We start from the raw sequence: 143,673 nt of genomic DNA, 5'->3' as shown, positions 1-143,673 counted from the left end.
GTTTCTACCTCTAACTTAAACATGTTGTACAACATTACGTAGTTAACTGTCTGCAACCCTATTCAGTTACTTCCTTTTATGGAAGCTACAGCAGACATCTCATATGGTCGTGTTATACATTTACTTCCTCTTATCTAAGCTAAGCAGAAATACTCTGTATGGTCTTGTTATCATTCAGCAAGGTACACAATCATGTGTCACATATATGGCATTGTTAGTGAGAAAGGAACATAAGCTAAGTCAAAGTCGAAAAAAATACAAGCAGGAAGGACAGACAGTACATCAATGCTTGCACACCTGATTGGCAACAAGCCATTCCTTAAGGCTATGTTTGAATGTTTTGTACGTGTTTTGTGTGTATGTGTGGTGGCAGAGCATTCCACGAGTGAGCTGCCTTCATAAAGAATGCAGATTTGCTAAAAGAGCTTGATCTATGTGAAATAACACAATCACCTCTTGAAGCAGATCTAGTGTGTCTGCTGCTATGAGTGCTTTGATTAATAAAATCACGAAGTGGAGGCGGGGCCATACCATGTCAAATTTTAAAAACCATACACACATCAGTAAATTTAACTCCAATAACAACAAGTATATGGGTGACTTGTTTACTTTTTATAGACACCGTGTGTGTATCCATGGCAACTATGACTGGCAGTCCTTGGGGCAAAGAACCAGAAATTTCCAGTTCAACGTCTTGCTTTGGCATGCATGTTTATTGGAGTTGCCTACAAGGCGTGGCTTGCACAGCAGTTCAGGGGAGGGCAAACCACTCTGTTATTTTCCAGTGCAGTACAAAAACTAGTAGACACAATAAAGACAGTGGAGGGGATGGTTAGGATTCTGAGACCATGAAGGATTATGATGACTCCGTAGCTTTTCTGGGTCAGTGGGGACGTTTCCAGCAGGTTGTCTTCTTCCTGCTCTCTGCCAGCATCATGCCCAATGGATTCGGTGCTTTATCTGTTGTCTTCTTTGCTGACACTCCCAGCCACCATTGCCTGGTTCCTGACGTCAACCTGACCCAAGATTGGCTTAATGCAATCATCCCGACGGAGGTAATTTTGTTTTTGATCACAGCTCCTTGGAAAAAAAAAAGGTAGAGTGTAGCAGTTTAGTTGCACAGATTCAACAATTCCAAAAGCGAGAAAGGCCAAAAAAGAAAAGAATTACTGCAAAGTATTTTATACAATATTGCTAAAAACACATATTTTGTATTTTTTGGCTAATTATCTAATAGATCAATAGTTAATGATGAACTTTTTCATGAAACAATCATACATGCACAAAATGTAAATTATATCTTTCTTTTTTATGTATATAGATTTTCAGCGTCAAACATTCTTCACTGATTTGGGCTCACCAGCGTGAGAACTTTAGATATTTGTGAGTTCAGGCTTTTAGTGATATTACTGTTTTGACAGCATTGTCATTACATTACAGTACTTTCATGATCAAATGTGTAGCTTTGAAGTTGATGTATTTTTCTGCAGCTGCTGTATAAAGTTTAAGAAGTCTTACAAAGTGGTCCGACTACAGTTCAGGGTTTTATGTGAAATGTTACTAATGACACTAACGAGGTTTGTGTCATTGTGACTGTGAGGTGGTGAATGGGAAACAGCAGCTGAGCAGATGCAGCAGGTTCAGGCTGGATGTGGTCAGAAATCTCTCTGCTCAGGGATTCATTCCTGGGAGGGACGTCAACATCACTGACCTGGAGCAGGAGGGATGTGTGGATGGGTGGAGCTACAGCAGAGACATCTACCAGTCCACCATCGTCTCTGAGGTGAGTCATACTGAATATTACACGACAGTTCAGGAACTGAACTTCAATAAATCATTAAACCTGAATGGAACACATACACTGTACATTTACTTAAGAAGGAAATGTTTGATAGATTTTTTTATTTACAAATGGATCTAGGTTATTTTTCTTTGTTCATGCATGGATACTCCAGTTTGACCTGGTGTGCCGAGACCAGTGGAAGCAGCCGTTCACCTCAACAATGTTCTTCCTGGGAGTTCTGGTTGGATCCTTCTTCTCAGGACAGCTCTCAGACAGGTACTGAAAACACCAACTCATAATGAAGTTATATACACACTATATTCTTAAAACATTTTCATTCTTTCTGAAAATGTCCTTGCTTTGCTTTTGCCAAACTTTTGTTTCCACAGTAAACAAAAAAAAAAAAAAAAGGAATCTTTGGCAACCTGTAATGTAAAAAGTAAACAAAATCTTTTAATTTACTCTTATTTCATTGTTTGATTTCTCATTATAGGTTTGGAAGAAAGCCTGTTTTCTTTGCCACCATGGCAGTTCAGACGTTTTTTACTTTTGTTCAAATCTTTTCACCTTCATGGATGGTGTTCGTCGTCCTCCTCTTCATGAATGGTTTGGGACAGATCTCCAACTATGTATCTGCTTTTGTGCTGGGTAATGTGAACATTTCGTGCTTTAGAACAACAAATAATACTCTTCTAAAGTCAGTGATGTTGATACATATATTGTGTTTACTGAGCAAGTTGTTTCACTTGTTACAAATAACTTCACTTATTTTCCCGCCCTTTGTCATGCATTTCTCTCTCTTTCAGGCAATGAGATCTTGACTGGAAATGTACGGGTCCTGTTCTCATCACTGGGTGTGTGTCTGGGTTTTGCCATTGGCTACATGATGCTGCCTCTTTTTGCTTACTTTTTAAGGGACTGGAAATCTCTCTTGTTTGTTTTGTCTCTGCCTGGCCTGCTCTACATTCCGCTCTGGTGGTAGGTTGTACTCATGACAAGAAAATGTGTTCATGTTAAGTTTACCATACCAACCATCCATTTATCCATTTTTTTTAATTCCCCTTTTTTGGGGCTGGTTGGCATTGGCAGATGGCTATCCAAGTTCAGATACCCCTCACCTCAGCAACGTTTTCCAGCTCTTCCTGGGGAATCTTTAGGGGTTCCCAAGCCAGATGAGATATATAATCCCTCCAGCATGTTTATGGTCTTCTACCAGTTGGACATTCCCAGAAAACCTCCAAAGGCAAGTGCCCTGAAGGCATCCTGATCAAATGCCCGAACCACCTCAACTGGCTCTTATTGATGCGAAGGCGAAACGGCTCTTTGAGATCTTTCCAAATGTCTGAGTCCCTCTTGCGATCTCTGAAGTTGAGCCCAACCACCTTATGGAAGAAACTAATTTCAGCTGCAATTTCAATCTTTCGGTCACTTGAAAGGTTGTAGCATAGATCAACTCGTAAATTGGAAGCTTTGACTTCCAGCTCAGCTCATCCACACATTTGGGTTTACCAGGTCTATCCGGCAGCCTACCCCACCAGCAGTTGACATCTCTGCCCGATTGTCCAAAATATATGGCCTCACATTTGATGATACGACTACAAAGTCGATCATCGAAAGCTGAAAGTCTTCGCTTCAACCACATATTGACTGCTTCATTTTAAATCCATTGAAGTTGTGTAAATACGTATGGCCCTGACTGTATACTGCTCAACTTGATGCACAAGCTCTAATTCCTTCTAATTCTAATTGATGTTCCACATCCCCAGAATCAGTCTGTGATGCAAGGGGTCAACAACCCTAAGTTCCCGATAAACACCCCACTGACTATCCCTGTGGGTGATGGAACCACAGAACCTTATATTACTCCATAAATGTCATAATTTTGCTCTTGTCAGGAGATGAAAATAATAATTTGGCTTTTTTACAAGAGAAATGTCCTAACTTGCTTCCACCTGTATTTTAAGCCTCTCTGATCCAGCCTGAACCTTTTTGTTTCTCTGTTGAATACTGAGGCAGGTTCATCCCAGAGTCTCCTCGTTGGTTGCTCTCTCAGGGAAGAGTGGAGGAGGCTGAGACCACATTGAAAAAGGCTGCTAAAATGAACAAAGTCGAGACTCCACAGGTCATCTTTGAAGATTACAGCGTACATGTAAGTCTGCCCTGACTTAAATCATGTAGGACCAGACACAGGAGACAATGTGTGTGCTTGAAGAGACACATTGTTAGTACAATTCATCCCATAGGAAGAAATGTACATACCACATTTCATGACAATTTTCCAGCAGTTGTTGAGATATTTAATCCTGGACCAAAGTGGTGGAATGATATGCCAAACTGCTGGTGAGACAGAGGTTTTGTATCTTGCAGGCTGATGCAACAAAGACACACCCTAAGGAACAGCACAATGTCTTCAGCCTGCTGAGGACAAAAAACATCAGAATCATGACGCTCATTCTGTGCCTGGTGTGGTGAGTGTATTTTTTAACATTTGCTCATTTACAGCACTGATATTATTTGGTTTTGTACTTCTTTAGTTTTCTTTCTCTCTGTTTTGTTTGTTAATTTTAAGTCTAATGGTCTTGGTCTGCTACTGGAGCTACCGTATGGTATGTGTCAAATGCTGTTTCTGTGCAGATTTCCATTGAAACCTCTCTGTTGTGTGTATCTCCGTCTCTCCAGGTTCACTCTGAGTACCGGATACTATGGCCTGTCCCTGAACACATCCCAACTTCATGCTAACCCCTACATCAGCTGCTTCCTCTCAGCAGCTGTAGAGGTACCAGCATACACCTCCAGCTGGCTGGCACTGCGATACGTTTCACGACGGCTGTCTGTCATTTGTATTTTGCTCATTGGAGGAGTGTCGCTGTACTTCCTTCAACTGGTGCCTGAAAGTAAGCAATGACATGACGTGGTGCATTACAGTGTTATTATATTTCCAAGCAAATATTTTCAGCCCTTAAATGAGTATTCAACAGATTCAGCATTGCACTCCTATAACATTTAGAATGAAGATAAAAATGCATTAGAACCAGAGATATCTTTTTTTTTGTTCCATGCATTTATCTTCCTTCTCAAAATCTGGTGCCCACATTACATACAATGCAACTCCAGTGTCGACAGTTCACTCGGCTGTGCTATGCTACTAGAAGCTAATAATGTAGTCTTGAGCTACTAGGCAGTAGTTTTTCCCTAAGACCTGTGACCGGACTTTAATGTGTGAAAATGAAGGAGTTCCTCTTGTTTTTGAGGTTGAAGAATTGTTAATAAAGCTTTGGAGTTTTCTAAGCAGCGGAGAAAATGGTTGAATGAAGTGAAGGCAGATGGGTAAAAAGTGTCTTTAACACAAATACCTTTAATCTGCTGCAGAGTGGATCATTCAGGGACTTTCTTAGACAAACTATTTTTTCCTTGCAGGTTTATTAGAACTGTCTGTTGCTCTGGAGATGCTGGGTAAATTTGGCATGACCACCGGTTCATCCCTGATGTATGCCTACACAGCAGAGCTTTACCCAACAGTGCTCAGGAACACAGCGACAGGGACGTGCAGTGCTGTTTCCAGAGTGGGCAGTTCCTTTGCACCTTTTTTGTTACAGCTAAGTGAGTAAACTGGTCTTTTATCGTTTATTACTCAGTAACTATTTAATTTGATTGACCTGAATTATCATTTGAAGTTACTGTGAGGAACATTTAACCTGTTATGAAACTGTCTCAAATTAATACTGAATCCTCTACAGTACACTTCATAGATTGGCTATATCTCTATAGTTATAATTAATGCTTGTCATCGGTGCCACCGGGTCGGTTTCCGTGCAAAATGCAAAGATGAAACCATGCAGGTTCACCAGAAAATCATCAGTTCGGACTCCAGTTGGGGCTCCGGCAGCGACCAAATTTGGCTTCACTGCAGCCTTCGACCTGCAGTCAGAGCTCTAGCAGGTGGAGGAGAGCTCTGCTCCCGGCAACAGCAGTGTCTCCATATCCGGCCAAGACCAGAGCGTCACCTTGCTGCTCCACCGGTCCCCCCTGGTAGCCAACAAGACCCAGGTCGTACTGCTGAGACCGCTGGAGGGAAGGGGGTTACTAGAGAACCAGGACTAAGCGGAGCAGACTGTCAGACCCTGCTGCAGTAAAATAAGAGGTTTTCTAAAGGGACTCTGGTGCTCTGAAACACTACTAAATTTTGTACCCCGGACCGCCAAAACAACACAATATGAAAGTTCCTTGTTGTAGCTTCAAACAGATAACCACCTGATTTCACCTATTTTTAGTTTGGATGCTATACACACTGATTAATTCACATACAGTAAATATTTACAGTCTGCAATAGGACTTCCTTCATCCAAATGTTCTCTTCTCCTTGTACAGGTGTATACTTTAAGTACCTGCCTTATATTATATTGGGGACTCTGGCTGTTGTGTCTGCATTTGCTACTCTCCTCCTGCCAGAGAGTTTTGGACGACCTCTACCTCAAACTATTCAACAGATGCATAAGAGAGAAAGGTGGGTTCTTTAAGTAATACATACGTCTTCGTAAACTCTGTCAATACACTGTTATAGACGACAGACAAAATTTGTTTTCCAGCTAACTTTACATTGAGGTGCAAACTGAAATGTTTATTAATGTGCACTGTCCTGGCAAATTAATAAATGAACATTGAATATAATATAGCAGACATTCACCACGGCTGAAAAAACTACCAAGTGATTGTATTTAAACTACAACAGGTGCTGGTTGTTCAGGCAAGAAAATAGCAACAAAAACAAAGAAAAGTGAAAAGTTTTTCAAACATTCCAGCTTTTTCATATAATTTTTTTTCTGTATTCTGAAAACATGATGGTTTGTTGATTTGTCTTTTGTCACTACAGCATAAAGTGCCCATTCATCACAAGAAGAGAACATTCAAAACCTCCGGTGCTTTTCGAAAGTCGACTCTGATTGTCTAAAATATTACTTAAATTAGTTATTCATAACTATTGCGCTATTACCTCTAGTTGCAAGTTTCTAAGTTCCTCTAGTACCAAGTTATTAAATTAAAAGAATTAAAACTTGACCTAAACATTTTGGAGTAAATTAAATTGTGCCTGCAGTCTGTGCATGTTATCCCAGATCACAAATATGTATATAAAATATTAATTATGAACTGAAATATGAAATATGCAAGTGTTAAATATGATGTAAAAGATTAAGTTGTTATCAAAACATAAGAAACTATGTTTTATGTTTATGTGCTGTTGAACTTTCTTGTTAAATTACACACATTTTTATATTTTTCAATTGTGAACATCAGTGTCATGTGACTATGGTAACAATTGCGTTGCTGCAGAGCATATTTAGTGTAGACGATTGTTATAGTTATTCATACTTGTGCCATGTAGTTTTTTTTAAATCACTGTGTTTTTAATAAGAAAGATTGATGATTGATACAATAGCATCGTTATAGTTACAACTATATCTGTTCACAGGAATAGTTTGATGAAAGTTAGATGAGTTAAACAGTTAGCGAGGTTCTTTTGGAAGGCAACGACATCTACCGACCAGATAGCACATTAACTAACACTATGGTTTATTGGGTAAAATGTGTAACTAATAGATATCACCATGAAACTTCACTAGTTGATTACTTACATTAAGACAAGATTTCTGAAATTGTATGTTTAAATATGCAAAAGAGCATTATTTAATTAAACATGTGCTAATTTTGAGTATCTCTTTGTGTCACTCCATAAATCAGAAAATACGGCCAACAGCCATGAAAAATGTATTTTCACCATGTTTTAAGTGATAAAATGTTATAAATCCATCAATAAATGATATATGAAAAAACCCCATTGTAAAATCCTTCAGAATATAGAGAGGAATGAAACTAGAAAGTTTGGTGTATGTAAGTGGTATAGTGAATAATGTTGGCTCAACGTCTGAGGAAATAACTAATTTAGAAAAAAACGGCCTTTAAAGAGATGTTTTGTTAAATTACATACATTTTAAAGATATGTCAGCTGAATAGGTTAAACAAAATAACTAATAGATATCACCATGAAACTTCCCCAATTGATTACTTACATTAAGAGGATTATTTTTTGTATTACACATTTTCTGAAATGTTATGTTTAGATGTGCAAATGAGGCATTAGGAGAAATCGACAGATGCAAATGGACTTAAAGCTACAAGCAGCATTGATCGGGCCCTCGCAACTTCACGCACGTCTAGAGTACTGGCAGGACTCTGGGTGACGCGGCCATGCATTTCTGGACCATCATAAACTGCGTGCTCGAGTTAGATGATTTTTCCTGCGTCGACCAGCAGCGTAGCAAGATCATGTTGCCAGGTCTTAAGCCTCAAATGTTTTGAGTGTACCTCCGACACAATCATAAATGTAAGCCTGTTAAGATCATTAAGAAAATGAATGTGTGTGAATGCGCTTCAGTGTTTGTAACATAACAGACTGTCAGTTTACTGGGATGGGGTTCAACTCCCTGCAGTGTCCTGCTGATTGTATTTGGACTTACATGGAAGTTAACAGAACAGTAGTGTCATTTGCTTTTACTTGAACACATTAATTTAACACTGTTTTCATTTTAAGCTCTTCTGTAACTTTAGATTGTAGTGTGAAGCATTCATTGTAACATTTAACCTGATTCTCATGTAGAAGCTCTGGACAGATCATTTATAGTAATGCCCACTGACATGGTTTGAGAACCACTGTTATCTAACTTTTGCTCTCCAAGCATCTTAGTTTGCACATATTTAGATCAGAGAAGTATTTTTCTCATGGTGTGCCCACAAACCCTTTTAATAAGTTCAGTGTTTATTATAGAATTAAATATTGTTAATTATAGAATCCTGCTTACATCCGTGGTTGCCAGTAGGTGGCGCTATGACAATGAGTTAATATTGGCTTGCAGAAGTCCTAAAATCATGACAGTAATCAAGCATGTCAAGTTAAGGACAGTTTTGACAAAGTACAGTTGAGTTACAACAGTTTGATGGATGATGGCGAACCATGTAAAATGGCCGCTACACCAAGTCCATGTTGTTCAATGAAACCTCAAGCTTTTAGTAGCTTTTAATTGCTAAGGTCTTTAGATTGTTCTAACCGAATTCTAAGGTGATCGGATTAATTCCCTAAGAGGAGTGCGTAGTACAGCACCTGGAAATGGAAAAAAAACATGAGAAATTCATACAAAATTCAAAATGGCTGACTTCAGGTTGGGTTTAGAGCATGAACCCCTAAGACTTCTTTTTCTGCTTACCAAATTTTATACATCTAGGTGAAACGTACTAGGGGGCGCTATTGAGCCGATTTGCCACTCATATTATATTACTACATTTTGGGCTTGTAATTTGTGTGCCAAGTTTGCTTATGTTTCGAGCATTTTTAGCCTCTCAAAATTACCTTAGTTTTTCACAGCAAAGACTGCATTGCCATGGCAACGGCGTTCGACGAAACATCAAAAACTTCATGAACCGGCATTATGAACTTCTTACATTTGTGTGGAACTAATTTGATGTTGATCTGATTTACCTACTAAAAGAAACAAGCCAAAGTATAAAGACTTTAACTTCCTGTTACCAGTAGGTGGCACTATGACTATTATACATAATTGACCTGCAGATGGAGTCTGATTAGACTCCACTTCAGGAGTGGAGTCTCATCAAAAAGAAATCTGGTAAAGATCTGATGATGTGGAGTCGAGTTACTTCAATTTATTTGCACATGGAGGATTGAAATTCGCAGAGCCGCCACATCGCCGTCCTTCACCAACTTCTTACAATCTTCACAATGAAGCATTATCAAGGTCTTAAGACTTTTCTGACAACATTTGAGAGGGATCTGATTAATCTGTGAGGAGCAGGATGTCAAAGCACAAAACGTACAACTTCCAGTTGCCACCAGGTGGCGCTATACAGTATGATTCTAAATTGTCATATAGATGTGTTCTGAGTAAGGATGTTATGACATATGAGAGATTTGGAGGATTCGTCCCTTTCTCACTGATGGATGAGGTGCTCATCCAGGCTCTTGTCATCTCCCGCCTGGACTACTGCAACTCTCTACTCGCCGGAGCCCCGGCGTCGGCCATCAGACCTCTGGAGCTTGTCCAGAAAGCCGCAGCTCGCCTGGTGTTCAATCGCCCCAAGTTCCCAGCTCGCCTGGTGTTCAATCACCCCAAGTTCCCCCACACAACTTCCTTTCTCCGTTCTCTACACTGGCTACCTGTAAGTGCTCGCATCCAGTTTAAGACTCTGGTGCTAGCCTACAGGGCAGTGAAAGGAACAGCTCCTTCATATCTCCAGGCCATGGTCAAGCACTACACCCCCGCCCGACCACTTCGCTCTGCTGCCTCGGGGCGAGTGGTTGCCCCGTTGCTCAGAGGTCCCGGCAGCCGATCGACCCGGTCACGGCTGTTTTCTGTCCTGGCCCCACAGTGGTGGAATGAACTTCCCACTGACGTCGGGACAGCAGAGTCGCTGCCCATCTTTCATCAGGCTGAAAACCCACCTCTTCAGGAACCGCTACCCTGAGCCTTCCACTCAGCACTTATTGTATTCATACTAGCTTGTTGCACATATTGTATTCGTATTAGTTATAGCACTAACTGTTTTTCTTGTTTCTGTACTTTGGCTCTGGGTTATGCTCTGATTCATACTCTTTGATGCTTGTTTTGAAAAGGAAATGTACTTATGACTTCTGGTGACTAGTAGTTCTTTTGATTACCAATTACAATGCACTTATTGTAAGTCGCTATGGATAAAAGCGTCTGCTAAATAACTGTAATGTAATGTAATGTAATTTGGAGCAGATTAGACAATGTACGGCCGAATTACAACAACTTCCTTTTTCATGGCGAATGGTGTTTTTTTGCTGCCACGGATACATAGTTTGATAACTTTTTGATCTTTGAGTAACTTTTAAATGGGGTCAATCGGGTCAAATCTCTGGGAGGAGTTTGTTAAAGTATGACGCCTTGAAATGGTCAAAAAAAGTAATCAAATTAAAAATGGCCGACTTCCTGTTTGGTTTACTGGATTTTCTGTACGTCCCATCACGTTCCACATACCTACCAAATTTCATACAGCCAAGTGAAACCCAATGTTGGGGCTACTCAATATCGAGCCAATATTTCATACCGCGGCTGGACACGCCAATCAGACTGCAATTTTCGTAAATTATGGCTTGCGTACTGTTAGATCCGGGGGTTCACGGGCCCTGTACGGGGCCACCTAATTACACAGCTCTCTATTAAAAGATCGGTGAGCTGGTACTTCTGAGGAAACTCACCTGGCTCCGCTCACTACCGTTACTCCTGACGTCTACCCTGCTTCCTCTGGTAACGTGCACTCGGCCGAGGGGCCCCCTGGCCGGGAGCTTCTACCAGTCGCGTTAGTTATGGCAGCTTTCCTCCTATGGATCCGGGCTCTTGGTAAATTGCCAGGTTTAGTTTTAACGGCTAGGATCTCTAAAACCGTAAGGGGTTGTTAAGTGGACTGGGAACTAGGATAACCATACAGAACTCGGTTGTTATACACACAATAGATTTAACCTTTCACTGCTATGAGGAACATTTACAACTAGGTAAAATGAATCTTCTGAGATATTTACTTTAAATGCAGATTATATATTTATTGCAGGATAGTTTAGCAGGGGCACAGCAACAGCTCACACGAAATGATTACTTATTCAAAATAATACTATTCATAGATTTGATTCGTTATAATTTCTTTTAAATCATAAGGTTTTTATGTACTCATCATTTTGGTGCCGAGGCTCGGTGGAGCTGGATTGAAGAAATAATAAATCCTATTGGGGTTTTTAGGAGCTGAGGTCCGGCCGGAACCTTCAGCTCCTCCTGCGTGGGACGACAAAGTCTGTTCAGCGATCCTTCAGGCTCAGTACAAAGTCTTTAGGGCTGCGTCCTTCTATCGTCCGGTTGTTAAAGTCAAACAGGGGGGAGAGAAAATTTCCGTCTTTTAATCCTTGATCACAAACTGCGGTCTTCTCTCAGTGAGCAAAGACGAAGTCTTCCGTTGCGGCTGTCAAACGAGGTCCAGTGGTCTCTGTTGAGCACTTGGAAGGCGTCCCGCGATGAATCCCATCTTGCTTTTGCAAGTCACACTCTTTATAGCCCCTTTTGGGCTCTCTCCCCTTTTCCCCAACACTCCCGTTTCACTGGCCCATGATTAACATTACTTCATCGATTCTCTGCGTACGTGCTTAGTTACACCCAAATCTGGCCTCATCTCTAAAGCCCACTCCCCCCACTTCTTCCTCATTCTGGTACTTTCCGTTACTCTCCTTACACATGTGAAACCCATTTTGACCTCATCGGCTGAGGTCCACACCCAAGCCTACTTCTCCTTTTAAGCATACTTCTCCTTTTTTCTAGCTCTTTCCACATACATTGGTGCCTCAGCACGCACAGACTATTCGTTCTACTCAATCACGTTTACAGATACATCATTATTATCAGTTTACATTTGTTAAATCACTTCATATATTTTTGTAATACACACACTTTGCTTATAATGATTATTGGAATTTTACTTCCTTCTATAAGTATACGCTTTGTGTCCATTTTAGCCTGCTCTACATACCGATCATGTATTCCTTCTGTAAGGCAGTCTTACTGGGATCTCAACCCCTTTTTGACAGTGCCAAATTTCCAAAAATTCCCAGTATCCCAAGCACCTTGTTTTTGTGACAAAACACACGGAGGAATAATAATAATAAACATTAGAATAACAATATGTCCTCCGCTCCAACTACATCGGTGCTCGGGCCCTTAAAGCAAAAGGTTAAAAAGGTTATGCAACCACCTAAGCTTGCTATTTATACATTTGTACAAAAGCCCCGAGGGTATACTGGCTTCACAGTTCAGAATCACGTGCAGTTATATTCTAAGCCGGTATTACAACTACACCTTAGTATTAGAGTATTAGAGTGTGATCCTCTTCCAAAAAGTAAATGCCAGGTTTATCTGGTTTGACAGAGAGGCAGCAGGAGCTAAGGACGACTCTTTATGGAGACAACTTTACAACAACGGAGAACTAAATTCCACACCTGCTTACAATTCAATACAATAGGATTCTGAGACCATGATAGATTATGAGGACTCCGTAGCTTTTCTGGGTCAGTGGGGACGTTTCCAGCAGGTCGTCTTCTTCCTGCTGTGTGCCAGCATCGTGCCCAATGGATTTGGAGCTTTCACCCTTGTTTTCCTGACTGACGCGCCAAATCACCACTGTGTTGTTCCTGACTTCAACCTATCCGAAGACTGGCATAAAACCTTCATACCGATAGAGTTGAGACGACAGACAGTTAATGCAATGAGCCAGTTTTGGTCTTACGACAAATAGATGGCAAGGTTTCATAAAATAAACTCTCAGCAACAAAGAATTGCAACAACAGACTTTGATTATAGAGTCGTACATTCTCTGTTATGCATGTATGGCAAGGTGCCATCATTAACAATACAGAGATGACTTTGTGAGATATAATAGGGTTAGGGTTAGTCTCACTGTAGATTTGTTGGGACATGTTCTTGTTTAATATAAAGCATGGTCATAAACCAGTTCAAGTAAAATCACAAGGTTTGCAAAAGTTTTTTTTTTAAATATTGTTTTAGTATTTTTTGCCCATACATTCCTTTACATTGTATTGCAACATGCATTACAAGGATAGGTTTACTGAGAAACAAATGTTTCTGATGCCACTAACAAAGTCTGTGTCATTATGACTGTGAGGTGGTGAATGGGAAACAGCAGCTGAGCAGATGCAGCAGGTTCAGGCTGGATGTGGTCAGAAATCTCTCTGCTCAGGGACTCATTCCCGGGAGGGACGTCAACATCACGGACCTGGAGCAGGAGGGATGTGTGGACGGGTGGAGCTACAGCAGAGACATCTACCAGTCCACCATCGTCTCTGAGGTGTGTGTGTTCCTGTCGGTGTATGTATTTTATTTGTCCCCCACAATGAGTATATATGGCATGGCTTTTGCCTGCAGTGTTCAGATACATCTAAAACAGCACATTCTCAAATCAATGTCTCAAAAAATGCAGCTTGGTCATTGGCACTAAGCTTCAAACTATGACGCACTACGTACCCCACTAGCGTTAGTTATTCAAGAAAATACAAGTCGGCCTGATCAGTCATGCAAGTCCATTCTGCCAGAAACCAGTACTGGCCAGTACTACTGTGCTGTGATTGGCGGATTATCAGTAATATTTTTTCCCACGCTGGCTGTTTGGGCACAAGAATCTTTGGTGTGAATGAAGTTATTAATTTTGACTGGCTAGTTAGCTTACTTAATACCACTATGCTTAAATGCTACACCGGTTACAGACAATGTGTCGAACAAAGTTACTCTTCTGGTAATAGTAATGTGCTTTCGCTTTACGCTGTGACATGAGTGTGAACCCTTGACTAAGCATTAAAATTGTTTTTTTTTACTCATTTAGTGGCTGGCTGGCTAGTTAGCTAGCTTGCTTGCTAATTCCACTTACATGCTACACTGGTTACAGAAATTGAGCGTGCATGGGAGAAGTTGACCTCTGCCAGAGATCTCCTTAGATTTTGGCAACAAACTTACTTGGTTAGGTTGAGGAAAAGATCATAGTTTGGTTTCAAATTAACCCATTCTGGCAGAAAGCCCTAACACAAACTTCTCCCATGTGCGTTAAATGTTTGCAACGTCGGAATTTATTTGGCAAAAGCTTTTTCGACAGAGACAAAAAACACCGCAAGTGGACATAAAAACCTTTTGCAAGTAAGGACGTTTTATAGAATTGTGCTGTTACCGTACAGCTTCTCTAATGCTGTACTCCAAATCGACGTAAAAATATGTGAATGGAAACGCGGCTAGTGACGTTTCATTTATAATGTTTTTTTCAAATTAACCTTCCATCTTCTCAATAAACAAAGTGTCGGTGTCAGACACTGAGGAGCACTGACCAAGTTTTGTAAATAGTGGGTCACTCGACAGAGACGGCCCTCCTTGCGGTGACAGAGTCGCTTCACGCCGCGAGAGCTAACTCTCTCTCCTCTGTCCTGATTCTCCTGGACTTGTCTGCGGCGTTTGACACTGTGAACCATCAAATCCTCCTCTCCACCCTCGAGGGGATGGGCGTCTCAGGCTCTGCACTCTCCCTGTTTGCATCCTACCTGACGGGTCGATCCTACCAGGTGACCTGGAGGGGGGCCGTGTCACCACGCGTCTCCACTTGGTGACACCCAAGTGGAGACGCGCATCGCTGCGTGTTTGGCTGACATCTCGAAGTGGATGACGACACACCACCTCAAGCTCAACCTAGACAAAACTGAGCTACTGTTCCTCCCAGGGAAGGGTTGCCCGCACCGGGACCTGTCCATCACCATTGATGATACCGTGGTGACGCCAACTCGGACTGCGAGGAACCTGGGTGTGACCCTGGATGACCAACTGTCATTCTCGGCAAACATTTCATCCGTTACACGCTCCTGCAGATTCCTGCTCTACAACATCAGGAGGAGTCGTCCCTTCCTGACTGACGAGACGGCGCAGGTTCTCATCCAGGCTCTTGTCATCTCCCGCCTGGACTACTGCAACTCTCTACTCGCCGGAGCCCCGGCATCGGCCATCAGACCTCTGGAGCTTGTCCAGAAAGCCGCAGCTCGCCTGGTGTTCAATCGCCCCAAGTTCTCCCACACAACTTCCTTTCTCCATTCTCTACACTGGCTACCTGTAAGAGCTCATCCAGTTTAAGACTCTGGTGCTAGCCTACAGGGAAGTGAAAGGAACAGCTCCTTTGTATCTCCAGGCCATGGTCAAGCACTACACCCCCTGCCGATCACTTCGCTCTGCTGCCTCGGGGCGATTGGTTGCCCCGTCGCTCAGAGGTCCTGGCGGCCGATCGACTCGGTCACGGCTGTTTTCTGTCCTGGCCCCACAGTGGTGGAATGAACTTCCCACTGACGTCAGGACAGCAGAGTCGCTGCCCATCTTTCGGCGCAGGCTGAAAACCCACCTCTTCAGGAAGTGCTACCCTGAGCCTTCCACTTAGCACTTATTGTATTCATACTAGCTTGTTGCACTTATTGTATTCGTATTACTTGTAGCACTAACTGTTTTTCTTGTTTCTGCACTGTACTTTGGCTCTGAGTTATGCTCTGCTTCATGCTCTTAGATGCTTGTTTGGAAAAGGAAATGTACTTATGACTTCTGGTGACTAGTAGTTCTTTTGATTACCAATGTTGAATGCACTTATTGTAAGTCGCTTTGGATAAAAGCGTCTGCTAAATGACTGTAATGTAATGTAATGTAATGTAATGTAGTGACTCGTAGTTCAGGCGGCAACCTCCTTCAATCAAGTGAGAAGGAGGCTAATTTTCTTATAGACTTCTATACAATCAGACTTATTTTTGAAACCGGAGGAGTCGCTAGCTGTTGGTCAATAGAGAGAATGCACGTTTTAAGACGCTTTTGCATCGGCTTCACTCGGGAGAACTGGAGGTTGCCACCTGGTCTGGACCGAGTCCGTGTTTTTCTCGTGTGATTTGTATTTGCATGGGCTTGAAGAGGAAATGCTTTTGAATGTAACCCTCACCCTTCGCTCTCTGTTTAACCTGTTTTATTGCCATACCGGTAGAGTGAATTGCAACTTTCAGGAGACAAAAGACACACCCATTGTATCATCACACGGTTCATGATAGGCCACAGAACAGATTCAGTCATTGGGTTCATTCAAATAAAGTGAACTAAACTAAGCACCGTTATGCATCGCTTTATAACATACACATGTAGCCATTTTTTTTTCAAATTCTCAATCATCAGTGTTGCATAAAATAGCAAAACACATTACACCAGTACAATACAAACATTTACCTGCATGTAAAGAATTAAGAATGCAGTTGGAAATCAACCTGTAAACTGAATTAAATTGAATTATACTAAAACAAATAAATTAGGCTCACAACATTAACATGGATCACCCCCCAGTCAATGCATTTAATTGATTAATTGTTCATGTGTGGATTTTCCAGTTTGACCTGGTGTGCAGTGAGCAGTGGAAGCTGACGTTCATTTCCACAGTTTTCTTCGTTGGGGTTCTTCTTGGATCGTTCTTCTCAGGGCAGCTCTCAGACAGGTACTGAGAACACCATAGTTATCGAAAGGCAAGGCTTTTATACATGTAGTGACCTCTTTAAATACCCCATATACTGTAGTAATTGACTAATTACTGACTGGACTGAACATTTCACCACTCAATGAGGCCCTGTCTACACGTATACAGATATTTTGCGAAGCAGCAACTCCACTTAATTTTTCGTCCACACGTATGAGTCAATTTTCAATTTTGCCATAACACCAAATACATCAAATTAGAGAAATTATTTACTATTGCTTTACTAATGTCTACTATTTGTTTACGCCGCCGAAAAGAAGTTAAGCTCACTGCACATGTTCAGAATCTTCTTCTATTGATACTTTCGCTTTATTAAAAAATGTATTTATTTGAACTTTAATTAGCCTTAGAGTACTGTACAATAATTAGCAGACTTTTGTATCTTAATAACTAAAAAGTGCATTCAATATGTTTGTGTTGAACACATCTGCCGATCAGATCTCCAAAACCTTAAGTGTAGATGTATTTTTTGTATTCATCTTTATGTTCATTATGTATACTTTGGTAGTGATTTCTCATTTGTACGTGGTTTATTCTACTTCTTTCACAGATTTGAAGAAAACCTGTTCTTTTTGTCACCATGGCAGTCCAGATGATTTTTACCTTTGTTCAAGTCTTCTCTACCTCATGGATTATGTTCACTGTCCTTCTCTTCATCAATGGTTTGGGTCAAATGTCCAACTTGGTTGCTGCTTTTGTGTTGGGTATATATGAGCATCGTTTTCTATATAAATACTGCCACAGTAGTTTTACAGATTTGAAAACAAGTGTACAGATCTACTTGCATTTCACTTGTTCACCACGTGTTCCTGTCTTTGTATTTTTTAATCTCTGTTGCAGGTGCGGAGATCTTGACAGGCAATGTACGTGTCCTTTACTCATCTCTGGGCTCATGTTTAAGCTTTACAATTGGCTACATGATACTGCCTCTCTGCGCCTACTTTCTAAGGGACTGGAAATCTCTCCTGTTGTCTTTGTCGTTGCCTTGCCTGGCCTATCTCCCCCTCTGGTGGTAGGTTGCACTCACTACAAGAAAGCATACTATGAATTTCCATAAAGTTCATGTTTTGTCAAAGGAGAGTTTAGAGTATTTGGATATTTGCTGTAATAAAATATCTTGAAACCAAAGAATACAGTCTTGACTGTGTTTTAAAAATATTATAAACTGACTCGTAGACTTTCTGAATAATTGGGCGAGACTTTGTTCCCTAAAAGAAAGACAGACCTGTGAAACTTTTTTTCAAACGTCATATACAAACAGGTACAGGACTTCAAATTTCACCTTTAGATTTAACCCTTAAGCACACTAATTGACTGCATGTTCTTGTACTCTAAATCCAGGTATAAGTATGTTGACGTGATGATGCTTTTTGTTGGAACTCTCTATGAAACATCTTAGTTGATGTTGTTCTTGGTGTTAACAAAATACCCAGGACACACTTAAGATAAACAAAGCGTACGTGTGACAAATATTTGGTACAACCAGCAATATTAAACTTGTAAATGGAAAGTATAAAAACGTACACCCATTGGGATAGATGAAAGAACAAAAAGTTAGGTTAGTGAAACAAATAAATAAAGACACCGAACATTTCCAAACAATCTTACATACTTCCAAATCGCCCGCCACGTAAATAAAAGTGAGAAATAGCACTGGAGATGTAACTAGGATTTTTAATCATTGAGTCCCTCCCATAGACTGTATATAAGAAGTGGACGTAGTCATCGCGATGTCACCCATTGGTTTGTGGACTAATGTTTAGAAGCCTTGAGTACGGCGATTTTACCGTCGCCATCTTGGATTACGGCCATTTTTACTTTTTGCAACCAGTGAACAGAAGTTACCATATTTGGAATTGGAAGGAGTGACGTAGAGAAGCCTGCTCTGGTAGAGGCAGCAACCTGTCAATCACACTAAGCTTTTCCTAAAGCATATTCTGCTTTATTGACTATTTGACTCTAAATGGACCATAATTTACTAAATGAACATCATGCTGTATTGAAGAATACTCGAAACTCGAGTTTGAGACCATAAACTCATGTTTACAATGTTTACTGATTTAATAAATCAAGAGAGAAGTTGAGTAATTTTGTCATTGACTTCTATACAACCAGTGGAGTCGTATATTTTGTGTTGTATTTTGAGGTAGCTCCACACTTGCTTGAGTTCCCTGTAGATCTTTTAGAGTTCATTAAGATCCTACTCCATTTCATCTCTGTGAATGACACATTGAGCCCCCTACTAGTTAGTAGTGATGTAATGCATTGAGGGCAGCAGGCAGCACAGAGGACTCTCACGATTAAATTTTTATGACTTTGACTTATCCCCAGAGGGAGATAAATAACGGGGATGACCAGTCTATATCGGTCTTAAATTTGTCTCGGAGGGGTTCAAAGTTCACAAGGATCAGGTCAGACAGCGATGGGGGGAAATTTGATGCCTAGGTATTTGATGACTGACTGGCCAAGTAAAGTCGCCAGGTCGGAAAAAGGTCTTGGGATAGTAAAGTGTAGTTTGTACTCGCCGTAGTGAAGCCGGCGCAAAGCGCACGCACCAAAAAATGACGTAATCACATTCTTGAGTCATTTTGTCTCAACAAGTAGCTATCTGCCCTGTCGGTGGCTGCTCTTTCCTTTGCATGTATTGTATATGAACCCTTACTAAAAAAAAGGATTTTGGGCTACTCTGAAAGGGCACAACAAACAGAGGGTGAGACTTATGTTATTGTATCTTGCAGGTTAATAATAAGACGGACCCTAAAGATCACCACAATGCCTTGGACCTGCTGAGGACCAGCAGCATCAGAATCACAACACTCCTTCTCTGCCTGGTGACGTGAGTAAACAGCTGAACTCACAATGATATTTTTCTGTGTTGTCAACTGTTACTGTCTGAGAGGTCTACACATTGACATGAAGAGAAGATCTTATCATATACAGCGTACAGGAATACGCTACAAATGCTGAAAAAACTCAAATATAGAGGGAATGCTGCAAATTTCCTTAAAAATGTAAATTTCTTGAATAAAATCATTGTTTTTAGTATCCACAGCCATAGGGGGATTTTTCCTCTGTTTAGTTTCTTTATATATGAAGCACATTTATCACCTTGTCTTACCCAGGTTTGCTACCTTTACCGGATACTTCGGCCTGTCTCTCAGCACATCCCAACTCCATGCTAACCCCTACTTAAGCTGCTTCATCTCAGCAGTGGTGGAGATACCAGCATACATTTCCAGCTGGCTGGCTCTGCGATACTTTCCACGTCGGCTGTCTATCAGCTTTACATTACTCCTTGAAGCAGTGTCACTGTTTCTCATTCAACTGGTGCCTCAAAGTAATTAAGAAATACAAATTACTACTTACTTAAATGTGTTTTGTAACATTATTTAGGCTAGAGGGAAGACCCGCAAAAGCTTTAGTTTTCAAGATACCCCGACCAGAGTTAGAACAAAGCAAAACAATGTTTATATATTCTCTCAGGTCTCCTATACATGAAATGGATTCTTGTATATTCTTGTAATAATTTATCTCAATAGTGGTTAAGTTGAAACATATTGCGTTAAACCCCATAAATAAAAGAAGTGCAAAATATTGATCCAAGATGTGGTGTGATGGTGGGCAGGGGTTTCTCTAAATGTGGGAAAAAACAGAATGTGAATATCTTGATGCATTGAGGATACACAGACTGAAGTACAATAAGCAAACATATCAAATGTAAAGCTCTAAGATTAATATATTAATTTACTCTTACGCAGCTTGGCTGGTGTCCCAGAAACACCAATCAGGGTTTGCTGAAATGTTAATGCTGCGCCGAATCCAGCAATGCAGAATGTGTAACTGTAACAGGAATGGTCAATGATCGACATTTTGAAATATATGACAAGCTCAAAGCTAAAAGAAATTGGTGTAAATGGAACGTCGGCAGTCAATCTAGAGACTTCAATCTGTGACAAACTGTGACTCACCACTTATTATCTATTTCAGGGGGTAAATAAAAATGCAATAAAAAATAGTATTTTGCACTGGCAAAATATGATATTTAAGCAGAAATAAATTTAACTAGATTTTTGTTCATGGGGTCAATTTCAGCTTTTTGCACTAAAATATTCCTATTCAAGAATACAATACATTTTCAGGAGACCTGAGATTATTGAACAACCATTGTGGTGCTTTGTGGGTATCTCAAAGTTTTGGGTCACTTTCCTCTTGTAATTATAAAGTGTTACAGAAAAAGAAAGTAGCTATGTGTACACGTGTACACATTGTTACTTCAGATTTGTCTGTTTCTATTCTGTTGTTTTCATAAAAAAAATGTCCTTCTCCTTTAGGTCTATCAAATCTGTCTGTTGCACTGGAGATGTTGGGTAAATATGCAATTACCATCCTTTTCTCCAAGATGTTTGCCTTCATTGCAGAGCTTTACCCAACATTACTCAGGAACACAGCGGTGGGGATATGCTCCACCGTTGGCAGACTGGGAAACTGCATTGCACCGTTTTTGATAACTCTGAGTGAGTAGATTGGGTTCAGATGATGATTACAACCCTAGTTTGACATTTCATGTATTAAGCAGCCTCACTGACCTACCCAGGTGAAGTCTGGGCCGTTTAATCTTATTTCACCTTAACTTTGGAAACCATTTTCTCACTCTCAAATTCACACCTAGACTTTTCTCCCATCTAAACCACCCCTTCTCTTTTTTTTTTTTTTTTTTAGACACCTACCTATTACATCTTCCAAATATTATAATGGGGACTCTGGCTGCTGTGTCTGCCTTTGCTGCTCTGTTCCTTCCAGAGAGTTTTGGACGACCTCTACCTGAAACTATACAACAGATGCATAACAGAGAAAGGTAGGCTGCTACCTCTGTTATGGAGCTTTATATTAAGTTTTAATAGATATGTTTAACACAATTATTTTTTACAGTGTGGTGTAAGTAGTTTCACTAAAGAAAAGGATGTTAATACTTCCTCCACCACTGGCTGTTTACAACTTGTTTCTGGCAAAAATAACCTGTTTCTTCAGGTTCAAGGATTAACTTCAGATCATTACTAGATTTAAGTGGTTAGCATTGTTATCACACAGAACGTCTTCCCACTAAAACTTAACAAAACAAAAGTTGACACAAATGAAGTCCGCTGCTTGTGATGATGATGATGAAGTTGATAGCAGCAACGGAATATTTATATAGTCTTTTTTCTTATTGTTGCGCTATCTACAGAACCTTACAACCAATAATGTTTTATTTGTCTTTTCTTTTTGTCCTAATAACAAGATAAAGTGTCCATGCATCCCTGGAAAAGAAACCCGAATACCTGTGGTACTACTGGACAGTCCACTGTGATTTTCTAGCACTTTACTGATGTAGGTGATGTGTTGATATTGAATATCTTTAGCCTACTACTTTTTACATTTCTTAATATTTTGATAATCTTCACGGTTTTTAAAGTTGAGTAAAATGTATTTACATTTGAAAATATTACTGCATGTAAAATGTAAATAGCAGAATTAAATCGTGGAGTAATACATGTGGCTATTGTCAAGGTTTTTTTGTTGGATCACTCTGTTTTTGTGTTATTTTGACATCTGCATATACACCATAGACATGTAGGCTATCGTAACTTAAAGGACGAAGATGTCAAGGTGAATTTCACATCTCAATGAATGTTTTTTTGTTACATAAATATAAAGGATTCTTTTAATTAATCTCAAAAACACACGAAACACTCACTCAAACACCCACTTGTGTTTGGAAAGCTAACACGTGAAAGGTCAATATTCAACATGAAACGTTTTATTGTCTTTGTAATGTTTAACCTGAGACTAACAAAAATGTTGCTTTGAGAACTGTGACACTGCAGCTTTTTTGTCATTTGTTTACTCTTTATAGCCTCCATGTTTGTGTCCCTGGCAATTATGGCTGGCAGTCCTTGGTGCAAAGAACTACTTGAGAAAGAAATTTTAACATCTTGCTTTGGCATGCATGTTTATTGAATTTGCCTTCAAGGCGTGGCTTGCACAGCAGTTGAGGGGAGGGCAAACCACTCTGTTATTTTCCAGTGCAGTAGAAAAACAAGTATACACAATAAAGACAGTGGAGGGGACGATTAGGATTCTGAGACCATGAAGGATTATGATGACTCCGTAGCTTTTCTGGGTCAGTGGGGACGTTTCCAGCAGGTTGTCTTCTTCCTGCTCTCTGCCAGCATCTTGCCCAATGGATTTGGTGTTTTCTCTGTTGTCTTCTTTGCTGACACTCCCAGCCACCACTGCCTGGTTCCTGACGTCAACCTGACCCAAGATTGGCTTAATGCAATCATCCCGATAGAGGTAATTTTGCTCTTGATCACAGCTCCTTGAAAAAAAAAGTTTGACTGTAGCAGTTTTGTTACAAGTATTCAACAATTCCAAAAGCTAGCCAGGGCGAAAAAGAAAAGTCCTACTGCAAAGTATATTATACAATATTGCTAAAAACTAATGCTGGGCAACGATTACAATTTTTAATAAACGATTAATCGCATGATTTTTTTTGCGATTAATCGCATTATTATGCGCAAAATTCAATTATGAATTCAAAAGTAGTGTATTACGCACTTTTATTTTAAAAGTACCGCTATATGAACAAAAGTGCAATAACATTTGGTTTGTAAACACTTTAAACAAATAAGGTGCTTTTTAACAGCAGTATTCCCTTTACACCGTAACAGATAAAATACAGTTATAATGATTCTGATAATAGATATTCAGCCGGTGTTCACAACTTTATTTTCATGTGTGTAATAGATGCAATTGGAAATATACACTTTGAAAACTGCAAACCTATCTACGTCATGTTTTTTTCTTTCTTTTTTTGTTTGTTAAATTCTCAGTAGCAATAACTAAATGATATGCTTATTATACATATTCCAAACAAAAACACTTTAAAAACTCTACAAAAATAATTTAAATGAATAATTTATTTTTTGCTTTTTTTGGTATTTTGGTCAGACAGATATGCAACGCTAATTACCATGTAATATGTGTGGTATTTGTTATAAATATACGTTGGTACGTAGAGGGTGATATGAAGCTGTACCTGCAGGGACTTAGGAACCAGGGGAATGAAGGTGAAGAAAACACGAAAAGACGGAAGAGACCTCACACAAACAGCTGTTCACCTCTGCTTGTTGCCCGGTGTTATGGTTTAACCAATAAGTCTGTTGTTGTCGTAGTTACGGCAGCTGTTGCAAATTGACACATTCGGCTGAAGGTGTCCAGTTAACAGGGTCCCTGGTTTAACCGTAACACCGTTTCTTGTTTTAAAAATGTCCGCTTAATAATAATAAAAAAAACTGCGTTAACGCGCGATAAAATAATTGTCGCCGTTAATTAATGAATGCGTTTACGCGATGTTAACACATTAACTTGCCCAGCACTACTAAAACCACATATTTTGTATTTGCTGTGTTATTTTTAGGCTAATTATCTAATAGAGCAATAGTTAATGATGAACTTTTTCATGCACAAAAATGTAAATTAGATCTTTCTTTTTTGCATGTATATGATTTTCAGCATCAAACATTCTTCACTGATTTGGGCTCAACAGCGTGAGAACTTTAGATATTTGTGAGTTCAGGCTTTTAGTGATATTACTGTTGTTTTGCCAGAATTGTTATTATATTACAATACTTTGATGATCAAATGTGTAGCTTTGAAGTTAATGTATTTTTCTGCAGCTGCTGTATGAAGTTTAAGAAGTCTTACAAAGTGGTCCGACTACAGTTCAGGGTTTTATGTGAAATGTTACTAATGACACTAACGAGGTTTGTGTCATTGTGACTGTGAGGTGGTGAATGGGAAACAGCAGCTGAGCAGATGCAGCAGGTTCAGGCTGGATGTGGTCAGAAATCTCTCTGCTCAGGGATTCATTCCTGGGAGGGACGTCAACATCACTGACCTGGAGCAGGAGGGATGTGTGGACGGGTGGAGCTACAGCAGAGACATCTACCAGTCCACCATCGTCTCTGAGGTGAGTCATACTGAATATTACACGACAGTTCAGTAACTGAACTTCAATAAATCATTAAACGTGAATGGAACACATACACTGTATGTTTGCTTAGGAAGGAAATGTTTGATTGATATTTTTTTTCTTTGTTCATGCATGGATACTCCAGTTTGACCTGGTGTGTCGAGACCAGTGGAAGCAGCCGTTCACCTCAACAATTTACTTCCTGGGAGTTCTGGTTGGATCCTTCTTCTCAGGACAGCTCTCAGACAGGTACTGAAAACACCAACTCATAATAAAATTATATACACAAAATATTCTTAAAACATTTTCATTGTTCCTGAAAATGGAATCTTTAGCAACTATAAACTGTAAACAATTAAAAAAAATCATCTAATTTACTCTTATTTCATTGTTTGACTTCTCATTCTAGGTTTGGAAGAAAGCCTGTTTTCTTTGCCACCATGGCAATTCAGACGATGTTTACTTTTGTTGAAATCTTTTCACCTTCATGGATGGTGTTCGTCATCCTCCTCTTCATGAGTGGTTTGGGACAGATCTCCAACTATGCATCTGCTTTTGTGCTGGGTAATGTGAACATTTTGTGGTTTTGAACAACAAATAATACTCTTCTATAGTCAGTGATGTTGATACATATATTGTGTTTACTGAGCAAGTTGTTTCACTTGTTACTAATAACTTCACTTATTTTCCCGCCCTTTGTCATGCATTTCTCTCTCTTTCAGGCAATGAGATCTTGACTGGAAATGTACGGGTCCTGTTCTCCTCACTGGGTGTGTGTCTGGGTTATGCTATTGGCTACATGATGCTGCCTCTTTTTGCTTACTTTTTAAGGGACTGGAAATCTCTCTTGTTGGCTTTGTCTCTGCCTGGCCTGCTCTACATCCCGCTCTGGTGGTAGGTTGCACTCATGACAAGAAAATGTGTTCATGTTAAGTTTACCATACCAACCATCCATTCATTCATCTCCATTTTGACTTCCCTTTTTTGGGGCTGGTTGGCATTGGCAGATGGCTATGCAAGATAGTTCAGATACCCCTCACCTCAGCAACGTTTTCCAGCTCTTTCTGGGGGATCTTTATGGGTTCCCAGGCCAGATGAGATATATAATCCCTCCAGCATGTTTATGGTCTTCTACCAGTTGGACATTCCCAGAAAACCTCCAAAGGCAAGTGCCCTGAAGGCATCCTGATCAAATGCTTGAATGCTCTTATTGATGCGAAGGTGAAACGGCTCTTTGAGATCCTTCCGAATGTCTGAGCCCATCTTGCAATCTCTGAAGTTGAGCCCAACCACCCAATGGAGGAAACTAATTTCAGCTGCAATTTTAGTCTTTCGGTCACTTGAAAGGTTGTAACATAGATCAATGAGTAAATTGGAAGCTTTAACTTCCAGCTCAGCTTATCCACACATTTGGGTTTACCAGGTCCATCCGGCAGCCTACCCCACCAGCAGTTGACATCTCTGCCCGATTGTCCAAGCTATATGGCCTCACATTTGATGATATGACCACAAAGTCGATCATCGATCTTTGACCTAGAGTGTTCTAGAATGAAGTACACTAATGAATCACCCTCCGATCGAACATGCTGTTTGTTATGGACAGACTCCAAGAAGGGCGGATTCTCTGAGTTTATGCACCAAACAGCAGTCAAAGATTTACCCTCAGTGACATTCTCACAGAGGCAACCCTCTTCAACATCACTAGCACTCGGCCAGCTGCCAGTATCCCCACATCGGTCTGGTACCGTAATGGCCGTAATTCCTAAACGGTTCATGTGATATTTTTCTTTTCTCTATTGTATTAAAGCTGAAAGTCTCCACTTCAACCACATATTGACAGCTTCATTTCAAATCCATTGGAGTCGCGTAAATAGGCAAAATTAGAAAAATTGTGTCACAGTCTAAATACTTATGGCCCTGACTATATATCGCTCAACTTGATGCACCAGCTCGAATTCCTTCCCTGCTAGAAAATTGATGTTCCTCATCCCCAGAACCAGTCTGTGATCCAGTAAACACCCCACTGACTATCCCTGTGGGTGATGGAACCACAGAACCTTATATTACGCAATAAATGTCATCATTTTGCTCTTGTCAGGAGATGGAAGTAATAATTTGGCTTTTTTACAAGAGAAACTTGTCTGAACCTGAACCTTTTTGTTTCTTTGTTGAATACTGAGGCAGGTTCATCCCAGAGTCTCCTCGTTGGTTGCTCTCTCAGGGAAGAGTGGAGGAGGCTGAGACCACATTGAGAAAGGCTGCTAAAATGAACAAAGTCGAGGCTCCACAGGTCATCTTTGAAGATTACAGCGTACATGTAAGTCTGCCCTGACTTAAATAGTGTAGGACAAGACACAGGAGACAATATGTGTGATTGAAGAGACACATTGTTAGTACAATTCATCCCATAGGAAGCAATGTACGTACCACATTTCATGACAAATTTTCCAGCAGTTGTTGAGATATTTAATCCTGGACCAAAGTGGTGGAATGATATGCCAAACTGCTGGTGAGACTGAGGTTTTGTATCTTGCAGGCTGATGCGACAAAGACACACCCTAAGAAACAGCACAATGTCTTCAGCCTGCTGAGGACAAAAAACATCAGAAACATGACGCTCATTCTGTGCCTGGTGTGGTGAGATTTGTTTATTTACAGCACTGATATTACTTGGTATTGTTCTTCTTTAGTTTACTTTCTCTCTGTTTTGTTTGTTAATTTTAAGTGTAATGGTCTTGGTTTGATACTGGAGCTCTGTATGGTATGTGTCAAATGCTGTTTCTGTGCAGATTTCCATTGAAACCTCTCTGTTGTCTGTATCTCTGTGTCTCCAGGTTCACTCTGAGTACCGTGTACTATGGCCTGTCCCTGAACTCATCCCAACTTCATGCTAACCCCTACATCAGCTGCTTCCTCTCAGCAGCTGTAGAGGTACCAGCATACACCTCCAGCTGGCTGGCGCTGCGATACGTTCCACGACGGCTGTCTGTCTTTTGTATTTTGCTCATTGGAGGAGTGTCGCTGTTATTCCTTCAACTGGTGCCTGAAAGTAAGCAGTGACATGGCGTGGTGCATCACGTTATTATTATGTTTCTAAGCAAATATTTTTCGCCCTTAAATGAGTATTCAACAGATTCATTATTGCACCCCTATAACATTTAGAATGAAGATAAAAATGCAGCAGAACCAGAGATATCTTTTTTTTTGTGCAATACATGTATCTTCCTTCTCAAAATTTGGTGCCCACATTACACATAACACAACTCCAGTGTCGACAGTTTACTTGGCTGTGCTATGCTAGTAGAAGCTAATAATGTAGTCTTGAGCTACTTGGCAGTAGTTTTTCCGTAAGACCTGTAAACTGACTTTAATGTGTATAAATGAAGGAGTTTCTCTTTAAGAGTGTTTCTGAGGTTGAAGAATTGTTAAAAAAAAAAGCTTTGCAGTTTTCTAAGTAGCGGAGAAAATGGTTGAATGAAGTGAAGGCAGATGGGTAAAAAGTGTCTTTAACACAAATGCATTTAATCTGCTGCAGAGTGGATCATTCAGGGACTTTCTTAGACAAACTCTTCTTTCGTTGCAGGTTTATCAGAACTGTCTGTTGCTCTGGAGATGCTGGGTAAATTTGTCATTACCATCGGTACAGCCCTGTTGTATGCCTACACAGCAGAGCTTTACCCAACAGTGCTCAGGAACACAGCGACAGGGACGTGCAGTGCTGTTGCCAAAGTGGGCATTTCCATTGCACCTTTTTTGTTACAGCTAAGTGAGTAAACTGGTCTCTTATCATTTATTACTCAGTGATTATTTAATTTGTTTGACCTGAATTATCCTTTGAAGTTACTGTGAGGAACTTTTAACCTGTTATGAAACTGTCTCAAATTAATACTGAATCCTCTACAGTACACTTCATAGATTGGCTATTTCTCTATAGTTATTCTTAATGCTTGTCATCGGTGTCACCGGGTCGGTTTCCATGCAAAATGCAAAGATGAAACCATGCAGGTTCACCAGAAACTCATCAGTTCAGACTCCATTTGGGGCTCTGGCAGCGACCAAATTCGGCTTTACTGTAGCCATCGACCTGCAGTCAGAGCTCTAGCAGGTGGAGGAGAGCTCTGCTCCCGGCAGCAGCAGCGTCTCCAGATCCGGCCAGGTCTTGGATCAGATCTTGCTGCGATCGCTGGAGGGAAGGGAGTCACTAGAGAACCAGAACCAGGACTAAGCGGAGCAGACTGTCAGACCCTGCTGCAGTAAAATATGAGGTTTTTTAAAGGGACTCTGGTGCTCTGAAACACTACCACTTTAGTCCACAGGGACCAACAACATCAACACAAAATTAAAGCTGCACGCAGCGATGGACGAGCCCTCGCACCTTCCCGTGTCTCGGGGGTACTGGCGGGATGCCAGCAGACATCAGGATTAATGCATCCCGGAGTATTTTTCCCGCTCCACCAGTTCCTGTATCCCCTATGTGGCGCTAGAGAACACGTGTAAACATGCATTATGTTGCTCTACATCAAGTGCAGACCACATCATGTAAATGTCATGCAAATCGGATTCCGTCTGTCACATAACGCTGACTTCCTGTTGCCTTTAGGGGTGGCTACGACTTTGAGTGAAAATTGGCTTGTATACATCCTCAGGCAATGACTGTTATCAAGCATTGGCAAGTTTGGGACAGATTTAAGCAAGTCCAGTGGAGTTACATCAGCTTGTTGTTAATGGCGAATCACGTAAAATAGCCACCACGCCGCGGCTACGCCATTCCATCAAATGTAAAGCTTTGAGCAACTTTTAATCACAAAGGTCTTTAGATTGTACTGACCACATTTGAAGTGGATCTGACAAAGTCCCTAGGAGGAGTTCGTTAAAGTATAGCGACTAGAAATCAAGGGAAAATTCACACAAAAATCAAAATAGCAAACTTTCTGTTAATTTTAGAACATGGTCTCAAGATACTTTTTTTTAAGTCTTCATGTGATACATGTGGCTACCATTTTCATACATGTAGGTCAAACGTAGCGCTGGGGCTGCATTTTTGAATATTTGTAGGGGGTGCTATCGAGGCAATTTGAAACGGTCAAACCTAAAAGCCATATGAAATATTTATTTCCATCACTTATGACACATGCACAAAGTTCCAAGGCTTGTTGTGCATCCTAAGCCACAGAAAAGTAAGCTTCCTTTTTCATGGCGAATGACGTGCTGCCACGGCAACAGCATTTAACGACAACTCACAATATTCATGATGAAGCATCTTCAATGTCTTAAGGCTTACCTTACCAAATTTCAGACTGATCTGGGCAACTTCCTAGGAGGAGTACATCAAAGTATAAAACTTGTCATTTCCTTTTGCCAGTAGGTGGCGCTATGACTTTGTGAAAATGTTGGAATGGAAATCTGCTCAAGCCTGGACCAACATCATGCATAACAAGTTTGGGGCAGATTGAATAAAGTACCTTGGAGTTACAACAACTTCCTCTTTCATGGCGAATGGCACGAAATGTGCGTGACATGGGCGCCACATAAAACAAAGGTCGTTCAATGTCAGTAGACCATTTTTGCAACTTTTCATGATTAAAGCCTTTAGATCATCCTGACCAAATTTGAAGTTGATCGCAGAAATTCTATGGGAGGAGTTTGTTAAAGTACAACGCCTGAAAACGATGAAAAATGCCTAAAAATGCAAAAAATGGTATTACTGTATCGCCCCCTAGTGGTTGTATGGAATACAAATTTGAGGGTATGTTTATAGATTTCGTGATGATAAGCCACATTGTTTTGAAGTTATATATATTGCTGTAGAAGGCCACGCCCCTATGAAATTCATTGGTCCATATATTCCCATTGCAATGGGATATCAACAAGCTTTTAGGAACTTTTGATGATATAGATCCGATAATGATCCACAGCAAATTGGTACCAATCAGACCCAGCTTTTAGGAGGAGTTTGTAAAAATGTGTTTTTCACAAAATTCAAAATGGCAGAAAATATTGGGAGGCAGAGCTTAGGGGTCTGATTGGCTTTTTTGTAGAGTAGGTAGAGGTGGACATGTGTGTCGAATTTCAAGTAAATCGGACACAATGGGTGAGAGTTGCCGCAAGGCGTTGCAGGTCAGACTTCTAGGGGGCGCTAGCAAGCAATTTTTTCATACTCAAGCATGGGACCCATAAATTATCAAATTTTCCCAGAGTCCTGGTATGCTTGCCAAATATGGGGAGTTTTGGGATGTGATAAAGCACCCAAAAAGGCGATTAATTTGAGAGAAAAAGAATAATTACCGTGATTTTACGGTATATGCCAGAATGTTATTTACAAAGGGTATTACAACCCAATACTTATGCATTGAATTCCCAACAAATAAAAGAATAACAATAGACATTCAATACATAATTGTTGCAGTTTAATACATACATAATAAAGGGACATTTGTATTACATCACAAAACTCACAATGCACTGCATGTTTAGAAGAAAACTAATAAACTAATAAAATCGTTAATGAACAGCTTAACTGAACTCATTAGCATCAACAGTGTAACATTGAATTAAAATCGCATCAACAGTGTAACATTGAATTAGAATAGCATCAACAGTGTGACACTGAATTAAAATAGTATTAAGAACAGTGTAATAGAACTGCATCACAGTCTAGCTTGTTAACAAGTCATATACACATTTATAGTTAATTTGAACTGCATGAACCCACACATGAATGAAAACAATAAAGAGAGAGAACACCTTGAAAGAGGACTTGACTGCAGCGTTTGGCTGGTATCCTCAATCTCTGACGAGTGACCCTAAAACAAACAAAATAAAAAAATTAGAAACACAATGTTCTGAACTTCTGGAAATTTCTATGACATCCAGGATAAACACACTTAAAAGAAGCTTTGAATGTGCAACTGTGTGTTTGCATGTGCCTCTCACACATGTTAACATATCAGTGCCTTATCACAGCCAAGTCTTTGCAAAAAGCTAATACAACAATACCATACAGTTTAAATTAACAGACTTGCCTATGTGATGAGCTGATTACGTTAGGTGAAGTAATGAAGCTAAGACAATGGACTAACATTTAACAATAAAATGATTGAATTGATCGGGTGTTAATGTTACTCCTGGGATAACACACACGTAAAGTTACTGTTAGAGTTAACTTACCTCAACTGTTCATCGTCTGTGATTTCTGGTCCTCTCTCCATTTGGATAATAGTCCCGTTTGCGGTCCTACAGTCGGTTCAATAAGAGCACAAGTAAACACAAGTTAGGTTACTTACGTTACATGTTAACACTGTAATTGGTGATTAACTTGATTTATGTTAACTTAACTTGCTATGCTGTTAGCTCGCTAACCTTTCTAAGGCTACTTGAGCTCGAGCTAGCTAACGTTACAGAGCTAACGTTAGCTCCGCCAATATTAGCAACCTAATGTAATGAAACAGACCAAGTGAAACATTATCTGAGATGTTAACAGTTCAATAATCATAAAGACAAAAACAATAATGAAGGATTTTACGGATTTGATAAGCGTAAGTTACCTCGGCTCCGCGGTTGATCTCCACATGGCTGTTGCTCAGAAGGATGAACTGAAGCTGTGCGAGTCACGTTCAGGAGCAGTTGGTCATGTCTTGTCACTCAAAAATGACTTGACTTGAGGCAATGAACAGTTTCAATAATAAAAATATTCTATCGTCATTACAGAAATATTAACCTACAATAGACAGTATGATGCAGATGGATTGTGATTCACTGAACTTGTATAGAGAAGCGTGTATCCACCTATTCACAAAAAATACTGTATCATGCTGTTAAATTACAGTAGTCTGCTGTTATTGTTAATTGACGGCATTAACCGTTAATTTACGGCATTAACTGTTGATTTACATGCGAGGGATGAACATTTAACTGTATGTTACAGTTATTATGAAATACTTTAAGATACCGTTGAAAATCCACCGTAAATTTACGGTAATTCGTTACAGTATACATGTGCAAAAAACACTAACCAAGGACTTCTTTCATCCAAATGTTCTCTTCTCCTTGTACAGGTGGATACTTTAAGTACCTACCATATATTGTAATGGGGACTTTGGCTGTTGTATCTGCATTTGCTACTCTCCTCCTGCCAGAGAGTTTTGGACGACCTCTACCTCAAACTATTCAACAGATTCATAAGAGAGAAAGGTGGGTTCCTTAAGGAATGCATACGTCTTCGTAAACTCTGTCAATACACTGATATAGACTACAGACAAAATTAGCTCTCAAGCTAACTCTGGCACATTTACATTCAGATGGAAACTGAAATATGTATTAATGTGCACTGTCCGTGGTAAATAAATAAGTAAATAAATAAATGCTGGTATTCAGGCAAGAAAATGGCAACAAAAATGAACATAATTGTAGATTATTCAAACATTGCAGCTTTTTAATTTTTTTTTCTGAAAAGCACATGATGGTTTGTTTATTTGTCTTTTGTCACTACAGCATAAAGTGCCCACTCATCACAAGAAGAGAACATTCACAACCTCCGGTGCTTTTCTAAAGTCGACTCTGATTGTCTAAATGTGTTAATCATAACCATTGGGCTATTACCTCTATTTGCACTAGTATCTTTCCTAAAATGGATTTAATTACATTACATGACCAAGAAATGAAATTAAAAGAATTAAACTTGAGTCAAACATTTTGGAGTAAATTAAATTGTGCTTGCAGTCTGTGCATGAGTTATGAACTGAAATATGAAATATGCGAGTGTTAAATATGATGTAAAAGATGCACCATAACACCCTAAACCTCTCGACTGGTTCTGATTAAATTGTTATCAGAATATAAGAAACTATGTTTTATGTTTATGTGCTGTTGAACTTTCTTGTTAAATTACACACATTTTCATATTTTATAACTGTGAACATCAGTATCATATGAATATGGTAACAATTGCGTTGCTGCAGAGCATATTTAGTGTGATTGTTGTAAATATTCATACTTGTGCCATGTAGTTGTTTGATCACTTTATTTTTAATAACAAAGATTGATGATTGATACAATAGCATTATAGTTATAACGATGACATCTGTTTACAGGAACAGTTTGATGAAAGTTAGATGAGTTAAACAGTTAGCGATGCTCTTTTGGAAGGCAACGACATTCACTGACCAGAAAGCACATTAACTAACACTATGGTTTAAAGGGTAAAATATATAACTAATAGATATCACCATGAAGCTTCACTAGTTGATTACTTACATTAAGACAAGATTTCTGAAATTGCATGTTTAAATATGCAAATAGAAATTATTTAATTAAACGTGCTAATTTTGAGTATCTCTATGTGTCACTCCATAAATCAGAAAATACATCATCATGTTTTTAGTGATAAAATGTAATAAATCTGTCAATAAATGATATATGAACAAACCCCTTTGTAAAAACCTTTAGAATATAAAGAGGAATGAAACTAGAAAGTTTGGTCTACGTAAGAGCTACTGAAGTGAATGATATTAGCTCAAAGTCTGAGTGTTAGTGAAAAACGGCCTTTAAAGAGATGTTTTGTAAAGTTACATACATTTTATAGATACGTCAGCTGAATAGGTTAAAAAATAATTAATATATATCGCCACGAAACTTCACAAATTGATTACTTATATTAAGAGGATTCTTTTTTGTATTACAAATTTTCTGAAATGTTGTGTTTAGATGTGCAAATGAAGCATTATCTAATGCTAGCTTGGTGAATTTAGGAGAAATCGACAGATGCAAAAAGAAAAAGTAGTTAAATAAACCCCTAAATGTGTATTTTGTGGTGACTGCGGCTCAGTGGTAGAGCAGAGTCGTCCTTCAGTCAAAGAATTGGCAGTTCGATCCTCGACTCCGGTATCATATCAGTGCTGTTTGGGCCTGTTCTTAAAAATATTTTGACTCCATGGCCTTGATATACAGGGCCTTGACAGGCTATAGGTTTATTATCCTCATTGAGAAATTAAAAGCACACACGAAACACTCACTCATACACCCACTTGTGTGACATGTCAACAAGTTTTTGCATCACAGCATTAAACGTTTTATTGTCTTTGTAATGTTTAATCAGGGCGGTCCTGCCAAACGGTAGTTTGTAGGGAGAAGATCACGTAGAGGCCTGTGGAACCTTCCGGACTGCAAACAACAGAGGATTAAGCCATTTATCCCAATAGCGTTCATCTTCGTTAATAAATTTACGGATCATGGACTTTTAAGTCTTATTCAGACGCTCCACCAGACCACCAGTCTGTGGGTGGTACAATAGTCCGAATAGATTTAATGCCCAGTAATCCGTAAAGTTCCGTCAGTGTGCGTGACATGAACGAGGTGCCCAGGTCAGTCAGAATCTCTTTCGGGATTCCGACTCGGGAGATGACCTGAAACAGAGCCTGCGCGACACTCTTTGCAGAAATGTTGCGCAATGGCACTGCCTCAGGATATCGTGTTGCATAATCCACTAGGACTAACACAAAGCGATATACACGTACACTCCGGTGAAATGGCCCGATGAGGTCTATGCAGATTCGTTCAAATGGGACCTCCATTAATGGTAGAGGACGCAACGGCGCCCTCGGAATGGCTGGCTGGTTGACACTCCGGGCAGAATGCGCACCAACGGCGCACATCCCACCGGATACCTGGCCAATAAAATCGGGTTCATATCCGGTCCAGTGTTTTTTCATATCCCATGTGGCCAGCCATCGGATTATAGTGAGCCGTCTGGAAAATAATTTCCCGACGGCTTTTCGGCACCAGCAACTGGGTATTCTCTTGACCTGACTGAGTGTCACGACTCACTCTATACAGCCTGTCCCTAATCAATGAAAAATGCGGATATGACTGTGCTGCATCAGGGCGCACCAACTGACTGAGACCCGAGACTGCTCAAGTGGAAAATCTTCAATGGAGTGAGTGTAAGTCGGGACCCGGTGGAGTTCCCCATCCCCGTCTGCAGCGTCGGACAACCTTGCGTCACCACTGAGCACAGCACACATAATGCATGACCCTGTCTGTCGCGAACACACCCCCGCACTGTGCCCCATTAATTTATTAAACCCTGGCCAATCTGTCCCCAAGATTAGGGGGTGCGTAAGGCGGGAGCTAACCGCAACCTTTACACTATGCTTTTTTCCCATGTATCTAATTTCTACTGACACTATGGGATAATCGTGAACATCCCCATGCATACACCTAATTTTCACCCACAATGCCTCCACCAATGCCCCAGGCCAAACCAGGCTCTGGTGAATCATAGACTGTGTACAGCCCGTATCCACCATTGCCTGATGTACACGCCCCTGGATCCTTACCGGAATACGGTACGTCGCCCCTGGACCGGGGGAGGGTGTTGGAGGGCCAGCAACCCAAACCACCTGGCCCACCTCCATCAGCGGACACTCCCTCTGGAAGTGACTGGGCTGCCCACACCTCCAACACTTCTGCCATGACGCTTGAGGGACCCCCTGTGGGTTGGGAAGAGTGCTGGTGGTTGCGGAGGTTGGTGCATCAGGGCAGGGGAGGAAGGGTGTCGACCGCGGAGCCAGTGGGGCCCGCGCCAGGGCTGCTGTTTGCGCCTCCCCAGTGAGGAGAGGCAGAAGCCGGACTGCCCACTTTGCCGCGGGCCAGCCGCATGCCGCCGCTGGTGCTTCAAACGTGTCCAGAAATGAATGCACGTCGTCCACGTCACTCATTTTGTGTATGACCACCCCGGCCAACAAGGACGGGGCCAGCGCCGGCGGGGCTGCCGCTGCCTGTGCCGCGAGCTGCTCCAGGGCGTGGGTCTGCCATTCTGCCTGGGCCTGGAGCTCCCCCAGGAACTGCCGGTTCGTCTCGGCCTGGTCCTGCTGCATGGCCGCGATCCCTCCCAGCATCTGGCCCAGCACCATAATCGGCTGTGTCGGTGCCTCCAGTGATTCGGTGTCCATCTCCCTACCACGGTGGGTCCTGGGAGCACACATGCCCCGCCACCACAATTCCTTTTCTACGTTTAAATATCTATTGAAGTGGCACCCAGTGTACATATTTATTCTATCAATGAACTAATGCTCAGCCTTCACTACAAACCTCACACAGTTTTGTTCAGATTGTCCTGAGTCAGTGTGGCTGGCTGATCTGGGACTTTTACACTTGAATGATGGCAGTGTTTTCAGTGCAGGTTGTGGAAACTAAACTAGTGCAGTAAAGCCAAGCACTGCTGTGGTGGAAAAACGATATAATAGTACAAAGTGAGTCATATAATACTGAATACTGAAATAAGGAATACTGATAAATTTTGTCTTTGGAGTATTTATTGTCTGCGCAGAGAAGGTTCAATCACCACACAGAGTGCCTGTGTGCAGTCTGTTGGATGAGGAGCCCCGTGTGTAGTCTGTGTCCATCTTATAAAGGATCAGTGCATAGGAAGGGGGGGTGTCTGTGTACATCTTATAAAGGATCAGTGCATAGGGGAAGGGGGGGTGTAGGATGAGTCCCCACTAAGACATCTGTTTCTACCTCTAACTTAAACATGTTGTACAACATTCCGTAGTTAACTGTCTGCAACCCTATTCAGTTACTTCCTTTCATGGAAGCTACAGCAGACATCCCATATGGTTGTGTTAAACATTTACTTCCTCTTATCTAAGCTAAGCAGAAATACTCTGTATGGTCTTGTTATCATTCAGCAAGGTACACAATCATGTGTCACATATATGGCATTGTTAGTGAGAAAGGTCACAGTCGAAAAAAAAATACTTAGCACAGGAGAATCTTCCCTGAGAACTCACCCGTCACACCTGACAGGTCAACATTAAATGTTTTACTGTCTTTGTAATGTTTAACCTGAAAATATAAAAACAGAATAGGAATTTGACTTTGAGAACTGTGACACTGCAGCTTTTATGGGGCCATTTTGTTTGGACAGAGACTGTTTAGAGACAGAGACTCTTTAGAGACTATTTTTTTAATTTGTTTATTTCGCAGGGACAATGCACACCAATCAACAGTGAAACTGTAAGTGAGCCAGAGTTAGCCAGAGAGGTTAATTTGTATCTGCTGTCCCCGGTCAGATGTTTGAAGGTAGCCTAAAATTACAAAATTTCAAATAAAATGAGAACTAAAATTCATAGATAAACAGACAGTAACGAATAGACAAAACCAATACACATATAAGCAAAAGAAAGGTGTACATAAGACACTAGAGCAGAGCAGACATAACAGGCTGCAGCATGCGTCAGTCAGAACAAACCCACCTATGGTACAAGCACATATATAACACTGAGAGGGCAACAGACACCTCAGGAAGTTCTGCCTTGTTTCCATAAAACAGTTTCTCCCTCTCTGCTCTTTGCTATTCTCCCGACCCCGCGTTGGTGCACAGAAGCACGAACGTAACATTTGCTCCCTTTAAAAAGAAACTCCTAATTTTTTTAACAGTTTTATATTCGCTGGACGAATTGACTGGACTGTTTGTTTTGTTTTTGTTCACATCCTGGACGAGGAAGCGAACACTTTTCCTGCAGAAGTGAAGAAATGGACTTCTTCAGAGAGAGAGAACCACATTTCTCCTCTCCACCCAAGTCGACGTTGTTCCAGCTGTAAGGATGGAAATTCCCTCACCGATTGATATGTGGTCTGTTGCTCGAACTTAAACCTTCACTCTTCACTCTGAATGTGTAATAGTATTTCAACGATTGACATTGTGAGTGAATACTAATTATGAAACTAAGTTTATCGTTTGGTAATTGGTCCCTGTTTGCAGGGTGGTGCCCCATTATTATTAATAATCATGAATCATTTTACAGACATTAATAATTCTATTGATGTCAATAATTTAGTTTTCTTAAATGCTGATAACTCAAACACGCTCCTTTTCGTTCTCAACATATACATAGCACATATAGGTGGAACAAGCAGGAAGGACAGACAGTACATCAATGCTTGCACACCTGATTGGCAACAAGCCATTCCTTAAGGCTATGTTTGAATGTTTTGTACGTGTTTTGTGTGTATGTGTGGTGGCAGAGCATTCCACGAGTGAGCTGCCTTCATAAAGAATGCAGATTTGCTAAAAGAGCTTGATCTATGTGAAATAACACAATCACCTCTTGAAGCAGATCTAGTGTGTCTGCTGCTATGAGTGCTTTGATTAATAAAATCACGAAGTGGAGGCGGGGCCATACCATGTCAAATTTTAAAAACCATACACACATCAATAAATTTAACTCCTATAACAGCAAGTATATGGGTGACTTGTTTACTCTTTAGAGACACCATGTGTGTATCCATGGCAACTATGACTGGCAGTCCTTGGGGCAAAGAACCAGAAATTTCCAGTTTAATTTCTTGCTTTGGCATGCATGTTTATTGGAGTTGCCTACAAGGCGTGGCTTGCACAGCAGTTGAGGGGAGGGCAAACCATTTGTTATTTTCCAGTGCAGTAGAAAACCAAGTAGACACATTAAAGACAGTGGAGGGGACGGTTAGGATTCTGAGACCATGAAGGATTATGATGACTCCGTAGCTTTTCTGGGTCAGTGGGGACGTTTCCAGCAGGTTGTCTTCTTCCTGCTCTCTGCCAGCATCTTGCCCAATGGATTCGGTGCTTTATCTGTTGTCTTCTTTGCTGACACTCCCAGCCACCACTGCCTGGTTCCTGACGTCAACCTGACCCAAGATTGGCTTAATGCAATCATCCCAACGGATGTAATTCTTTCAAGCTCCTTGGAAAAAAAAGGTAGAGTATAGCAGTTTAGTTACATAGATTCAACAATTCCAAAAGCGAGAAAGGCCAAAAAAGAAAAGAATTACTGCAAAGTATTTTATACAATATTGCTAAAAACACTTATTTTGTATTTTTTGGTTAATTATCTAATAGATCAATAGTTAATGATGAACCTTTTCATGAAACAATCATACCTGCACAAAAAGTAAATTATATCTTTCTTTTTTATGTATATAGATTTTCAGCGCCAAACATTCTTCACTGATTTGGGCTCACCAGCGTGAGAACTTTAGATATTTGTGAGTTCAGGCTTTTAGGCAAGGCAAGGCAAGTTTATTTGTATAGCACATTTCAACAACAAGGCAATTCAAAGTGCTTCACATAAAACCTTAAAAGCATCAAAACATAATGCAAAAGAAAAGGAGATTTAAAAACAATTAAGAACATTCATTGAAACTAAAAAGCTAAAAACAGAATAATAGTTGCAGTGCAGTTTAAGAAATAAAATACAGTAGTAGTAAAATGCAGAAATTGATTAATATCCTTTAATGTGGTTCAATCAAAGGCAGCAGCAAACAGAAAAGTCTTCAGTCTGGATTTAAAGGAGCTGAGGGTCTCTGCAGGCCTGCAGCTTTCTGGGACTTTGTTCCAGATATGTGGAGCAGAAGAACTGAACGCTGCTTCTCCATGTTTAGTTCTGACTCTGGGAACAGAAAGTAGACCGGTCCCAGACGACCTAAGGGGTTGGGATGGTTCATAGGGTAGCAGCAGATCAGAGATGTATTTTGGCCCTAAACCATTCAGTGCTTTATAAACCAACAGCAGGATTTTAAAGTCAATTCTATGTTGGACAGGAAGCCAGTGCAAAGACCTCAGAACTGGAGTGATGTGATCCACTTTCATGGTCTTAGTGAGGATTCGAGCTGCAGCGTTTTGAATCAGCTGCAGCTTTCTGGTTGGCTTTTTACAGAGACCTGTAAACACACCGTTGCAGTAGTCCAGTCTACTGAAGATAAATGCATGGACAAGTTTTTCCAAATCCTGTTGAGACATAAGTCCTCTAATCCTTGATATGTTCTTCAGGTGATAGTAGGCTGATTTTGTGATTGTCTTGATATGGCTGTTCAGGTTGAGGTCTGAATCCATAACTACACCTAGGTTTCTGGCTTTGTTTGTGGTTTTTAACATCAGTGATTGAAGCTGAGCGCTGACTTTCAATCGTTCATCCTTGGTACCAAAAACAATTACTTCCGTTTTATCTTTGTTTAATTTATTTAAATTCTGGCACATCCAGTTGTTGATTTGTTCAATGCATTTAGCCAGTCCCTGTATGGGATTTAGTCCCCTGGTGATATAGTTATGTAGATTTGTGTGTCGTCTGCATAATTATGATAACACACTTTGTTGTTTTCCATAATCTGAGCTAGTGGAAGCATGTAGAACCGTATACACCCGAGGGTCCCCCATTTGGAGGCAGAGTACATAAAAACTTAGAGAGTTTTGTGTTAAAAGTAACTGGCAGAGAACCCACGAAGAACGAATATAATGATGTTATAGTTCTGCAGAAACCTCAGCGTCCTGGGAACAACATGAACTCGGTCACTTCTACATGAGACAAACACATCTCCCATCAGCCAAGCAAACAAATAACAAAATATCATAAATCATACTCGATATGACTGGGACAGGCCGGAGAAAACAGCTGCTACACTCCCTTAGCAACGTGCTACCTACGAACATGCAGCATGAAAAAGCATGTCCGCCTGACGGAGATTACGGACATATTTTCCATTTCTCTCTCCGGTAAACCATCGCAGAGATATTCAGCTTCGAACACAAAAAGTCACACAGCTTTCATCGAATATTGTACTCACTTTTGGTCAAATCTCAGCGAAAAAATGAACATACCTCCATCAGCTGACGCTGAGAGAGCAGTGGACACCATCCACTCCACTATATCTGGACTGATGAGTCAACATCCTGGTGCATTTTTGGCAATTACTGGAGACTTTAATCACACCACCCTGGATAAAGTACTGACAACTTTTCACCAATATGTTGACTGCCCCACACGGAACAATAAAACTCTGGACCTACTGTATGCAAATGCCATTGATGCATACAGTACCACTGCCCTCCCCCCGCTTGGCAGGTCCGATCACAACCTGATCCTGTTGACACCCAGGTATGTTCCTCTGGTACAGAGACAGCCTGTGACCACTAGGACTGTGAGGAGGTGGTCTCAGGAGGCTAAGGACGCCCTGCAGGACTGCTTTGAGTCAACGGATTGGGATGTGCTGTGTGGACCACATGGGGAGGACATCAACAGCATGACGGACTGTATCACAGAATACATAAAATTCTGTGAACACACTACCATTCCATCCCGGACTGTACACTGCTTCCCTAACAACAAGCCATGGATCACCAGCGACCTGAAAGCACTTCTTAATAAGAAGAAAGCTGCTTTCAGGTCTGGGGACAGGGACGAGCTCAGGAGAGTCCAGCGTGACCTGAAGGTGAAGATCAGGGAGTGCTGGTTCCTGTTCCTAAGAAGACGACACCATCTGGCCTCAATGACTACCGACCAGTTGCCCTCACATCCCATGTGATGAAGGTGCTGGAGAGGCTGGTCTTGGCCCACCTCCGACCGCAGGTGAAATCATCACTGGACCCTCTGCAATTTGCATACCAGCCTCATGTGGGAGTGGACGACGCCATCATCTACCAGCTGCAACGAGCTCAGTCGCACCTGGATGGAACCGGTGGCTCTGTGAGAATCACTTTCTTTGACTTCTCCAGTGCATTTAACACCATCCAACCAGTGCTACTGAGTGAGAAGCTGCGGGAGGTGGGGGTTAACGCGTCCACTGTCTCCTGGATCACTGACTACCTCACAGGCAGACCACAGTTTGTCCGACTGGGCCGTGTGCTGTCTGATACGGTGGTCAGTGATACTGGAGCCCCACAGGGAACTGTTCTGTCTCCCTTCCTGTTCACCTTATACACCACTGACTTCCAGTACAACTCAGGGTCATGCCATCTGCAGAAGTTCTCTGATGACTCTGCAGTGGTCGGGTGTATAAGGGACGGACGGGAGGAGGAGTACAGGGCAGTAGTGGATGACTTTGTGGAGTGGGCCGGTAGAAATCACCTGCTTCTGAACGTGGCCAAGACCAGAGAGATGGTGGTCGACTTCAGGAGGAGGACGACGGCTCCACAGCCACTGAGAGTTCTGGGAGAGGACGTGGACATGGTGAAGGAGTACAAGTACCTGGGTGTCTCCATCGACAGCAGACTGAGCTGGAAGGCCAACATCAACGCTGTGTACAAGAAGGGGATGAGTCGACTCTTTTTCTTGAGGAAACTTCGATCCTTCAACGTGTGCAGCAAGATGTTGGAGATGTTCTACCAGTCTGTTGTGGCCAGTGCACTGTACTTCGCCGTAGTCTGCTGGGGGAGCAGCATTGGAGCCGGAGACACCAACAGACTTAACAAACTGGTTAAGAAGGCCGGCTCCATCATCGGCTGTAAACAAGACTATCTGGAACAGGTGGTGGAGAGGAGGACACTGAAGAAACTGTCATCCATATTGGATAACCAGGACCACCCTCTCCACCACCTACTGCAGGGACAGCGGAGCACTTTCTCCAACAGAATGATCCAGCTCCGCTGTCATAAGGACAGGTACAGGAGAACATTCCTGCCTACTGCTATAAGACTGTACAATAAATCACCTCAGGCCAAATCAAATCGTTAAACCTCTGCACTACTGTTTATTTAGTTGATTTAATATTATTCTGTTCTATTCACTGTGTATATAGTGTGCATTTTTTATATAACATCTTTATTATATTATAACTGTATATATTGTGACATGTGTATTTTTCTTGTATTTTTCTTTTTCTTTTTATATAATATTAAGATTTTTTACACTGTGACCTATTGCTGCTCTGTAACCTATTGCTGCTTGTAACAAAATAATTTCCCCTCGCGGGATCAATAAAGTTAGTATCTATCTATCTATCTATCTATCTATCTATCTATCTATCTATCTATCTATCTATCTATCTATCTATTTAAATATCTCTGTACTTCCACTGCATGTATGTCCAGCTGCATGTGCTCCGTGTGAATCCGTTCGATTCGTGTCTCTCCGACACTCCTCGGCTTCTTGGGGAGGGTTGGAAGCTCAGCAAATTAGATTTCAGATCTGCCATCAGATGGGACGTTTTTGAGCTTTATTGGCTAATAGTGCTCAATCATCTAGCTTTCAATTCCAGGCAATTCTATTGGCTCCTACGGTTCGAAGGATGTCTCAATGGTGAAAATCTGAGAAAGGGGGGCTGAGATACAGCCCTGAACAGAGAGAGTGGGCTGAATCTGAAGCAGTATTTGACCTTAAACTAAACAACTAAAAAGGGCTTAGAAAGAGCTTAAAACACTCAAAAAAGGTCCAATCTTCTGTCTTTTGATTCATTGAACATCAGGAGTGATACATAGAAGTGATATAGAGTGTTTTTGAATTTAAAAAATATTTTTTTATTCAAATATTGGAATATTTAATCAGTTTTTTAATTTTATATGCTCTATATTTTATAAATGTTTCACTGTATCTATGTATAACTGTGTATATAGAGCCTATATCAGTTGTTATAAGAGCTGAGCATATTTAAAATCTTGGATTTCCATACTTTCCAAAAAACAATATCCTGAAATTGCTGTTTTTCCAGAGCAAGCTTTTGAATTTTCCAAGTTGTGCTGTGTTCCATCCTTATCTTATGTTAACCTGTAACATGTATTCTGATAGTTCCATGATTTTTCTCATCTCAAAAATATATAAAAAAAATATTTTTTTATTTTTTTATTTAATTATACACTTAATTAGGTATTTCTTATCTTTATTCTAGCTGAGGCCTGCAAATAGGCCTCGTTTATAAGAGGTTATTAAACAGAAGAGGCCCCAGTATTGAACCTTGGGGAACATCGCATGTCATTTTCGTCAACTCTGATGTGTAATTAGCTACAGACACAAAGTATCCTCTGTCCTTCAAGTAGGATTCAAACCAGTTAAGTGCTGTGCCAGAGAGTCCCACCCAGATTTTTTGTCTTTCTAGTAGTATGTCATGGTCGACCGTGTCGAATGCAGCACTGAGATCTAGTAATACTAAGACTGAAATTCTGCCATTGTCTGTGTTTAAGTGGATGTCGTTGAAAACCTTAACAAGAGCAGTCTCAGTACTGTGATGCTGTCGAAAGCCTGACTGGAAGACATCAAAACTGTGATTTACAGCCAAGAAGTTGTCCAGTTGTTGAAAAAACGCTTTTTCAATTATTTTACTTAAAAATGGGAGGTTTGATATTGGCCTATAATTTTTCGTTGTTGCGGAGTCTAAATTAGCCTTCTTTAGGAGTGGTTTAATAACTGCAGTTTTTAGGGCTTGTGGGAAGACACCTGAGAGAAGGGATGTGTTTACAATCTGTAAAAGATCAGTGGTCAAGCAGCTCGAAATATTTTTGAAAAAGTGTGTTGGTAGAATATCCAAGCAGCAGGAGGATGACTTCAGATGTTGAATAATGTCTTCTAGGCTTCTGGGGTCGATTGAATGAAATTGTGTCATGATATTTGAATGGATGTTATTCAGAGATGGGGACAACACATATCTTTGTGGTTGGTGTGGAGGCACTGACTGCTTGTCTAATTTTCTGAATTTTGTCAGTAAAAAATGAGGCAAATTGATTGCATGCCCAGGTGGATTGGAGCTCAGCAGCTACTGACACTGGAGGGTTTGTTAACCTGTCGACGGTAGCAAATAAGGCACGTGTATTGTTATTGTTTTTAATTATGATGTCAGAGAAGAAGGACTGCCTTGCATTTCTAAGTTCCAAATTATAATTGCGAAGTCTCTCTTTATAGATGTCACAGTGAACCTGGAGATTTGTTTTTTGCCACCTGCGTTCAGCTTTCCGACACTCTCTTTTCTCTATTCTGACCAGCGTAGCATTTCTCCAAGGAGATCTTTGCTTACCCGAGACAACCTTCACTTTAGTGGGTGCAATGGCATCAATAACATGTTTAACTTTAGAATTGAAGGTATCTACAAGCTCATTGACTGAGATGCAAGAGAGGGCTGTTTTGGAGGAGAACTTCTGAATAAATAGTTCACTAGTGTTTTCGGAGATGTAACGCTTTGTCACAACCTCGGTTGGGACATTTGTGTGCAAGGAGATTGCACTCTCAAAGAAAACACAGAAATGATCAGAGAGTGCCACATCAGTCACAGCAACCTTGGAAATGTTTACACCTTTGGTGATGATTAGATCCAGAGTGTGCCCCCTGTTGTGGATGGGTCCTGTCACATGCTGAGTCAGATTATAGTTTTCAAGGACACCACGTAATTCTATAGACCCTCTGTCCTGGGAATTATCAACATGGATATTAAAATCGCCAACAATAACAACACAGTCAAAATCAATACAGATTATAGACAGCAGTTCAGTAAACTCATCAAAGAAGGTTGCACAGTATTTAGGTGGTCTGTAAATGTTTAGGAATAAAGCTCGAGTGGAATTCAGAGCCACATATTCAAAAGAGATAAAGTGACCAAAGGACATCTGCTTGCATTGAAGAGAATCATTAAATAAAATAGCAACTCCACCTCCTTTCTTAAGTGCTCTTGTTTCACTCATGAAACTGAAGTTGTGAGGTGTTGATTCAATAAGAACAGCTGCACTGTTATCTTGGTTTAACCATGTTTCAGTTGAAAACAAAATGTCCAGTTTGTGCCTAACAATAAAATCATTGATTACATTTTTTTTTCCTGACAGAGACCTGACATTTAATAAAGCTAAGTTTAATGTGGTTAAAGCTTTATTTGCCCAATTTATTTGGACAGGCTGACGAGGAATGAATGTTAAGTTTGATAAGTTTGCAAGTTTACTATTGTTTCCTTGCAGCCTCACCTTTCTTTTTCTATAAACTATCATGACAGGAATTGAGAAGGCTAGCTGCATACAGGACCCCGACTTTTCCTGGAGAGAATCATTGGTGTCATTAGCCTTGTAGCCTGGACCCAGAAGATATCAATTATTGCCTTTATCATGTAGGGGAGACAGTAGTGGAGGTGGGACAGGGGCGCGGCGCTTTACCTTCGCCAATTGTGTAAAAACTGGACTTAGAGTCAGTTGCGGGGGTGGGGCTTGAACTGTACGTCGAGGAGTGGGGCGAGGAGTGTGTTTGGTTCTAGCAATGACCAGCTCTTTCATGTGGTCAGTGAACTTCAGGTGGGGGGAGGATGGGGAGAGTGTGAGAGAGGAAAGGGACCTGGATGGAGTCTGGGGGGTGGAAGTAGGTGCTGGGAAGAGAGGTAAAGACTCCTCCTCTTGGAAGGGTGGGGAAAGTGGGAGATCAGAGGCGGTCCCTGATGATGAGGTTAGAGACTCCTCCTCTTGGCTCTCGTTAGGCGGGGGCATCCTTCCCGTAAGGTCTCTACGGCGATGCTGTGTGGTTATCTCTTGTTTAGATTCCTCTTGTCTCTTGTCCTTGGCAGTGGGAACAGACGGGTGACGCAGGAAGAAAAATAGGTTAGAGGTAAACAGTTTTACCCCTGACTTGTTCAGGCAAACTCCATGTGCCTTAAAAAGATGTCTGCGCTCCCAAAAGAGGTAGAAATTGTTGATAAAATGTACTGAATGGTCAGTACATGCAGTTGAAAGCCATTTGTTAAGTGCAAACAGCCTGCTGAATCCTTCATCTCCTCCTCTGACTGGTGGAAGAGGGCCACTGATAAACACCTCAGCCTTGACAGAGCTGACTGTGTTTAACAGATCAATGAAGTCTCGCTTCAGAACTTCAGACTGTTGTTTCACAATATCACAGCTTCCTGTATGCACAATGATGTTTTTCACCGTGGGATGGTCAGCCACAATGTCCAGGATTTTGTCTCTCATGTTAGAGACTGTATCTTTCGGAAAGCAGAGTATTTTGGTATTCTTGCTGCACATCGTTCTGACATCTTTTACAGCATAGTCACCAACAATTAGAGTCTCCGGCCCAGTCATTAGCTTTCCCTGTGGCCTTTTACTCTCACATTTACTCTCAGTTCTTACCCTGCTATGAGAAGATAGCTGCTTATCCAGGTCATCAGATGGAGATTTAGGATTCTGCAACAATGGAGCAAATCTGTTTTGAAGTTGTAGGCTTGGTTGTTGTGGTGGTTTTTTGCTGGTTTTACTTTTCTCAGCTGTCCTGGGCTTTGTCCATCTGAGTGCAGGGGTTGAGGAGGAGTTCTGCCTGTGTGTTAGTGCAGGCCAGCCAGTCGCATCACAAATCTCAGGGCGCTGGGCTCTGCCTGTTAGTCGTCCTCCCACATCCTGAGGGTATGATTTTCTCTTCGGCTTTGCACCGAGAGAGTTCCAGGGAGGACTACCATTTGAAGATACATTATCTGCTCTCTCCTCCTGTTTCTTGGTAGACCTGATGGTGCTAGGTAGCTGTGTCTTCGCTTGCGTTTGTCCAATGTTTTGAGTCCATGGTAAAGTGGTATCATTCCCACACAGTCCATTTACCTCCACGTTTACTTCTAGTCGGTGGATTTTTATTTCCAAGACTGCAATCTCCTGCAGGAGTTTGTGGTAGTCGTTCGTGGAGAAGGGAGGCATCTTGCCGCTACTTAGCTTTAGCTTAGCTGCTAGTTAGCATTAGCTAACAACCCATATAACTCAACGACTTTCTGGATTTGTCTCCACTCAAACGTTGAAGAGTGATATATGTGATATATCTGGCAATTTGAAAAATGTTTTGAAGAAAAACAAGAAGAAAAAACAAGAAGAAAAGCAAGAAAATGTAAGCAGAGGCAAGAGCAAGCAGCAAAGCAACTGCACTGTAAGGAAGCAGGAAGTAGGCAGTTTTAGTGATATTACTGTTGTTTTGACAGCATTGTCATTACATTACAGTACTTTCATGATCAAATGTGTAGCTTTGAAGTTGATGTATTTTTCTGTAGCTGCTGTATAAAGTTTAGTAAGTCTTATAAAGTGGTCCGACTACAGTTCAGGGTTTTATGTGAAATGTTACTAATGACACTAACAAGGTTTGTGTCATTGTGACTGTGAGGTGGTGAATGGGAAACAGCAGCTGAGCAGATGCAGCAGGTTCAGGCTGGATGTGGTCAGAAATCTCTCTGCTCAGGGATTCATTCCCGGGAGGGACGTCAACATCACAGACCTGGAGCAGGAGGGATGTGTGGACGGGTGGAGCTACAGCAGAGACATCTACCAGTCCACCATCGTCTCTGAGGTGAGTCATACTGAATATTACACTACAGTTCAGGAACTGAACTTCAATAAATCATTAAATTGAATGGAACACATACACTATATAATATCCTCTTTAACCTGAGCGGACCCTTTTTAGGGTCCTGTGGGGGGTGGTGCAGAGAAAGTTTAGCGTACAGTGCACTCATCAGTAACGAATATAATGATGTCGCATACCTGGTTAAACTGCAGAGCCTGGGCTACAAAGTCATGTAAGCCGTTTGAACACACTCCAAACACAACTCAATAACTAACTAAAGTTATCACCAAATATCATAATCCATATAGCGCCACCTAGGCAACCCACTCGCCACATTTATGGCTCTAGCTCTGTGCTAATTCAATCAACACACCATAACTAACAGACTATAGCTCGCAATAACGGCAGCAACCTGAGGATTAAAGACATATGAGTCATATTCTGCTACAACAATCCATCACCTAGTTATGAAAACAACACCAGCAACACAAACCGCAATATTGATTATGATCAAAAAATGCACCTTACTTTTGTCGTTTTGCAGTGAAAAGATTATTATTTCCGTTCATTTTCGCCATGCTATGTGTTCACCAGATAACTTGTGTCTCACTTGAGAAATCTCGGCGAACTACGTTACTTTACGAAACGTGGAGAGGGTTTTAACTTTCAGCCAATCGGATTTTACGCTTCACGATGGACGGCACTTTTTTGATTCTGATTGGCTAACAGTGCTGTCAATCTTTCCCCTCGTGGGCTAAGTCAATTCTATTGGCTCCAACGCGTCGAAAGAGGTGTCAATGTCTAAAATCGTCCAATGGGTGGCTGAGCAACAGCTCTAAGCAGAGAGGGAGGGCTGGAATCTGAAAAAAATTCAAATGAACCCAGAGACTCAGACAGGGCTGACTAGGCAGAGAGATAGAGAGAGGGCTCAGAGTGGTTTCTGGCCTTCAAATAAAGCCAAAACTGCTGTGTTTGAATGTATTGAACACCAGTATTGATATATACAACTGAAATATATAGTTTGGTACATGAGAAAATTAATATGGCACACATTACAAAATGTGTAAATGTGCAAATTTTGGAGACCTCGTCTGAAATATCTGTACTAAAACCTCTCTAATTTTGTTGTGCTTAATGTTATCAAAGTCAAAATTTGCGGAGAGACTGTTCACATATTGTGCTATGATCTGGAAGAGGTTTAAATATTCAAACTTCATCATTCCTAAGAAATAATCATCCTGAAAGTGCTTTTTTTTAAAGCAAATCTCAAAATGTTCAATTTGTGCTGTGTGCCATCTTCATTTACTCTTAATCAGTAAAATATATACTGATATTTACACATCTGAACAAATCTCACAAGTGTTCCCTTTATTATAACACCAAAGGGTTAAAATAAACCTTGTAGTTGCAGAAATATACTCTTTTTAGTCTGGGTATGCAATGTTCGAGCAGAGGAACCTGAAAATAGGGCTAGGATTCAAGGGGTTTTAAGAAGGAAATGTTTGATTGATTTTTATATTTACAAATGGATTTTGGTATTTTTCTTTGTTCATGCATGGATACTCCAGTTTGACCTTGTGTGCCGAGACCAGTGGAAGCAGCCGTTCACCTCAACAATTTACTTCCTGGGAATTCTTGTTGGAGCCTTCTTCTCAGGACAGCTCTCAGACAGGTACTTGCTTGACTTTTTCCATATGAAAAACACAAAAACATTGAATCTTTAGCAGCCTGTACTGTAAACAAAAATACAAAAAAAATCATATTTCGTTGTTTAATTTCTCATTCTAGGTTTGGAAGAAAGCCGGTTTTCTTTGCCACCATGGCAGTTCAGACAATTTTTATTTTTGTTCAAATCTTTTCACCTTCATGGATGGTGTTCGTCATCCTCTTCTTTATCAGTGGTTTGGGACAGATCTCCAACTATGCATCCGCTTTTGTGTTGGGTAAATGTGAACATTTCATGCTTTACAGCAACAAATAATACTCTTCTATAGTCAGTGATGTTGATACATATATTGTGTGTAATCTGCAAGTCTTGTATCACTTGTTACTAATAACTTAACTTATTTACCCATCCTTTTGTCATGCATTTCTCTTTCTTTCAGGCAATGAGATCTTGACTGGAAATGTACGGGTCCTGTTCTCCTCATTGGGTGTGTGTCTGGGTTATGCCATTGGCTACATGATGCTGCCTCTTTTTGCATACTTTTTAAGGGACTGGAAATCTCTCCTGTTGGCTATCTCACTGCCTCGCCTGCTCTACATCCCGCTCTGGTGGTAGGTTGTACTCATGACTAGAAAATGTGTTCATGTCTATCCATCCATCTATTTACTGCTGGTTAGCATTGGCAGATGGCTAAGCAAGATTGTCCAGACACCCCTCACCTCAGTAACATTTTCCAACTCTTCCTGTGGATCTTTAGGGGTTCCCAAGCCAGATGAGATATATAATCCCTCCAGCATGTTTATGGTCTTCTACTAGTTGGACATTCCCAGAAAACCTCCAAAGGGAAGTGCCCTGAAGGGATACTGATCAGATTCCCGATCCACCTCAACTGGCTCTTATTGATACGTTGGGTGAAACTGCTCTTTGAGATCCTACCGAATGTTTGATCCCCTCTTGCTATCTCTAAAGATGAGCCCAACCACCCTATGGAGTAAACTAATTTCAGCTCCAATTTTAGTCTTTCGTTTACTTGACATGTAACATAGATCAATTCGTAAATTCAAAGCTTTGCTTTCTGGCTCAACCGGCCAGTATAACACCTGCATCACTGCTGACGCCGAACCAAACCACCGTTAAATTTCACTCTCCATTTTACCCTCACAAGACCCTAAGATACTTGAATTCCATTACTTGGGGCAGCGACTCACTACCAACACGGAGGGAGCAATCCAACATTTTCCAGCAGAGAACCATGACCTCAGACTTGGTGATGCTGACTCTCATCCCGACCACATCAATTGCTGCTACAAACCATTCCAGTGTGTGCTGAAGGTCGTGGTCTGATGAAGCCAACAGAATCACATCTTCTTCAAAGAGCAGAGACACAATTCTGAGGTAACAAAACTGGACACTTTCTTCCCGCCGTTTGCCCCTTGAGTTCTTGTCCATGAAAATCACATACAGAATTGTTGACATGGCACAACCCTGGCAGAGGCCAACAACCACCATAAACATGTTTGACATTGTGCTGAAAACACAAATACAGCTCTCAGTCAAGGACCAGAGGACTTACACCAACGGCACAGTAGCCCATTATACCGCAGTACTCCCCATAGGATTCCGTAGGGGAACCTGTTGTACGCCCTCACCAAGTCCATAAAACACATGTCGACCTGGGCAAACTCCCATGATACCCCCCATCAACAACACCTCACCCACCATTTGGTTGCTTTGGCAACCACTGTGGCCGCAGCCTTTCTGGACCTGGGGTACTTGTCTTATGCTTCAAGAGACCCTGGGACAATCTAGCCTGAAAGGCGTCCTTCAGCTTTACATCCTTCTTCTCCATTGGTGTCCAACAGCAGTTTCTTAGGTTGGCACCACAACAGGTACCAAAGACCTTCTGACCACAATTCCTAGCAAAAGCCTTCTGTGTCCCTTACCTCCCCTGGGATGCTCAAGAAACTCTTCTGGAGGTGGGAGTTGAAGACCTCGCGGACAGGGCCCTCAGTCAGACAAGAGAAATATCCTAAATTGTGTTCACCCGTATTTTTAAGCCCCTCTGATCCAGCCTGAACCTTTTTGTTTCTCTGTTGAATACTGAGGCAGGTTCATCCCAGAGTCTCCTTGTTGGTTGCTCTCTCAGGGAAGAGAGGAGGACGCTGAGACCATAGTGAGAAAGGCTGCTAAAATGAACAAAGTCGAGGCTCCACAGGTCATCTTTGGAGATTACAGCGTACATGTAAGTCTGCCCTGAATTAAATTGTGCAGGACCAGAACCAGGAGACAATGTGTGTGCTTGAGGAGACACATTGTTAGTCAAATTCCTCCCATAGGAAGCAATGTACGTATCAAATTTCATGAAACATTTTCCAGCAGTTGTTGATATATTTAATCCTTGACCAAAGTGGTGGAATGATATGCCAAACTGCTGGTGAGAGGTTTTGTATCTTGCAGGCTGATAAGACAAAGACACACCCTGAGGAACAGCACAATGTCTTCAGCCTACTGAGGACAAAAAACATCAGAAACATGACAATCATTCTGTGCCTGGTGTGGTGAGTGTATTTTTTAACGTTTGCTCAATTAAAGCACTGATATTACTTGGTTTTGTACTGCTTTAGTTTTCTTTTTCTCTGTTTTGTTTGTTAATTTTAAGTCTAATGGTCTTGGTCTGCTACTGGAGCTACTGTATGGTATGTGTCAAATGCTGTTTCTGTGCAGATTTCCATTGAAAGCTTTCTGTTGTCTGTATCTCTGTCTTCCCAGGTTTACTATAAGTACTGGATACATTGGCCTGTCCCTGAACACATCCCAACTTCATGCTAACCCCTACATCAGCTGCTTCCTCTCAGCAGCTGTAGAGGTACCAGCATACACCTCCAGCTGGCTGGTGCTGCAATACGTTCCACGACGGTTGTCTGTCTTTTGTATTTTGCTCATTGGAGGAGTGTCCCTGTACTTCCTTCAACTGGTGCCTGAAAGTAAGCAGTGATATGACGTGGTGCATCACGGTATTATTATATTTCCAAGCAAATATTTTTAGCCCTTAAACTAGTATTCAACAGATTCAGCGTTGCACTCCTATAACAATAAGAATGAAGATAAAAATGCATTAGAACCAGAGATTTCTTTATTTTTTGTTCAATGCATTCATCTTCCTTCTCAAAATCTGGTGCCCACATTACACATAACACAACTCCAGTGCCAACAGTTCACTCGGCTGTGCTATGCTACTAGAAGCTAATAATGTAGTCTTGAGCTACTAGGCAGTAGTTTTTCCGTAAGACCTGTGAACTGACTTTAATATGTAAAAAATGAAGGAGTTCCTCTTGTTTCTGAGGTTGAAGAATGTTTAAGAAAGCTTTGGAGTTTTCTAAGCAGCGGAGAAAATGGTTGAATGAAGTGAAGGCAGATGGGTAAAAAGTGTCTTTAACAAAAATGCCTTTAATCTGCTGCAGAGTGGATCATTCAGGGACTTTCTTAGACAAACTCTTCTTTCCTTTCAGGTTTATTAGAACTGTCTGTTGCTCTGGAGATGCTGGGTAAATTTGGCATGACCACAGGTACATCCCTGATGTTTGCCTAGACAGCAGAGCTTTACCCAACAGTGCTCAGGAACACAGCGACAGGGACGTGCAGTGCTGTTTCCAGAGTGGGCACTTCCATTGCACCTTTTTTGTTACAGCTAAGTGAGTAAACTGGTCTCTTATCATGTATTACTCAGTAATAATTTAAGTTTAACCTGAATTATCATTTGAAGTTACTGTGAGGAACTTTTAACCGGTTTTGAAACTGTCTCAAATTAATACTGAATCCTCTCCATGACCTTCATAGATTGGATATTTCTCTATAGTTATTCTTAATGCTTGTCGTCGGTGCCGCCGGGTTGGTTTCTGTGCAAAATGCAAAGATGAAACCATACAGGTTCACCAGAAAATCATCAGTTCAGACTCCAGTTGGGGCTCCGGCAGCGACCAAATTCAGCTTCACTGCAGCCTTCGACAGCATCAGCAGCGTCTCCTCCACTGGCCAGGAGCAGAGAGGTGAAGCTCTGCTCCGGTCCCCTCTGGTAGCCAACATAGACACTACGCTGCTGAAGACCCAGGCTGTATTGTTGGGACCGCTGGAGAGAAGGGAGTCACTAGAGAACCAGGACTAAGCGGAGCAGACTGTCAGACCCTGCTGCAGTAAAATAAGAGGTTTTCTAAAGGGACTCTGGTGCTCTGAAACACTACCACTTTACTCCACAGAGACCGCCAAAATCAACACAAAATGAAAGTTCCTTGTTGTAGCTTCAAACAGATAAGCATCTGATTTCACCTATTTTTAGTTTGGATGCTATACACACTGATTAATTCACATATAAATGTGACTGACTGTAAATATTTACAGTCTGCAATAGGACTTCCTTCATCCAAATGTTCTCTTCTCCTTGTACAGGTGTATACTTTAAGTACCTGCCATATATTGTAATGGGGACTCTGGCTGTTGTGTCTGCATTTGCTACTCTCCTCCTGCCAGAGAGTTTTGGACAACCTCTACCTCAAACTATTCAACAGATGTATAAGAGAGAAAGGTGGGTTCCTTAAGGAATGCATACAGTACGTCTTCATATACAACACACTTATATAGACTACAGACAAAATTAGCTCTCCAGTTAACATTGAGGTGGAAACTGAAATGTTGATTAATGTGCACTGTCCTGGTAATAAATAAATAAATGAACATTGAATATAATATAGTAGACAGTCATCGTGGCTGAAAAAAAACTTAAGCTACAACAGGTGCTGGTTGTTCAGGCAAGACAATAGCAACAAAAATGAACAGAAGTTAAAAGACATTCAAACATTGCAGCTTTAAAAAAAAAAAAAATCTGTATTCTGAAAACATGATGGTTTGTTTATTTGTTTATTTTGTCACTACAGCATGAAGTGCCCATTCATCACAAGAAGAGAACATTCACAACCTACGGTGCTTTTCGAAAGTCAACTGATTATCTCAAATATTACTTAAATGAGTTATTCATAACTGTTGCACTATTACCTCTAGTTGCACTAGTATTCCTACTGTTCTCAGAAACAATCAGTACACGTAGATTTAATGAAGTTGCATGACCAAGAAATTAAATTAAAAGATTTAAAACTTGACTTAAACATTTTGGAGTAAATCCAATTGTGCTTGCAGTCTGTGCATGTTATCTCAGATCACAAATATGTCTATAAAATATTACTTATGAACTGAAATATGAAATATGCGAGTGTTAAATATGATGTAAAAGACACACCATGGTTCTGATTAAATTGTTTTCAGAATATAAGAAACTGTGTTTTGTTTATGTGCTGGGTTTTTTTTTGTGAATATGGTAACAATTGCATTGCTGCAGAGCATATTTAGTGCAGACGATTGTTGTACTTTTCATTTTACAGTATTTTGATGAAATCATTACTCCAGTTTCGTAGAGATATTTTAAGACATACATATTGCTTCTATAACTGTCATGTTCCTTGGTCTTGTTGCAGCCGCATACAAATCCAGAAAGAAATTATCCTCTTCAGTTATTTCTGACGAGTGTCCATTAACCAAAAACATGGACAGAGACATGATGGTTGTTACTCGTCTCAAGCCGGATATCGGTGTGGCTCCTTGTTCAAAGGACAACTGAAGACTTCTTGTCAGCAGCGTTTTCCTTTTCTTCGCTGTGTGTGAGTGTATACGGTGTCTTCTGACAACATCTAGAGTGAAAAAAAACAGTTACACCAGTGGTGGGCCGTCAGGGCCAGCAAAGCCTTCTCTGCTGGCCTAAACAGAATCACAAAGTTATAGCCATTTTATAATTTAATAATTTTTCATAAATACACTACATGTATTTTAATTATTTTTCCCATTATCGTATTTTCTCATTGCACACCTACTGTCTTACTCAGTTGCTCTGCTTCCAGTGCAGCTTGTTTTAAGTAGAGCTTTTATCCAATCAGATTTCACCTCTATGTCTCTAGGTAGGAAGAGAGGCCCGAGGCCCTCTAGGTAGACTTTGCAGTTTAAGTAAATGGGGACGATATTGTTGACTGTCATAGTGTTCAACCAATCAGATTTTTTGTTTGATATGTTGGCCGTGTTCTTTGACATGTCAGAGCTACCGAGGTAGTCTACAAGTACGTCAGCATTAACGTGCGCCATGATTGGTAAGTGGGCTAGCGTCGCTGTTGTGAAGCAGAAAGCTAGCTAGCAGAACTTAGTAGTAGTAGTAAGAGTTCAAGTTGAAAGATTTGTAAGAAGTTATGACATTTTTAGAGTTTTGCTTGATGTAGATTCTTTTTTTTTTAAACACTCAACGGCTGAAGGAGGAGAAACGGATTTGGTGGCGGAGTTACTGGCAACGCCTTTCTGGAGAAGGACATTTCAGGAAAAACTGGACATCATAAGAAAGGGCCGGCCAACCCCACAGCTAGCAGCCCTGACCCAGCCAGGAAAAGGATTTGTACGAACGGTATTCCTGGCTGACAGCGTCGGAGAAGCGTTTGCACATTTAAGAATAAGCATCTAAGAATGCATTTTATTTGCGACTGAGTGTCTTGGTGTTTGGAGCTACGCTGGATTTGCTAACCTGAGGTGGCTAACCAAGGCAGCAACAAGACACCAGGCAGGACACTTACAAAGCTACGGTGCTTTGAAAACTTTTGCTGACACCCGAGTGGATCTACAACTCAGCGAACACGTTCGCAGGAGGACCTCTGTGTCAATTACCTTGATTTTGACTATATGCATTGTCCGTTAATGACGAAGCATCCCGTCATGCGCGGGAGTAGGGTCGGACATTTGATTCCCTGTTTGGGGTTTTGTTGATAATCCAGTTAATAAACTAAACTAGTGTGTGTGCTGCTGTTGGATGTCCTGCTAAGCTAGTTTAGCATAGTGTGCGTCCCAGGACCCACGCACCTCACCAGAGTACAATGTTGTGGTTCCGGGGTGGGCGTGTCAGACAGCATGTTGCCATGTTGAGCGTAGTCCAGCGAAAACATTATATTTCCCACAATTTAAGCTTCTGCATTTTCCAAATGCACTAGTGTTATTCAAATGTATCGTTCGTTTCGTAAGCCTCGTACTGAACGGTTTAATACGAATGTGTGTGTTGTTACACCCCTAGAAACAAATAACCATAGCTGTGGCGTCATAATGAGGTAATTAGGAGGTAGTTCAACTGTAGTAGGACAGCACTGAAGGCCCAGGTATAAAATGCACGACCCGCCACTGAGTTGCAGTAATGATTTGAATCTATTGAAGTGGCAGAGTACATATTTATTGAATTAATGAACCAATGCTCAGCTTTCACTACAAACCTCACAGTTTTGCTCAGATTGTCCTGAGTCACTGGCTGTTTTCTTCAATGAGCAAATTATGTTTTTCTATTAATTGAACTACTAAAGTGATAGAAATATAACGGTCTATTCAGAACTGAAATAAAACAAAAAATAAAAATAAATAAGATCATTCTTAATGACAGCAGAAAATAAAAATGAACCGTTAAATCAACATAGAAATTGAGAGCTGTGTGAAAACAAACAAAATGACCAATCTGACTCTAATAAGTCTGGTCTCAGGGAGTCGTATGGCTGTCTCACCCAGGGAAGTGTTGCATGTGAGCGATGGTGTCGGGCAGCGGCATTCCATAGCTCTCAGGCAGCAGGAGACTCAGCAACCCTGACAGAGCTGTAATGCTTCCCATCAGGATGTAAGGCAGTGAAATGGAATAGCTTCCTGTGGCAACACATAAAAGACGGAGACGGTGAAAAACAACCGAGGCCAGAGCAGTTCAGAACAAAAAGACAAAAGGTGGAAAGCACTTCGATGTGGCTGCATCAGTAGTTTGAATCCGATCCGCGCTAAATCTTAAAAGAAACAGAGCGGCCTATTATGTTTTTGTTCTGTTGACTTTTGTTCTTGTTGTTTTGTTTCTGTAGAGGCACCAGCTTCTTGTTAGCCTTCTTGTTTCTGTCAGTTGGGAAAGAAACAGCTGTTCTTTTACAGTTCATCCAAATAATTCCATTCACTTGAAAATTAAAGCGCCGTCAATTCAGAAAAAAAAAAAAAGCCCTCGTCAACCAAATGGGACATGAACATTAGAGCATCCTTACTTAAGTAAATGAAGTACGGGGCAATGATGCTGCCTAGTCTGGAAGCCATGGAGCAGGCGCCCATCGCCGTGGTCCTCAGGACAGTTGGGTAGAGTTCAGCTGTGTATGCGTACACTATCGCAAACGCCGTCGTCACGGCAAACTTCCCCATCATCTCAAGCGTTATGGCGAGATAAATCAGGTCTAGAAGGGATAAAGCATTACATTGTTAGAGTTACATGTGAGTTAAAGTTACATCTGCATGTCCAGAATTTAGCATCTGAACATCCTAGATAATGAACAGTCTCACAGTAGTTCGTGAAATGGTCACAAAATGTCTATCTATTGGTTTTGTGTACTGGAACATGAATTGTCAGGTTTTTGTTCGTGTCCCTCGGAACAATTTTTTTATCAGGACGATATTACGTTAAAAACAAAACTTAGGTTTAGGCGACGATGGTTGGCCTTAAAATAACTACGAACAGTTTGGTTTAGGCAACAAAACCAACAGTTAGGTTTCACCAACAAAACTGGCATCAAAACCAACAGTTAGGTTTAGGCAACAGAACCACAAAATGTTAAGTTTAGGCAACAAAACCATGAACAGTTTGGTTTAGGCAACAAAACCATGAACAGTTTGGTTTAGGCAACAAAACCATGAACAGTTTGGTTTAGGCAACAAAACCATGAACAGTTTGGTTTAGGCATCAAAACCAACAGTTAGGTTTCGGCAACAGAACCACAAAAAGTTATATTTGGGCAACAAAACCACGAACAGTAAGGTTTCGGCAACAAAACCATGAAAAGTTAAGTCTAGGCAACAAAACCACAAACAGTTAGGTTTCGGCAATAAAACCACGAAAAGTACAGGCAACAAAACCACTAACAGTTTTAACAGCATTTAATTTGTGTGTCCACCAAGAATAAGGCTCCTAAATGACTTTCAATTGGTATTATTTTCGTCCTGAGCAACACAAAAAAACTCCAGACAATTTGTGTCCCTGTACATGAATTTCGTGCATTTCGTGACTATTTCATGAATTGCAATGAAACTAGGCTGTGTACAAAGAAACAAACAAAAGAATGTCTACTTTAATCTAGTGTGATAACATTGCCAATTGAAGTGTCATACTTGCTGGTATGAGCTTTATGAAGAGTAGAAACAATCCTCCCATGAAGAGTGTTGACAAAAGACTCAGTCGTCTGGAACACCAGCGAAACATAGCCCATGACAGAGTGTAGGCTGGCATCTCCACCACCGCCGACAGGAAAGAGTTGAAGTATGCGTTACCGTGAAGGTTCGAAGTGTTCAGGGAAAGAGCAAAGTAAGCGATGGACACGCTGTTCCTGTGGGGATAGAAGTTATTTATTATCCTGCTTCTTGTCTAGAAACTGTCATCTTATGTATGTGTAAAATTGGGGTGAATCAAAAGTTGGAGAGGAATAGAGGGACTTTCACACCTGCGCCAGACCGACTCCGCCTTCTACTGGACTCTACGGTTTTATTTTTACCTTGGAAAATGTCCCACTTGGTATCTCACCACAATTCATGTGAAGATAGTTTTTGTAGATTTTTTTAAAACTCTCTGATATCGTTACCAGTATCGGCCTCTAAAATCCAGTATCGTCCAGGCTGTAATTCAAATTATAAATTTTAGTCCCTTCATCCCGTTCACATTTTGTATCACTTGTATATAAGTGTGGCCACTATTAGCAGTGTTAACATATTGTATTTGTAAGAAATGCATGCATTAATTTTCCATATTTCACATTCAAGCTGATTTTTGCAACATTTTCTTGGATTGTCCAGTTCCACCAGCATCCTTGATTTGTTTTCTGACCGTATGAAGTCCTTCAACCGTGGAAAGAATTACATGCAGCTTGGAGTTTATCCACCTGCTAATGATCAGTGCACAACTTTTTTGTTCTGCAAGACGTTTCGAAATCAAATGCAAACTGCATTCGCACAGGAAGAATACAGGGCACACTGTGCAGTTATAAAACCTGATTTTGATCTTAGTCGCAGGCTTCACAGCACCTGACAGGTCATTATTTGTTGTTAGTGAAATGGACTGACATGTGGTCGAGGTGATGCATGAACAGAGACTGCGTGTGTTCATTATATGTCCACGTGTGTGTGTGTGTGTGTGTGTGTGTGTGTGTGTGTGTGTGTGTGTGTGTGTGTGTGTGTGTGCTTAGGTGTGTGTATTTGTGCTTGCGGGGGGGGTCACTGTACTGAATGTGGAGGTCAGGCGGGACAGCAGGGACTCACCAGACCAGCCACAGCATGAGAGAGATCCAGCGGATGTTTCGAGAACGAAGCAGGTCACAGATGTTGTGGGCCTTCCTCGTCTCACATTGAAGTTCTGTCTGTGGGGCAGCAGAGCCCGAGCAACAACAAACACTTAGCAGGCAGAGCCATCGGCCTAGAAATAATTTCATCAGAGAGACGACTTTGTGAATGCATGGCCACTTGCTGAGGGATCACATGCATGTGTGCACGTGTTCACACATGTAGTACCAAGACATCAGGCTTAATGGAGGCAAAAGTTCACTGTGCAATGAGAAGCTGGGGGGGGGTGGAATTCTTGTAGTAATTAGGAAAAGATGTAGAAAGATGTTCACTGGTTTATGTTTCCACTGGAAAACGTCCAGCTTGGCATCTGGTCACCATTGTTTAAAGAACCAATCAAAAGGATTCGTACAAAGAGTTCATTACGGTATCAGCCTTTAAAAATCCAGTGTCGTCCAGGCTGTAATTCAAAAAAATCGTTGTTGTCTCTTCATTCCGTTCACATTTTGTATCACTTGTTTATTAGTGCCGCTACTATTAGCAGTGTTATCATATTGTATTTGTAAGATACTCATGCACTGGTGTGCCTGCTTTCACATTCAAGATTTCACATTTGCAATTTTATGGATGGTCCAGTTCCTACATTTTCAATACTATACTTCACTATACTATACTATACTATACTATACTATAATATACTATACTATAGCTGCCATTAAAAGAAACAAGAGCATTGAGCTTTCATTCACAGAAACACTGTCTTGCGGTGTAAAGTTTTGTATTTCTGCAAATTATTAGTTAGAGGTTAAATCTTGGGAAGTCTCTGTCAGCTGCCAACCAGTTCACTCCTGAACATAAACATGATAATGTCAAGCTGCCCAAAGATTTGATGTTAAATTAGGCGAGAAAAAGATTTACAAAAAGAAAATGGGTATTACTGAAACCGCTGGTTTGTGGTTTACATATAAGGGTTTTAAGGTTAACCCAGTCTTTTCCTGAGCCAAATGCATTGTTATGGTCGCTCCCCACTGACTTGTGTTAGTGCAATGCTGATTATGGCAATGCAACAACCTTAAATGACTAGAAGTACTGCCTCGCTGTTGTATGCCTCTGCCATCGGGTTCTGGTGAAATCAGATGAAATCATTCAGGTTCACCGGAAAGTCCTTCTGCTCAGACTCCAGCGGGGCCTCCAGCAGAGACCGGTCCACCGTGGACAGACCCAGATCCGGCATCACCTGCAGCCTTGGAGCTGCAGTTGGAGCTCCGGAGGTAGGAGGAGAGCTCAGCTACTGGCAGCAGCAGCGTCTCCTCCTCCTCCTCCTCCTCCTCCTCCTCCTCCTCCTCCTCCAGGAGCAGAGCTTCTCCTCTCTGGGAGCCAATGCCGACACCACGCTGCTGGAGACCCAAGACGTATTGCTGGACCCGCTGGAGGGAAGGGAGGCAACGGGAGAACCAGAACCAGGACTGAGAGGGGCAGACTGTCAGACCCTGCTGCACTAAAACTAGTGGTTTTCTAAAGGGACTCTGTTGCTCGGAAACACTTTCGTCCACAGGGACCAACAGAATCAACACAGAATTTTGTCACATGTACAACAAATTCTGACAAAGAGAGGCACATTTGTCTTGCTAAATATATGTAAAAAGAATAAAATGTCATCTTTATTGTGTAAAATATGAATAATTCCATGACCTTGGTGTTTATGCATCTTCATTTTACATGAGCCACTTTTTCAGTGAGATCTCACCTGCAAAGGACCGAAGATGACCGGCGGAGGCTCGATTTTGTTCCTCTTAGCAGCATCTCTCAGTACGGCCTCGGCCTCCTCCACTCGTCCCTGGGAGAGCAGCCAGCGAGGAGACTCTGGGATGTACCTGCCTCGTTACACGACAGAGAGAGACACAGATGGAACAAAGGAAAAACATACCGTACAGTGAAGGTGCTATTGATGTTTTAATTTGACCTGATTTTGAGTCCTTATACCGAAACCTACCTAACAACAGCTGTAAAGCCTTCATAAAGTGGGTATGAGCTGATGCTATTGTGGTTATTAGACCACATCAATGTATGTATATTCATTCATTCATTCATATGAAAAAAATGCAACTAATTGTTTTATTGTTGATTAATCTGCCATGTATTATTTGTTTAGTCTATAAATTGCTTATAAAATGGGAAAGTGGAAAATGTCCATCACAAATTTTCAACTGTCCATCCATCTTCATCTATCTTTGGACCGATAAACCGAAGTCCCAAAAAATATTCACTTTACTTTGAAAGAAGACCTTCAGATATTCACATTTGAGAAGCTGTGGTTGTTTAACCTTGATCTTTGTTGGACACATCCACACATATCTACGAATTACGGCGGGTTACCTTTCGTAGATACAGCTACGAATGATGGATGAGACCAAAAAAGAAGATTCAGCAAAACCTTTTGGGGCAGAGAACTTCTTACAAGGGAGAAAATTTTCTAAGGACCCCGTCTTAAAACATAGGTTACTACCGTTTGTACTCTTAAATGAACAATTTGTATTCAAAAACGTTTCAATTAAATTTGAATCCTGTTCAAATTGGATGAGATAATCCTTTATTAGTCTCACAGCAAGCAAATTTACAATCTGAATGATTGTTAAGAACAGAGGATGATTTTATTCAAATTGCATTTGAACACAACTTGACAGCATTCATACCTTTCAAGTAATCAACCTCAAAAAGTTTTCAGAAAACAAACGCAGTAGCAAGACTGGCATGATGAATCCTGATATTTAAATGTACCAGTCTACAGCTGACTTTCAGTAGGTGCTTTGATTTAAGAAAAATTAAGTTATTGTTGCGTGTTACAGTTAAATCAGAGTTTCCATTGGCCCAAAGCCAATGTGGGCGGGATTAATGGAGACAATGTTCTTGTTTTTATTGGTGCAAAAAGGTCCCCGTCTATAGATGTGTACTTTTTTAATGATACACAATTTTCTAATCTATAGCAAATTATTTACCGGACCCCCCTTTGAAAATCACTAATTTAAACAATCGCTTATCATACAGATTTCCATTCAGTCTATCGACTGCTTAACCAATCAAATAATTGTTTCAGCTCTCAAAAATAGTGCAGAACAATCATTCCAGATAGTTGTTGTTGCAGGATTGATGCCGATTGATTGATTGATTGATTGACCTGCCTGAATCTACTGTATCTACTGAAACTACCAGGTACTCTAATCACCTGTCAGCACTGCAGAAGAAAGTAGCATTAACTAAAAATAAAAAAGGTCAACCACATACACACACACACACACACACAAGCAAACACACACCTACCTACCACCAGAGAGGCACAAAGAGGAAGCCGGGCAGCGTGAGGCAGAGGAGAAGCTTCCTCCAGTCTCTGAGGAAGTAAGCAAACAGCGGCAGCAGCATGTAGCCCACTCCAAAGAAAACACTCATACCCGCTGTGGAGAAAACCGTCCGAACGCGTGGGCCCAATATCTCTGTCCCTAATGAACACAAGGAACAATGAATTTTGCATAACCATGAACCAGTTGAATAAGACTGAGAATCAACGAGGAGAGTGAAGCCTACCCAGCACAAACGCAGCCATATAATTGGAGATTTGTCCCACCCCGACAACAAAGAACATGGCGCAGAACACGGTCCAGGATGGAGAGAAGGCCTGAAATAACGTGAACAACGTCTGCACCGCCAGGGTAACGAACAACACTATTTTTCTCCCGTACCTGAAAAAAAAGACAAAGTGTGCGAGTGAATGACCAAGTAAGCATGATATCCAGACGGCAACCTCCAGTTCTGAAGAGTGAAGCCGATGCGAAAGTGTCTTAAACCTTGCATTCTCCCTACCGACCAGCAGGGGGCGACTCCTCTGATTGCAAAAAGAAGTCAGATTGTATAGAAGTCTATAAGTAAAATGACTCTACTTCTCTCTTGATTTATTCCCTCAGTAAACATTGTAAACATGAGTTTATGATGTTCATTTAGTACATTATGGTCCATTTAGAGTCAAACAGACCATAAAGCAGGGGATGATTTAGGGGCGGGGGAGATCATAAACTCATGTTTACAATGTTTACTGAGGGAATAAATCAAGAGAGAAGTAGAGTCATTTTAGACTAGACGTCTATACAACCAGAGGAGTCGCCCCCTGGTGGACACTAGAGAGAATGCAGCTTTAACACACTTCAGCTTTGGCTTCACTTTTCAGAACCAGAGGTTGCCACATGTATTTTTACGGACACGTCACATATTGCATCTCTTTCTGCATTTAAAGACACAGTGTGTAGGACCGCTAACATGAGTCCACTGAGTGCAAAACCGCGGTGATGCCGTTCGACTCACTCAGTGGCCATCCTTACCACAATAACACTACTTTAGGACGGCGGCCGGTGGTACCACGGTTTTGACTCTGCAGCCCGCCGTTCCACAAGTGTGTCGGAGAACTGCGGTGGCGCTCAGGAAACGTAAAAAATCCGAAAGGCTCTCTCTGGAGCCAGTGTTCGGTTTGATCTGCTCCTTATGTAGAAATGAAGGGCTCATTCTAAGGTATTAGAGACACAACTATTCTTAATTTCAGGTGATTATACACTAGTGAAAACATTGTTATGAATATTATATTCCATTTCTGCAAGTAGATCCCCCGAAATGCTACACACTGCTCCTTTAAGGCACATTCTTAAAGGTTTTACTCAGATTTCCACTGAAAACTATGAAAGGGAAAAACATATGTTGAGTTGGTTGATGTCTGTAGGACAAAATCTTGACATTTTAATTAGTAACAGATCTTTTGACTCACATTTGGGGAAGACTTGTTGCTATGTTGAGGTATTAAAGAGGATATGGAGTTAAACATTACAGAGGGCACTCATACACACTAGCCATTCACATGAACTTGTGATGCATTGAATGACAAACTGAAGTTAATGTTTTGTCCAAAACCTGTCAGAGAGCTGTCCTGAAATGAAGGAGCCAGTGAAAACACCACAGAAGAAGATGGAAGAAGTCAGTGGGTTTTTCCACCTGTTGTCACACACCAGGTCCCACTGCAAACACACACACACACACACACACACACACACACACACACACACACACAGTCAGTAGATCAGAGTTCATCAAGCACACAGAAAATGTAAAATCCTGAAATTGCAATTTCTTAACAAAAATCTAAGTCCAATCTGTTGTGCAAAAGTCTGTAATCAGTCCATATATTGATGTTTTTCTTCTTTCCTTCAATATTGACTATTTTTACAGAGATACAAATAGTATAATTCAGACACCAAACGTATTAGTTACATTTTAAATAGGTTTAAAAGAAGAAGAATCTCTCTCTCTCTCTCTCTCTCTCTCTCTCTATATATATATATATATATATATATATATATATATACAATGTATATATAAATATGTATATATATATATATATATATATATATGTGTGTTTCTTAATATATTGTTGTCACATATATAAATATAAAATATAAATATGGAAGAATAACATTATAAGAACACTTATGATATAGGTATAAATAAATATACTACCCTTTACAGAAAAAGTTCAACTTATTGTTAACTTTATGGAATCATTTTCTTGTGTTGTTTCACTGGATATTGATCGATGTCTTCATTAATATATTTAAACAGCCTAAGCCTAATCTAACGAGGGTGGACAACATATCAGAAAATCGTGAGCCTTTTTTTCTTGTATACTGTTTATGATAGGATGCAGCTGCAGCCTCCTCCAGCCTGCGCAGTTTGCACAAACCTCCGATATGATGGTCGAAATATACACGCTCCGGTCGTACTCCCACCCATCCAAGCAGCTCTCCATCGACACATTGGCAAGGTCAACATCAACGCCGGGCAGCAAGCCTCCGTCCGAGAAACGCTTCACATCTTCCAGTTTGTATCTGGAGCACTTGCTGCGCACCGACGCGCCGCTGTGGTTCTCTTCCTCCAGCGGGATGCTGCTGTTCCTCCACGCGGCGGTGAGGTTGACGTGCGCGGGAATGAGGCACATGTGCGGCGGCGTGTCGGCGATGAAGACGACGTGGAGGCCGCTGAAGCCGTTCGGGACGACGGTCAGACAGAGCAGGAAAAACACCTCTTTCTGGAAGCGTCCCCACTCCCCGAGGAAGGCTGTTGCAGCTTCGTAGTCGGTCATGTTGGTCTTGGTTGCACAAAGTCAAAAACGCAGAGACTAGTGAAGGACTTTGGAGAGAGCTTATCACTAAACCATCCCACCAAACACCACCTGCCTCTTTTCCCTTTTGGCTGCGGTTTTCCTAAATGAACCAATCTTGATTAACTGGCCTGTAAGCCTGTCAGAGTCAAACAGTACAATAACTACATGTCAACATATTAGATTAGATTAGATTACCTCAAGGCCTGAAAGATCAAGTCTTTTTGAATACATTTATAATTATAATGTTCAAAAATGTTTCAACATGTAGAAAGTCAGCTGATAGTTTCAAAACAAACTGTTCCTTGACCTTAAGTATATATACATAGGTATGTATGTATGTATATATGTATGTGTATGTATGTATGTATGTGTGTGTGTGTGTATGTATGTATGTGTGTGTATGTATGTATATATATGTATATATGTATGTATATATGTATACCTAAATGAACCAATCTTGATTAACTGGCGTGTGTGTGTGTGTGTGTGTGTGTGTGTGTGTGTGTGTGTGTGTGTGTGTGTGAACTTGCACTAAGCATCTCAGCTGTTTGTTCTAAATAAGAATGATAGACACCAATACTTATGCAGAGCTGACGTATAACCCTGACTTCCTGATTACAATAAAGTGACCTTTGTATGGGAACAGAGTGTAAAGTGATGTTCCAGACACCTTGTGTAGTCTACCATGTGTGAAGATGAAATCCGTTTGTTATCCATGTGACGAGATCCTGCCACAGACCATCCTGTGCTTTCGTGTGTGCGTTCAACTATATAAACTAGAGCTTGGAGACAGTTCTTCGAGCAGCCTTGATACATGAGCTGTATGCGTTTCAACCCTTGTCTCCTTCTTGCAAGAATAAATGTCCCGATTAATGATGTTTCCATCGACCTTGAGTGAATTCTTCTAACAGCCGTCGGTCACGCAAAATTAAACCAATGAGTGGCATCGTGTTTTGAAGCTCCAGCTGATCCACGCAGCTTTATCGGAGAGCAACCATCAAAACAATAAACGTACCTGTGTTGGATACGCCAGTCATTATGGGGTGGAGGGAGAGAGAGTGGGCAGACACTACCAGCCACTTGGGATGATTTACACATTCCCTACTAAGTGTCTGATGAACTCTGTACCCTTTTATCTCAAAATTATCTTCGGTCCAAGGTCTGAATTATATTCTTTATTTCACCACAAAGACTGGAAACGAGAAACAGTTTGCTAATTAATAATTGTCTATTCCTGTAATTTTTTAAAATATTTCTCTGTATCTCTTTTAGCCAAGCACACCATTCAAGACACTATAAGTGAGAAAACTGTTGCAGAGTAGCAGATAGGGGGCCGGAGATGCACTCAGCTTCTTTGTCGCTAGCAGATAGGGGTCAAGGGTTAAGAGTAGTTTGTGCGGAGTCAGCAGGCACTCAATGGCAATATAAAACAGACAGGTAACAAGACGTCCTTGAGCACGCAGTCAACACCGGCAACCTAAAAATATCACGCTGCAGTTTGCTGCAGCAGAATGACAGATTAGCCGTTGACAGACACTGAGATGCACGGTGCAAATAAACAGAAACATCCAAACATACATTTAAATACATATGAATACACATACAAACAAGAATACTGTACAGATGTGGTACAGTATTAAAAATTCTCCATTGAAAATTAAATTTTTTTGGGGGATTTGTTTGGATTTAACAGAACGACGTGTCGGAGCAAGTCTAAGATCAGCAGGCAAACTGTTTCATCCTTTAGTTGCATAAATAAAATAAATTTAAAAAAAAGGCATCTTAGCGGACAACAGCAGCCTTTCAAAGGATCGCATGACCACAGACGTCAGCGTGACGGGCCTGCAGTCATTTAATCCTTCTCAAGGTTTCTTGGGGATGATTGTGGAGCTTTTGAAGCTGGACAGCTATTCATCCTGCAGTTACGTAGTGTAAAGGTTAGATGCCTCCAACTGAAGCCCTGAGGTCAGTCCCCTGTATCGGGGAGCGTTTGCCTGACTACAATGCTCTTAAAGCAAAATGCTTTTTTGTGCCTGGAGAAAATCCGCTCTTGGTTTCCAGTAGAACCGCAGTTGTGACTGTCACGCGATTATCATAACTTGGTTAGAATAAATCATTTAAGCTTATTATGCACTTATGAGAAACCTGATTAACTGACTGTATTAAAAGCCCACAGTGGCATGTGAGCACATTCAGTAATTGGTTTACATCTGACAAACCAGTTCTCTTTCATTTATTTTAGATTATTTAACCTGTGATGAGTCGTTTCTGAAAGCCATTTGGTGTCTTTCACTGATCAAAGATCGGGACCTGGAGGTTAAAAACGTGTGAATCTCTTTAGCTCAGTTGATACGTTCATGACCGTCCTCCTGAGAGGTCATGTATTCATTCAGGTACTGATTCAAGTGATTAATAGTGTCACTCTGTGGCCTAAGGAGGAGGAAGGCCTACTGTTACACAGAACACCTAAATCTGCTGTAAATTCAGGAAATGAATATCAATATACACAATAACAATAATATATGTATGGTATATATATATATATATATATATATATATATATATATATATATGTATATATACAGCTTATATATATACTGTATATATAGACAGTATATGCATATATATATGTATATATACAGCTTATACATATATATAAAAATATATATATATATAAATGCGAAAAAAGTAAGAAATAAATATTCAAAATATTTATCATAGTTCAAACAAATTATACAACCTTTGCAGAATTAGAAATGTTCACTTTTATTTTGAATGATTTCAACTTAATGCTAATTGTATTGTGTTGTTTTGCAGCACAGTGTTGCCACAATTAACATGCAATGAACATATCCATGCACCAGACTAAACATGTGTTACTGTGAAAACCAAGGGTGCTTTTAATAAGCCATTTTAGCAGTTAATTACAGTTAAATTAACATATTTATTTTACAATCTAAAGCCTGCGTACAGGATTGCTACAATGCCTGCTGAACTTCTACATAAAAGCATGCTTGCCTCTGCAGTGTGGCTTTAAAACGGTCAGTCCTAATGCTACTTAGCAACATTTAGAGTACAGGCACGTGCACTTCTTTGGGGGTATTTATAAGTGTGGAATGTTGTTTGGAGAAAACACCTCTTTGACCGGAGCGGTGCTCTGGCTGGGGGGATAGATTGGTCACACTGAAGCTTTTGATCATTTTTGCTTTCATTCAAATCAAATCAGTGAGTGAGAGGACTCCTATTCACCGATCCCAGATAAACAGTCTGCTCATAAACCGAGACGGTGGAGCCGGCGGTCCGAAGGCACTCTAAGAAGGACAAAGTTATCCCCTCGAAAAAGAAGGTTTAATACTCTCTCAGGACGGAAACTGAAGTTTTTTATTTGTGCCTCCCGTCCCACAGAGGGACCAGCTCACTCTGCTCCAAAGAGAGCTCAAACCCAACACTAAGCTCAAGACCTCTAGAGGGACACCACCACGGCTCAAACGCTGAAGAATTTCAGAGTTTTCTTTTTCTCCCTCAAAAACAAGGGAGTGTTTTTATTTTATTTTTTCTTTCATAAAGAATGGGAGACTATGATGAAGACACTGCATTCCTCGGTCAGAACGGTCCTTATTTCTGGAACACATTCTTCCTCCTGAACACAGTTTTTGTCTCAACCGGATTCAACGGCCTTTACATCGTCTTTGTCGGGGCGGCTCCGAAGCACCACTGTCTCATTCCAGACGTCAACCTGACCGAGGAGTGGACGAAGGCCGTCGTTCCTCTCACGACAGTGGACGGCGAGGAGGTGCAGAGCCAGTGCAGCAGATACAGGCTCGACGTGGTGAGGAACCTCTCCGCTGAAGGACTTGTTCCCGGAAGAGATGTGAACCTCACTGACCTGGAGCAGGAGAGGTGTTTAGATGGATGGCACTACAGCAAAGACATCTACCGATCCAACATAGTCACCGAGGTCAGTATGATTGTGCATGTTTTTCAGTTTGCCTTGTCGTTTTCTTTTTTGGGGGGTTTTAAATATGTTCCCGTCTTTTCCCAGTGGGACCTGGTTTGTGACGACAAGTGGAAAGTTCCCTTTGCGTCGTCGACTCTCTTTGTGGGATACCTCTTTGGGTCCCTAATCTCAGGACATCTTTCTGACAGGTATTCCATCCATATTAATCAGTAAAAGTTCCCAAAACGTATTCCTCGCATCGTCCATTGTGAACCTTGAATGTATTTCATGTATAGTAAGACTGTTTTTGTCCTTTACTAGGTGAGCTCACTTATCTAACAGTGAGGGTTTGTAGTGATTGTTACTGGAGAATTGATGATATCATTACAATAACAACAGCTCCATCTGCTGTTGAAGTTGATCTCCTCCAAGAGAGAGGTTGCACTGAGATAGAAGTCTCCTACTTTAAATTCGTCTCCAGTTTTAAATGATGAGCCTACAGCACCATGTCCTTAGTGCAGATATCATTGCAATGATATATGACAGGGTGGTGAAACTCATTTTAAGTTCACGGGCTGGACCAGTTAAACCATATCATAATAACCTATTAATTACGCCTCCAACTTTTTCTGAAAACATTTACACAATTAATGAACAGTCCATTTACAAAACAGAGGATGAACAAGACTAAAAACAGACAATTCATTTATCTTCTCAAGTTCTCGGGCGCCAAATATCATCTTCCTTGATCGCTTCTTGGAAAATGCAATAAATCTTTGTTCTCTGCAAATTCTCTGCAAATTCCACTCTTTGCATAGTCACCCTGTGGTCCAGATTGAACCCTTAGACCCTTAACCCTGTATGTGTTACACTCCTGCCTTAGTGGTGCTATAACTGCTCTTTGTTGTGGTTATTAGATTGAATTTAGAATTGAAATGCTCTTAAATACGTAGGGTATTTGATCTTAGTTGTGGTAAGCGTTCTGCCCCGACAGACATTAGTGTTGTGTGTCTTTGATTGTAGAAAAGAGCTCAGGACACAGCAGTGTGCAGCACTTGAGTTTAACTATTCAGCCCTTTTGCAGCTGTGAAAACTGTCCACCCGACGGTTGAGGAGGAGGAGGGGGTGAGGGCCTCTGAGGTTTTAGAGCTTTTTGATCATTATGTCACATTGATGGGTTGAATTTTAACACTTGCATGTCACAAGCAGTTCAGGAGAAGACGTTATTATATCGGGCACATTTACAACAGTCCTCATGTTGTGTCATTTCTGTTTAAAACTTTTCTTACATTTCCTTTTTGAGGACAAGCAACAACCCAGTTTTGAAGTGTTGAACTCGTGATGTTTTGGCCATCCACGAGGACTTGCTTTAGAGAGAAGAGGCCCCACACAATAAAACTTTAAATTATAAAACTGCCAAGCTTTCATGTAAAATCATCCTTTTCTGCCCCGAACTAAGTCCTCTGCAAAAAACAATTTAACTGTCTTGGATTGCTGTAAGTCCCAGCTGTTCCTGAACATAAGTCATGTGGCTTGTTGTCAGCATTTCTATTTGGCTGTTGGATAAACCAAGTTGCAAAAAAATGCATTTAACTATCTAAGTTGCACACAACTTTAACGTTCCTTGAAAGGAGGTGCACCAAAAATGTAATTTGGTTACATATACAGCTGAGTTTCACAGGAAATGTTGCTGCTTTGGACCTGTTCTCCAACACAGTGGATTTGAAATAAAGTAATTGCTATAAGGGTTGTAAGTCCTGATTCTCAACTTCAATCTGAGCATTTTGAAATCAAACAATACCTGTATCAAGGCAAGGTGGCCAGTCAACAAGGTTCCTCGTGTTGTATGTGTGCTCAGCTGCATTGTCCTCAATGGAGGGATTTTAGTATAAAAAGTGACAAAAGTCACAAATGTCCTCATAGTTTCTAAATGCACCGTGTTTGTGAATTACTGTCAGTGACTTTTTTTTCCATCCAGGTATGGGAGGAAGAAGGTTGTGTTCATCTCTCTCGCAGCCCAGTGCCTCTCAGTCCTGCTTCAGTCCTTCTCTCACTCATGGAGGATGTTCTGCATCATGTTCCTCTTTGTTGGAGCCTCCCAGATATCCCTCTATATTTCTGCCTTTGTACTCGGTATGCATTGTAAACTTCTCCAGTGTTTGGTCTCGTAGCCATAAATCATTGTCGCCTGCATGAATGGATACTTTGACATAATGGTTTATGTCTTCTAAATCTCATGGCCATCACTAAACCGTTACGATTTTTTTATCTCGGGCAGGAACGGAGGTTTTGAGTAAAACTATGCGAGTGCTCTTCACAACTCTCGGGGCCTTCCTTTTCTATTGCATTGGGTACATGACTCTGCCCTGGATCGCATACGGCATCCGAGAATGGAGGACTCTGCTTGCCGTTCTGTCCATGACTTCTGTGGTCTACATCCCACTGTGGTGGTACGTCACTTATAATTCTCATTGATAAAGTCATATTTTGTGCCCCAAAATCAGCATCCCTGATTCAACAGCAAGATGTGCTAAAAACACACATTCATACTAAATGTGTGTTGATTGTGCAGGTTCATCCCAGAGTCTCCTCGGTGGCTCATCACTCAGGGAAGAGTGGATGAGGCGGAGGCCATCGTGAGAGAAGCTGCGAGGAAAAATAAGGTTGAAGCACCACCTGTAATCTTCAAAGAATCCGAGGTGAGCTTCACATATTTTCATTGATAACACCCCTCTACATTTGTGACCTCTTGATTATGGCAGATGCTGTTAGAACCCAGGTGTTCAGAAGCCAACGATACAATTTGCACCCTGGAGAAATAGTCAATGTGTACAATTTACACCTGAGCCAACAACGCTATTAGCACACAGATACTCTATGTGTACATGCATCATACTGTAGGCTATGCATATTTATCCTAAACCTAACCAAACTGTGACTGAAAACTGAAAATAATAATATAAAAAAATCAGAAAATGATTATTCAATTAAGTATAAAAATAGTCTTCTCACAGAATTTGAACCTGTGTGTTTGACCCATTCATCCACCACAACCTAATGTCGCTCTTTATACTACCACTACTATTACTACTAAATATTTAGCGGTAATAGTAATAGTTTGCTACTAGTTAGCTACTAGCTACTAATAGTTAGCTAGTAGCTACTATTTAACTATTAGTAGTTAGCTACTACCTACTAATAGTTAGCTAGTAGCTACCTACTAATAGTTAGCTACTAGCTATAAATAAGTAGCATATTTAGATGTAGGTGTAAACAGCAGAATAGCTGCCATGTGACTATTCTCATCAGGGTGCAAATAGACACTCCGTTTAATTATAATGTCCCAAAAAATGAATCTTTTTAGACTCATTGAGACAATAAATAATTGTGTCATAACATTTGTTCCTCTTCCGGTTCGTGTATGCTATTGTTATGTCTGATTCTGCTTAGCCTGACATTTCTCTGCCAAGTTATGACATAATAATATTCCAAATAACTTTTACGAGACAAAGATGTTATTCATGTTTCTTGACATGTTGATAACGTGCAAATGCTTGTCTTTGTCTCCAGACAACATGAAACTCGGCCAGTAGTTGCAACTCCTGAAGATGTTTCTCTCGTAGATGGTCACACGGTCAAGGCGACCTGTTTTGTTTCTGGTTCACAACCTCTACCTCTTCTTCTACTTTTTTTACTGTTGGATTACAGCCACGTGTCGCCTGTAGCACCACCCTCTGACCTTATTCGCTCCAAACCGGTTGATAAAAACACGCCTCATTCACATTTCTTTTTCAGCAACATTTTAAAATTGTACTTGAAATTTGCTCAACAATTGAATGGAAATACGGCGAATACAAGACATGATTTAGTGAGTCAGTCCTGAACATGGTTTATTGCAGATGTAGGAATTTAGCAGGCTTCTTGGATATCTTTTGTGCAAGTACAAATGACTGCATACAGTTGAGTTTTGATGTTTTGGCATACATTAGGTACTGTAGGTCATTAATGTATGGTGTGAATTACATTTTTTGGAGGTTTTTTTACCCTGAAACCATTTGTCAATCCGCTCATGACATGTTTGAAATATTCTGTGTTTCTGGAAAATGTAACCACATGCATTGTCTTTGGTTTCAGCTACAGGGAATCTCTCCAAGCAGGACATACAGCATGCTCGATGTCCTGAAATCCAAGAACATCAGATGCATCACACTGATGTGTCTTGTTTTGTGGTGAGTGGTTGTTGTTTTTCTTCATCATTATGACCTAAAATAAAAGTTGACATTTTTACAAAAACAAGGTGACACGGCAACAAGAAACGGGTAGAAAAAAAGTGCATCGTAAACCTGCATGTCATGACATTTACTTGATAATACAAACAATTTGTCTTTTTTCAGGATGGCAATAAACATCGGGTATTTTGGATTATCCCTGAACACCTCCAACCTGAGCGGCGACCCCTTCATGAACTGTTTTTTATCAGCAGCTAGTGAGGTCCCCGCCTACATTGTTTCCACTTGTCTGCTGAGGAGATGTCCAAGAAAAGCTCTTCTGTCATCGTTCCTCGTCATTGGAGGAGGAGTTCTTCTTCTAATCCAGTTCATCCCGAGTAGTAAGATCCTGTTTGACGATAAAATTAAATTACAGTGTTCTCACACACAATTTCACACAGTGTGTTATCACACAGTGATAATAGATTATACTGCATACTAAAACATTTATGGACACAAAACCCCAAGCCATAGATGATGAGCATTCTGAAACACGTGGCAGCATGACATTTAAGATAAGATAAGAGTCCAAATAAATAACAAAGGCCATGCAGTTTTTTAAAATATGTACTTATGTTTCCTTTGATATTGTTGCTGCCACCCCTTTGTTATTTATTTGTTTATTTGATAGAGACAGAGCACGTAGTATAAATAGAAATAATCAGTATACAAATACCGACGTTTAATTGAGCTGAATTGAGCTGACTTCTTGAATGTAAAAATTATTGCATCATCTGCAAACATTTGAATATTGACGATTTGGCATACATTAGGTTGGGTCATTAATATATATATATATATATATATATATATATATATATATATATATATAGATATATATAGTGTGTGTGATGTATAGTGTGTATATATAGTGTGAGGAGATTTGGTGCTGTCAACACAAACATATTGCCTTCTGTTGGATGGATATGATTTCATCCACAGGATAGCTTCTTCAGAAAAATGAAAATGTTTTTATTTAGATAAAGAGAACCTGATAGTCGACAGTATCAAATGCCTGCTTTAAATCTAGAAAGACTCTTATATCTTATCCAAAAGGCATTTACAAGCATTCAATGAGGCTGAGTGGAATTTCGTTCATAGCGCTCACAGCAATAGGAAATAAACAGCAACATCTCTTTCTGATAAAAGTCTTCTTGTTAGTCTTTGTATTCCACATGACATTTTATTTTGGAACAATTTCTTCACAGTGGAAAGTAAAAAATGTTACAAAACACTGTTCACAGTGAGGCCGGTGGATTATCCAGAGTAACGGGGAAAGACATGTTCCTGTTGGTTTTCTACAAATACTACTACGAACAGACTAGCATCTGCCTTCTATGAGGCACATTTACTTTGCAGCAGTGGTGGAATTGAACCCAGCACTTTTAGTAATGCACCTAAGTACACATTTGAGATACTTGTACTTTACTTGATATCATCTATTTTGTAAAACTTTCTACTTCAACTCCACCACATCTCAGGAGGAAATATTGTTATCTATCACTTCACTACATTTTTCTGACAGCTTCAGTTACTTTTCAAATGAAGAAGTTTTTCCATCCCAGGCAAACCGGCTGTTTGTTCTTTTTAGAGATACGTGGTTCTCACAGGACAGAGACGATGTCATAGAATGTGATGCATTGCTGTAGATTAAAGCAGCCAACCGGATATAAAGGAGTTTACATTGGTGTAGCTTTTCATAAGGTGCCTGGAGAAAGAAAAAGATGTAGACTTTATGTAAGAGGGTGCAAATGTGCAAGCTAAATAGTCCGAAATTTTATTGCAGGTGGTTTTACGACACGTGTTAATTATTGTCTCAGCGCTTTCACAGAGGAGTGGACTCCTGATGAATATATAAGTTGCATACCCTTTCTGAGTAGAGTGTTACTGTGTTATTCATTTTTCTCTTGAGGCAACCAAAGAAAGTTCAAAAATTTACTTTTCCTGTTCTTGTGTTTTTCCAACGACAACACGTGGCGCCGATTGAATACATAACATCAGTGTTTCATCAGATGGTACTTGTGAAGCTACATATTAAACAAACCCAGTGCGACGCTAGCTTGGCAACTCAACCTTTCCACCATCACTCAAATGACCCCCCACATTTTTTAAAGAACTTACTTACATATTCATTGCTTTTAGAGCAATATTTAAACTCCTGTGTGTTCTTTGTTGTCTTGTAACATTTTTTGTTGTCTTTGTCATGATAAAGACGCCGTACTCATTTCTTCGTCTAATGAATTACTTTGTCAAACACGGGTTCAAGAAGGTTCACATAGTAACTTTAATTCCAGCTCTTCTTTTGTTAAAGTGACAAAGGTTAGGTAACAGAACATTTGAATAGAATTATTCAGGCAGAGCAAAAAGAACATTTTTAAATATAACTTTACTTTTGGCTCTGTTTAAGAGAACCTGGAAAATTTATTTTCTGTGATCTTTTTTTTTGTCATCTTCAAAGAAGAGGTATTCAATTTAACTCAATACAACTTTGCTTTAGGGCATATGCACAGCACACATTTGGGGAATCCATTCATAGCTCAATCAAAATATCTTCTCTTTCTCTTTCTCCTCCTCAGCCCTTCAGTATGTTGCTCTGGCATTAGAAATGACCGGAAAGTTTGGTTTCACCATGGCCTTCAGCATCGTCTACATCTACACCGCCGAGCTTTACCCCACCGTACTCAGGAACGTCGGCATGGGAATGTGCTCCTCGGCTGCACGCATTGGCAGCATCACAGCTCCTTATGTCATCTACCTAGGTGTGTAGATGTTGAGTACAGTATCTAAAGAAATAATATATAAAAAAAAGTGTGCATTAGGATAATATCTGTGACATGTAAATTTGTATCTATATTCAAGTAAGTGTTTGTCACTTTCTAATGTAGAATTATTTTGCTCCTTTGTTATTTATAGGCACTTATGATAAGGTTCTGCCTTATATTCTCATGGGAAGTCTCACAATTGCCTCCTCTGTGGTGAACTTCTTCCTCCCGGAGACCCTCAACAGAGATCTTCCAGAAACAGTGGAGCAGATGCAAGAATGTCAGGGGTAGGTGCATTTCACTCAGGCGACAACCTCAGATTCTGCTGAGTGAAGCCGATGCGGAAGTGTCTTTAAAGCTGCATTCTCTCTAGTGTCCATCAGGGGGCGACTCCTCTAGTTGTATAGAAGTCTAGTCTAAAATTATTATTATTATGATTTATTCCCTCAGTAAGCATTGTAAACATGAGGTTATGGTTTCAATCTCTAGTTTCAAGTCTTCTTCAATACAGCATGATGTTCATTTAGTACATTATGGTCCATTTAGAGTCAAACAGACCATAAAGCAGGGCATGCTTTAGGGCGGGGCTTACTGTGATCATCACGTTTGTTAGGTCACCAGTACTGAATGGTTTTATAACATGCTTGAAGACTAACCCCCTGATAGTGTAGGAGTTACAGCAGTTTTCCAAGAAAGAGCTTTACAGGGAACAAAATCTGTCAATATTGGTTGACTTGCTCATGTAATGATGCATACTTCTTCTATTTTGCTTGCTCTGTAGAAGGCTATGGCACAGGGAAGTCAAAAATGAAACATACTTCTAGTTTTAATAGCTCAAAATAAAAACATACAGCACAATGAATGAAAAGAAGACGGGAAGAAAATATGAACATGTCGACTGCCATTTCTGTAGCTGTGTGGCTATTTTTTTAGCACGATGTTTCTTTCATTTGCAGGTTGTGCAATGGTCCCAAAAAGAGGAACTATGTAGTAAAAGATGAAGGAAGGAGGAGCCAACCCATTCAATGTGAAGCCAAGTCTGATATGCAGACTCTTCCTCTGTAGGTTTTTTTCAATGGCCTTCAAAGAAAGAAAAAAAACATTTCTCTTGAAAGTAATAATCTGAACATGAAATCCAAAACATGGACAGTGGGATCCAAAAGTCATCTTTCAAAGACTGTTGTTTTTATCCTTTTTTTTAAAAAACTCTTTATTTTTCTACTCAGTAGATTATTATTCAAGAACGTTTTTTTTTTTTAGAAATGTGGCAAAGAATATTTTTTAGATCTTAAAATGTGTGTATGAGATTCGTGCGCAAAATACATGTGATTAAAATATGAAGATATGAACCCTCCCAACACACAGTTGTTTTCATCTTTTAACAACAAAAAAAGAAATCCTGAATTAATATGTTACACAATGTGTTATCGCTGTTACTCCTGGTGAAAATAGGTTATTGAGGCAAGTTGATATTTTAGTAAAAATGAGAGAAACGATACCACTCTCATGACTGTACGGTAATACAAAGCGATCGCCAGCAGCCACTTAGCTTAGCTTAGCTTAGCTTAGCTTAGATTATCTTAGCATTAATACTTGAATTTAGCTGGACATTCGTCTCTCCTGAGCTGTAACAGCCCCACTAACGACTAACAACAATCACCGTTTTCTTTTTGTACTCAAAAGGCACAGAAAACTACTTTGATTCCGTTTCTTTAGGCGAAACCGAGACAATCAAACTGACAGGGGGATAAAAAAAAACACAAAAAGGCAGGAAGTGAAGTGTTCTGAAACGAGAGCAGTACAACAGCAAAGACTAAACAAGAGTAACATAACCTTGGTGGCAGGGCGGCACGTATCAGCACCCTCACCTCGTGCAGCTGATACCAAACCAAACCCACACTCACGTTTTGTTTTTTTTCTCAAAGCAATATGTAACTGTTTAACCTCCCAGCTGGTTTGTAAAACATGAACTCAGCTTTATTGCTCATAAGCATGTCATAGAGCGGTAGAGCACAATCTCTCTTGTGCCTGTCAGTATTGACGTAGTCTTTACTTTATTGCTTTCCTTCTGTTCTTTTGTAAATATGAAGGATTTGGTTGAGGTAATGGACAGCTCAAAGATGAGAGACTATGAGAGCATCACATCTTTTCTTGGATCTTGGGGACCCTTTCAGCGAAGGATTTTTTTAGCACTGGCCATCAGCATTATCCCGAATGGGTTTTTTGGTGCCTATATAGTATTTGTAGCTGCGACGCCACCTCACGAGTGCTATATCCCTGAAAACAACAGTATCAGTGACACGTGGAGGAACGTGACGATCCCTTTGGAGACGGTCAACGGCATCGCAAAGCGCAGCTCGTGCTCGAGGCTGAACCTGGAAATTGTCGGGCAATACTCTGAAAATGAAACCATACCAAATGTCGACGTGAATGTGAGTGAAATTCCTTTGGAGAGCTGTCGGGACGGTTGGACGTACAGCAAGGAAATCTACCAGTCAACCATTATCACAGAGGTGAGCAATAAGTCATCAATTAACTTCCCTTTGAACATGGTTTCATGGTTTCCACAAAGACATTGTACAGTATTTAGTCGTCTTTTGGTGTCTAGTTTTCAGGGAGCCAAAAGGTAAAGTAATAAACTTGAAAAAGAATCACCAAGTCAGCATTTTTTTGTTTTTTATTATCCCATTGGATCGTTTATTGACCAGCAATACTGTGTAAGAGAGCTTATTAAAATAGAGAAGATAAGTAAAATCCAAGATAAGGGATTTGATAAGCTGTTTCTAGACTCAAGTTTAGTTATTGTGATGGAATTTAATCTTATTAATTTCCCTGTGAGAAATAAACGTGATGAGAAACTCTCAAATGTATTTCACTGAACAGACACTCAGAGCTCTTTGACTCACCGATGGTTCGAAGGTCTTACAAATATCAGGCTGAGATAACAGCAAGTCAGACATAAGCTACATTTGTTTGGGGGGCGAGTTCTGCTTCTGCAAGGTCTGCATGCACACAATGTTCAGTAATAACAAGATTGATAGTACGTTAAGTGTCACCACACTCTTACATTGTATTAATCAAAGGTGCTAAATTCGAAATTCAGTATTAATAATGCAGCAAACAACAATTTACTGTATAAAGATATGTTGGAGTAATGTCTACCTGAGCAGAGAATGAACTGAATTTTAGGGGTGTGAATCTTTCAGTATCTCACGATTTAATTTAGATTCTTAGGGTCATGCTATATAAACCCATTTTACTCATTTGTTTTTAGTATTTCTGGGGTAGATCAAGTTAAAGTTACTGTGAGGAACTTTTAACTGGTTCTGAACCAGTCTCAGTGTAGTCCTGATCCTCTATCAGACCTCCATCAGTACAGAGACCATCAGAGAGAAGATGGTCTGTTTCTATAGAGTTGTTCTTAATGATGTCATCGGAGCCACCGGGTCGGATTCTGGTGAAACCAGATGGACTCATGCAGGTTCACCAGAAACTCCTTCAGCTCAGACTCCAGCAGAGACCTGGTCCACCGTGGACAGACCCAGGTCCTCCAGCAGAGACCGGTCCACCGTGGACAGAACCAGATCCGGCATCACCTGCAGCCTTGGACCTGCAGTCGGAGCTCCGTAGGGAGGAGGAGAGCTCAGCTCCCGGCAGCAGCAAAAGCATCATCTCCTCCTCCTCCTCCTCCTCCTCCTCCTCCAGGAGCAGAGCTTCTCCTCCTTGTAGTAACTTTGAAAAAAAGAGTCCATTGAACAGTCCTAATGTTGAGGGCCGTGTGGAGGCAAATCGTCAGTCATAGATTTGCTCTGAATAACGAAATTAGTAAGAAAGCTTTGAAAAAGTGATTATAGGTTTCACTTTATTACTACGAAAGTAAAAGTCCATATGAGATGTTTCTCATCTTTACAACGTCATTATAGCTTTAACTGAAGAGTGAGAACATGTTTATTTTGCAGTGGGACTTGGTCTGTGAGAATGCATACAAATCTCCACTCGCCACTTCTCTCCACTACGTTGGTGTTCTAGTGGGAGGGTTTCTCTCTGGCCTGATATCTGACAGGTCTGTACTGTAACCAGCATTGTCTAAAACAACAGTCCAAGTTTACTGCTGGGGATTAAAGTCACTATAATCTGTGTTTCTTACACAGGTATGGAAGGAGGCCAGCACTCTTTCTCACGATGCTTATTCAGACTGTGTCAATCACAGCACAGATATTCTCCCCGAGTTGGGAGATCTTCACCTTAATTTTCTTCTTCGTTGGTGCCGGGGGATATTCCAACTACACCGTTGCCTTTGTGATGGGTGAGGGTTTTGACATTTCCCTGAACAGAACTGACAAAAACAATGTTTCTCAGGTTTGCATTGATCATTTTTCATATAATGTTTGACACCCACAGGTACAGAAATTCTAAGCCCAAAAGCCAGAGTGTTCTTCTGCTCCCTCGGCGTTTTTATGGGCTCGGCTTTGGGTTACATGGCATTGCCAGCTGCGGCTTACTTTCTCCGTGATTGGCGCACGCTGCTGATTGCCAGTGCTGCCTCGAGCATTATCTACATCCCTCTATGGTGGTAAGAATATTCACATATTGTATTTTACAGTAACCTTTATATCGCTTAAATGATGTATACAAATATTCCATTACTCACCTTGTTCTGGCTGATTGGACTTAAATGCTCGGAGCTCACACAGTCCTGAGAAGAGGTCTAATCAGTCAGATTAACATAGTTTGCATTTGCTTTTCGGTTGACAATTTGTTGCAGTAACTGCTGGTGTGACCAGCCCCCCTTAGGGTCTTGGTTAAGGACCACAGACTGGTTTGGTTCAGTGCACTTTGTCTTGCTGATATGGTTGTATCCCCGTGTTTTAACGCTACAGGTTGGTCCCAGAGTCTCCTCGCTGGCTGCTCTATCAGGGAAGAGTGAAGGAGGCTGAGGTCATACTGAGAGACGCTGCCAAGAGTAATAACGTCGAGGCTCCAGAAGCCATCTTTACACAAGCTGAGGTAAGCTTGTTTTGATAATTAACACGTGATGAACATAAACTACAAATGCCTCAGAGGTCCTAAAATGTCAAAATCAAACTGAACCTTTTGTTGTTTAATAGCAGTGTTACTGTTATACAGCTACGTAAATAAACCAGGTCTACAATACCATGTTATTATATATTTTCAAATGTGACAACATAAACATTTGTTATGGGTCAACTGTTGTATTTCCTGTATTTGTGCTTGTTAAAGTGTAACTTCAGCCCCAGATCTGAATCTAAGGCCTGTTTTTTTAAAGCAAGGTATGCTTTAGGGGCGGGGCTACTTAGGGCATTACCGCAAGCTTTATTTAATTTTTTCAGGTATATTGGTCCAAAGTGGTCGACTATATTTCAGAATTGGCCTTGAAAAATTAGGCCTCATTTAAAACAGAAGATGATGTTTTAAGTAATTTTCAACCTTGAAATGACAATTTTGGGTAAAAGAAAATGGTACAAAATGTTAATATTAACACCAGCATTGATGTGTTTCATCACAGTACACTCATATAATTAAGTTAGTAGCTTATAAAACACATTAAAGTGTGCAGTCACTCAGCAAACAGGAAGAAAACGGGGTCGCAAGCTGTTGCCCTGGAAAGAGAACGGTCTCTATGTTTGTGTGGGAGGTTGTTCGTGGACCTTTTCACATTTTAATTCATTGTTAATTGTTTCTCCCCCCCACCCCCAGATCCATGAAGCACTGGCTATGAAGGACAAGAAATACAACATTTCAGTTATCGTGAGCAGCTGCAATATGTTCTCTGTTACAGTACTGTGTTCATTACTGTGGTACGTGTACAATTTACTCACGACATAAAAATATGTAAAAAACGTATAAATCAATCACTTTAGTCAACTCATGTCCAAATTAGAGTGTTGGTTATACAAGAGAGTAATTACATAATGCATGTTTGTGTGTATTCAAGTTGTCGTTTTGAATGTCTCTGCAGGATCATCGTCACCATTGGCTACTTTGCTTTAGTCCTCAACACTTCAAACATGCACAGCGACCCTTACCTGAGCTGCTTCTTGTCGGCCGTGGTCGAAGTGCCGGCTTACATAATTGCCTTGGGCCTTCTCAAGTACTGTTCCAGACACTTCTGCATGTCTTCTTCACTCTTCTTTGGAGGCGTTTTTATCCTCTGTGTTCACCTCATCCCAACAGGTAATGCTTGCGATCTCTCAACTGACCACCAGGGGGCGACTCCTCTGGTTGTATAGAAGTCTAGTCTAAAATGACTACTTCTCTCTTGATTTATTCCCTCAGTAAACATTGTAAACATGAGGTTATGGTTTCAATCTCTAGTTTCAAGTCTTCTTCAATACAGCATGATGTTCATTTAGTACATTATGCTCCATTTAGAGTCAAACAGACCATAAAGCAGGGGATGCTTTAGGGGCGGGGCTACACAGTGATTGACAGGTCACTACCAAAGTCGTATACGGCGGCATATCTACATCACTCCTCCGCATTCAAAATATGGGGACTTCTGTTCATTGTTTGCGAAACAAACAACCTTGCGATGGCCGTAATCCAAGATGGCGACATCGCAGATCTTAAATACACATACAGAACATCAGTTAATAATGTGAATAATACGCAAATGATAGATTAAAGAAAACTACAACAAAACAAACAAAAAACATACTGTATATCTAAACATATATATATATATATATATATATATATATATATATACAGTATATACACAGCTATAAACATAGTCAAATATTTGCCTTTTTTTGTTTTTATGTCCGTAGATCTTCCGAGTGTTCCCATGGTGCTTGAGATTTTGGGGAAGTTCTGCATGACGTCAGCGTTTTGTGTGGTGTACACCTACACGTCGGAGCTCTTCCCCACTGTTGTCAGAAACACAGCAATGGGTTGTTGCTCCATGGCTTCTCGCATTGGAACCATCACCGCCCCCTTCATCATTTATCTGGGTCAGTATGTTTAGTTTTTCATTTCTCTGACCCAAACAGGCACAGATGCGGAAGTGTCTTCAGCCTGCATTCTCTCTAGTGTCCACCAGGGGGCGACTCCTCTGGTCATATAGAAGTCTAGTCTAAAATGACTCTACTTCTCTTTTGATTTATTCCCTCAGTAAACATTGTAAACATGAGTTTATGGTCTCAATCTCTAGTTTCAAGTCTTCTTCAATACAGCATGATGTTCATTTAGTACATTATGGTCCATCTAGAGTCAAACAGACCATAAAGCAGGGGATGCTTTAGGGGCGGGGCTACACAGTGATTGACAGGTCGCTACCAGAGATGTATACGGCGTATCACTCCTCCACAGTTCAAATATGGTCACTTCCGTTCATTGGTTGCCAAAAAAACAACATATATATATATATACATATATATATATATATATATATATATATATATATATATATATATATATATATATATATATATATATATATATGTATACATGAAATATATATACATATATATATATATATATATATATATATATATATATATATATATATATATATATATATATGTATATATACATATATATATATTTCATTTTCAAGCAAAACTGCCAAAGATTGTCTGGTTCCAGCTTCTCAAATGTGACAATAAGTTGTTTTTCTTTGTCATATATGACAGAAAATTTGAGATTTAAACTGAAGGCACTACTTTGGCCTCTTATCAAATGTTTCAATTTATTAAATATTTCATAGACTTAACAATTAATTGATTAATCCAGAAAATGACCTGCAGATTAATTGCTAATAATGAATAATAGAAGTTGCAGTCCTACTGCAGTAAGAAGCCCCATGTGTTGTTTTATTTCTGTTAACAATCATTGTACAGAAAGCATATTTGCTATGTTTGTTTGTTTGATTTTAACAAAAATTGCACTCAGCTAGTCACTCAAAAGATATTTTGCATGTTGTTGTGTTTTTGCAGGACAATACTACAAAGTGCTCCCATACATATTGATGGGAGGTCTCGCCATTTGCGGCTCCGTCTTGTGTTTCGTGCTGCCAGACACTTTTGGGAAGGCTTTACCAGAGACCGTTTCACAAATGCAGCAGATATGCGGGTGAGTTTATACTCTGGACATTATGTTTGTTTACTGGACAACGTTTCACCATCTGCTCAGACTTTACGTCAACTGTAGGCAGTTAGAATGAAATATCTGTTAACAAGTTGGTTCAGTGACGAGTTCTTTTTGGCTACTATTTAAAAAAAAACTTAAACTTAAAAATGTTTGTGATCCAAATTAAGAAATAATTATGCCAGATCATCACTATGAGGTCAGGAGATATCAAATTATATATATATATATATATATATATATATATATATATATATATATATATATATATATATTAACATGTTTATAAAATAATACAAAATTGTTCTATTACTTCATAAAATACAATTATATACAAAATATTTGTATTTATAAAGTTTTGTTTTGTTTGTCTACTTGCTGATGCAGCTGTTTTGTTTCTTTTCTTTCTTTGATCTTTTTTTGTAAGTACCTAAAGACTAATTTGGAAATCAGGACACAGGTGTTACAATGTTATTTGTCTGGAAACTCAATAAATAAAGTTTGAAAGAAAAAAATAAAAATGAACAGACAAACGTTGTTTACTGGTTACCATTCATACTTTATGTTTACTTTGTTTGTTACAGTGTATCTGCTTCATTAAAGGGCTTAATCATTTATTCTGTTGCTCTTCCTCGTGCAGCTGAAGTGACCTTTATTGTCTCTGCTGTTGCTCTGTTACTAAATGTCGTCTCATTGTCTGAACAGGAGGAGAGGAAGAAAAGAAAAGGAAGCAGAAAAACAAGAGAGCTCGGCTGATTATCAGAGTAAAGAAAGCAAGTTCTAGTGTCAGGTTATGATTTTTTAAGCATTTTACTCAGCTGCTGTGTGTAATTTTGTATGTTTTTTTGTTTGAAATACTTTCACTCACTTAACTTATTGTGAAGCAGTAATTTAATGTATGACACAAAAAATGTGACTCTTTATGTTTTATATGACTTATTATATTTTTTTAAGATTGAGGGCAGTTTTGTTTATTAAAATTTTTATTTTTTAATTATATATAAATTACTCAAATTTAATTAATAAATATACGCTAAATTCCACCAGAACCAGATGAAATGAGACACAAAGACTTGACTAGGTGAAGCAGGACTAAAGAAAACAACTTCTCATTGTGACTAATAGCGAAGTCATATAATGAACTGGATTTCTATTGTGAAGTTGAATCATTATTCGTTTATCAGCAGGATCAACAATACAACACTGGAAAGCCTCATTTGTACTATGGATATTATGATGAGAGGGTTTTTTATTCCCCAAAAACACATAATGCAAAGAAATATCTGGATTCGATCGTCAATCAGTAAATTAAGAGGGATTGGGACATTAGATTATAACTGCACAGGGTTTATTCACAGTGCACGCCCTCATTGGTGTGACATCACGTGGGTAGGCGGGGCCAGCATCAAACAGGAAGTCTACCCTGCAATGCATGAGGTGAGGAAAATTAACTCAGCTTCAGCTAGCTTTCTTGAGGTCATACAATTGTCACAAGCTAATATACTGCACATAATATACAAACATTTGATGGATAATCTGAACATGAAATCAAAAACATGCACAGTTGGATCCAAAAGTCATCTTGCAAAGATCGTTGTTTTTGTCCTTTTTTAAAAACTCTTTATTTTTCTACTCAGTTGATTATTATTCAAGAATGTGGTTTTTTTAGAAATGTGGCAAAGAATATTTTTTAGATCTTAAAATGTGTGTGTGAAATTGAAATTTGTGCACAAAATAAATGTGATTAAAATATGAACATATGAACCCTCCCAACACACAGTTGTTTTCATCTTTTAACAAAAAGGGTTGAATTTACATGAATACCAATGTGTTGTTGCTCCTAGTGAAAATAGGTTATTGAGGCAGGATATTTGGTAAACATGAGAGAAACGATACCACTCTCATGTCTGTACAGTAATACAAAGCGATAGCCAGTAGCCGCTTAGCTTAGCTTAGCATAAAGACTTGAACTTAGCTGGACATTCGTCTCTCCTGAGCTGCGACATTTTTACGGCACCACTAATGACTAACAACAATCACTGTTTTATTTTTGTACTCTTCAAATGACACACATAAAACTACTTTGATTTTCTTTGAGCAAAACTTGGAAGTGAATTGGTCTGAAAGAAAGAAAGCAGAGACAAGTAAAGAAGTTAAACATGAAAGACTAAACAAGAGTAACATAACCTTGGTGGCAGGGCGGCACGTATCAGCACCCTCACCTACAGCTGATACCAAACCAAACCCACACTCCTTAAGTTTTTTGTTTTTTCTCAAAGCAATATGTAACTGTTTAACCTCCCAGCTGGTTTATAAAACATGAACTCAGCTTTATTGCTCATAAGCATGTCATAGAGCGGTAGAGCACAATCTCTCTTGTGCCTGTCAGTATTGACGTAGTCTTTACTTTATTGCTTTCCTTCTGTTCTTTTGTAAATATGAAGGATTTGAGTGAGGTAATGGACAGCTCAAAGATGAGAGACTATGAGAGCATCACATCTTTTCTTGGATCTTGGGGACCCTTTCAGCGAAGGATTTTTTTAGCACTGGCCATCAGCATTATCCCGAATGGGTTTTTTGGTGCCTATATAGTATTTGTAGCTGCGACGCCACCTCACGAGTGCTACATCCCTGAAAACAACAGTATCAGTGACACGTGGAGGAACGTGACGATCCCTTTGGAGACGGTCAACGGCATCGCAAAGCGCAGCTCGTGCTCGAGGCTGAACCTGGAAATTGTCGGGCAATACTCTGAAAAAGAAACCATACCAAATGTCGACGTGAATGTGAGCGAAATTCCTTTGGAGAGCTGTCGGGACGGTTGGACGTACAGCAAGGAAATCTACCAGTCAACCATTATCACAGAGGTGAGCAATAAGTCATCAATTAACTTCCCTTTGAACATGGTTTCATGGTTTTCACAAAGACATTGTACAGTATTTAGTCGTCTTTTGGTGTCTAGTTTTCAGGGAGCCAAAAGTTAAAGTAATAAACTTGAAAAAGAATCACCAAGTCAGCATTTTTTTGTTTTTTATTATCCCATTGGATCGTTTATTGACCAGCAATACTGTGTAAGAGAGCTTATTAAAATAGAGAAGATAAATAAAATCCAAGATAAGGGATTTGATAAGCTGTTTCTAAACTCAAGTTTAGTTATTGTGGTGGAATTTAATCTTATTAATTTCCCTGTGAGAAATAAACGTGATGAGAAACTCTCAAATGTATTTAAATATTTTACTGAACAGACACTCAGAGCTCTTTGACTCACCGATGGTTCGAAGGTCTCACAAATATCAGGCTGAGATAACAGCAAGTCAGACATAAGCTACATTTGTTTGGGGGGGAGTTCTGCTTTTGCACAGTCTGCATGCACACAATGTTCAGTAATAACAAGATTGATAGTACTCTAAGTGTCACCACACTCTTACATTGTATTAATCAAAGGTGCTAAATTCGAAATTCAGTATGAATAAAGCGGCAAACAACAATTTAAACACAGGACATGATGTTTGTCTGTCCCTTGTGCCAAGGTGGTGAGCACTTCCAGGAAATTAACCTTGTTTTGAGTGGTTGACGATCGACAAGTGGGGATTTTCCGGCTTGTGTGGGGTGTATCTCGGTCTGGTTTAGGTTGTAGAATTTTGGGACAGTTGGGCCCAGAACACATCGTCAGTAACGTTCCCTTGTGTCATTGGGTGTTTTGGCCTTTCAACACTATACACCCTCCCCAAGGGCGGCCAGCTGCAGGGTGATCTAGCCCTCAGGTTGTGTGCCGTGTCCAACTGTCTCGAAATTGACAACTTTCTGGTAGACGCTTGAATGGAACAGGTGGGGATTCTCAAGTGGGTTATGCTGACATAGTTGGAGCCCAGCATGGGTCATTCTGCTTGATCCAAATCCACTGGCTGCTTCTTTCAGCCACCTCTGAGACTGCCTTGATGGTCTGCCGCAGAGCCCGACCGTGGTTCCCAGCTCTTTCAACAGTCTGATGGTCGAATAAGCCACAAATCCGCTGCATCCCACTTCCACTGGAAAGAGTTTAGTGTTCCAGCTGCTTTGCTTGTACTGCAAGCTCTGCATAGCGCAGCTTCTTACGTTCATAGGCCTCTTCAAGCGCGTTTTCCCATGGGACTGTGAGTTCTATGATGTAAACAGTCTCCAGTGAAGGGGACCAGAGTAGCAGGTCTGGCCTGAGGTTGGTGGAAGCAATCTCTGGAGGAAAGATCAATTGCTGACCGATGTCGAAAAGCATCTTCCAGTCGCGGGCCATGATTAAGTGTCCCGTTTCTAGCTTGGTGAAAGGATGTTTGGGGCTTTTTGTCCTTCTCAGACAAATGCTGTTGCCTTCAGGGGATTGGTTACTCTCGGGGGCAAGGAGTTGGTCGCACACAGCTTGATGTCAATCACTGATGCCAGGCTCTTGAGGACCTGGTTGTGCCGCCAGGTATATCTGCCTTGCGTGAGGCTGGTCTTGCAGCTTACCATGATGTCTTTGAGAATCGCTGGAGTTGGGTAGAGGGCACAGGTTGGATCTTTGCCATACCACTGATGGAGATTCTTTGATGATGGAAGCATGTCATAAGTAGCTCTGATGATAAAGCTAATTTTTGTTGATTCCATTTCCCATTGTTCCCTCCAGCTGATCTTTCTCCTCTCCAAACCTTCCCACCGCATCCATTGTCCCTGTTTCACGAGAGAGACAGCCTTCGCAGCTCCTCCTGTCGGCGCACCTCCTCGACCACCAATGTCCTCCTTTCGCCAACACGGTTCACTTGCTGTCAGGCCGAGGCCTCCTCTTCCCTGCTGAACTTGCCCCACGATGTCTTTGTGCCTCAGGATTGATGTTGCTTGCTGCACAGCATTGGATGGTTTCCACTTCCTCCTAGTTGCTAGGGGCAGTGCAACATTACTGATAGTTTTGTCTCTGGAATCCCTCAGGGCCATCTGAAGTCTGACTTTAGAACACTTCTATTCTTCCATCAAACTAGTGAGAGGTAGTTCCAGGACCCCTTTTGCCATAGAGGCTGATGTTAGTTAGACATCGTGGGACACTGAGCCATTTTGAAGTGATGGTTCACTCCATCTTCTCCACAGCTGTTATCGGGACCTCATAGACAGTGAGTGACCACATTGTCCAAGTGAGGAGTCCAAACTGTAGGCACCAGAGCTTCAGTTTTCCAGGCAGTGAGGTCTTGTTGATGTTCTCCAGGCTGTTGATAATTTCTTGCCTTAGTTGTTGCACCTGCTCGTTGTCCTTGAGGCTTGCATTGTACCATCTGCCCAGGCTTTTGACCAGCTGCTCAGATACTGTTGGTATTGGGTCATCGCCAATACAGAACCTTGTGTCTTTAATCATTCCCTTAACAATAGAGATACTTCAAGACTTGGTTGGATTGATTTTCATGCGGGCCCACTTGATGTTCTCCTGTAGCTTTCCAAGTAGACACTTGGTGCATGCTGCAGTAGTGGTCAGTGTTGTCATATCGTCCATATATGCACAAATTCGTTCACCGCCCACCACCCATTTTGAGGCTCTGATGATGACTCCCATGGCCATTGTAATAGCCAAGGGTGAGATTGTGCAGCCTGCCATAATGCCTACCTCCAAGCGCTGCCATGTTGTAGTAAAATCAGCTGTGGCGAAGCACAGTTGCAGGTCTTGGAAATAGGTTTTGACCAGTGTGGTGATGGGCTCTGGTACATGGAAAAAGTTGAAAGATTCCGAGAGAAGTTCATGGGGAACTGAGCCAAACGTGTTTGCCAGATCAAGGAATACAACATGGAGGTCTCTTTCGTCCTTCTTAGCTGCTTGGATCTGGTGCCAAATCATGCTTGTATGCTCCAAGCAACCAGAGAATTCTGAAATCCCTGCTTTCTGTACAGATGTATCAATGTACTTGTTTCTTTCCACGTAAGTGGACAGCCTCTGTGATATTATGCTGAAAAAGATTTCCCCCTCCACTTTCAGAAGGCAGATTGGCCGGAATTGACCAATGTCTGATGCATCTTTCTCTTTTGGTTTTAGCACACCGCCAGTCCTTCTCCATGCTTTGGGTATTATTTGTTTCTGCCACACTATCCTCATGTGCCTCCAAAGAAAGCGTAGGATGTCCAGTGCATTCTTGTAGAGCTTGTATGGTACTCCATGAGGCCCAGGAGCAGATGCTGTTCTTGATCGCCGGACTGTGTTCTCTACTTCTTTCCATTTTGGAGGGCTAGTGTCCAAGTTGACAGCTGGAGGTTTAATTGGTGGGATGTCATATGGGATGACTATCTGCTCAGGCCTTCTCTTGTCATGGTGGACCTTTTTCTAGATGTTCTTCTAGTTCCTGTTTAGATGTTTTCAAAGTTCTGCTTTTTTCCTTTGCGAAGAGGTCTTTGACGAACTTGAAAGGATCTTTGTAGAACAGTGTTCTTGTATTTTCCCTCTTCCTTCGGACTTTCCTCAAGTTCTCTTCTTCGCAAGGTTGCCAGTCGACTCATGATGTCCGCTTGGAGTTGTTCAAGGCCTTCTCTCTCTGACACAGAGGCTTTCTTCCAGGAGCTGTCTTCTGGACTTGGCACAAAATAAATATATAAATAAAAGTTCTTTGTAGTAACTTTAAGAAAAAAGTCCAATCCCATTGAACAGTCCTAATGTTGAGGGCCATGTGAAGGCAATTCATCAGTCATAGATTTGCTCTGAATAACAAAATTAGTAAGAAAGCTTTGAAAAAGTGATAATAGGTTTCACTTTATTACTACAAAACAAAAGTCCATATGAGATGTTTCTCATCTTTACAATGTCATTATAGCTTTAACTGAAGAGTGAGAATGTGTGTTTATTTTGCAGTGGGACTTGGTCTGTGAGAATGCATACAAATCTCCACTCGCCACTTCTCTCCACTACGTTGGTGTTCTACTGGGAGGGTTTCTCTCTGGCCTGTTATCTGACAGGTCTGTACTGTACCCAGCATTGTCTAAAACAACAGTCCAAGTTTACTGCTAGGGATTAAAGTCACTATAATCTGTGTTTCTTACACAGGTATGGAAGGAGGCCAGCCCTCTTTCTCACGATGCTTATTCAGACTGTGTCAATCACAGCACAGATATTCTCCCCGAGTTGGGAGATCTTCACCTTCATTTTCTTCTTCGTTGGTGCCGGGGGATATTCCAACTATACCATTGCCTTTGTGCTGGGTGAGGGTTTTGACATTTCCCTGAACAGAACTGACTAACTTGTTTCTCAGGTTTGTATTGATCATTTTTCATATAATGTTTGAGACCCACAGGTACAGAAATTCTAAGCCCAAAAGCCAGAGTGTTCTTCTGCTCCCTCGGCATTATGGGCATAGCTTTGGGTTACATGGCATTGCCAGCTGCGGCTTACTTTCTTCGTGAATGGCGTGCGCTGCTGATTCCAATTGCTGCCTCTGACGTTATCTACGTCCCTCTATGGTGGTAAGAATATACATATATTGTATTTCAGCTTGCCCTCTTTTACAGCAACCTGTAATAAAGGGCAATAAAAGGACATCAAGTCAAAGATGATATGGTTGGTTTGGCAAATGCATGTCCTTATAAACTCTCACCTTGTTCTGGCTGATTAGACTTAAATGCTCGGAGCTCACACAGTCCTGAGAAGAGGTCTAATCAGCCAGATTAACTGGGTGTTTAGATGGTTAACACAGTCAAAATAATTAGCATTTTAATCAACAATTTGTTGCAGTAAATGCTGGTGTGACCAGCATTTACCATTAGGGTCTTGGTTAAGGACCACAGACTGGTTTGGTTCAGTGCACTTTGTCTTGCTGATATGGTTGTATCCCCGTGTTTTAACGCTACAGGTTGGTCCCAGAGTCTCCTCGCTGGCTGCTCTATCAGGGAAGAGTGAAGGAGGCTGAGGTCATACTGAGAGACGCTGCCAAGAGTAATAACGTCGAGGCTCCAGAAGCCATCTTTACACAAGCTGAGGTAAGCTTGTTTTGATAATTAACACGTGATGAACATAAACTACAAATGCCTCAGAGGTCCTAAAATGTCAAAATCAAACTGAACCTTTTGTCGTTTAATAGCAGTGTTACTGTTATACAGCTACGTAAACAATCCAGGTCTACAATACCATGTTATTATATATTTTCAAATGTGACAACATAAACATTTGTAATGGGCCAACTGTTGTATTTCCTGTATTTGTGTTTGTTAAAATGTAACTTCACCCCCAGGTCTGAACCTAAGGCCTAGTCCACGTGTACATGTTTTTTTATTGTAAACAGCGCTTTTTATCCTTCGTTCAAAAAAATAAATAAATGGTTTAATGAAAAATCTCCATCCAGGCAAAAAAACAAAAACACAAAGCACATTCTGACACCTCTGTTCCTCAATATAGTGAAAGAGTAACTGTACATTTATGTGTAAACATGTAAAAAATTTCCGTGAGCAGGTTAGTTGGCCATGTTGGCCAACGATGTATTTATGCCGCCATTGTGCGACATGTCGCAATCAGCCATCAACCTCCAGTTCTGCAGAGTGAACCAATGCGGAAGTGTCTTAAAACTTGCATTCCCTCTACTGACCAGCAGGGGGCAATTCTTCCATTTGCAAAAATAAGTCAGATTGTATAGAAGTCTATGAGAAAATGACTCTATTTCTCTCTTGATTTATTCCCTCAATAAACATTGTAAACATGAGTTTATGGTCTCAATCTCTAGTTTCAAGTCTTCTTCAATACAGCATGATGTTCATTTAGTACATTATGGTCCATTTAGAGTAAAACGGACCATAAAGCAGGGGATGCTTTAGTGCGGGACTTAGTAGAGCGTTAGCTTTCATCTCATCTCATCTCATCTTCGACCGCTTATCCGGGATCGGGTCGCGGGGGCAACAGCTCCAGCAGGGGACCCCAAACTTCCCTTTCCCAGGCCACATCAGTCAGCTCTGACTGGGGGATCTCGAGGCGCTCCCAGGCCAGTTTGGAGATATAGTCCCTCCACCTGGACCTGGGCCTCCCTCGGGGTCTCCTCCCAGCTGGTCGTGCCTGGAACCCCTCCCTAGGGAGGCGCCCAGGTGGCATCCTCACCAGATGCCCGAACCACCTCAACTGGCTCCGTTCCACGCAAAGAAGCAGCGGCTCTACTCCGAGTCCCTCACGGATGACCGAACTTCTCACCCTATCTCTAAGGGAGATGCCAGCCACCCTCCTGAGGAAACCCATTTCGGCCGCTTGTACCCGTGATCTAATTCTTTCGGTCATGACCCAGTCCACATGACCATAGGTGAGGGTAGGAACGAAGAGTGCCCGGTAGATAGAGAGCTTTGCCTTGCGGCTCAGCTCTCTTTTCGTCACAACGGTGTGGTAAAGCGACTGCAATACCGCCCCAGCTGCTCCGATTCTCCGGCCAATCTCACGTTCCATTGTTCCCTCACTCGCGAACAAGACCCCGAGGTACTTGAACTCCTTCACTTGGGGTAAGGACTCATTCCCTACCCGGAGTGGGCAATCCACCGGTTTCATGCTGAGAACCATGGCGTCAGATTTAGAGGTGCTGATCCTCATCCCAACCGCTTCACACTCGGCTGCGAACCGATCCAGTGAGTGCTGGAGGTCACAGCCCGATGAAGACATCAGGACCACATCATCTGCGAACAGCAGCGATGCAATCCTCAGCCCACCAAACTGTAAACACTCCTCCCCACGACTACGCCTCGATATCCTGTCCATGAATACCACAAACAGGATTGGTGACAAAGCGCAGCCCTGGCGGAGGCCAACCCTCACCGGAAACGAGTCCGACTTACTGCCGAGAACCCGGACACAGCTCTCACTTTGGGCATACAGGGATTGGATGGCCCCCAGAAGTGGCTCCCTCACCCCATACTCCCGCAGCACCTCCCACAGTACCTTCCAGGGGACCCGGTCATACGCCTTCTCCAGGTCCACAAAAACATGTAGACCGGATGGGCGTATTCCCAAGCCCCCTCCAGGATCCTTGCGAGAGTGAAGAGCTGGTCCGTTGTTCCACGGCCAGGACGAAATCCGCATTGTTCCTCTTCAATCCGAGGTTCGACTATCGGCCGAACCCTCCTTTCCAGCACCTTGGAGTAGACTTTACCAGGGAGGCTGAGTAGTGTGATACCTCGGTAATTGGCACACACCCTCTGGTCCCCCTTTTTGAACAGGGGAACCACCACCCCGGTCTGCCACTCCCTAGGCACCGTCCCAGACCTCCACACAATGTTGAAGAGACGTGTCATCCAAGACAGCCCCTCCACACCCAGTGCCTTCAGCATTTCTGGACGGATCTCATCAATCCCTGGGGCTTTGCCACTGTGGAGTTGTTTGACTACCTCAGTGACTTCCACCAGGGAAATTGATGATGCTCCCCCATCAGCCTCCAACTCTGCCTCTACAATAGAGGGCGTATTAGTCGGATTCAGGAGTTCCTCAAAGTGCTCCTTCCACCGCCCGATTACCCCGTCAGTTGAAGTCAACAGAGTCCCATCCTTACTGTATACAGCTTGGATGTTTCCCCGTTTTCCCCTCCTGAGGTTCCAGATGGTTTTCCAGAAACACCTTGGTGCCGACCGAAAGTCCTTCTCCATGGCCACTCTGAACTCCTCCCACACCCGCTGCTTTGCCTCCTTCACGGCAGCGGCTGTAGCCCTTCGGGTCTGTCGGTACCTTGCAACTGCCTCAGGAGTCCTCCGGGATAACATATCCCGGAAGGCCTCTTTCTTCAGTCGGACGGCTTCCCTGACCACCGGTGTCCACCACGGTGTTCGAGGGTTACCGCCCGTTGTTGCACCTAAGACCTTGAGACCACAGCTCACCGCCGTAGCTTTGGCAATAGAAGCTTTGAACATCGTCCATTCCTGTTTGATGCCCCCAACCTCCACAGGGATGCTAGAAAAGCTCCGCCGGAGGTGTGAGTTGAAGATCTCCCGGACAGGGGCCTCCTCCAGACGTTCCCAGTTTGCCCGCACTACCCGTTTGGGCTTACCAGGTCTGTCCAGAGTTTTCCCCCACCCTCTGACCCAACTCACAACCAGATGGTGATCAGTTGACAGCTCCGCCCCTCTCTTCACCCGAGTGTCCAAAACATACGACCTCAGATCCAATGATACGATAACAAAATTGATCATCGACCTTCGGCCTAGGGTGCTCTGGTACCACGTACACTTATGAACATCCTTATGCTCGAACATGGTGTTCGTTATGGACAATCCATGACTAGCACAGAAGTCCAACAACAAACGACCGCTCGGATTTAGACCAGGGAGGCCGTTCCTCCCAATCACACCTCTCCAGGTATCCCCATCGTTGCCCACGTGCGCGTTGAAATCCCCCAGCAGAACTATGGAGTCCCCTACTGGAGCCCCATACAGGACTCCAGTCAGGGTCTCTAAGAAGGCCGAATACTCTGAACTGTTGTTCGGTGCATATGCACAGACAACAGTCAGAGTTTTCCCCCCCTTAACCCGCAGGCGTAGGGAGGCGACCCTCTCGTCCACCGGGGTAAACTCCAACGCAGCTGCACTCAGCCGGGGATTTGTGAGTATCCCCACACCCGCCTGGCGCCTCACACCCTGGGCAACTCCAGAGAAGAAAAGAGTTCAACCCCTATCCAGGAGTACGGTTCCAGAACTGATGCAGTGCGTAGAGGTAAGCCCAACCAGATCTAACTGGTAGCGCTCCACCTCCCGCACAAGCTCCGGCTCCTTCCCCCACAGAGAGGTGACGTTCCACGTCCCCAGAGCCAGCCTTTGCTGCCCGGGTCTGGTCCGTTGAGGTCCCTGGCCTTCACTGCCACCCATGGGGCAGCGCACCATACCCCAGCGGTTCCTCCCGCAAGTGGTGAGCCCACAGGATGGAGAGGAGGTGGGTGCCACGTTGCTGCTTCGGGCTGTGTCCAGCCGGGCTCCGTGGCAAACCCGGCCACCAGGCCCTCGCTGTCGGGCCCTCCGACTGGGCCTGGCTCCAGACGTGGGCCCGGGCTTCCTCCGGGCAGGGTCTCCTCGACTCTTCTTCGTTCTTTCATTGGGGTTTTTGAACCATTCTTAGTCTGGCCCTTCGACTGAGACCAATTTGCCATGGGAAACCCTACCAGGAGCTCTAGGCTCCAGACAACATAGCCCTCAGGGTCATGAGGGCACTCAAACCTCTCCACCACGTTAAGGTGATGGCTCCCCGGAGAGGAGCGTTAGCTTTATTTAATTGTATTAGGTTTATTAGTCCCAAGTGGTCGACTATATCTCAGTATCTGTCTTAATAGATTAGGCCTCATTTAAAACAGAAGATGCTGTTTTAAGTAATTTTCAAAAATAAAATGACAATTTTTGGTAAAAGAAAATGGTACAAAATGTCAATATTAACACCAGCATTGATGTGTTTTATCACAGTGCACTCATATTATTTAGTTTATAACTCAAAAAACACGTTAAAGTGTGCAGTCACACAGCAAACAGGAAGAAAACGGGGTCGTAAGCTGTTGCCCTGGAAAGAAAACGGTCTCTATGTTTGTGTGGGAGGTTGTTCGTGGACCTTTTCACATTTTAATTCATTGTTAATTGTTTCTCCCCCCCACCCCCAGATCCATGAAGCACTGGCTATGAAGGACAAGAAATACAACATTTCAGTTATCGTGAGCAGCTGCAATATGTTCTCTGTTACAGTACTGTGTTCATTACTGTGGTACGTGTACAATTTACTCACGACATAAAAATATGTAAAAAACGTATAAATCAATCACTTTAGTCAACTCATGTCCAAATTATAGTGTTGGTTATACAAGAGAGTAATTACATAATGCATGTTTGTGTGTATTCAAGTTGTCATTTTGAATGTCTCTGCAGGATCATCGTCAACATTGGCTACTTTGCTTTAGTCCTCAACACTTCAAACATGCACAGCGACCCTTACCTGAGCTGCTTCTTGTCAGCCGTGGTCGAAGTGCCGGCTTACATAATTGCCTTGGGCCTTCTCAAATACTGCTCCAGGCACTTCTGCCTGTTTTCTACACTCTTCTTTGGAGGCGTTTTTATCCTCTGTGTTCACCTCATCCCAACAGGTAATGCTCGCGATCTCTCAACTGACCAGCAGGGGGCGACTCCTCTGGTTGCAAAGTCAAATATTTGCGGGCGAGTTTTTTCACATTTGCACGTTGTTTATATGTCACGTCCCTCGGGTGTAAAGCTCTTAACTGTCATTAGTTTTGCAGGCTTTTGGTCAAACATCAAAGCACTGAACAAATTAACATCAATAAAACACATGGGGGAAGTAAAAACAAATCTCTTTAGATATATTGTGTGTAACTCATTTGACTCTTTCAGTGTTTGCTTTATTTTGAAGGGTTTAGTTTTTATGTCCTTAGATATACCGAGTGTTCCCGTGGTGCTTGAGATTTTGGGGAAGTTCTGCATGACGTCAGCGTTTTGTATGGTGTACACCTACACGTCGGAGCTCTTCCCCACTGTTGTCAGAAACACAGCAATGGGTTGTTGCTCCATGGCTGCTCGCATTGGAACCATCACCGCCCCCTTCATCATTTATCTGGGTCAGTATGTTTAGTTTTTCATTTCTCTGAACCAAACAGGTAGCAACCTCCGGTTCTGCAGAGTGAAGCCAATGCGGAAGTGTCTTGAAACTTGCATTCTCTCTAGTGTCCACCAGGGGGCGACTCCTCTGGTTGTATAGAAGTCTAGTCTAAAATGACTCTACTTCTCTCTTGATTTATTCCCTCAGTAAACATTGTAAACATGAGTTTATGGTCTCAATCTCTAGTTTCAAGTCTTCTTCAATACAGCATGATGTTCATTTAGTACATTATGGTCCATTTAGAGTCAAACAGACCATAAAGCAGGGGATGATTTAGGATGGGGCTTACTGTGATTGACAGGTTGCTGCCAGAGCGACCATACAGTCTCTCTAAGTCACTCCTCCATAGTCCAAACATGTTAACTTCTGTTCATTGGTTGCCAAACAAACTTTGTCTGGTTCCAGCTTCTCAAATGTGACAATAAGCTGTTTTTCTTTGTCATGTATGACAGAAAATTATAGATTTAAATTGTTAATAAGACAAAACAAGCAACATGAAGGCAGTACCTTGGCCTCTTAGTGATAGTTTACATTTTTTGAATACATCATAGACGTAACAATTAATAGATTAATCCAAAAATAAGTTGCAGCCCTACTGCAATAAGAAGTCCCATACGCTGTTAAGTGTCTTATTTCTGTTAACAATCATTGTACAAAAAGCGTTACTATGTTTGTTTGTTATTATCAAAAATTGCACTCAGCTAGTCACTCAAAGGATATTTTGCGTTGTTTTTTTTTTGCAGGACAATACTACAAAGTGCTCCCATACATATTGATGGGAGGTCTCGCCATTTGTGGCTCCGTCTTGTGTTTCGTGCTGCCAGACACTTTTGGGAAGGCTTTACCAGAGACCGTTTCACAAATGCAGCAGATATGCGGGTGAGTTTATACTCTGGACATTATGTTTGTTTACTGGACAACGTTTCACCATCTGCTCAGACTTTACGTCAACTGTAGGCAGTTAGAATGAAATATCTGTTAACAAGTTGGTTCAGTGACAAGTTCTTTTTGGCTACTATTTAAAAAAAAACTATTTACTATTTCAACACTTAAATTAAAACTTAAAAATGTATATGATCCAAATTAAGAAATATTCATGCAAGATCATCGTTATGAGGTCAAAAGATGCTTGTCATACTGCTGTCACTGGGAGAAGGTACTGACATGCAAATATCTAAATTGAATATTTTGTTTTCTTTGTATCCTTTAAATACACACACACACACACACACACACACACACATATATATATATATATATATATATATATATATATATATATATATATATATATGTATATATGTATATGTATATATGTATATATATAAAATAATAAAAATGTTTCATTATTTCATAAATGTACTATTACATACATGTATAAGTAATAATACAATATTTGTATTTATAAAGTCTTGTTTTGTTTGTCTACTTTCTGATTCAGCTGTTTTGTTTCTTTTATTTCTTTGATCTTTTTTTGTAAGTACTTAAATCTTAATTTGGAAATCGGGACACAACTGTTACAATGTTATTTGTCTGGAAACCCAATAAATAAAGTTTGAAAGAAAAAAATAAAAATGAACAGACAAACGTTGTTTACTGGTTACCATTCATACTTTATGTTTACTTTGTTTGTTACAGTGTATCTGCTTCATTAAAGGGCTTAATCATTTATTCTGTTGCTCTTCCTCGTGCAGCTGAAGTGACCTTTACTGTCTCTGCTGTTGCTCTGTTACTAAATGTCGTCTCATTGTCTGAACAGGAGGAGAGGAAGAAAAGAAAAGGAAGCAGAAAAACAAGAGAGCTCGGCTGATTATCAGAGTAAAGAAAGCAAGTTCTAGTGTCAGGTTATGATTTTTTAAGCATTTTACTTAGCTGCTGTGTGTAATTTTGTATGTTTTTTTGTTTGAAATACTTTCACTCACTTAACTTATTGTGAAGCAGTAATTTAATGTACTACACAAAAAATGTGAGACTCTTTATGTTTTATATGACTTATTATATTGTTTTAAGATTGAGGGGAGTTTTGTTAGTTAAAAATTGTGTTTTTTTAATTATATATAAATTACTAAAATTTCATTAATACATATATGATAAAATCCACCAGAACCGGATGAAATGAGACACAAAGACTTGACTAGGTGAAGCAGGACTAAAGAGAACAACTTCTTTTTATTGTAAGTAATGAGCCGAGTCAGATTTAACGCCCTGGATTTTATTGTGAAGTTGAATCATTACTTGTTTAACAGCAAAGTCAACAATAAAACACTGGAGAGCTTCATTTGAAACAATGTATATTTAAATTTATTCACAAAAAGGTTTTTTATTCATCCAAAAACACATAATGTAAAAAATGTCTTTGATAAAATAATCAATCAAGTGAATTAAGAGTGATTGGGACATTAGATTATAACTGGGCAGGGTTTATTCACAGTGCACGCCCTCATTGGTGTGACATCACGTGGGTGGGCGGGGCCAGCATCAAACAGGAAGTCTACCCTGCAATGCATGAGGTGAGGAAAATGAACTCAGCTTCAGCTAGTTTCCATGAGGTCATCCAATTGTCTCAGGTAATATACTGCACAAACATTTGACGGAAACATGAATATGATGCACTACTGTGACGAAATCAGTAAAAAAAAAATAGATTATGTTGTATTCTGTCCCAATGGGTCAGCATGGTTTGGGAGATCGAGGCAGTGCTGAAAGGCTTTGCTTATGATTAAAATGATTAATTCTTACAATAGAGAACCATTGTTTGTGCTCTAGATGACATCAAAGAATTAATTAAATCTGCTATAAGTAGTCTGAATCAATCATAACCTAAACTATTTAGTTTTTCACTGAAGGCTCTGAGATACTTTTGGTTCCCTCCAGGAAGCATTGTTCCATTGGTATGTGATCCGGGCTTTTATTGTGAAGGCCAGAACGGAAAGAGTGGAAAAAGGTGATGCGTTGCTGTTGAGATTGTTGGGGGAATAAAGTTGTTGCCATCTTGGTGCAGACCACTGAGCCTCCGTGTTATTGTCATTATTATCGTTATTATATTTAGTTATTTAGTTAGTTAATTTTGTATTTATTTACTTTTATTCCTCAAAGTGTAAGTGAAAATAGGTAAAAAAAAAAATCACAATATATCGCTATGTTTATTGTCTCAATTCTTAGCATATCGCAAAAATGTTCAAAATGGCAATAAGTTCGTATCAGGATTTAATTATTGTGATAATATCTTATCGTGGGGATTCTGTTGATTATTAGCACAACAAAAAGGATGAAAATATAAAAAATCACTAGTGAAAATCCTGGTGAAATAGTGAAATAAAAAAAACTTTCACTTTAGAACCAGCTCTGGACGTCTTTTCAACAGAAAGAATAAAGCTCACGTGGTTATTAAAGAGCAGCGAGTGTTGAGGGGCAGCCCCACAATGACGTCATCTGTTTCCTTGGAAAGCTTCAAGTCATTTCACTTTCAATTCAAACCAAACAGGAAACGTTTAACATTTTAAACAAAACAAAAGCTTTGCGCTCTATTTTCCTTCCTTAAAGATAATGCATATTTCACGTTTTGTTGTATAAACGGTTGCTCCGCCCACCAGTGAAGTGAAGCAGCTGCTGTAAACTGATCTCAGGCCTGTTGCGTGTCAGCTGCTGTGAGATGACCCTGCAGGGTTCACCGAAGTAAAAGTGAAACTACGCACTGAAGAAACAGCCGTTTCGCGTCTTTGTTCGGGTTCCTCCGACGTGTACAACGTTTACAGACGGATTTTTACTTCAGATCATCACCTCCGTGTGGAATAGAAGGTGAGTTTGTCTCTTATATGTTGTTTTTAAATGGCAGAGTTCTAGATGGAGATGTGTTTAATAACTAAGAAAGAAAGAAGTGAGCTCATGGGGTGTGACGTGAACGACTCTTCGCTGACATACAGTTGCGCTTCGTGGATGGAGACTCGTTCTCTCTATTATAAACTCAGTCTTGTGACAAATGACTGAGTGGAAGTGCGGAAACGACATTTAATTCCCAGCAGCGACTCTTTTCTTTTTCTTTTATTTCTCTTTACATCTCTTTAGTGCTTCTTCGTGTATTTCATCATCATGTACATTTCATATTGTGAAACAGTGCGCACATTTTTGATTTATTGCATATGTTTTGTTTTCTAAAATAGCAGTTGCGTGTTTTATACATAGTTGTATTATGATGTGAATGTTGACACGTGTAATCATTTCTTAGTTATCAATATACAGTATGAATGTTTCCATGTTATATGTTTTTTTTTTATTATTATTAATGGCTGCTCCCAGGCCAGTCCTTCTTCGTTAACAACATCTGCGCAGTTGGTCTGGAAGTTTACAGACGCTGCATCACGATCAGCCGCTAGAGTAGCAACAAATACGTTGTGCGCATGCGCAACATGTATGCAAGCGTCTTACATAAATGCAAGTATTTGTTGTTAGTTATTTATAGTTGAATTATTCTAGATGTTTGCTTTTTTTATAGATGAGATTTTTGATAGATTTTTCTTTTGTTAGTTGTTATTTTGTTTAATTATTTAGTTCAGTATTTAGTGTTTTGGTTTGTTTATTTATGAATTGAACACGGAGAGCACCTGCGGTTATATATGTGAGATATATGTGAGTAGGCAGGTATAGATAGGACCAGCATGCAATGCGTGTGGGCCTATTTTGTTTGTGTTTTTTTTTACCAGAACAGGAGAGGCAGTGATGGGAGTGATTTCTTTCGTCTTTCTTTTGTTGCTCGCTTGTTTTTTTGCAAAATAAATCATAAGAAACGTGAACTACAAGTACATCTGACTCCTATGTCTGCGTAAACCACATCCCCATGATCTGACACTTTGATTTAAGTTTGATTTAGATATTATTAAAACAAAACGGCCACTGCACATTTATGTACAAAACTATCTTTAGGATCTCTGATGGATCATTTGTGAGGTGCAGTATTCATAAGAACAAATATAATGCTATTTTGTTAATCTTTTATTTGTTTGCTGCACATCGTATGTTTTTCTCAACAGTACTTTTCTGCAGTTAAAGCAGTAAAAGTACAACATAAAAAATACTCCATTACAAGTAAAGGTCCTGCCCTGAAAATGACATCATCAACAATCATCAGCAATGCAAAGTAAAAGTACTCATAATGCAGAAAAATGCCACCTGAGTGTCACACTATCATATTCTTTGGTTATTATTCGTGATGCATTAATGTGAAAGTGGCGCAGTTATAGGACCAGCTGCAACTTTAAAATACTGCGTACATCTTAAATCCAGTGGTGGAAAGTCAGTACATTTACTCAAGTACTACTACTTTTCTGCTACTTCATACTTCTTCTCCAATACAATACTTTACTTCTTACTCTACCACATTTATTTGATAATTCATGTCCCTTTAAGAACAAATCTGAGCACTTAAACAATCAATCTTCAATAGTTTAACACTCAGGCAATGACTTTTGAGACTTTAGCACACAGGTACTCGTTTACATTCACTTTAGTCTGAGTTTTTAAACGTGTACTTATGTCTCATTTATTAGAATAAAGGATTGTTTTCGTACCACCTCTCTCTCTCTCTCTCTCTCTCTCTCTCTCTCTCTCTCTCTCTCTCTCTCTCTCTCTCTCTCTCTCTCTCTCTCTCTCTCTCTCTCTCTCTCTTGTGCAGGCTTAAACTGAGAATGTTGTCAAAACTTCAGATTTCATAAACAAACACCAGATGTCACTAGAGTCACAGCTCAGCTTTAGTTAAACTCAGCTCCTTTAAATAACCACTAGATGGCAACAACACCTTAAATATAACCTACGTGAAGTTGACCTGGCGCTTACTCTCTGCTAATGGTGTTTAATGACTCACAAGCTGCTTGACTCATTTCTTATTTACTCACCTTGAAACTTGACTGGTCTTCTGACCCGAGAACATTTGGAATTTGCATGTGTTTGTGAATCAGAGTAGACCTTGGCAGTTCACCGTAGAGATGTAACTTTTTCTTCTTGAATCACTAATCACCCTCCAGAGTCCTACTGTAAAAACAGGAAATGAATCTTCTTGAACCGGGGCAGTGACACTTGCTCTACTTTGAACTCAACCAGCCTGTAGAGACCTTTGTTTTTTACATAACGGGAGCGTTTGTGCTGAACAAACATGTATCACGGTTTTACAGAATATCAAAAATATGGACTGACTTCCTCATACTATCAACGGGCAAAACCTTAACGCCAATAAAAACCGTCCATTAAACAATCAAAGATGACAAAAAGAGAGTTATATGTGGCATGAAAAGCTTCGACTTGCAGGTCTGTGTGACGCCATGCGGATGCTTGAGACTTTGGTATGCATTCATCTCACGTTTGTGGAAATGTGTTTTGTGTTTACTGCCTCTATCATCAGCTATCATCAGTCATGTGATGAGATCTAACGACGCAGAGGCAACAAGCTGTCACAGGTTCATCGTTGCGTTTCGAAGGCATCAAAACAGGCGGCGACCTCTGGGTTTGAAAAGTGAAGCCAACAAAGAAGTCCCTCACTAAACATTGTAAACATGAGTTTATGGTCTCAATCTCTAGTTTACAGTCTTCTTCAATACAGCATGATGTTCATTTAGTACATTATGGTCCATCTAGAGTCAAACAGACCATTAAGCAGGGGACGCTTTAGGGGCGGGGCTACACGGTGATTGACAGGTCGCTACAATGGCGTTGTCTGGGAGTTGTCCGTGTTTTCGTCTTACAACTTTAGCCCTTTCGCATCGTGTCGTCACTTCGTGAAAGTTACCTAATATTTCCGTCCGTAAAAAAAAATTCAGCATTCGATAACGGTATATTAAGCTCCGCCCTCTAGATGGTAACCAAAATGACGAACTCAAGGCTTTAAAAACGTCAGTCCACGAACCCTTGAAGTTGTGGTTTTGCAGTGTCTCGTCTGCACTCGTTCAACTCCCTGCAGAGTCACAGATGCAAGAGTTTCCTGCTAAAGCTGTCCTGTGCAAAAGTCATATTTTATATGGCTTGTTGGCAGTCTCACTTTTATAGGACAGTTTCTGATCATGTTGTGTCTTCTTATCATAAATGATAAGACAAGCACCATAAGGTGATACAAATATTGATTTGTGCAATAAATCGGTGGACTTCTTGCCCCTAGAGTCAATAGTGCTGTCACACCAATGCAACACTGTCACGTATATTTGTTTAGTATTGGCATCCTGCTGACTTTGTGTTCATTGCCTGATGACTTATCTAACGCATCCAAACGGTGGTGATGCACGGAATCGAACCGATCTGTCTCTCTGAAGTGTGATCTGATCCGAATCTGATCTTGTTCTCTCCTCTCCAGTATTTTCACTTACAAAACAAGCAGTTCATCAAGTAGAAACTACCTGATTCAGATCCCCTGAAAGAAGAAGTAATCTTTTATGAGAAAACAATAAACACAATGTCACATATTTATGTAAATGCTGTGGTTACACTGGCTTCTTCTTGCAAAAGCCAGTGCCAAGTCGCTCCTGTGCAGTTCAGCCGGTGTGTGTGTGATTCATGCAGGGAGGGGTTCAAAACCCAAATTTAGGATTCCCCACCTCGAGGCCGGTTTCTAAGAAATGCCTCCTCAGCATCCACTAGCAGCAGCAACACCCTCTGATCAGATGGTGTAACTGCAGAGCAATGCCTTCTCTAAAAAAAAGTCACGTGATTTACAAGAAGCCTCCAGTTTAGAGCGGGCCACTCTGCCTGCAGAGAGACTGCAAAGCTCTTGACTCAGCAGCGTCTTTTACTGCACCATGTGTTCGGTGCTCTTATCTGAAGATAACACGCTTTCCGTAATATGTAAGAGCATGAGTGGATCCTTTGATCCGGAAATGTTGTCCCTGCATGACTCATATCGCTCACAGGTGGGAATTTTGACTTCAGGGTCTGGTGACTTAAATCCAAGGCAATAGTGTCATCATTACCCCAAGTGAAGGAGTTCAAGTACCTCGGGGTCTTGTTCGCGAGTGAGGGAACAATGGAACGTGAGATTGGCCGGAGAATCGGAGCAGCTGGGAGCTGGGAGGCCCAGGACCAGGTGGAGGGACTATATCTCCAAACTGGTCCTGGGAGCGCCTCGGGATCCCCCCCAGTCAGAGCTGAGCTGATGTGGCACCGGGAAAGGGAGGTTTGGGGTCCACCTGCTGGAGCTGTTGCCCCCGAGACCCGATCTCGGATAAGCGGGTGAAGATGAGAGTGAGAATAGTGTCATCATGTCGGGGTGTATTTATAAAGTCAGTGTGCTTTTAACGGCGCCGTCACGGTTTCTCACGGAACAGTTTTGCAGCATGGCTGGAAACAGAACGTTACAGTTATGTTTTTTCTAGAAAGGACAAAGAACACGTTCTCATTCCAACTCCTCACATACTGGCCCTCTGTTGGCGTCACTTTCTAACGCATTGGGTAGCCCGGCGCGTGGTCACAGTAAACGCGTGGTTAACGTCAACTTTAGTTAGGTTTAGGAAAAACATTGCATTAGGGTCCAAAATAGGTACGATCGCAAGCGTCACAAATACAACTTTAAGACAACATCGGAGTTATTTTCATTGGGAGCATTTTGATTGCCTCTAAACAGCTCTCAACATGGCGACGTCTTAGCCAGCGGCTAGCAGCGCTAACAGGGCAAACTACGGCGAAAGTGCTGTGCGGTCGCGGTTAGGTTTAGACATCAACACCACTTAGTTAGGTTTGGTAAAAACATCATTGGGCTTAAAATAACGACTTTATTTACGTAAAATATGTACGTCATGCAGATGCTAAAGGCCCAAGCGGCGTGTGCTTCTCTCTTGCGGCGCGCTTTTCTCTTGTTTTTACACCCCAACACATATGATTTATGCTTCACCACCATGCTTTTTTTTTTTTTTTTTTAAAAAGTCTCCATCTTTGTGTTTTGCTTTTATTTTTTCAACTTGTAGTGAAGATCTGAGGGGGAAAAAATATGACATGCTATGACGGTGACTTGTGGTGATTTCAGCAACATTGAGGACACGCAACAAAAAGTGCTTAAATGATGTAAGTTCTCAGTTTTAACCGTGACAACAAACCTGAGATCGAGATCAGCGGCAGACAAAAACCAACTGAAGCACAGAGAACCACATCAATGCGCTTTTCTAAAAAGCCGATCAATAAAAATCTGTGGTATGTTTTTGAGCAAGTCTAGCAGCCTGCGTGCTTCTTCCTGTTGTCTGCTGCTGTTTTTATTTCCGTGACTTTGCATTTCAGAGGCGTTTGCCATCTTCACCTGTGACCGCACCCACGGCAGACACAGGCACGGCAGCGCAAAGACGGTTTGCCGTAAATGGAGGGAACACACAAACAGTGTCATCTTATGAAGTTTTGTTTTTTTGTTTTTTAATCTGGAAATTAGCTTTAACACATCAGACACTTTAAGAGAAAATCACTGGGATGTTTTAGTGTTTCCCGTCTCACAAGACAAAGTGTCAAATCTGTTAAATAAGGAAACAGCTGGAGCTCATTCCTGGACTTTTCAGTGCCGTCAGCTTTTCCAGGGATCTGCTTACTCAGATCATATTTCGGACTTGGATATGCTGTGACATCTTGGTGTACTCTTACATGTATGAAGCATGTAGTTATGGGGGTCAGTTGGAGGATTGGATGCATCTTCAAGGAGTACTAGACGGTCATGAATTCCTGGTGTTCAGCCAAGACACATGGCAAGGTTGGAGTTATCATAGCTGCCAAGTCCGCCCAGCATTTCCAGAGAATCGCTATCAATCACCTTTCACTCACGTGTTCATGCAGCTATTTGGCTGAATATTTACAGCAGGCTCATAGACTGAGGAATGTTAAGATGCATGTTGACTTCTTAAGGGTAATGAGTTTTCTTCAGGGTAACAAGTCTTCTTCAGGGTAACGAGTCTTCTTTAGGGTAACGAGTTTTCTTCAGGGTAACAAGTCTTCTTCAGGGTAACGAGCCTTCCTCAGAGTAACGAGTCTTCTTCAGGGTAACGAGTCTTCTTCGGGGTAACAAGCCTTCTTCAGGGTAACGAGCCTTCTTCAGAGTAACGAGTCTTCTTCAGGGTAACAAGTCTTCTTCAGGGTAATGAGTCTTCTTCAGGGTAATGAGTTTTCCTCAGATTAACAAGTCTTCTTCAGAGTAACGAGCCTTCTTCAGAGTAACGAGTCTTCTTCGGGGTAACGAGCCTTCTTCAGAGTAACGAGTCTTCTTCAGGGTAACGAGTCTTCTTCGGGGTAACAAGCCTTCTTCGGGGTAACAAGCCTTCTTCAGGGTAACTAGCCTTCTTCAGAGTAACAAGTCTTTTTCGGGGTAACGAGTCTTCTTTAGGGTAACAAGTCTTCTTCAGAGTAACGAGTCTTCTTCGGGGTAACGAGTCTTCCTCGGGGTAACGAGTCTTCCTCGGGGTAACGAGTCTTCTTTAGGGTAACAAGTCTTCTTCGGGGTAACGAGTCTTTAGGGTAACGAGCCTTCTTCAGAGTAACAAGTTTTCTTCGGGGTAACGAGTCTTCTTCGGGATAACAAGTCTTCGGGGTAACAAGTCTTCTTTAGGGTAACGAGTCTTCTTCAGGGTAACAAGCCTTCTTCAGAGTAACGAGCCTTCTTCAGAGTAATGAGTCTTCTTCAGGGTAACGAGTCTTCTTCGGGGTAACGAGTCTTCTTCGGGGTAACAAGCCTTCTTCAGAGTAACGAGCCTTCTTCAGAGTAATGAGTCTTCTTCGGGGTAACAAGCCTTCTTCAGGGTAACTAGCCTTCTTCAGAGTAACAAGTCTTTTTCGGGGTAACGAGTCTTCTTTAGGGTAACAAGTCTTCTTCAGAGTAACGAGTCTTCTTCGGGGTAACGAGTCTTCCTCGGGGTAACGAGTCTTCTTTAGGGTAACAAGTCTTCTTCGGGGTAACGAGTCTTTAGGGTAACGAGCCTTCTTCAGAGTAAGAAGTCTTCTTCGGGGTAACGAGTCTTCTTTGGGATAACAAGTCTTTGGGGTAACAAGTCTTCTTTAGGGTAACGAGTCTTCTTCAGGGTAACAAGCCTTCTTCAGAGTAACAAGTCTTCTTCAGAGTGGCGAGTCTTCTTCAGGGTAACGAGTCTTCTTCAGAGTAACGAGTCTTCTTCGGGGTAACAAGTCTTCTTCAGGGTAATGAGGAAAGAAACAGCTGCACAGGCAATAAATAGGGATAGAGATGTCTTCAGTCAATATCTACACATTGTGGGAAGAGCATACAACTGCCTCCCTCTTTAGCTATTTAAAAAATCACATTAGAGGAATGGCTCGATCGAGAAAACCTGTTGTTTTGACTCCTCTCTCCTCATGTGTCTTCCTTGCCACCTCTGCTTCCTTTGAGCTGGGACTAAGACACAAGGAGAGGAGGCCCGGAAAGGAATCGAGGAGGCGCGTTAGTGTAATGAAAAGCATGTGTCACTCTGGAGGGCATGTTACAAACAACATATTGTGCTGTTTAATTTGGATTTATTGGAGATTACGGCGTATTCTAATGAATTCAATTCAAATGAAGAGGGAAATCAGCTTTAAGATTTTAGCCAATGACGGACAAGTGCTCTACAAAAATACCCAAACAGAGGTGTCACTGAGAGCCAATGTAGTTCCTCTTTTAGACTCATTAAGGGCGCCTTAAAATCACCGTTTGTTTGGATCATCTTAATCAGAATAAAATTGGTACTTTTGCTTCAGTTTAAATTTGTTTTGGTTTCACAGCGCACAAATACAATAATGAATTTGCTAAGGGGGCATATTCGAAGGAGCAAATACATTTTTTCCGGAATCGCAGACTTTGAAATATTGCTGTCAAAGTTGTTGTTTTTTCTTCTCCTCCAGTTTATCTCGAATTACTTTATAAACATCTTATAAACTATTTTTGTGGACTTCATTTAGCGTAATTCTGCATCTTCTCTTCGGCCCCGATGTCAAGCAGACATCGGACTTCTGGTTGGCTTTGGAAACCGAGATCGCTTGTTTCGGTTTGTTTACAACTGCACAAACAAACGGACGATCGGACTAAATGTTGGCCTGCGAAAGCGCCCTGAGACTTCCTCAACTCGTGGTTTATGAACAAAATTCACCAGATTGCTTCAGTCAGAAATGCAACGACACAACATAAAGATTTCAGTAGCTTGAGTTACACTGATGAAAACTTCACAAACGAAATATGAAAAAGCATTCAGATGAAGCAGAGAAAACACCCAAGTGACAGTTATGTATTTTTGGCTGAAGGAAGTCCTGTAGGGAGGAGAAGTCATTCAAAGAAGGTGATTTGATCCAAATCACTCAAAATAAGGTGTAGCATTCATAATTTTTCTTTGGCTGAGTCTTCAGGTTCAGTCAGTCCATCAAGGTTTATTTACAGAGCAACTTTCAAACAAATGACACGCAATTCAAAGTGTTTCGCAAATGATTGACGAGACGAAATGGAGAGAAGATGACGAGACCACTGCACACCAAATTAAGAAAAATACAGAAAATCAAAAATATTTTTGTATTTCAATATTTTCAGGTACTCTTGAAACTACTGGAAAGCTGTTTCAACGGGTTGGACAATAATGTCTAAAAAGCAGCGTCACCACATGTTTTTTTTCTGTTTTGTGGTGAATGTTCAAGTTCACGTGAAGCTGGTGGTGGATTAGAATCCAACCGTTGTCTCGTTTGACCTGTTGGGTTAACTACTTGGTGTTGTATTGCAAACACTGTGCCATCCACAGTGCAAGTGTGTGGCATGAGAGAGAGAGAGAGAGAGAGAGACAGAGAGAGAGTTCTGGTCTATCCAGTAAATCAGCAGACTCTTCTTTCTCTTCTCCCATGCACAGATCCACCCTCTCCAACCCTCCCACACACACACACACACACACACACCACCACCACCCACACATGTCGAGTGGGTGGATACGCTGGCGGGATGGCATGGCGCCCACAGCAAAGACCAGCCCAAATATCTAACCGTCAAGAAGCCATGTCTGTATTTCCAGGAAGTCAGCTGACTTCAGCTCTCTCTCTCTCTCTCTCTCTCTCTCTCTCTCTCTCTCTCTCTCTCTCTCTCTCTCTCTCAATTCAACTCAATCAAGTTTTTGGGCAAATGTACAGTATAATATTAAAATGAATAATAATACAACATTAACACGACATTACGATTGTAATATGATAATGATATACTCTATGTACAGTGCTCTCTCTCTCTCTCTCTCTCTCGCTTCTCTATCCACGTCTCTGTCTCACCCTAACTTACAACACACTCACCTGCACAAACACAAATTAGGCAACTTCCGTACAATGATGTTTCACAGGCACACAGAATTTGTTTGCATTAAACATTACATTTTGCATGAATTAGGTTCTCTGTCCAACACATAAGAAGTGGATGTAGTCACTGTGACTGGTTTGTGGACTGTCGTTTTGAAGCCTCGAGTTGGCCGTTTTTTTTGCTGTCGCCATCTTGTTTATTCAAAAAAAAAGTGACAATGTCATGTTATGGTCCATTTTACATTTAATGGTGCAAAAATCCTAGATTGCGAGCATTTCAATTGCCTCTCAATGGCGCTAGCTGTGCAAACTACCAGTGCTTTGCGTTCGTGGTAATGTTCGTTAAAGAACATCATGATCGGGCTAAAAATAACTGCGTCATCGAAGTAAAATACATACGCAAACAACTTAACAGGCGTTTGAGAACGCGGCTAGGAGCTAAGTGCTGTGCGGTCACGGTTACGTTAAGGCAGCAACGGCGTTTAGTTACGTTTGGTAAAAACATCATGGTTGGGCTTAAAGTAACTACGTGATCTTTGTCAAATACGTACGAAAACAACATTCCAGGAAAACTTGTCACAATTGCCACTAACGAAGCTTTGGGAGACTGGGAGCATTTTGATTGCCTGAGCCGGCAGCTAGCAGCTAACAGCGCTAACAGTGCAAACATCGGTGAAACTGCTGACAGAGCTTTAACAGTGTTAAACTGAGGCGGGAACCAGAGAGTAGGTGCTTCACTTTCGCAAAAACTCTATCGGTCGGGAGGGATCGGCTGTCACCGCTGTACGAGAACAGTGCAGAGCAACGGCCGCAAGCTAGCCAGTGGGCCGGTTATGTAAACAAAGCAATGAGAAGCTTGGATAACAATCTCAATATCATTCATTCTCTATTTACACAGAGAATAGTTGTTTGATGCTGTTATGTTAATGCTCTGAATGTTAAATACAGTTCCTTTATTAACAATGCAGCGATAATTCACAGCGTTGTCAAAACATAAGCTACCATTCCAACGTTATGATCTTGAACATAACTTGGTCTTTTCAGATGGCAATGGTATCTGTTTTGGGGAGCTCTGATAGAGACACTATTAGTTTATTCTCAGCTAATGGAAATTAGGAGAATATTGAAATAACATGACATTTTACTTCTTCTGTAAAACCTCAGTGAGTCCGCAACTTGCCGTACGTTCGTTTAGTTTATACAGATGTTAGCCTGTTGCAACGGTCGCAATGACAACGGTATGGCCCGCCGCGCTGACCACCCTGCTATGTTGATTTGAATGTGAATGGCGGTTCTACTCCTATTTTATTTATTGTTGTGAACATGAGAACGCCATGGTGTTTTTTTAATATGGGACATATTAAAGTAGCAAACCAAACTAAACCTTTTAAATGAGCCCAAACGTACGCCATCTATCCAAAGCATGTGTAAAGTCAAGGTGATCATCTAAATGTTTTCTTTTATATGGTTCATATTTATTGTAAACGTGTCGGCCTTTCCCATCTTTAAAAAAAAAAAAAAAAAAAAAATGCACAAAGAGTTGAATGAACTGCAGTTTGTTTTGATTTACAGTTGCTGTGGTTACTAAACAAGATCCATATCAGAGGCAAACATCTGTTTTTAAATCCCTTTGAACATTATGTCACAAACCTCACTTTAACCGAACTGAATTAAAAGTGTAATCTGAGGTGAACAGTTGATATTCTACAACTAAAGACAGCTCTGGTCTAAATCACCAGACTAATTATCACCACTTGTTTGTTTTTTTCTCTCTTTCTCTCTCTCTCTCTCTCTCTCTCTCTCTCTCACGCTTCCTTCCGTCCTTCCTCCCTCCCTATCTCTATCAGACACACACCCACAAATACTTTAACACACAAACACAAGTCTACAAAAATGCATCAGTCTCAACCAACTCTTTCTTCTCCTCGGCTCAAGACCTCACATGACACCAGATACCAGAGTGGCTTATTCATGTCTACATGGATGATTCAGTTATTACTCTGCATCAGTTGGTATCAGCGTATTAAAATTGTTGTGTTGAGTAATTGGCGTACGAAGGAAAAGATGATTTGTACGTTAACACTGTTAGCTCTGTCAGCTCTCAGTCTGTGATCTTGCACATTTTTAAGTTACGTTCTGTGTTTTTCCTGTTATGTTGTTTTTGTATTTATTTCACTTATGTTCATGTAGTTATCTTAAGCTTACTAAAGATTACTAAATGGTGTGGCAGCCTAAACATAACAGCGGCCGCACAGCATTTTCGGCGTTGTTTGCGCTGTTAGCCGCTGGCCGCCGGCTCATCCGTCGCCATGTTGAGAGCCGTTGAGAGGCAATCAAAATGCTCCCAATCTCAGATCTTGCATCTTTTAAGTTTAATTTGTGATGTTTTTTTTGACGTGTTTCCGGTTACGTTGTTTACGTACAGATTAGTTTAGGTGCTTATTTTAAGAAGTAACTACATTGTTTTATTGCTTAAACGTAACCAATGTCGTGGCATTAAATGACGTGTAAAAAGCCTAAAATGTTTAACAGAGACACCTTGAGATTTATTGATCGTGTACAAAATGGAGGGATTATGCATGACTCTCTCTAAAGCAGCCCTCAAACAGCAAAATGACATCTGACTTGAACAAACGCCGTTTTTAGTGTGAAGATTAATGCATGTATAAGATAAGACCTCCAATAGGCCGACTTCTGCATTCTGCTTCCTGTCATTGTTTTTCAGCTGTCTCAGAAAGTTGACGACTTCCGCCAGACGTCTCTCGCGTAGTGAGACGCGGGAGGAGACTGTGGCTTCTCTAAACCGACCTTTAGCTCAGCTGTAGTTATCTGCGATGGATAGCCGAGAACGTCTGATGCAGATTCACATGATGTGGATGAAACCAAATCCCCCACAGTCATGAAACCAATTTTAAAATGGGAAGTGAACCCCTAAACTTGAAATCTTGAACCTAATCTTGTTCTACGTCTTAAAGTCATATGATGATATAACTTCTTGGTATGTGACTATGAGTGTACTGCTGTGAGTCACAATGAAACTAATACAGAACTGCTAATATGTTTTTGATAATTAGTTGAGTCATGAAGTCGTAAAGTCAGTGAAAATTGGCGGCCTCTCTCTCTCTCTCCCTCTCTCTCTCTCTCTGTCTCTCTCTCTCTCTCTTTCTCTCTCTCTCTTCTCTCTCTCTCTCTTTCTCTCTCTCTCTCTGTCTCTCTCTTTCTCTCGCTCTCTTCTCTCTCTCTTTCTCTCCCTCTCTTTTCTCTCTCTCTCTCTCCCTCTGTCTCTCTGTCTCTCTCTCTCTATCTCTCTCTGTCTCTGTCTTTCTCTCTGTCTGTCTCTCTCTCGCTCCCTCTCTCTCTGTCTCTCTCTCTCTATCTCTCTCTGTCTCTGTCTTTCTCTCTGTCTGTCTCTCTCTCGCTCCCTCTCTCTCTGTCTCTCTCTCTCGCTCCCTCTCTCTCTCTTTCTCTCTCTCTCTCCCTCTGTCTCTCTCTTCTCTCTCGCTCTCTCTCTTTCTCTCTCTCTCCCTCTCTCTCTCTTTTCTCTCTCTCTCTCTCTCTCTCTCTCTCTCTCTCTCTTCTCTTAGCCTTCATCACAAGATATTAATGAATGAAATGAAGAACAGAGTGGCTGATTTTTGCTCTTTGAAGGACGTCAGTTAGTCCTATCGTAGGTGAAAACACGTCAGGCCTCTTCTGTGTTGTTCGTGTAACTGTGGTACAGCAGTGAATTCGTAGTAACGTCTTCTCAGCGGTTGGTTTTCTAGTGTCGTAGTCACACATTGCTTTAATCTCAAAGAATATCCGTTTTATTTTCTCGTAAATACATGAGTCACTTGTCCATACGATGAATAATTGCACTAAACTAAAATAGATTCAAAGCAAATTGTTGTTTAATTACTTACTACGCACGCAAAGTTTATCATTTCTGCTTTTGTGACCTTGCAACCGTCTGCTATTACCCACGTGTGTAATTTGTGTTTGTGCCGATTTGTTCTGTATGTGTTCAGCAGCAGATTTTAGAGTTTGATGAGGTTATTAAATCTCCAAACCTGTAAATCCACCTCCTTCATTGCTTACACATCACTCTTCCATCTAGAGGGTTTGTATTACAGTTTTTCTCAATTGCTAAGACACATTTCTTGAAACGGTCACCCATTTTCTCAGAACTACAAACACAAAACCACACTGTCCAAACTACGTTCCCAAAACCCCTGACTCTTCTGGCAAAATTAAACACTCGCCCCTAAACCATTTAACCTGTGCTCAAAATCAAGCAGTGCTTTCAAATCACAAACACAGAGTGATTTTTTATTTTTGAATTTTCATTGTTTTATGATTTCATTTTTAATTCTATAATCTATCATTTTTCAGTTTTTTTGATTTATCAATTTTAAGTTTTGGCCTACGAAAAATTGGATCAACTTGGAGTGTGTTTGGAGCAGAGAAAAAGGTGAAGCAGATAAAAATGAAATGATGTCCAAGAGCGAAAGAAGGAAATGTTTAAAGTGGACTGGAAAGCAAATGATATGTGGAGAGAAAGGAATGCAGGAGCAGAAAGGGGGGTGTCACACACACACACACACACCTTCTTCCTCTCTGTTTGAGAAATTTCTGAACATTACAAAACACAGTAGATCAATCATTAGACACAACACAAAAAAATGGAGAACACAGCAGCCAGGGCATGTAGTTAAAGAAAAAGTGTTTATTATACACTGTCAGGTATCACAAAACGACAGACAAGAACCCAATAGCACGACACAGAAAACAGTTCAGGTGTAGAAACCGGGTTTAATAACCAGCAGATGTCAAACCAGGTAGTAACCCGCGTGGCAAACAAATCCAGTGGGAGCAGGCAAAAGAGAAGGTCCAAAGTCCAAAAAGGCAGGTCAATACACGGATAATCAGAATCGGAATGACAGGTTGCTGGATAGCAAGGGAAACACACTAGACAATCTGGCAGAGAACTGAGGGAAATGGGCCGGTACATATACACTGAGGGGCTGATTGCTGATGAGGAGCAGGTGAGTATGGAGGTGGGGCAGGCCAGGTGAAATGAAATCAGCAATTAGTGCAGAGCGGGGGGGGGGGAGTGGCAGATTCTGAAATGACATGAGAGTTAGTGTGGCAAAACAGGAGACAGACAAATGAAAAACTAAAGCCTGGCTGAAGTTGTGACATACACAGTAAATGTGTTTTGGTAAAGAATAGAATACAGCACCCAACTGTCAAAAAATTGTATAGTAATGAAAAACAATTCTAAATGAAAAGCATATTACAATGAAGTCAATATCAGTGTTCACTCTGCCTCAGCATCTTGTCTTCGTGCTGAGTCTGGCCAGAGGACTTCATCCACCTGACAGGCGATGTTCTCCCTTGCCAGGCAACGGGGGAAAAACCCTCTGGTGTGCCGGACCCAAGCTTGGCAAGACTCCACAGTGACGTCACCACAAGCCAATTCCATGGCTTGTATTAGATTCACCCTTGTGTATGGGTGTCTGTCATACACCTTCCACCGCCACGCAGAGAAAAATCCTTCAATGGGGTTTAGAAACGGGCTGTACGGTGGAAGGCTGACATTTAGGAAATTTGGGTTGATGTTGAACCACTCTCTAATTCGGATACTTCGGTGAAAGCTCACATTGTCCCAAACTACCACATAGACAGGTTGCACTGCCTGCCGGTGAACCTGGTGCTCACGTAAAGCATCCCGAAGACCATCCAGAAAGGCAAAAAGATGATCCATGTTATATGGCCCCAGGGTTGCATGATGGTGAAGAACCCCATGGTTACTCATGGCTGCACAAAGGGTGATATTGCCACCATGCTGGCCAGGAACTTCCACAATGGCACGTTGGCCAATTATGTTCCTGCCTCTCCCTCTCCTCTTTGCCAGGTTGAACCCTGCTTCATCCACGAAAATGCATTCATGCGGCGTCTCCATGGAATCCAGTTCAAACATTCTCTACACGTGAAAAAAGATACATACACCAAGTAGTGTAGTACATAAGGTATACAGAAATACAGACTCCTGAGTGTTCTTTATGCGCACTTTATGCGCAGTAAAGTACAGTAAAGAGTGTACACTTACTTGAACATACTGAAATCGTAGTTCTTTGACCCGTTCTGAGTTACGCTCGAAGGGTACTCTGTAAACTTGTTTCATGCGTACCCTGTTGCGTTTGAGCACACGATCAATAGTTGAAATGCTGACACTGTTGATTCCTTCAAAGTTGATATTGTCCTCAACAACTCTTTCCTGGATTTCACGGAGTCTGATGGCATTGTTCTCAAGAACCATATCTACAATCAGAGCCCCTTGCTGCTGTGAGAACATAGCAGCCCTTCCACCCGCATGTTGTATTCTTGTAGTTCTGCAAGAAGGGAAAATGCACAGTAATCTAAATCAAGTATACCGTAAATAGCAATGGACATCACAATACAGTTTTTCTATGCATGTTTCCCCCTAGTCTAGTTCCCCCGTTTTTCTGTTGACAAAAGGATGTGCTGACTTAGAGTACACTGTAATTACTAGTTATTGTATTCAGTACTGTAGACAGTATGTACCAAAATGAAAATGAAACATTTACCTGTTTTCTTGTCTGAATAACCTGATGATGGTGGCCACAGAGAACCTGCTCAAATTAGGGTGAACTCGGAGTCCTGCTTCCTGCATTGTCATTCCATGCACAAGAACATGGTCAATTATAGTTGCTCAAATTTCATCTGAAATGACTGTTCTTGGTCTTCCTCGTCCTCTTCCTCGTCCTCTTCCTCTACCTCCTCGTCCACCACCTCTAACTCGAACTCTTCCTCGGTCTCTTAGATTGTCTCTTTCCATTCTTGCATCCATCCAACACACCTGTGCCACCAGTGCACTCTGACCTGGCTTATATTCAATCGGTTTAATCACATCATTGGAAACAAGTGTGAACAATTTTGAGGTGTTGTGTTTTATCAATGACAACTGTGTTGTAATTGTGGTTATTGTTTGCAGCATGTGTTTACCCTTTTGGAACACAAGTGCACATACAGTGCCTTATGTTTTTAGAGAATGAGATTGTGTTTAGAGTTTAGCCAAAAGAGTGGCTCATTCGTAAAATGAGTTTAGGTCACTGAAAATTTAGTTCAGGGAATGTGATTTAGTGTCTTAGCAATTGAGAAAAACTGTAATTATGTTGTTGATAATTGATGGGCAGATTAGTGGTGAACCCAAATTAGTGGTACACCCATCTCGAAGTGGATGACGACACACCACCTCAAGCTCAACCTAGACAAAACTGAGCTACTGTTCCTCCCGGGGAAGGGTTGCCCGCACCGGGACCTGTCCATCACCATTGATGATACCAGTTTAAGACTCTGGTGCTAGCCTACAGGGCAGTGAAAGGAACAGCTCCTTCCTATCTCCAGGCCATGGTCAAGCCTTACACCCCCGCCCGACCACTTCGCTCTGCTGCCTCGGAGCGATCGGTCGCCCCGTCGCTCAGAGGTCCCGGCGGCCGATCGACCCGGTCACGGCTGTTTTCTGTCCTGGTCCCACAGTGGTGGAATGAACTTCCCACTGACGTCAGGACAGCGGAGTCGCTGCCCATCTTTCATCAGGCTGAAAACCCACCTCTTCTGGAAGTGCTACCCTGAGCCTTCCACTTAGCACTTATTGTATTCATACTAGCTTGTTGCACTTATTGTATTCGTATTACTTATAGCACTAACTGTTTTTCTTGTTTCTGTACTTTGGCTCTGAGTTATGCTCTGCTTCATGCTCTTAGATGCTTGTTTAAAGGAAATGTACTTATACAGTACAATTGTACTGAGCGACATTTACAACCCTTTTAAGTACCCTGTATATGGGACCTCGTACCAGCGCAAACGGGAGAGATGTTTAGGGTAAAGTAAAATCTGAGGCTTGTTTCTAAACACTTTAAACATGCTGAACAGTGAAGCCGAAAGAAGCCTGGTTGTATAGAAGTCTAGTCTAAAATGACTCTACTTCTCTCTTGATTTATTCCCTCAGTAAACATTGTAAACATGAGTTTATGGTCTCAATCTCTAGTTTACAGTCTTCTTCAATACAGCATGATGTTCATGTAGTACATTATGCTCCATTTAGAGTCAAACAGACCATGAGGCAGGGGATGCTTTAGGGGCGGGGCTACACGGTGATTGACAGGTTGCTACCAGGACGTTGTTCAGTCTGAGAGTTGTCCGTGTTTTCGTCTTACAACTTTAAGACTTTTAACAGTTTGTTTTCAGTTTATGAAAGGTAAATGTAACATTTTCGTTGGGTGGTTTATCACACATTTTTCTTTCTGTGGGTTGACAAACTCAGAACACGTTTATGTTTTTTACTGAACCTGGACTTTAACTGACAGACTGTGGCTTTGAGATGGAAGATGATGGCAGTTCTCAATGATTCCACTTCCTGTCAGAGGGGTCAAACAAAGAGCAAACTCCCATTTCACAAACACTCTGTGTGTGTGTGTGTGTGTGTGTGTGTGTGTGTGTGTGTGTGTGTGTGTGTGTGTGTGTGTGTGTGTGTGTGTGTGTGTGTAACTAACTATATTTTTTCATTTTGAGAGGTTATTAAGCTTTTTGAAATCTTGGATTACGTTTGTCAAAACAAGTTGGTCTTCCTTTTTTGGATTTCCAGTTTGTGGTCACTGAGCCAACTGAACAAAAACCAACATTTAGGTTTAGGCCACAAAAACCACCAACAGTTAGGCATAATATTCATCTGGAGTGTGTCGGGCTGGAAAGTTCATGCCCATTCATCTCTTTTTAGGGCAGGGTAACATTCTAATCTACTTTGGTTTTTATTTTTTTCCTTCCAGTGTTTAAAACACACATTGATATATTTTACAAAAAATACATTTGACTTGTCTCCGAAGACACTTTTAACACTTAACACCAGTTAAGTAAAAACAAATTTTACCCTTTAATGACAAGTTATGTAGTTTTGGATAAACAGCATGGAGAGTGAAAACCTGGGGGAATACCAAAGTGTGTGTGTGTGTGTGTGTGTGTGTGTGTGTGTGTGTGTGTGTGTGTGTGTGTGTGGGGAAGTAACGCCTCGTGTGGACTTCTGTCGTTGCACAACTGTAAAACAAACGAGTCCTACTGATCTTCAGTGTATAGTGAGTCAATGTGTGGAGATGAGCGCATGTCAAGTCAAATGTTTACTCTCACCAAATGGAAAGCACCAGAGATATCTCTATATGTTTCCCCACTCGATACACACACACACACACCCACCACACACACACACACACACACACACACACACACGGTATGGTCTCCTCCTCAGCCTTGTGGTTTTTATATTCTAGGTGTTTTTTTGCTGCCATCTCATCTAAACGCTGTGTTCACACCAAAGAGTTTGATCGCGGGATCATTTGTGTTTAATCGCTTCAAGCTGTAGTCACTGTGTCTAGCGAGCCACACATCGGCTGGTTTACTACAGCTGTATGAACCCAAAATAAACTCTTTTGCTGTGACTTAATTGCAATAAAGGGATTAAAAATGGATGCCGAAATAACTAACATTGTAGCTGTTCCATCAACACTCAAAATAAACGTAATATAGGCGTAAATATGGCAGCGCCATTATTGTTTGTACCATAGACAGTCTCAGGTTTATACACATCCATGTATAAATACATGACACGTATTTATAAATACATTTAAGTACATGAGTAACTTTGTGTTTGGTGTGAACACAGCGTTGTTTTGTCAGCCAACCAGGAAGTCAGCGTCGCACAGGTTCCCCTCGAAAATAAGCCAATGGGATTTTGGATTATTTTAGAAAATAAGCTCTTGTAGATAATCTTCACAAATGAGCACCACTTTTAAGATCTTTGAAGCGTGAATGCAATCGGCAGAAGTAAAAAGTTAACATTAAGCTATATCAAACTAACACCACGGTCACATGAGCAGACTTTAAACCCTCCCCCCAAACAAAAGAAAAACATTGACTTCGAGACGAGGGAACCAGAAGTGCAAAACTGCTGACTTATTTATGGCTTTTATCCTGCGGCAATCTATGGTCGCCGCTCTGCACTGCGCTCACACAGCGGTTACAGTCGCTGTGGAAGCGAGGTCAACACTGTCAGCGTTGTTGCCGTTGTTTGCACCATATGCGCTGTTTGCACCGTATGCACTGTTTGACCCCATATGCGCTGTTTGCACCGTATGCACCGTATGCACTGTTTGCACTGTATGCACTGTTTGTCCCCATATGCGCCGTTTGCACCGCATGCACTGTTTGTCCCCATATGCGCTGTTTGCACCGCATGCACTGTTTGCCCCCATATGCGCTGTTTGCACCGCATGCACTGTTTGCACGTCAGCGTGAATTCCATATTGAGCAAAATATGTTGCCCTTTTTTAAAGTCGGACCGTTGACAATTTGTTAAATTGATTCCCCATGCTATAATAAGTGTACATCTGCATACAGCAGCAGGAACAATATAGCTGCAGCAGCTTAAATTTGCACATGTTATACATATGCACAGCCAGACTTTGTTTATTAACCAACCAAAACTTTATTTTAAATTCTAGCAGAGTACTCTAATAACTTCCGAAGATACCAAATAGTTGGTAGAAATATGTGCAAAATGCAATTTGTTTGCCCAATTATGTTATGGTGAGAAAGGTAATCACTTCCTGGATTATGTTTATTTATCTTGCCTAAAACATCCACAATATTTCCTTTTGATAAAATGGTGCGGCCTTAAAAAGTCTGGGGTTTGAATATTTCACGCAATGAAGAATACGCTGATATGTGATACCGTCAGAGTGAGAGAAGAGGATTTGTTTGAATTTAAATCTACTCAAGGTGCAATAAAAGCAGAGACCTGTAAGTGTCGGGGTTAGAAAATATAGACGGACGCTTAGCTGGCTCAGTAAACCGGAACTAACAGGTGCAACACAACTCATCCATCAGTCAACAACTCTGTGTTCTGCCTCCAGATCAGGTGGTGTGGAATGTGGACGGTGCTTCTTTAAAGTTAAAGGCGCTTCCTAGGCGGGGTTTTTTTTTTTCTTTTTCCGACTTCCTCCTTCACTGACCTTTTGTTTGCGTGAACAAATTGTGCTGCTGCAGCGGATTTATTGCTCTACATTCAAAGAAGCCTGTTCATACAGTGGATCAAATCAGAACGGCATCATGCCAACTAATGATTCACGACCAGGTGTTTCTGAAGTCCAGAGAGTTTTAATTGATTCATGCAATCCCAAAGATCTGCAGCACACAGATCGTATTACCAATAACATATTTACTTTATAATAATGACAAACGTACAGTGTTCACACACACATGTAAGCAAGTCACCTCACCTAAATGTTGTATCTCTTTACTCTATGTTCTCTATTTTAGTTTTTTTTTGTATTATTACACTGATGAAATTAAGTATATTTTATCAAGATCAATGTCGGTCGGTGGACCCACCATAATAAATGCTGACACGTACTTTTGTAATAAATACATATTGCACACTTTTTATTTGTTTCCTGTTAGCAAACTGCTCTGAGTGAATTTAAGCTCCCCTTGTAGGCAGTGATACAGCATTTACTGAATGTTTAGAACTTTTATTGTGAAAGGTAAAACACGGAGGGGGTAAAATGGTAAGAGCTGCTGCTGTGAACGGGAAGACAATATGTGTGTTTTAACCAAATTAATGAATGCAAAGTTCTTGCAAAGTGGATGTTTGTGTTGTGAATAATTAATTCAGGACACGTTTCATGGATTTGTCTTAAAGGAGCTGCGCTCTCTCCTCTTGTCTGTCTAACATTTTCCCTTCAGCTAAATGCATTATGGTGTGTATATACCATACACTACTTATCACAATGCATTGTGGGATACTCTATAGAGTGGACGACATAGTGAGAAGTGCGTGATTTTGGACACAGCCGTGGTCTTGGCTATTTGTTTAGTTTTATTTTGAAGTCCAATCCTCATGTCATGTTTGGTTTTGCCTCCGGTTTTTGTGAGTTTTCCCGCCCTTTTTCTATTGTTTTATTGTTTTTCATCTGTCCCTCATTAATCCCGCATTCACCTCACCACCTGCTAACCTGTTCTCACTCCCTTTGTTAGTCAGTCACTATTTAAACCACCTCAGTTCCTCTAATCTTTGCCGGTTCGTCTTTCGTCGTCGTTGTTTTTATCTAAATTAAAGTATTTTCTTTGTATCTGCCCGCCTTGGGTCCTTCCTGCCCGTGCTGCTCCCTGCACCACAACAGCTGGATTTTAGGATTCTGTTGTCCAGATTCAGTTGCTTTGTTTACGTGTGTCAGTGTAAAACGGGAAAATAAAGCCAAGACTATAGAAAGACGCTGTATAAATGCAAGTCCATTTGCCATTTTCATACGATCTTGCCAAAAACTGAATTAAAGTCATCACTGGAGCGGCTGAGCTGCAGCGAGGTACTCGGCAGTGTGTGGTTGTTGTTGACGGTTCGCCAAACACGCCCTTCCAAAACAATAAAAGTGAGCTGTGTTATCATTGGTATCCCCGACCAGCTGGGGGCCGGTTTCGAGTGAGGAGTCGGCAGGCATTTAAATGGTAGTATGAATTAGTCATGGAAAAAAAAGTGTTTTGGTAAAAGTGTGAGTCACCGCAACAACAAGCAAGCAGCAATACTTGCTCTCCCAAAATATGATGCAGCAGCAGAATGCGAAATTAGCCGTGGACAGACACAGAGATGCATACTCACACACTCACGGACGCTCGTACCGATCGCATGATCCTCCTTGCGGAGATAATTACCAAAGAAAACAATTGATTTAATCGACACAATAACATGGTTTTGTACACGTTTTCTATATATCTTTATAAAAATGCTTAGAATGAATGTTTCAGGCAACTGTCAAATTAAACTGTATGAACGACAATCTATTATCAAAAGGCGAGCGTCGTCTTTGACATCCAATCAGCCATTGTTGGTTGAAGCAGCAGGTAAAGGTATTTGAAGTAGAGCGGAGTAAATGAGGGTAACCACCGCCTCACGCAGCATTAACTAACAAACTAGAACAAGTTTGTGCTAAAATTTCAAAATGCAGATCCACAAAAGAAAATATAAAACCTAAATGTATTCCCTCTTGTTTTTGTTTTTCTTCTTGAAAACCACTCCCAACTATGACTCCTCTATACACACACACACACACACATACACACACACTGTTTGTTTTGCTGTCATGTTGATCCCGTCATGTCTCTCTTTCTTCTTGGTTGTAATTTTGCTCTTTACAGCAACTGAATGCAACAATTACAAAATGTGCTCTCAGATTTGTGGTACTTCCACTTCCTAACTCCTGGTTTTGGTTATTTTGGATCAACCCAGGTCCAAATTTCTTTCTTTTTTACTACCTTTCCTTAAACCTTTTTTTTTAAATGCATACAAATGTGTAAAGTATTTCAAAAAATATCTGAAACAAACAGCTTCTTTTGTTCAGATGAGAAATTTGAATAGTTGCTAGATGACAATGGATGAATGTTTTTTGTTCTCTTTTTTTCTGACAGTATCAAAAGCAGTCCGGTCGTCCTCCACCTCGACGTCCGGAGCAGAAGAAGGAAGAAGAAAGCATCTGTGAGGGAACTATAGTGTGAAACTAAGTCGGGGAGAGACTGTGGGAATCGTCCAAATACGTGAATTCAGCAATAAAATATGGGCAGACGGTAAACATTTGGTCTAAAGTCAGTGTGTGTGAAGTCTTTCACATCCGTTTTTCCTTCCAGTTTCCGGTTTACTAACCTCAGTACATGAGCTCATAAACTACCATTAAATACATACATTCATCTTCATCTTAAATATTCACTAAAAGAGAATATTATTATGGCACTCGATAGTGGAAAACATGAATTGAGACGTAATAAACTGAACCTGAATGAATGAATGTATGTTCTTTGGCTAATTTAGGGTATTCAAATAGCTAGCAGCTATATATAATATTATATGTAATTATAATAACCCTTTATGTACACATGTATTTAGCTGCTCACACCTCGGTCACAGGACAGTAGGAATATGTGACAACACACTTCCATACTGACCACAAACCTCTACAACACTCCCACATACAGCAACCACTCATAAGTTGTGTATCAATGTCTGTATATTCCGTGTTTCACACTTTTGTCTGTATAATTTGTCACAACAAAACCAAATAAATCTTTAAAAAAAAAAAAAAAACCATCAGATTAAGATTTGTCATTTTTCACCAACAGTCAAGAAGTACGCTGATGAATTAAAAAAAGGGTTGTTAATGAAGGGTGAGACCACAATGCACTGCAGCTACAAAACAGCTGTTTACTGTTTGAACAAAAAGGCTATGATCAGGCTTTTATTGATCACATTAAGGTATTTCCCGGGCTTCTCTTTTCGTCTCAATATGTGGGAACGTGGTCACAGCAGAATGAATAATTTCTCCTAAATTCACCATTAGATAATGGTGACCAACAACAGAGAATTGTTTCTCTGTTGTTGGAGCGTTATCAGCTATCGTCTCCTCGTTCTAAGGTTCATCTTTCAATCGGAGCAACAAGTCGGAGAGATTCATGTGATGAATGAAAATAGTGTGTGTGTGTGTGTGTGTGTGTGTGTGTGTGTGTGTGTGTGTGTGTGTGTGTGTGTGTGTGTGTGTGTGTGTGTGTGTGTGTGTGTGTGTGTGTGTGTGTGTTCTGCTGTGGTTTATCAGGAAGCTGACAAAATATGCAGACATCTCGGTGCTGTGTCTCATGTAATGCTGTTTATTGTCGTGAATGTGTGGGGATCACAGAGAAACCCCAGGTGGAGACGAACAAATAACCAATCCAGCTACTTACTAGATATCTATTAAATAATCAGAGCCGGGGTTTTCTTGCACTTACACTTTTTTTGTCTTAATGTCAGTAATCAGCCGGTTTTTGTTTTAATGTTAAATCCAGTGTAACCTGTAAACTACTTTTAAACAAAAAACGATATTTAAAAAGAGTTGCTGTGTCATTTCGAATGCATTTTTGTAGCTTTTTAAGGATTTAATTATTAAAATAATCATGTACTTGATAATACTTGAACTCATTGACTTTAGACCAATGCTTATAATATATAAAACTAATGTATTATCATAATATCTCAATAAGTACAATGTCTTATCACTTTTTCGATCAAATGATTCTACAACATCTTCTGCTTTGTTAAAACTTACAAACGATATTTTAAAGCTCCCTCTGATTGGAATGAATATATAAATAAATACATATCAGATCCATATCATCTTTCCACCTTGTTAAAAAATGCACTTATTATAGGATCAGTTGTGCATCTCTATAATTATGGCTTATGACGTTATTACATAATGCCATAACTTAACTCCTGATTTTATGTGTTGTATTTTTGGGGATAATTCCTGATGAAGAATTTCCATACATATACATATATATATATATATATTTACATATATATATACATATATATATATATATTTACATATATTTATATATGTATATATATATATATATTTATATATATATATATATATGTAAATATATATGTATATATATATATATATATTTATATATGTAAATATATATATATTTATATATATATATATATATATGTAAATATATATATTTATATATGTAAATATATGTAAATATATATATATATATGTATATATATGTATATATATATATATGTAAATATATATATATATATATATGTATATGTATGGAAGTCATTGGTGGTATGTATAGGTCATTGATTTTACTTCACCGGAGCATTTATAAAACTCATAATAAAGAGTCATATTAATTCACATTTAGATTTATTTTACAAAACCACACACAAACAAGAACAACTATGTACACACATTGGCCACAAGGACTGTAGGATGATGAAGATGAGCTTTTACCAGAAGTTAAGAAGTTTTTTCTAAACTAAAACTTAACGGAGAAAAGAGATTATGTGAATTACTTTACATGTTAACTAGCTGTCAAATGTTAAGCGCAATGAGTATGTATCTGTATTTTGAGGTAAGCATTGTCTACCTCATACATAATGACGAGTATGATCCTCTGCGTGTCCGCCCCCACTCCTGTGCTATAACAACCCACAAAGGAAACTGAGCATCGGAAATGCCTTGAACCAGCCAAAAACATCAGAAATGAACAGTGTGAGTTCCTCTAAGGCGGCAGAGCGCCTCACAACGTCACACAAAGGTCGAGGGGGGGGGGGACGGATCTTCGTTTTTGTCGATCCACAGCCGACGGTCGATTCAACTGAGAAGAGGGTGGCCAGGAAGAGCTTTATATACAAAGTCCAAAAGTATCACATAGTCCTCTCTCCTGTCCTCTTTTTGTCCTGAAGATCTCTCACAAACTGGACGACTGTTGGAAAAAGCTCTTCCATATGTCGTCTGTGGCGGCCGCGTTGTCCGAGCCCAGAGTCGTGTACTGCGGCGTTTCCTCTAGTTCGTCCACTGGAAAACAAAACAAAAAAAAAAAAGAGGAAAATTAAAGGTTATTCCAATATTAAATACTAAAAACATTTCACAGAGTGACGGTCCTCTGTATTGCTGGAGTACAACATTAATAAATCATCGCTGTAAACTTTTTAAAGAACAGCAAGTACTTGATTTTATTCCACGTATCCTCGTAACTTAAGAACTCCGCGGATACGTATATTTTTCAAATAAAGTTCCGTCTTCAGAGGTTCGGTTGAGGAACAGATTGTCGTTTTGAGTTAAGATAACTAAGTTAAGCGAGTTACGTGACGGATAAACGTGAACTAACGAAGTGGTCTCGTGGCTGACAGATCGCTGTCCGTTGGACCGATCCACCTGCCGCCCTTTTAGTGCTTTTGGCGCACATTTTATTTCACTTTAAGGTGAACCAGTTTGCTGTGAAGCCACCGTCCCTCTGGTGCGCCTACTGCTTGCCTACGTGTTTTATTAATGTGTTCAGAAACAGTGGCCCGGTGTCGTCTGCCCAGCTGTTAGTGACATTTACCTGAGGACGATTCACTCCACTGGCTGCCTGGACTGGTGCATGCTTCATTGCTCAGGAACCCCGTGCCGTCAAAGCTGCCCAACATCCAGTGTGAGTCTTTCTCCAGTTGCTGACAAATCTGAAAGAGCAGCACTGGACTCAGTATGGCTATCTTTTTTTGTTTTTTTTCTTAATACCAATTATTATCTTATTGTTTTGGGGTATTAATACATTCAAACAGGCCGACTAAGACAAACGTGGGTATTCCTGTCAATGAAAAATGCATGCAGGTAAGAGGAGATAGTTACCTTGACAATGTCGTCGGAATAGTCGTAGTCTGGAAGATCGCGGCAAAGAGGGAGGGAGGGGAGAAGAAGAGGGGGACAGTGAGTATGGCACCGCGATATATACCCATCCACCCGTCTGAGTTTCAATTCAAACCATGTGTTTGTTAGCGAGTGTTGCCGGCGTCCTCTTACCGGGGCTGTGCTCGGGTGACACCTCGAACCTCTGGGAGAAGTTGTTTGAAAAGCCGGAGTCGATTTCCACCGACAGACTCCAGTCGGGGACTTCAGACGGAGCCACAAATGGGAATTCTGCAAAGACGAAACAGTGAGCATTAAACACACTCTTCAAGCGCACCGCTACGACCGGACTAGATTTCAACGTTAATTTCCCGGATTGTTTTGTTTCCTCCCCCCCCCCCTCACCTGGCTGCTCGGTTTGCATCGTGCTGTCCACCGTGTTCTCCTGAGTGGACGAACAGCCTTCTTGCATCGACTCGTGCATGGGAGTGTCGCTGTAGTCCTCGTCTTCCTCCGTCTTGATCATTGAGTTCTGCGGAGGCAGAGAAAGTGAGATTCAGGACATGAGGAAACACAAACGGCTGGCTACGTGTTTTTCAATGTGAAACACCACTGAAGTCAGCATGAGCATAGAAGATCTCTTTACCTTCCTCCGTGACTTTGTTTCCTTCGCTTTGCATCGTTTATCTGTGCAGAAGAAAGAAAGACATTTAGATTTTGATAGAAGAAAAAAAAAAAAAAAAAAGACACTATTTTAAGAAAGAGAAGCCGCTCCGCTTCCTGTCTCACCTCTAGATTTGGGGCTGGTGGGCAGCATCCTGAAGACGCGCACAGCTTGGTGGCCTTTGTTGACGCTCTTGTCTTTCACCTCCTCGATGTCGGGCAGCGAGTTCATCGCACAGCGGAAGTTGGCTTTCCAGGTCTTCGGGTCGCAGGCCTGACCTTCCACGTGTTTTCCTGCACAATGCACTTTGTTTAGTCTCCTAACACTTTTCAACGCCCTGCCCCTCCCCCTCAACTTAAATAAATAAAGCAGGTAGAAGTTAAGTTTCTGTCTGCAGAGCTCACGCTCGCTCACCTGTGTGGATGGCCCATTGCTTGAAGAGATTGGCGTCCTTCTCCATCTCCCAGCCGTGGCGAGCTGCGTGCTTCCAGGGGATGGAGAACATCGTCTTATCCTGAGGGGGGGGGGGGGAAACACAGAAGAAAATGCTGAGTTGGACAGAGTAGTAAACTAAAACACGGAGCACACACACTGCAAGGCTGCCGTTCAAACTCGGCGGCTAATGTCGACAGTTTTCTCATACAAAGCCACGATTATGGTAAGATGTGATTTGCATAGCAAATAGCCACAGAGGATAAACACACACACACACACACACACACCAAACAAGCTGTTTTTTGTTTTGTTTGAACCACAGCATGCCGTGTTAGGAAGAGGTTTTTAATTTATCTTTGACATCTTGGTCCTGTTTGTCCCTCACAGATAAAGGAGAGAGAGAGAGAGAGACTACGCTGCAATAGCTGTGAAATAAAGACCAAACTTGGGTCACATCTAACTCTCGCTGTGTATTTTTCCTCAGCTTTCTACTATAACACTGTTTTTTTGTTGTTGTTGTTTTTTTCTTTCTGTACAGAACAAAATCCATCCAAACCTCAAACAAGCTGCTACTCTAAAGGAGACATGCGAATATTGTGTGGCTTTAAAAAAAAACAACAACAACGCGTGCAGCCTTGTAGATCACTTCCCTCTGAACCAATGTTGCTGCCGTTCTTGATCTACAACAGATACATGTCAAGGTATCTGTTTCTGTCCTCATTTCGGTTTTATATTTCATATTTATTATGTATATTAATATTTAATTTAGTAAATGTAAAAAAGAGCTCTTACCCTGTCCACCCAGGTCAGGCCCGAGATGGCGTTTGAATCGATCTGCTTCTCGATCCATGGCCTCATCCTCATCCTTGACACAGGCATGTTTGACCTGAAATGTGCAGCGAACAAAAAAAAGGAAAACGTGAGGAATGTAGAGATGTACAAGCAGCGCGCGAGAGGAAATGTAGCCTACTCCCGCAGTTTAGATTTATTGCTGCCTGCTGGCCGCGGAAGCAGGAGGCTGTGAGGAGTTCACGGCCGGGGCACGGCAAGCGAACATAGAGGGGGGGGGGGGGGGGGGGGGGGCGTTTACGCGTAGGAGTCGGCGCTACTTATGAAGGTCGTAAAAGAACGAGAGAAAGAAAAAAAGCATAGTTCCTGGTTGGGGCTTTTGTGGCTTTAGCGCTCAATAAAGTTTGCAAATGCACGTGGACTCTTATTTTGCAGCTGAAAAGTTTTGGGGCAGAAATAAAAGTCGAATTTATCCGAGCAGGAGGCGTTTGAAGACGTGCGCCAAAAAAAAGACCCCAATGCGCGCGCGGAGAGCTCACACCTTCCTCCGCCTGCACGGTGCTGCATGCACACAGTGCAGGTTTAACTCTACCTTCCGAAAAAAACTGGAGAAAAAACAATAACAGAGATGTTCGAGGCTACTTTAACGTCCTGCTCGTGTGCTCAAATTGGTTTTAATTCTCAAAATTAGATAGCGGCAATAAAAAAAAAAAAATAAGTTCAATCATGAGGCATTCCGTGCAAGAAGAAGTGATAAATATCAAATCACTTACAGAATGTGTTTGTTCTGTGATCCGTAAAGAGGGAAAAATAAAAATGCAGGAGAAGAGTCCGCTTGGTTTAAGATTGTTCCAGAGGAAGCTTCTGCTCGTCTTTGTGTTATCCACCTGTAGACCGGTCTTGATCAGGAGTGGGCACTGACTGCTTACCGAGTTGACGCGCGCTTTTATACTTTTCGGGGGCGATGTGGTAGGGTTTTCCCCGGCTGAGCGAGGAGCCGCGCACGCTGTAAAAAGATGTCCACCGCGGAAGAAAAGCAAATTAAAATCATATCGACACAGAATTGTTATTGTTGTTGAATTCGTACTTTATGCGATCGTACCTTCATGCATGTCGCGCTTGTGTTACAAATGAAGTGTGCACATTGTGAATACAGGAGGGCAGATCAGCTGACACCAAACTGCTTATTCTGTAATCTGCAACATAAACATCTTTCATCCAAAACAAGCCGCATTGTACACAACTGATCATAACTAAAACACACTACGGACTTAAGTGTGTAAATTCAGTTTAGGCTCGTGGTTGATATTTTTTACAGTGTTCCATGTCTTCTGCATGCGCATGCGCAGCTGCCCGGCCCATTTCAGCAGCAGACCGGTTTCCGAGAAATCACGCTGTTGAATGCAAGAAGGAAGTTAAACAACAACACTTGTTGGGTGACAGAAGCTCGCAGCACGTAGACCCCTCATACCTGAGCTAGACCGTATTTAGTCCGGGTCCACTCCTGCAGACGTAGCGTGCCATGCCTGCTGCAAACGTTGTTTAACATGTGCAGGTAATGTCCCAATGTGGATTGTATAGGCTTTATAAGGATGGATGCTGTTTATAGGCTATAGTTGTATTATTACATGTTAATGTGTCATTAAGGCCTGCAGAACATAATTATAACTATAGTGATATTTATAATGATAATTAAGATATTTTACTATTAGACTAGTTTAATAGTGGTCTGTCATATAAACGTGTAGTTTGGCAATTGTGTACCTTATTAGAATAAAAAGAAATATGCATATCAAATTACAACTATGCACACGCACGCACACACACACACTAACACGCACACGATGCATTGATCCTCCAAATACCAAAGGTGACCCACGCCCGGTATGATAATCACGTGCATGAGACCAGCCCCTCAGTATAAACAGCTCCTAGCAGAGAAGTCGGGCATTTATAAGAAATGGTGTAGGAATTTCATTCTGCCGGCAGGGGCGCTGCAGTAACGGGCTTGAATGTGGGTCATGCGCGCAGACCGTGTATACGTGGTGTGTTGATGTGGAGCGGCGAGGACGCGACGTGGAGGAGCCACGGTAGAAACGGCAGCTGCGCGTGGACTTAATTAAACGCTCGTTACCGTGCATGTGTGTGATAATAATTCACCAAAGAGCTCGTGTAACGTGTAACCAATGCGTGCACAACACGAGGAAAATGAATGCAACGGAGTGAATGCAAATGACAGCACACGCATGTTTTCAATATGTCGTTATTATTATAGGCTACATGTTGAACTGCTCGGTTTATCATCGGTGCACACACACACACACACACACACACACACACACACACACACACAGCTCGCGTTCTCCACGGTGGGGGGGGGGGATTTTGGGATCCCCCATAGCTGTGTCGTCGCAGCTACCGGTGGCCGCTGTCCTTTTCGGGGCTTCCCAACGCGTTGTGTTTTTGCGCGCTCACGCCGGGTGCTTGCGCGCACGTGCACGCGCTCGGGCGCTGCTATGTGAAGGGAATAGCGGGGAGTTTTCCAGCGGAGTTTTCAGTCGAGTCTGTGGGATTTTCCAAATGAAGTTCTGAAATCTGGAATCATCCCGATAATTGTTCTCGATTTCCCCGTTTGAGGCATGAAGGAATGACAGCGGCGTGGGGGGGGGGGGGGGGGGGGGGGCACACGTGGATTATAGGAATTCACTGGCGTGGCTGATGCAAAACAGTTGAAACTTTGTTTTTTTATTGATTTATTTGAAATGTATGTCTTCAACAATGTCTATGTCACACATACTCTTTTTTTTTTGGCCCCTTTTTCACTTTTTCCCAGACACTAGATAATTGGAACTTTAATTGTAGCGTTTAGCTGATAACAGCTGATATCTGAAGACTTTTTGAACTTATTGTTCACCTGTCCTTCCTGTCCTGCACTTTAAACTAGCTAACCATCATCTAGAAATACAGCAAACAACACGGTGACGCCAGCCTGCTCACCATATCCAACCTACATCTACTTTACGTACATCGTAATCCTGGGGGAACCACTATTCTATATGTTGCACCGTCCGTGCTTTACTGTATTTTAAAGTGTTTTCACACCGTTCCATTTCGTCACTTTGTGCATACAGTGATAGTGATTCTGATTATTTAGGCCACCTGCAACAATAAGAACGTAACATGAGGCTTTTTTTTGAGGGGGGGGGGGGGGGGGGGGGTGAGACAAGCAGCTTGAGCATCCAATCTGCCTCTGGACCATCTGCTTTAACAGCTCAGTGACACTGGATCAAGTCAAAGCCTGCGCTAGTTAGCCAGCAATTACACTGTGCCTCATGCATGGTGGACGTAAACAGCAGGGTACAATATCATTCAGATAACATGTTCAACCCCAGTGGGCCTGGATTCTAGGGGAGCTTTGACCAATTTATTTTGCATAGTTGCCATTTAATACCAAGTTTCTTTTTCTGGATGTTTTGTAGGTTATTGCCTTTTTTTTTTTTAGTTGAGCTGGAGCGGTTGTTGTCTTCTTTTTCTTTTTACACTTAAAATATGTTATTATATAAAACACCTTCCAAAGCTATTTGATAATGTAACGGTAATGTACGATTTGATCCTAATTAACCCTTCTCTAAGCCCCGCCCCCCACTGCCACTCTGTCAAGCTGTCAGAAGTATGGAGACCATGGAGACCACACTGTCACTAACTGCCATAGAAATATAGCAGTTAGAAGCAGACAGAAGGGTGTGTGTGTGTGTGTGTGTGTGTGTGTGTGTGTGTGAAGATGTGTTTGAAGTGTGTGTCCAGGATGTCAGCGTGAGTCATCGGTGAAAACAGGTTGAAAGGATGAAGGTAGAAGATAAAGTCTACAGATGTCAGAGTTAACGTGAACCATCACCTCACATGGAGATCAGAGGACAGTGAAGTTACAGTCATTCGAAAGCTAAAGCAGCGTGCGTTTGCATTCACGGGTACATTACTCTGCTAACGTTAGCATCACTAGCTAAATAAAGTATCACTATTACACAACGGTTAACTATGACGAGCTCCAAATCCACGCACAGCAGAACGTATGAAACCATTGAGGAGAGTCTATTGTACCAAATACAGAGTTATTTCAAGGAAATTCATTTGAAATATTACATTTATTTTGAAATGGGAAAAGAAGATGCAGTCCTCTGAAATATCAAAGGTACTTTTGTCCCATCATTTTAAATTTCAGAAGTGTTTCCTGAACTTTCGATTACACTGACTTAATGCGTGGCGGAAGTGGGAGAGGACCAACAGCAGGGTACATTGTCTACTTTTTCATTGTTTACCTCATTTCAGAAGCATTTCCTGAAACTTTTATTCCGCCCACATTTTTCCCCCGTTTGTTTTTCTGGCTCTGGTGTAGTGAGTGGTAGAGAGAGGGAGAGAAAAGAGGGAGGGTATGAGTGGAGGAAGAGAAAGGCAAGATGAAGCAGAGATAAAAAAAATTAAAAAAAAGTGACAGAAATAAAGTAGTGCAACAAGTTCTACAGCTGAAGTTTGACAGACAGACGTTAAAATGTGGAGTTTCCATAAATGACACAAACGTCCCCCTTCAGGCCAAACGGACACATATTACATCATCTCTGCAGGAATCCACCCAAACCGGCCTGCTGGTGCACAGCTCTGTCTCAGCGGTGTTAAAGTCTAGCTCCCCCATCAGGTCAATAAGAGTACTGTTTCGGTCCGTCGACGTACCACCAGCAGATAAGTATACATCTTATGCTACACACCAATGTGACTGACGCACAAATAGTCTAAACTGTCTTAAAGGTTGTGACCTGTTGTAGTTTTGATTCTTCAGGCCTCAAACTGTCCCCGAAAGGAAACCATGTGAGACGTCTGGAGGGGAAGCGCCTCATTAGTGGAGCTGTGGAACATCTCAACTCGTATATTGTGTATACGATATAAATGTGCTGGTAGTGGAGTATGAAGTATGAAGTAGCATACAGTGATAATGCTCAGGTAAAGTACCTCAAAGTTGTACTTCAGTACAGTTTCTTGTCATCATGATTTACACACGAAACAGTGATTTCCTGCTCCATGTTCCCCCTCAGTCAGTTTCAGTGGCGCAAACAATAAAGATAGTTGCTTAAAACGTTACTGATTTCATGCTTTACTTTGTGATTCTGCGCATTCATCGTTGGTTCAACTTGTGTCTCTTTTTTTTTTTTTTTGGTGAATCTTTGGACACGTGTGTTATCTGTACGGTGTTTTATGAATAAAAGACCAAAACAAAACCAAAGTGAAATTAGGAAACGACAACGAGGAGGCAGGAAGGAAGTGGTCGAAGAACAACCTGAGATCTGGAGGAAGCGAAGAAAGTTAGAGAAAGAGTTTAAGGAGTCGTTGGCCTCCGTCTTGTTTTTTTTTTATCTCCCTGCTTTCACAGTTTGCTATTCATCTCAGGCCGAAACCAAGCTGACGTTGTGGAGCGGTGTGTCATTTGATCGGTTCGTTACGAGGGCGTCAGTCAGCTCTCTGAGTCGGTTCTGTACATTAAAAAGCGTGGCTGCTGATTAAACCCGTAAAATGTGTTCACAGGGTCGCGGGGGGTCAAAGCGATGCCGTGCGTCTGACGGCTGCTCGTTATCTTTAGTGCTGTGAAGACATGCGGTGAGATAAAGAAACCAGAGACAGGCAGACATGGGCTCGTTCTATATATTTCCATTGAATATGTCATAAAAACATCTTTTTTTTTAATTTCATGCTTTTCAAAAGGTCCACACACAGATTCAGTTGCAGGTTATTTGTTCTCTTTACTCGAGTGGAAATCTGTTTTATCCTCTCATCTGACACAAAGTATGATTTGCATGAAGTAGGCAGAACAGGTTGAAACACAGTATTTTGCATATTGTAACACGTGAGCGGATGCTGTGGGACGTCCTGGTTATCTTTGGCATTCTGAAAATGACAAACTATGTATTGGGACGTACTCAATGCTTCTCTGGCATGCTAAATAGTACGGTAGCACGGAACGCATCGGGTACTCGTTCATCATCAGAACGCTAGCATTGTCCTTGTGAGCGTGTTAGCATGCTGGCAGTAGCATTTAGCAGCTCCATGCACCGCTGGGCCTGAATTCAGCGGCCATTCAGGTACCGGAGGCTCAAAAACTCAAATCTGGGATGTTTCTCCTACTTGCCCATGAAATATTCAGGACTATTAGTCATGCTTTACGTAAGATTTTGACATGTTCACCTTGAAACGTAAGGAATCCACAATTTATTGCCATGCAGTCAGAGGAGGGAAAGTTAATCTCTGTTGTTTATGTCTGTTGACCCTGGACCTTAACCTAAACCTCCCGTTTCTATGGCGATACAATACGTTTTTTAGTGTTGTGTTTTAAGTACCAAGCTGGGTTTTTTTTTTCCTCTCTCTTGTGTGTAATTTGATCACATTGCAACAATTAATAAGCTGTAATCAAAGCAGTCACTCTCCTGGAATCCTGCTGGCTGATTACAGGTAACTTGGTGAAGATCTGCAAGATTTTAAAAAAAGGACTTATTATTTCCCCTCCTTGTGTCTCTATTTGACCACACCTCCTCCATCAAAAGCTCGTGCTTTGCTCTCCGTTTCCTCAGCGGCGGGATCAGAGAGGAAGAGGAGGAGGAAGGTGGCGGATGGCGCCGCTGCGAGTGACAGATTAGAGGTGACCCGTTTAATAAGGTCAGTCACGTGACGGCAGCGCGGTAACACAGTAAGCACGTCGGCCACTGCCGGCAGTTCCAGATCATGTCGGATGAGGGAGGTCGGTGGATCGACTCTTGACCCCCTGCGCTCCACGCGTCAAAAGTGACCTTGTGCAAGATACCGAGCCACCCAAAAATTGCTTTGAGAGTTTATTGCTCCTGAGGAACAGGTGACAGCTGTAGTCTCTGCCGAGCAAAGTGCAATTAAAGTGTGCAAGTTTGTGTCGTTTAGCGCTGAGATTTGGAAAAAGACGTCAACGTTGATTCGTTTGTCGCGTAGACTTCAGTGACGGCTCTTCTGTGGTTATTTTAACCCAAAACGACGAGCTTTCCTCAAACCTAACGGAGTCGTTTTGTTGCCTAAACCTCAAACGATAAGTCCAAAAATAATAACAAGTTGTTTCCTGTGAAGACGGAAAACTTTATTTTGAAAAGACCGTGTGCGTGGAACGAGCTGAAATTGAATCGTGTTGCTGTCTTTTGTAGGAAAACACGTAAAAAAAAATCGAAAGTATCTTTTCTTAAGCTATCATAGTTGAACGATAACACAATAATACTGCTTCAGTGTTACCGTACATAATGTCACTGCTGTGAATTTAAATTTCCCTCTTTGAGAATAAATGTGGTTTGAGAAATGTATGAAGATATTTGCCACATAGGGCGAGGGGCTGAGGGGGGATCCAGGCTTAATATGAAGGAGGGAACTTTATGCTCAGAATCATAATTGCCATTGTTGCCGACGTGGCGATTTAGCGACTTTTGGAGCTAGTGCTGCTACTTTAGAGCTGAAAAAAACTGGACTGGATTTTTTTAAAGTTGGATCATTTTTGACAACCTAGCGTACAAAATGACCAACCCTGCCTTTAAATGTAAAATATTCAGATAGATCTCTCTGCATTTTGCATTTAAAATGGGGCGCGTTGCTTTAAAAGTATTCAAGTATGCACAAATGAATATAGTAAATGGATGAAATTGTGTTTAATTTAAGAGCAGCCAGTCTAAACATGATAACAGGATGTAAAATGTAATCACTTTAAATGACCTCTGAAGAGCCAGCGAGTCAAACAGCGACGCACAAATGACAAATATACTTATATTATCAATAAATAGTATTATTTTAAATAGCATTTCATACATTCTTTTAGCCCCCCCATCTCTGTCTCTCACCCGCCGCCTCTCTCCCTTTTGTCGGCCCATCTCAAGGTTACTTTAGTTCATTGGGAGTGTCTTATTGCACCACGTGATCCTGATGCAAAAGGTACTCTGTGTGTCAACGCTGTGCTCAGCTACAGGGACGTGTATGGTGTGATGTGCCACGGACCCGAAATAGCACAGCTGCTTTTTGGATAGAAACTATATTTATTAAGTTTAAAAAAAAGAATTCATAGCAGGGCTTTTCAGGAACAGGGCTTTTGCACGATTATGTTACAATAAGCATGAGAATGAAATGAAGACCTGGTTTAAACGTGAACGTCCACAATACACCTTTCATCCCCAGTAACCTTGGCGTCGATCGCATCTTCCGTCCGACCTATAAGCCCCGTCGTTGCAGCGGGGGGAGTCTGCCATTGCGCTGCAGCCAACTGCAGTGAAGGTGGAGAACCCCACCAGGAGGAAGGATGCTTCGATAGACCGTAGAGTGTTTTGTTTTTTCTCCCTCCTCCACATTAAAAGCGCCCGCCGGCCGTCGCCATCTCCTGCCCAGCTCCCTCACTGTGGTCTGCCTCAGATATATTGTCGCCCTCCCCTCCCCTCCCCTCCCCTCCCTCCCTTCCTCCCTCCCTCCCCTCCTCCTTAATCCCTCAGATTGTCGGCGACTTGCTGCAGTCGATGCTGCAGTTTTGAGCCGCTCCTGCACCGGTACAGCTGACTCAATGAGAAAGACATGCTCGCGTTCGTTTTGGTCTCTGGGTCGCTCTGGATTATATTAGGTGAGTTTGTGATGTCCTCCTCCTAATGTATCATTCATTTGTATGAGCTGGCATCCGCGGGGCTGTGGCTGTAACACGCGATGCACCTGTCTCCCAGAGGCTGACGCGCATCGTGTGTCATTCACTGCCGGCTTTTTCCATCCATCGAGGATTGACGCGTTCCTCTTCTTTTTGTGCGCAACATTATACGTCTATATATATATATCTCTATATATATATAGAGAGAGATATATATTTATATATCTATATATACATATGCTCTTTGGCTGCAGTTGGCGCTTTGCCTGCATTGTAGTGACGCCTGTCCAATTTGTCTTTATAAAAAAATTACACGTGCTTGAACGCCACCTCTTGTGCAGACGTGTGACAACCTTAGCAGGCTTCAGCTTCGACCGCCGCGCCGGAATGCTTCTCGCTCCAGAGGGTCGTATGTTAGCGCGACACGGAGAGGATGCTTCACCTTATCATACGCGTCAGGTACACAGCCGGGGGTGGACGAGCATGGACCATGCGGGCTCAATGCATGAGGGCCATTCTGCAGATTTCATTTCCGTGAGGAAGTGTGTGTGTGTGTGTGTGTGTGTGTGTGTGTGTGTGTGTGTGTGTGTGTGTGTGTGTGTGTGTGTGTGTGTGTGTGTGTGTGTGTGTGTGTGTTTAACGTTAGAAAATGAAGCCATTAAAGAAAAGGGCCGTTGTCACTATAAGCCAAACGGGATCAAACGTGAGAATTTGAGGCCGACCAGCTGCTAAGGTCGTGTGACATTGTGCGTAGAAACCGGACACGCGTCATTTATAAAAAAAAAAAAAAAAAAAAAAAAGCCCAACCAGCGAATGTCTGTGTTTCACAACCTTCCCGGTGTTTGCGCCTAAACGAGGCTGCAACAACTATCCAACCTCTGCACGTTTATCCAACACCGAACATGTCACTCTGACAGGAAGCCGGTTGTGAAAGTCAGCATTTTTTTTAATTTATTTATTTGTTTGTCCTCCGCCATGCCTCGGTGATGGAGGGAGGGGAGGATGAGGAAGGATGAGGAAGGATGACGCGCCGCACACGGCCGCGTCCGATTGGACGGAGCTGTCCAGCAGACGTGTGGTGCTGAAATCCGTTGCGGCCTACCGGCAAAAGATGGTCGCCGGTTTTCGGAGCCGTTTTTTGACGGGACGTCGAAGCGGTTCAGAAGACGCGGGGCCGTTGACCTCTTTGTCGTCTTTCCGTGCGCGCGAGGAGGATTTTAGGAAAAAGATCTAATCCGAAATCGAGCTGTGTTTGACGGTGGAGGCGAGATTAGAGGCGTTGTGAGACGGTTGTTGCCTTTATGCATTATGACATGAAAGAAAGTAAATGCTTAGTGGGGGATTTTTTATTTTTTTTTAATAAATAATGTCAGTAGATGACAACGAGGCTGGATTTTAATGGTGAACAAGTGTCATTATGTATTCCTCCGCCAAAGAGTATCTAGGTCCTCAGCAGCAGCTGCACTGCATTGTTGCTAAGTGACAAACAACCAGTATGAATTGGGATTTTGGTTGGTGCATTAATATTAAAATCAGCTGTTAAAGATGCTGCAGGTGTTTTTTTGTTTTTTTTAAAAAATATCAGAATAGAGCCACACAAGACGGGGCTAAAATAATATACATTACAGTGACGCCTGACAAGAGCCCCTCGGGGGGGAGATTCATGACACCTTTAACCTGTCGGCACGTCCCAACACCCTGCTGCTCCTAAATATGAATAATTCATTTTAATCAGCATTGAGTGCAGCCCCACACAGTGTGTAAACCTACTCTTTTTCCCTCCTCAATATTTGATTAAAAAGGGATGGTGGCAGAGTTGCCCCGCCCTTTAACCCAAATAACCAAAATGTGTGTGTGTGTGTTTTTGTTTTTTTTTAACATTTAAGGATCCTCTGCTTAACACAACAGAAAGGCCCATTAGAGGAATTATGACTTGTATCTTTACATGTTGCCTTTTTGTCATTCAACACACTTTTTGGATGGTAAATTATAGAGACGGGAACGAGGAGGGAGTCAGAGAGGGAGTCAGGGAGAATGTTGAAAACCTGCAAATTAAAGAAGCACTGCATGACTGCATGATTTGACAGAATAAATGTTGAGCTTGCCTGCTGTGTAATACATGCCTGTCATCGTGCACTCACACAGAGCGTTAGGAGGTATGAGACAAATGTAGTCGTGTATGTATTCTGACTTCAATCATGAAGTAGTGATTGTAAACCCTCAAACCAGTGTATGGGTATTTAGTGGTGTTGTTAATGCTTTCAGGTCCAAATCTTGGCAATTTAGCGCAACATATTTTAATTCTAGCCTAAATATTGTGTCGTAAACATCTCCCTACTCCGCAATACGTGAAGAGAAGAGGGGCCTTGTTAGTGCAGAGTAGCCGTTAGCCTTTTAATTAGCCCGTGGATCGCTAATGCCAATCGCTAGCATACACATAGCTTAGCGCTAATTCGGCATTCACATATCCTAGCCTCGCATGTGAACTCAAATTCACAAGTTCATAAGAGTTTATACTGTATTTTGTCACCATAACAAACCCTGTACAGCACCTACATAACCATACGCATAGCAACAGTCGGCATGCTAGCGATCAGCCTTAGCGATTAGTGCTGGTGACTAGCGTAAGCTAAGTGAAAGGATAGCGACGGTCATGAAGAGTAAACAGATGAAAAATGGCCTCCTGCCGCATTTACAGCAATGTTTTA

The 143,673-nt window shown here is 41.3% G+C and overlaps 8 protein-coding genes and 2 pseudogenes across 11 annotated transcripts in view; 8 read left to right on the top strand and 2 right to left on the bottom strand.

Moving 5' to 3' along the window:
* Positions 1-804: 804 nt before the first annotated feature.
* LOC137890795 (organic cation/carnitine transporter 2-like) lies at positions 805-7,490 on the top strand. Of its 2 annotated transcripts, XM_068735011.1 has the most exons (11): positions 805-1,055; positions 1,601-1,783; positions 1,956-2,059; positions 2,277-2,431; positions 2,590-2,761; positions 3,800-3,932; positions 4,151-4,251; positions 4,463-4,677; positions 5,201-5,383; positions 6,152-6,287; positions 6,654-7,490. In XM_068735011.1, exons 1-11 carry the CDS (start codon positions 849-851, stop codon positions 6,721-6,723), a joined length of 1,659 nt encoding a protein of 552 aa, XP_068591112.1. In that variant the 5' UTR covers positions 805-848; the 3' UTR covers positions 6,724-7,490. The 2 variants fall into 2 exon arrangements, with proteins under 2 accessions (XP_068591112.1, XP_068591111.1); XM_068735010.1 differs by lacking the exon at positions 6,654-7,490 and having other exon boundaries at positions 5,609-6,243.
* A 5,393-nt stretch (positions 7,491-12,883) lies between these two features.
* Positions 12,884-22,295, top strand: LOC137890770 (solute carrier family 22 member 4-like; annotated as a pseudogene).
* A 777-nt stretch (positions 22,296-23,072) lies between these two features.
* Positions 23,073-33,841, top strand: LOC137890777 (organic cation/carnitine transporter 2-like). Its single transcript, XM_068734986.1, has 11 exons — positions 23,073-23,281; positions 24,777-24,959; positions 25,108-25,211; positions 25,372-25,526; positions 25,685-25,856; positions 27,147-27,279; positions 27,499-27,599; positions 27,797-28,011; positions 28,546-28,728; positions 33,017-33,152; positions 33,453-33,841. Exons 1-11 carry the CDS (start codon positions 23,075-23,077, stop codon positions 33,508-33,510), a joined length of 1,647 nt encoding a protein of 548 aa, XP_068591087.1. The 5' UTR covers positions 23,073-23,074; the 3' UTR covers positions 33,511-33,841.
* A 5,610-nt stretch (positions 33,842-39,451) lies between these two features.
* Positions 39,452-55,664, top strand: LOC137890786 (organic cation/carnitine transporter 2-like; annotated as a pseudogene).
* On the bottom strand, positions 55,564-67,232 carry LOC137890785 (organic cation/carnitine transporter 2-like). The gene is made up of 10 exons (XM_068734998.1): positions 66,829-67,232; positions 66,003-66,106; positions 64,635-64,789; positions 64,378-64,549; positions 62,803-62,929; positions 61,035-61,132; positions 59,895-60,109; positions 58,784-58,966; positions 58,271-58,406; positions 55,564-56,383 (listed from the first exon to the last, which is right to left on the bottom strand). Exons 1-10 carry the CDS (start codon positions 67,225-67,227, stop codon positions 56,299-56,301), a joined length of 1,674 nt encoding a protein of 557 aa, XP_068591099.1. The 5' UTR covers positions 67,228-67,232; the 3' UTR covers positions 55,564-56,298.
* A 3,249-nt stretch (positions 67,233-70,481) lies between these two features.
* Positions 70,482-79,563, top strand: slc22a5 (solute carrier family 22 member 5). 2 transcript variants are annotated; one of them, XM_068734983.1, is made up of 10 exons: positions 70,482-71,206; positions 71,291-71,394; positions 73,164-73,318; positions 73,464-73,635; positions 73,758-73,884; positions 75,320-75,414; positions 75,580-75,794; positions 78,030-78,212; positions 78,367-78,502; positions 79,172-79,563. In XM_068734983.1, exons 1-10 carry the CDS (start codon positions 70,817-70,819, stop codon positions 79,278-79,280), a joined length of 1,686 nt encoding a protein of 561 aa, XP_068591084.1. In that variant the 5' UTR covers positions 70,482-70,816; the 3' UTR covers positions 79,281-79,563. The 2 variants fall into 2 exon arrangements, with proteins under 2 accessions (XP_068591084.1, XP_068591083.1); XM_068734982.1 differs by having other exon boundaries at positions 70,482-71,394.
* A 665-nt stretch (positions 79,564-80,228) lies between these two features.
* LOC137890765 (solute carrier family 22 member 4-like) lies at positions 80,229-88,097 on the top strand. The gene is made up of 10 exons (XM_068734970.1): positions 80,229-80,728; positions 82,175-82,278; positions 82,367-82,521; positions 82,617-82,788; positions 83,096-83,222; positions 83,934-84,034; positions 84,196-84,410; positions 85,007-85,189; positions 86,174-86,309; positions 87,030-88,097. Exons 1-10 carry the CDS (start codon positions 80,300-80,302, stop codon positions 87,106-87,108), a joined length of 1,701 nt encoding a protein of 566 aa, XP_068591071.1. The 5' UTR covers positions 80,229-80,299; the 3' UTR covers positions 87,109-88,097.
* A 595-nt stretch (positions 88,098-88,692) lies between these two features.
* Positions 88,693-102,906, top strand: LOC137890807 (solute carrier family 22 member 4-like). The gene is made up of 10 exons (XM_068735038.1): positions 88,693-89,191; positions 93,157-93,260; positions 93,349-93,503; positions 93,596-93,764; positions 94,151-94,277; positions 98,894-98,994; positions 99,156-99,370; positions 99,674-99,856; positions 100,641-100,776; positions 101,657-102,906. Exons 1-10 carry the CDS (start codon positions 88,763-88,765, stop codon positions 101,733-101,735), a joined length of 1,698 nt encoding a protein of 565 aa, XP_068591139.1. The 5' UTR covers positions 88,693-88,762; the 3' UTR covers positions 101,736-102,906.
* A 26,019-nt stretch (positions 102,907-128,925) lies between these two features.
* Positions 128,926-133,212, bottom strand: irf1b (interferon regulatory factor 1b). 2 transcript variants are annotated; one of them, XM_068734971.1, is made up of 10 exons: positions 133,071-133,212; positions 132,301-132,394; positions 131,488-131,587; positions 131,199-131,366; positions 131,056-131,096; positions 130,815-130,941; positions 130,584-130,700; positions 130,413-130,441; positions 130,126-130,243; positions 128,926-129,596 (listed from the first exon to the last, which is right to left on the bottom strand). In XM_068734971.1, the coding sequence occupies exons 2-10, from the start codon at positions 132,385-132,387 to the stop codon at positions 129,490-129,492; spliced, it is 894 nt and encodes a 297-aa protein (XP_068591072.1). In that variant the 5' UTR covers positions 132,388-132,394; positions 133,071-133,212; the 3' UTR covers positions 128,926-129,489. The 2 variants fall into 2 exon arrangements, with proteins under 2 accessions (XP_068591072.1, XP_068591073.1); XM_068734972.1 differs by lacking the exon at positions 133,071-133,212 and having other exon boundaries at positions 131,488-132,188; positions 132,301-132,391.
* Positions 133,213-140,826: 7,614 nt separating this feature from the next.
* Positions 140,827-143,673, top strand: part of LOC137890803 (long-chain-fatty-acid--CoA ligase 6-like) — a 37,660-nt gene continuing 34,813 nt past the window's right edge. Inside the window, exon 1 of the mRNA XM_068735033.1 lies at positions 140,827-140,947. Within this exon, the coding sequence (XP_068591134.1) occupies positions 140,902-140,947 (46 nt within the window). The 5' untranslated portion in view covers positions 140,827-140,901. The remainder of the gene's footprint in view (positions 140,948-143,673) is intronic.

Source organism: Cebidichthys violaceus, unplaced genomic scaffold (genome assembly GCF_023349555.1).
Source record: "Cebidichthys violaceus isolate CVI_PGR_0920_01 unplaced genomic scaffold, fCebVio1.0.p SCAF_69, whole genome shotgun sequence".
NCBI classification, from domain to species: domain Eukaryota; kingdom Metazoa; phylum Chordata; class Actinopteri; order Perciformes; family Stichaeidae; genus Cebidichthys; species Cebidichthys violaceus.
Note: the sequence above shows the minus strand (reverse complement) of the source record. Positions and strands in the feature narration are given on the sequence as shown.

Coding starts and splice junctions, on each gene's coding strand:
- LOC137890765 (XM_068734970.1), top strand. CDS start 80,300: ATGAAGGATTTGGTTGAGGTAATGGACAGCTCAAAGATGAGAGACTAT. Junction 84,035..84,195: donor GTACTGTGTTCATTACTGTG/GTACGTGTACAA, acceptor ATGTCTCTGCAG/GATCATCGTCACCATTGGCT. Junction 86,310..87,029: donor CAAATGCAGCAGATATGCGG/GTGAGTTTATAC, acceptor TTGTCTGAACAG/GAGGAGAGGAAGAAAAGAAA.
- LOC137890777 (XM_068734986.1), top strand. CDS start 23,075: ATGAAGGATTATGATGACTCCGTAGCTTTTCTGGGTCAGTGGGGACGT. Junction 23,282..24,776: donor ATGCAATCATCCCGATAGAG/GTAATTTTGCTC, acceptor TGTGACTGTGAG/GTGGTGAATGGGAAACAGCA. Junction 25,857..27,146: donor CTCTACATCCCGCTCTGGTG/GTAGGTTGCACT, acceptor ATACTGAGGCAG/GTTCATCCCAGAGTCTCCTC.
- LOC137890785 (XM_068734998.1), bottom strand. CDS start 67,227: ATGACCGACTACGAAGCTGCAACAGCCTTCCTCGGGGAGTGGGGACGC. Junction 61,133..62,802: donor TCATCTTCGGTCCTTTGCAG/GTGAGATCTCAC, acceptor GCTGCCCCACAG/ACAGAACTTCAATGTGAGAC. Junction 56,384..58,270: donor CACATGCAACACTTCCCTGG/GTGAGACAGCCA, acceptor TTTTCACTCTAG/ATGTTGTCAGAAGACACCGT.
- LOC137890807 (XM_068735038.1), top strand. CDS start 88,763: ATGAAGGATTTGAGTGAGGTAATGGACAGCTCAAAGATGAGAGACTAT. Junction 89,192..93,156: donor AGTCAACCATTATCACAGAG/GTGAGCAATAAG, acceptor TTTATTTTGCAG/TGGGACTTGGTCTGTGAGAA. Junction 93,765..94,150: donor ATCTACGTCCCTCTATGGTG/GTAAGAATATAC, acceptor TTAACGCTACAG/GTTGGTCCCAGAGTCTCCTC.
- irf1b (XM_068734971.1), bottom strand. CDS start 132,387: ATGCCTGTGTCAAGGATGAGGATGAGGCCATGGATCGAGAAGCAGATC. Junction 131,588..132,300: donor GCCTGACCTGGGTGGACAGG/GTAAGAGCTCTT, acceptor CCCCCCCCTCAG/GATAAGACGATGTTCTCCAT. Junction 130,244..130,412: donor ATTCCGACGACATTGTCAAG/GTAACTATCTCC, acceptor CTGCTCTTTCAG/ATTTGTCAGCAACTGGAGAA.
- LOC137890795 (XM_068735010.1), top strand. CDS start 849: ATGAAGGATTATGATGACTCCGTAGCTTTTCTGGGTCAGTGGGGACGT. Junction 2,060..2,276: donor TCAGGACAGCTCTCAGACAG/GTACTGAAAACA, acceptor TTCTCATTATAG/GTTTGGAAGAAAGCCTGTTT. Junction 2,762..3,799: donor CTCTACATTCCGCTCTGGTG/GTAGGTTGTACT, acceptor ATACTGAGGCAG/GTTCATCCCAGAGTCTCCTC.
- slc22a5 (XM_068734982.1), top strand. CDS start 70,817: ATGGGAGACTATGATGAAGACACTGCATTCCTCGGTCAGAACGGTCCT. Junction 73,636..73,757: donor GTCTACATCCCACTGTGGTG/GTACGTCACTTA, acceptor TTGATTGTGCAG/GTTCATCCCAGAGTCTCCTC. Junction 75,795..78,029: donor AATCCAGTTCATCCCGAGTA/GTAAGATCCTGT, acceptor TCTCCTCCTCAG/CCCTTCAGTATGTTGCTCTG.